Genomic DNA, 144179 nt, shown 5'->3' on the forward strand with positions numbered 1-144179 from the left:
AGAGTAAATGTCACATAGCCCAGTGCTTAAAGACTTTTGATTGACAAATGTTTTATTTGACATATCAAACAATGATGGTTTTTATATCTAATAGTCCATATTTGTTAGCAAAAACTTAACCCTTTGAGGAGTGACAACTGACTTCTCACGATGCTCCAAAACTGGAATCCAGATAAAAAGTTAACGTACAAGTAAAATTAAATAACTCTGCACCTAATGTGAAAGCAACTAAAAATACTCTGCAGCTGGTGACAGGAATGACTCAATGTTTTATCACAACACATACACAGTACTGTAAAAAGTTGTTCTTAACAGAGGCATCAAATAAACTGTTGACCTACTTTAGTAAGTATACTACTGGTGTTCATGCCAGAAAAGCTAAATAGCATATGTCATAGTGAAATGTAAAACAGCTGATCTTTTTTCCTAAAAGAAAAAGATATAAAAGCATTATTTGTTCAATAGTATATAGTTAGATGATTAATAAATTATCTATAATTTACTCTCCTAACAAACAAATACTTTCCATAGTTAAATTCAAAGGGGTCTAGACTGTTCTAAATAGGCCCTATTCTGTCCTCAAACTGCATAAGAAACTCTACTAATACCATTGGGAATTGTATGCATTTACCCAGGGCAGTATATAGTCCAATGTGTGTAGGGAATTTGTGTTTCTTCAGTGACTATTTATAGGTGTTACTGTAAAAAAATTAAAAATAACAAATGGAACACTAGAAACCACTAATTAAATGAGGTCTTGAATTCTCAATATTAGACTCATTTGTTGATTACTATATGTTGTGTACTCAAGTCTCTGCAATGAGAGCATCACATAGTGCACAAGCCAACACACTACATGCTACTGTGTTGGTGATTTGTCATTGTATTTTGGCCCCTTTATTACATGAGTGGTTTGAAGATAATTTTTATGTTTCTCAGACCCTTTTACATGTTTCCAAACTGATATGTCCCATGTTATTAAATGGGAATGAAATGACATGTAAGTAAATGACGTACAGCATATCATTCAGTTACACGATATTCACCCATTGTATATGGCACAATGATCATGTGGGGAACACTCTGTACCTCTGCACCGCCATTTAGCATGCTGGTGCTTACTTCCCATGCTGAGGGTATGGAAAAGTTTGCACACTACATCCCTGAGAGGAAAGAAATCTTTCATCAATTCAGAAGTGGTATGACAGACTTCAAAGAGAACCCGTCCAAGTCATATACATGCCCGAAGTCAAACAGGAAAATTGGCAGAGCCAGGAATTAGCACCCAGATCTTCTGATTCCCAGTTACATGCTCAGTTCACTAGAGCATCCTAGGACCATTCTGTCCTCTACTTTCAGAGAGTTTGCAACATACTGAACATGGCTAATCATAGCATCTAGATGTTACTATTTATCTATTTTGGGCCCAATTTCTGTTGGTGAGAGAAACAAGTGTTTGCGCTTACACTGAACTCTTCCTTAGGCCTGGGATGCACTCAGAGAGGATGTCAGCACTATAATTAAAAACACTTGGCTGGCCTGTGCAAGATGGCTCAGGCTTGGGGAGTTGTTTAATTGTAATGCAGGGGTTGGCAACGTTTGGCATGCGGCTCGCCAGGGTAAGCACCCTGGCGGGCCAGGCCAGTTTATTTACCTGCTGACGTGGCAGGTTCAGTCGATCGCGGCCCCCACTGGCCGCGGTTTGCCGTTCTGGGCCAACGGGGAGGGTGAGGGGGGGCAGGACGGGAAGCGGCGCTGGCGAGGGATGTGCTGGCCGCACCTTCCCACCGCCCCCATTGGCCCGGGATGGTGAACCGTGGCCAGTGGGGGCCGCGATCGGCCGAACCTGCCGCATCAGCAGGTAAATAAACTGGCCTGGCCTGCCAGGGTGCTTATCCTGTCGAGCCACGTGCCAAACGTTGCCGACCCCTGTTGTATTGTATACATTTAGACTCAGGCTGGAGCCTGTGCTGAAGAACCCTGCAAGGTGAGAGGGTCCCAGAGCTCATGCTACAGTCCAAGCCTGAACATCTGCACTGCAATTAAACAGCCCTTTAGTTCAAGCCCTGCCGTAAGCCCAAGTCAGCTGGCACTGGGCCATCTGCAGGTGTCTAAGTGCAGTGTAGACATATCCAGAATGTCACAGCTAAATACAAGGTGGAACAGATAGTTTAGCGTAAGTAGTTAACATATTTCAAGGGACCATTCAAGGTGAGGTGGACTGTTAACACCCCTCCAGTCATAGGGGGGAAGGAAAAAAATATTTATCTATTTTAGTTAAGTACTGGAATAGGTTCCCAAGGAAAATGTTGAATCCCTGTCATTGGATGTTTTTAAGGTTAGAAAAACATCTGTCGGGGATGGTCTAGGTATACTTGGTCCTGCCTCAGTGGGGGTGGGGAGGTTGGACTAGATGCTCTCTTGAGATCCCTTCCAGCCCTACATTTCTATGATTCTATGCTGTCATTATTTGAAGGCCCCAGTTACCATAACAGAAAGGACTTTTTTGCCATGTTAGCCATCATCATTATTGTTTGGAAGATAGGATTTGCTATTCCAGGCTGAACTAGATTTCCATCAAATCTAGTATTCTCTTTCCAGAGATGGCTAGTCCTGATGCTTCAGAGGACAATCCTAGTAACCTACTTGGCCAGCCAAGAAATACCGCATTGTACGTGGGAGGAAACAATTCCTTCCTGAACTCTGCAGCAATCAACACACATTCTGAAGCATTACATGTGATTATACCCATCTTAGTATATAGAACTACAAATGTTCTCACTGGTCATAAAAAAAACCCAGCTGCAAGTATTTTGCTTTCTAACACCCTCAAGTAGTGAATTTTGGAGGCTGACTACTACCAGTGCGAAAAAGTATTTCCCTGCATTGGTTTTTAATGTAGCTCCCATTTACTTCAAGTGACTTCTTGTTGTGCTATGGGGTCCCTTGATCTCATATCATCATCTCCTGTTCATTGGTGTACCTAGAATATCCCTTTAAATTCTCAACAAACCATTATTTATAGGAGTTCCTTCATCCCCCAACTTATTCCCCTCTTGCCATCATCCTGTGCTCCATTTTCCTCTATCTTTCAAAAACAGGCAGTGTTTAATTATCTCCATCTGTCCATCCCTGCTGGATGCCCTCAATCTGCTTCAGACCTACCACATCATTCTAGAGCTGCAGCTTCTACAAGTTTTGAGGTGCTATCATAGGTTGCTGATTTAATAGAGTGGGAAAGGCAGACAAATGGTGGTTAGCAGCAGAGGTAGGACAAGCCAACAGAGCCCTGTAAAAACTATAAATAGTATTCTTGGCATCAAGGATTTTAAAAGGAAAAGGAAAGGTACTAATGAGCCTGGGAGGACCACCTGCTCTTCAGTGACACTGCTGGCCTCCACCTTCTTCACTGGAAAGAAAGTTAAAGGAGCTGATTATTATAATTCAGGAAGGTTTCAGGATTAATTTTCAGGAATGTGAAGTAGTCAAAATTTTCTCAAGGAGTTAGTATGTTCAGTCAATAACAATGCCACCTTCAAGACTAATTGTGTGCCCTGAATAAGTGCTAATTAACAAGTCAGGGACAGAACAACCACTCTTATACAGGTTTATGATATGGGGGTGGGAACTCAGCTATCAGGCTACTGATGAATACTTTTTTTAAATGAGTTTTGCGGCTAACTGCAGACAGTAAAGAATCAGGGCCTTTGTTGGTTAAGTGGAATGTCTTGGTGGCCCTTTTATGAAGGAGGAAGCCTGAGTTCAGATACAGGTAGGCCATTTTGGATCCTGATTCAGCTCTTCATGCAGGGACTGCAGAAGCTATTGCATCTCTAGGGCTGCAGTCACTCCTATGTATGTCGTCCTAATGAAAAGAAAGAAAATGTCTTTGCTTAGGAAACACTACTATAGAGCAACCCAGCGAGACACAAAAAAAAAAACCCTTTCCTTTAGTCTTTTGGTAAATTAATGTCAAAACCCTAAAAACGAGGCCTTAAAAATAAATTGTAATAAACTTTGAATGGAAAATTCTTTGGCTTGATTCCTTATTTTGCGTATTAACTAATTAATCGTAGCATTAGCAAAAGTACCTGACTTTTGAGTCTCAGGCATGTAACATGTTGTGCAAGATGGGGAAAATTAAAGAAAGAACTGACTTGACTATGATCTTGCTTATACAAATTTTACACTTGTGTAATGCCCATCACTTCAGAGGGGTTATTTCTAATTTAGATGGGTATAAATGAGATAAAAATCAGTTCCAGTATTTTCTCTGTGTGTTGGGGAACCAAGTAAAATGTTAAAACTAGTCATGATTATGTGAAATCCTTGGCAAAAGCGTTGAATAGCCTATAACTAATGGTTTAGGACTTGTTACTTTGAGCACTAAGATTTAGTTTTTTGAGGTGTTGTATCAAAGTAACATGTCCCAGCCATGAGTTAATCATGAAAATTATACATAGGTCTTCCTGAACATGCCAAGAATCAATCCACAGATGATGAAATCATCGAATACACAGATTTATAGGTGCATGACTCTGTCCTACTTAACTCATTCTGAACACATCAGTATCTTTAAAGTTTCACAAGAATGGTTGTTTTATAGATAGGACACAACCACCACCAAGTCCCCCTTCCAAAATGATGATGATGTATTCTAAGATTAGATGGAAATATGATATTCAGATTTTATAACCAAAGTAGAAAACTCCAGTGTAATTAAAAGCGATAAGGTAACAAAACAAGGTACTCTATAGTTTTTAAGATGGCATGGTTCCTTGGCATTTATGGTCCAATTTTTTAAATGCGTGCAAATTAGCTGTAGGGCATGCAAATTAGCTGTAGAGCAAGGGTGGTGATTGGTTGAGTTACCTCTGATATCACAGTAGTCTAGGAGGCTTGGCATGCCATAGATATATGCCTTACAGATGTAATTTTGTAAAGTCAAAATGGCTGAGAACTTAAAAACAGGATGGTAACAGACTGTGAAACCCAGTGATGATTCAACCTGGTCATATTCAGAAGAAAAAGAGCCCTCAACCATGCTTGTATCTCTTTCCGTCACTTCACACTGACTTTACAGCCATACTAGGCTCCAGTATCAGGGGATAGCCGTGTTAGTCTGTATCCACAAAAACAAGGAGTGGGGAGGACGAGGGGCTCCGTCCTTCTCTCCCTGCGCTGCTCCCTCAACACGTTTGGCTGCTCTACCTGGTAGCCGGGTGGGGAATGTGACAGAGCCACTTCTGCCTGAGAGAGCCTGGCTGGGAGGTGAGTGTGTGTGTATGTGAGAGTGAACGTCCCAGGCAGGTTCTCTCAGGCAGAAGTGGCTCCCAGGGAGAGTGGCCAGATGTGCAGGGGGGGAAACGTAGGGAGAGAAGGACAGAGAGCCCTCCCTTTTCACCCCTCCCCTGCGGGTAACATGGGGTGGGGACAGGGCTGCGGCCCAGGGCTGGGTGCAGGGCGGGAGGGGTCACTGGGCAGGGGAGATACATGGGGTGGTCACTGTCTTCCCCTTTAGCTTGTGCCCCCTCCAGTATGGGGAGGTACCAGTCGTCTATGCTATCCCCCAGATCTCTTTTTACAGTACTACTACCTAGGGAGTTATTTTCCTCATTTTATAGTTGTGCATTTGGTTTTTCCTTCCTAAGTGCAGTACCTGTCTTTATTGATTTTCATCTTATTGATTTCAGACTAATTATTCAATTTAATCAAAATCATTTTGAGTTGTAATCCTGTCCTCGAAAGTGCTTGCAAACACCCTCCCAGTTCAGTGTTATCCACAAGTTTTATAAATGCACTGTCCACGCCATTGTCCAAATCATTAATAAAAATATTGAATAGTACTGGACCCAGGACAGACCCCTGTGGAACGCCACAGATACTTTCCCCCCCCCCCCAGTTTGACAGCAAACCATTTATGAAAAACCAAACTCAAAGAGTAGTTTAACCAGTTTTGCACCCATTTTATAGTAATTTCATTTAGCCCCCATTTCCATAGATTGCTTATGAGAATGTCAAGGGAGACTATGTCAAAAGTCTTACTAAACTCAAGATATATAATGTCTACAGCTTCCCTCCTATCCACTAGGCTGGTTACCCTGTCACAGAAGGAAATTTGGTTGGTTTGGAATGATTTGTTCTTGACAAATCCATTTTTGCATTACTTATCCCCCTATAATCCTATACATTTGAACAAATTGATTGTTTAATGATTTATTCCAGTTTTCTTCCAGGTACTGAAATTAGACTGACTGGTCTGTATTTCCCCAGGTCCTTCTTTTTCCCACATTTTGAAGCTAGGTACTTTATTTGCCCTTTTCTAGTTCTCTGGGTCCTTTGCTGTCCTCCATGAGTTCTCAAAGACAATCACTAATGGTTCAGAGACTGCTTCCGCTAATTCTGTAAGTATTCTAGGGTGAATTTCACCAGGCTCTGCCAGTTTGAATACATCTCTTATCAAAATATACCTTAACCAATTCTTTCCTGAGATCCTCCACCCTTGTTAATAGTGTGTTAAGCATCTGCTGACAATTAACCTTTTTAATGAAGACTGAAGGGAAAAAAAAGACATTCAACACTTCACCCTTCTCTGTCATCCGTTACTTGCTCTCCTTTCCATTAAGTAATAGACCTACACTTCCCTTATCTTTCTCTTACTTCTAATGTATTTATAGAATCTCTTCTTAATGCCTTTTATGTCCCTTGCTAAGTGTAACTCATTTTGTGCCTCAATCTTTCTGTTTTCATCCCTATATGCTTGCATTAGTCTTTTGTACTTCTCTTTAGCAATTTGTCCAAGTCTCCATTTTTTGTAGGATTCATTTTTCAATTTCAGGTCATTAAAGACCTCCTGATGAGCTATATTGGTCTCTTACCATTCTTCCTCATTCCTTTGCATTGTGATAATTTGCTCTTGGGCATTTAATATTTGTGCTTCTGCTGTTGTGCCTAATAATATTTATGTATTTACACCATGTACAGTAAAAGCTGTTTTATCTAGCATGTTGGAGGAATGCGGGGTGCCGGTAATTGAAAAATGCCAGTTAACTAAGAGGGGGGAAGTTTGTGTGTGTGTGTGGAGCTGCAGGGTGGGGCGCAGGAGGGGGTATAGGGTGTGGGCTCTGGGAGGGTGCTTGGGGTGCCAGATCCGGGGAGGCGCTCACCTTGGGCGGCTCCCCGCAAGCGGCAACCTGTCCTGGCTGCTCCTAGGTGGAGGCACAGCAGGCGGCTCTGCGCACTGCCCCTGCCCCACCATGAGCGCTGGCTCCACTGGCTGGTAACTGCAGCCAATGGGAGCTGCAGTGGTGGCATTTGCGGGCGGAGGCAGCATGAAGAACTGCTTGCCGCGCCTCCGCCTCAGAGCAGCCGGGACAGGTCGCTGTTTACAGGGAGCTTCCCAAGGTGAGTGACCCCCGATCCTGCACCCCCTCCTGTGCCCCAACCTGCTGCACCAAGGCCCCTCTCACACCCAAACTCCCTCCCAGACCCTGTGCATCGCACCTCCTCCCGCGCCCCAACCCACTTCTGGCCACATGCCAACTAAACTGGGCTTTCGATGAAGATCAGAAATGCTGGTTTATAGAGCTTTACGGTTGGTGAAGTGCTGGATAAAACAGCTTTTACTGTACATAAATCCTGTTTCATTGAATAGGGTGGTAACAAAGGACAACATAGGCCACTCCCTTTTACACAAACCTTATATAAGACAACTATGCCCTGTGCCCAGAAGCAGCTGTCTTGTGTACTTCTCTTTCCTCTAGGCCTCACACAAGTTTCACTGCTTCACAAGCAGTTTTCTCTTTCTGCCCCCCTCTCTGAGTTTTAGATCGATTGATTTTATACAGACCACAGAACAGCCATCTGATGAGGAAGAAAGGAAATTTTGGTCTTTTACTATCATTGGTTGAATTTGAGGCAGCAACCTGGATATGAAAGTTCTGTAACACATTAGCAATCCCCTGATCCATCCAGTACTTCTTTTAAAAAATCCTAGTTACATCTTAGTTTTAAAATCATACCTATAGATTGACAACCATCATGAATACTGGTAAAGTGAATTCTGTACCTGGTATAGCATGGTAAACATCTGTGTGTGTGTAATACTAGCAATCCAGATGTTTGGCAATGATACACTATTTATATGAAGGTACTGAGGAAATGACTTGCGTCTTTCAGTCTTTTATTCAGAGACTGGTGTTTGAACAAATCCACATATTACAGAAATCATAGTTATCAATGGAAATAACTTTGTTGCTTAACAGATTATTCGAGCATTGCAGTGAGTTAGGGTACGTCTATACTTACCTCCGGGTTCGGCGGTAAGCAATCGATCTTCTGAGATCTATTTATCGCGTCTTGTCTAGACGCGATAAATCGATCGCGGAAGTGCTCGCTGTCGACACTGGTACTCCTGCTCCGCGAGAGGAGTACGCGGAGTCAACGGGGGAGCCTGCCTGCTGCGTGTGGACCCGCGGTAAGTACCTTGTAGTTCGAACTAAGGTACTTTGACTTCAGCTACGTTCAAACTGGGGGGGTTAGTGTGGACCATCCCTTCCTCTGATTCTTGCTCTTTTCTCCCCCTACCTCTAGGCTTCCTTTTTCTTCAGTCTATTAAAAGACGAGGGACCCAATTCAGAGGGGAATCTAAGGTAATGTAACTTACACTTTCTACCAGCATGTAACTTACATCAATTTAGACTCTTACTCCCTTAGACTTATCTCTGATTTTGCCCAAATATTCTGACATTCTCCCAAAGTAATCTAATGTTCAACACCACCACTAACAGGCTTTCATCTGTTCAAACAGAGAAAGAAGAAAAGCAGGGTGCTGAGAATCAGTGGCAACACTTACACCAGATTCAATTCAGTAACAGCATCTGCAGAAGATTAAAGAGATAAATATTTTGTCCTTTCTATCAAGAGTTTAACATGTTTTGCAAGATATTATATAAATATTATGTTGTGCCAAGTTATGCTATAAGAGTACAACAAATATAAAGTGATTTTATGTTATGAAAGTAAACCCAAATTTTGTATACTGTTTATATATAGTAAGTGTCCTAGTTTACTGGCAACTGAAATTCTAGGATGCTCTAAATACATTTCAAAACTCTTTGATACAATCTTTATCTTTCTACATAAGTATGGTATTGAGAACTGTTTCAAAATGTAGGTACTAATATTTTCTCAATATTATGAGATCCTCATTTCATTAGTTAGCCAGACAATAAAAATATCAAATTAAATTATGCAAAAAATACTTTTTTAAATATAAGTTTAGGGTTTCATTTCTACTTCCAAGTTATATGCGCAATCTTATTTCAGACTCAAATATATGTCCTCTATCTCCCTTAGATCCTTGTACATATTTGGGAGTTCTATATTTGACTTCAATGGGAGCTTAGCTCTTGTCTGCAGCCAACCAGCCAACCTCCCCTCCCTCTATGAATGGTCATGTAATCAACTACAAATAAAGTATAGCTTTGCTGGACAATGCAGGGGAAACTGGGCTGTGGCTCTGTCCTCTCCCCACCCAACCTTCTTTGGACAGTCTAACAAATATCTGCACTAGACTGCCTCAGTCCTCATGAGCCACCTGTACAGGGGATGAAAAGATCAGGGGAAAGGCTCCTTACAGCCTCCTCTCTCACACATCGATCCGCACAGGGATCGACACAAACTAGATCTTAATATGTAGATGCTTTTTTAAGTAAGAGAAGAAATGTTGCTATCCCCAATAACCTCAAAACCTCATCAAGGAGAAATCAATTCCTCATTATAGGTTCTGTGGAATCACTGGTAGTAAGTTAATAAGCTGCCAAACTGTAAAGATAAACTTCATTCCTTATGGGGTTCTTTATATCTCTTTTCTAGTAAGTTCGTGCTGCCGCAACAGAGGAAGCACAAAGTTGACCAATAAAACTTATTCTTAGAATTATGACAAGTTTCAGAGTAACAGCCGTGTTAGTCTGTATCCGCAAAAAGAAGAACAGGAGTACTTGTGGCACCTTAGAGACTAACAACTTTATTAGAGCATAAGCTTATGCTCTAATAAATTTGTTAGTCTCTAAGGTGCCACAAGTACTCCTGTTCTTTTTCTTAGAATTATGAAGGCTTCGCTGACCTTTTATTTTTATTTTTTTCAGACTAGGGAAACTACAATTAACTGCGATTCATGTTGGCTTGTTACCCCATAAGAATTAGAGGAGGACTTTTGCAGAATGGAAAAAGATAACACCAGTAGGGAAAGAAATATTTTTAAAGCATCCAAGAAGGTATTACAAATAATATAATAACCACCTCCCCAAAAGTACAAACTATGGGCCTGATCCTGCAATTTGTTACATCAGTGGGTTCTCTGCAAAAGAAGCGGTCTGCCCATACACAATGAATTTCAGGATTGGGACTTATAAAGATACTTGGCAGTATTTTTTATGGAGATATTCCAATTTCTGAGGTAAAATAATATATTAAAATACATTGGCCATTTTTTGTTCATTTTAACCTTTGTTTGAAGAAACCACTCTTATTAGGTTAAGAGACAGACAATTCATGCTAGATTTATGTACAATTATGTAAGGGAAAAAGAGAACTGCACCTTTGTTCTTTTTACCTTCCTTGTATTAGATATAGGTTTAAATACCTTACACCTCCTGACTCAGCAGTTGTCCCTAGAGATCGAGTGGAGTACTTCTGTTAACATTATTTTAAACCTTATGTCTAATTTTCCACTATTTTGTATGTGAAATGGGTCTAAAATGTCATTAAATAAGAATTCTCCATTCACACTAATGGTAATGTTTTATGCCCACTTTGCACAGGTGCAAGTAACTACACAAACTGCAGGGCATAAAAGAATCAGACCCCTTATATTTTCACCCTTTACAACTCTTGCATGAAATTTCCCGTTGCTGGGATGCTTGAAATACACAATGAAAGTAACATATAAAAGGAGACATGAAGATTCAGCACCTGTTAGGAACATGTGAGGATGTTGTTGTCATTTATTTACTTCTAGGCACTTTTAGCAATGCTCTATACCCACACTTGTAACTAGGATCTGGGGACTAGAAACCATATCTGCAGAGTCTGGGGCAACTGACATTCTCACTTGGGGGCTATGCAGAGGCACAACCAGGAACACTGTGGAGAGTATGTGCTGCAAGAAGTACTGCCCAAGAGACCCAGAGTGACAGTACCCTGCAGCCCTCTGCTTAGCCAAGTGCCCCTGCTTAGCCCAGGAAGTTGTCTGGCCAACCACACAGATTTTGGCCTACTGCAACACCAGATTTCGCCTTGTCTCCTCATCTCTGATTCCAACCTGACTCTGACCCTGATTCTTGCCTTTTGATTCTAACCTGATATGGTTCCAGTCCCCGACCTGACTCTTGTTTAGGGTTACCATATTTCAGGTTCCCAGAAAGAGGACACTACCGGGTGGGGAAGGACTGGGAACTGGAGTGGGTATTTGGGGGGTGCTGGAGGAGTGTGGGTGTACTGAGGGAGTACCTGGGGATTGCTGAAGGGGGTACCTGTGGCCTCATTCTTCAGGTAGGGGGCAGTGTCGCTCCCTGTCATGGTGGCAGAATGGCTGGAGCAAGCCCAGGACACAGGAGAGCTGTCAGTCAGTGCCTCCCTGCGGGACCCCCTGCCAGGGCTGGGAGCTGGGCCCTGAATGGGCAGGATCCAGCATCTGCGTCTGCAAGGGAATGGACCAATCAGCTGCGGATACAGGGGAGGGACCAATTGGGAAGTGGACCAATCAGGGCTCTTTCTGAGCTACAGCATCTGCTCCGCAAAAATCCAGGACATTTCCTATTATTTGAAAAATCCCCCAGGACAGAGGATGAAGGCGCAAAAAAAAAAAAAAAAAAGGGATGGGCCGAGGAATGTGCTGGCCGCTGCTTCCCGCAGCCCCCATTGGCCTGGAGCGGCGAACCGCGGCCAATGGGAGCCGCAATCGGCTGAAGCTGTGGATGCGGCAGGTAAACAAACTGGCCTGGCCCACCAGGGTGCTTACCCTGGCAGGCCGCGTGCCAAAGGTTGTCAATCCCTGTCATAGAAAACCAGGACATATAGTAACCATACTCTTGTTAACAGGATCTGGCCTTGCTATTCCTCCAACTCCTGGCTGGTGACTCCTGTCCTTGGTGGGCAGACAACAGCCCAGCTGTCACTGCTAGGCCTGACTGCCAGCAACCTGGTTCCTTATAACACTGCTGCAAACTAAAACTGAAAACAGCTTACTCAAGTTATTTAGATTTTTAAAAAAAATCTTCAAAATGGCTGTAACATGGACCTAAATATGGTTCTGTGAGTTTGTTCAAGAGCTCTTGTAAAAAAAAAAATAAAAAAAATTCTCTAACTAAATTATTACAAAAATAAATCTGTTTATTTAGAAGTACGACAAGAAATAAGTTACTCCCATAGGTTCATTAGTCAGTGGTCAGAACTTTGAGAAGCGTACACTAGATAATAGATCTCTAAGTCCAAAACTGTCCTAAATTCTGATTGCTATAATACTAAGAGCCAGATTCCCTAGTATACCAAAGCAGCACTCAACACATCTGGAAACAGGAGGGAGACATGTGGCTTTCCAAAACTCTTCTCTGACCTCCTCATGCAAGTTGGAGCAGCCTCAGGAAGGCAGTCCATGGCTGGTAGTGTGATCTGGAGGAAGATCACAAAGTAGAGACTACGAAGATCTTGGCTGTGGGCAAGTTCCTTCATCTTTTGGTCTTTTTTCCCCATCTGTAAAATGAGGATAATGGTACATACCCACCTACCTCAGAGTCACAGTAGATGTTATGGGGATTAAGTAGTTAAGAAACATAAGAATGGACATACTGGGTCACACCAATGGTCCATCCAGCTTAGTATCCTGTCTTCTGACAGTGGCCAATGCCAAGTGCTTCTGAGACAATGAACAGAACAGGTAATCATCAAGTGATCCATCCCATGTCGCTCATTCCCAGATTCTGGCAAACAGAAGCTAGGGACACTTCAGAGCATGGCTTTACATCCCTGCTCATCCTGGCTAATAGCCATTGATGGACCTATCCTCCATGAACTTATTTAGTTCTATTTTGAACCTTGTTATTGTCATAACTATAAAGGGAAGGGTAACCGCCCTCCTGTGTACAATACTATAAAATCCCTCCTGGCCAGAGACTCCAAAATCCTTTTACCTGTAAAGGGTTAAGAAGCTCAGGTAACCTGGCTGACACCTGACCCAAAGGACCAATAAGGGGACAAGATACTTTCAAATCTTAGTGGGGGGAAGGCTTTTGTTTGTGCTCTCTGTTTTGGGGGTTGTTCGCTCTTGGGACTGAGAGGGACCAGACATCAATCCAGGTTCTCCAAATCTTTCTGAACAAGTCTCTCATATTTCAAACTTGTAAGTAAACAGCCAGGCAAGTCGTGTTAGTTTTTATCTTTGTTTTCTCAACTTGTAAATGTACCTTTTTGCTAGAGTGTTTATCTCTGTTTGCTGTAACTTTGAACCTAAGGCTAGAGGGGATTGCTCTGGGCTCTTTAAGTTTGATTACCCTGTAAAGTTATTTTCCATCCTGATTTTACAGAGATGATTTTTACCTTTTTCTTTAATTAAAAGCCTTCTTTTTAAGAACCTGATTGATTTTTCCATGTTTTTAGATCCAAGGGGGTTGGATCTTGATACACCAGGAGTTGGTGGGAAAAAGGAGGGGGATGGTTAATTTCTCCTTGTTTTAAGATCTAAGGGGTTTGGATCTGTATTCACCAGGGAATTGGTGAAGAGTCTCTCAAGGCTACCCAGAGAAGGGAATTAGCACTTTGGGAGTGGTGGCAGCGGACCAGATCTAAGCTGGTAGTTAAGCTTACAAGTTTTCATGCAGGCCCCCACATTTGTACCCTAAAGTTCAGAGTGAGGAAGCAGCCTTGACAGTTATAATCTTGGCCTTCACAACACCCTGTGGCCAAGAGTTCCACAGGTTTACTGTGTGTTGTGTGAAGCAATACTTCCTTTTGTTTGTTTTAAACCTGCTGCCTATTAATTTCATTTGATCCCAGTCTTGTGTTATGAGGAATAAATAATACTTGTTTTACTTTCTCCACACCAGTCATGATTGTATAGACCTCAAACATATCAGCCCTTAGTCATCTTTTTTCCAAGATAAAAAGTCCCTGTCTTATTAATCTCTCCTCAGATGGAAGCTATTCCAAATCCCTAATAATTTTTGTTGCCTTTTCTGTACCTTTTCCATTCCAATACATCTTTTTTGAGATGGGGCAACCACATCTGCATACAGTATTCAAGATGTGGGTGTACCATTTATATAGAGGCAATATGATATTTTCTGTCTTATTATCTATCCCTTTCCTAATGATTCCCACCATTGTTAGCTTTTTTGACTACCGCTGTATATTGAGTGGATGTTTTCAGAGAACTATCCACAATGACTCCAAGATCTTTTTTGAGTGGTAACAGCTAATTTATACCCCATCATTTTATATGTATAGTTGGGATTAAGTTTTCCAATATGCATTACTTTGCACTTAGCAACACTGAATTTCATCTGCCATTTTGTTGCCCAGTCGCCCAGTTTTGTGAGATCCCTTTGTAACTCTTTGCAATCTGCTTTGGACTTAACTATCTGGGGTAGTTTTGTATCATCAGCCAATTTTGCCACCTCACTGTTTACCCCTTTTTCCAGATCATTTATGAATATGTCGAACAGTAGCGGTCCCAGTACAGACCGCTGGGGGAAACAATATTTATCTCTCACCATTCTGAAAACTGACCATTTATTCCTAGCCATTGTTTCCTATCTTTTAACCAGTTACTGATCCATGAGAGGATCTTCCCTTCTATCTCATGACAACTTACTTTGCTTAAGTGTCTTTGGTGAGCAACCTTGTCAAAGGTTTGCTGAAAATCTAAATACACTATATCCACTGGATCACCCTTGTCAACATACTTGTTGATCCCCTCAAATAATTCTAGATTGGTGAAGCATGATTTCCCTTTACAAAAACCATGTTGACTCTTCCCCAACAAATTATGTTCATCTATGTGTCCAATAATTCTGTCCTTTACTATAGTTTCAACCAATTTGTCCGGTACTGAAGTTAGGCTTGCCGGTCTGTAATTACTGGGATCTCCTCTGGATCCCTTTTTAAAATGGTATCACATTAGCTGTATGAGTCATCTGGTACAGAAGCTGATTTAAATGATTACATACCAGTTAGTAGTTAATTCTTATACACAACTTTGAATATACTGTGTTATATAAAAGATATTGTTCTTGCTTTTCTGAGACTACTGAAGTTGAAATATGCTCTCCTGTATTTAAAGAAACACAGTGCAAGATTAACATGCAGGTGATTAATAAATTTCATCCTGAACAAATTTTCCCTAAGGGTGTCTCTGTCCTTGTCCTCACAACCTTTAATCTTCAGGTTATTTTTACCTTTGCAAAAATCACCATCTAGCTTCCTCAAAAAATTATCCAATGGTCCTTTTTATGGTGGACTGGATGGCATGCTGTCCCACAGGTGGAGTCATCATAGATGTGACAAAGTCAGAGTGTATATCCATAAGTATGCTGGGGAATTGTTGGGAAGATGGCACAAATAATTCAGAGTAAGGGGACCTCAACCCCCTCCCCCTCCCCCTCTCCCTGCTATGGAATAACCTCATATTTTCCTTTCTGTAACTCCCAAACCAATCATTTTCTTTTCCCTTGCCCCAAAATCCTTTCATATTTTAAAAATATATTCAGTAAAATGAATATGTACCTTTGAAATGACACATTTCCTATAATTATATATGGCAACTATTTATATTCAGGTTTCCTCAAGTAGAAAACCTTATGGGCTGGGCCCTATACATACGTGTATATGTATATATATATATATACACACACACACACATATACATATATAAATTGAACTGTCTTGATCATAATGTGTGCAGATGTTCCAGTGGGTGCTGATAGGTGGCTGCTTGCTTCTTGCTAGGTCCCACTAATTGGTGTTTGCTCCAAATGTTTTCAGTTTTTACATGTTACCAGTCAAAAGCATGGTAATAGATATTGGCTCAGAAATCAGTTTTAGAGCAATGACACCCAACTTCATATATTCTACCATAATTTCTTAGGTCTCAATCCTGTAAACTGCTGTGGCCACAAAGAGCCCGGTGCAGTCAGTGCTGTACCTTTCCCTCTGAGGATGATTTTAGGGGTCTCAAAATATGCCTCACAGAAGTCCAGATCTACGTAGGAATTAACTAAAACTGAATCTCAGCAAGATTAAAATAATGTTGATTGGTTTGTGTAGAAAATATGAGAGCAGTATTTCACTAGGCCTCTCATAGTATCACTTCAGGTGACTCATGCAGGTCACAGTCTAGACACTAATCAGAACTGATATTACACAGGATTTGCAGGTAGTCACAGCTGCTTATGATCATCTTCAGAATATTAAACTATCTGTTTCTCTTATACACTAATACAATACTACAGTATACTGTAGGCTATAAAAGTAGGTTGATTAGATGCTACAGCAGAATATGGCAACTTGATTATTCGGAGGAACAGGAAGGAGTGAGAGGAGAGTGCCAAGAAGCTTCTGTATTCACATCACTTGCGTATTTGGACCCAGAATGTGTTCAAATGTTGGCTTTAAATTTTAAAAATGGATTGGGACCCAGGTGTCTCACGGAGCTTCTGGCTCCCAGGGTATCATTTCAACAGCTAAACTGCACGGGGATGGGGCTGATGGATGGGTTTTTTGACCATGCAAGAGGGCATATTGTATTTTTGCTGCTGCAATCCCAGACTATAGGATATCTTCATGTTCCTCCTGAACAGGCAGAACTGCAGATGTAGCAGCACCTTTTAATTCAGATTTAAAAATCTTATGTTTTAAAATATTTTATATGGTGCTGTGATATAAATATGATTGTATATTGCTTTTATTTGGTTGTTTTAAGTTGTGTAATGTGCTGGTGCTTTTGCAGACAAGCAATAAATAAAATTAAGGTTATCGGTCTCTTTTCTAACACGTCTGACCTCAAAGCAATTGGGCAACTGCTTGTTTCTACACCTTTGCATTACATTTCTTCACATGATTTTCAGTTGTCCATTTGTGCTAGTCACTTACATATGAAATGAACATGCTTGTTCACATTCAAAAAAGGACTGATCAGTTAAATGGATAACAAGTATAGCCAATTATAATAGTAAAGATGTTTTTGGTTTTTTTTTTTTTAGAATGTAGACTCCCAAGCTTCGCTGTACAAGCCAATCTACAATAGGGGTCAGGAGGAAACTTCCCTGTGGGCAAGTTGTCCCATAACTGCAGGCTTTCAGATACCTTCCTCTCAAGTATCAAATGGCCACTGTTGGAAACTAGATATTGGTCTAAATGGTCACTGGCCTGATCCCACGTGGTAATTTCTATGGTCTCTCCTTCACAACTTAGAATTAGCAACAGCAGTTCAGAAGGAAAAGACACACATGCTTGGCATGCTACCAAATTCAAGCAGAGGGAAAGCAAACCATGACATTTATTATGCAACTGCCAGACTAAGACCCAAGAGAGGCACATCCAGTCATTGGTGCATTTACTCATCTTCATGAGTTCAAATCAGGGCGGGCCTTATCACCCCCGGGGCCACTAAGCAGCAAGATAAAACAGGCCCAGGAGAGCCTTTGAGCCGCTCGCGCCCAATGAATCCCGCTTTGACGAGATTTGGGAAACCACGCCGGGGCTGCTAGAGACTCGCAGGGTCCCAACAGTTCACCCTGTTGCAAACCTCCCTAAAACCTCAGCCACACCATCAAGGGCTCATTCACCTGCACATCCACTAATGTTATATATGCCATCATGTGCCAGCAATGCCCCTCTGCCATGTACATTGGCCAAACCGGACAGTCCCTCTGTAAAAGAATAAATGGTCACAAATCGGACATCAGGACTGGTTTATGTATGTTACCATTAAGTGAACACTTCAATCTCCCTGGTGATTCTATTACAGAATTAAAAGTCACTATCATTGAACAAAAAAACTTCAGAAACAGACTTCAAAGAGAAACGGCAAAACTAAAATTCATTTGCAAATTTAACACCATTAATCTGGGCTTGAATAGGGACTGGCTGGCTCACTACAGAAGCAGCTTTTCCTCTCCTGGAATTGACACCTCCTCATCTATTATTGGGAGTGGACTACATCCACCCTGATTGAATTGGCCCTGTCAACACTGGTTCTCCACTTGCAAAGTAACTCCCTGCTCTCCTGTGTCAGTATATAATGCCTACATCTGTAACTTTCAGTGAGGTTTTTACCCACCAAAGCTTATGCCCAAATAAATGTTAGTCTTTAAAGTACCACCAGACTCCTTGTTGTTTTTGTAGATACAGACTAACACGGCTACCCCCGATACTTGACTCCCTAACCTTGTCACTGATCTCGCAGGGTTTGGGGCTTCCCTGGACGCTCGGCCCCGGAGTCAGGTCACCCCACCAGAGTCCCGCCTGCTCCCAAGAGCTTCCGCCTCACCGCGGGGCAGAGAAAACCGGGAGCACGTGACCCAGCCCCAAAAGCAAATAACGGGACGTGTTGGGGCCGGGGCAGGTCGCTGAGCGCTGCGAGGGGTGGGGGCAAGAGCCTCACACGCCCCGCCCGCTGCTCCGGCTCAGCACGAAAACAGAGAACAAGCTTGAGCGGCCTCACGTCACCACTGGCGTGGGCAACCAATCAACGGGCCACCCCTCCCTACGGGCCCGATAGCCCCAGAGCCACGGGAACGCGGCTGCCCCCCCTTGAGTAGAGCTCCCGCCTGTCCTGGGGTGGGCCGGGGTTGTTCCTCGCCGGCTTCCGTCGCGCCCCTCTTTCCATCCGCAGCGGCAGCAGGGTTCTCCGTGAGAGCGGGCGGCGGGTCGTACCCACTCAGCTAGAGAGCCCCGCCCACGCCACCTAAACAACAGCCGAGTGCCCCCCCCCCCCCCCCGCTCTGGCCACGCCCTTTGGATCCCCCTTCCCACCACGCAGAACGTACTGGTATCATGTCATGGCCCCGCCCACCACGCTCTCCCCGCCCCTCCCCACCCTGCTAGAGCGGGCTCACTGGTGTCCCGCGGCGCCTTCTGCCCGGTGGGAGCCCCGCCTTCGCCCTGCGGCTGCCTCGCCCCAGCTGCCCGGGACGCTCGTGTGGCTGGTGTCAGCGCGCGGCGCAGGCCGCTCCGCCCTGCGGACGGGTACGGTGACTTCTCTTCTCAGGCAGGGGCGGAGGGCTCGGGCGCGGCCTGCTCGGCTGCCGGTCCCGGCCGTTGTGTGTCTGTTCGGGGCCCTGCCCTCCCTGTGCCCGGGCCCCGTAGTCAGTGCCACGCTCGGCCTCTGCCAGCCGGGGCCCCGCGCCCCCTGGCTTAGCCCTGCCCCGCCCGGCCCACTGACACCACCAGGACTCCGTCCTGAGGTTGCCTGCGATGGGCCCGGCCTGGCCCTTCGCTTTGCCAGCGATGAGTCCGGTATCTTCAGCCTGGCTGTGCCCCTTGCTCCGGAACAGGCCCTGCCACGCTGACCCCTGCCCGACGTCCATCAGTGATGGGTCCACCCTCCACCCGCACACCATGCGCTGGCTATCTCAGCTGTCAAACCCGCCTACTCCCGGTGCCAAACTCCTACCTGCCCCCCACACCCATGCTCCTTTCAGCTGCTCGACCCACCTATCTCTCTTCCCCGCCCCTTCCTTCCAGCTGCTGAACTAGGGTTGCCAACTTTGGTTGGATGAATTCCTGGAGATTTCATTACATGACATAATCTTTAATTAAAAATTAATCTTTAGTTCCTGGAGATTTGGCAACCCTGCCTGTCCCTCCCAGTGCCAAACTCCAAACTCTTACCCTGCCTCCTGGGTCCTTCCAGTTGCCAAATCCGCCTGCCCCTTCCAGTGCCAAACTCCTACCCTGGCCCCAGGATCCTTCCAGCTTCCAAACCCACCTCCCCCACCCCAAGTGTTGAACACCTTCTCCTCCCACTCCTTCAAGCCACCAAAACCATCTGCCCTTCCCAGTACTAAACATCTACTCCCCCAGGCTCTTTCCAGCTGCCAAACCCAGCTGCCCCTCCCACTCCCCTACTGCTGAACATCTACCCCACCCTGGCTCTTTCCAGTCACCAAACATTTCCAGTCACTGCACATCCCAGTGCTGAACACCTACCTACCTACCCACCCAAGTTCTTTTCATTTGCAAAAATCCATCTGTACCTACCATTGCTGAACCTGGACCTACCCAAGCTCTATCCGCCTGCCATATTTATCCACACACACCAGTGACAGTGCTTATCTCAGTAACGCCATCTTTTTCTTAGGGAAAGCTAATCCTTGCATTACCAGCACAGTACATAGTCAAACCTAATGTGCTTTCTTCTCCTGATGTGATGCATCATTTTAGCAGGCATGTGTATGTTTCATGCTGTTAATGAAAGTAGATCACCATTCCATAACAGACTCCATGGAGAACTAACATATGGCAAAATGCACATTGTGTTACTAGTGTTCCAGTGAATGCTAGAATTTCATATATCTTCACACAACAGCTGTGGGCAGTAGCAAAATGGTTAACCTGATTGCTCTGAGTTTTGTTTTTGTTTTTTATATAACACTGATGCCCGGAGGCCCCAGCTAAACCCACACTGTTCAGGGGTACAAACAGGCAGTGAAAAACAGTCTCTGCTCCAAAGAGCTTGTAAGCTAAGATGGGACAAGGGGGTATGGAACACAACAGAGGGAGGGGAGGTTAGGCGGAAGATGAATTTGACAGTAAAAGTGATACAAGATTGTACATATTCTTAGCAATGTGTAGAATTTGGAAGCTTCACATTTTTTAATGGCTGTAAAAAGACTGTAGATCAGTGGGCTTCCAGATTTTTATGTCATGGCCCCCCTTACCTGTAATGGAATCTATCCGTGTCCCTGCCCCCTGCTCGGGGCTGTGGCCAGGAATTGGGCTGTGGTCGAGGCCGGACCTGCAGCTGGGGCTGCGTCCAGAGTCAGGCCTGGGAGTGGAGCTGTGTTGGGGCTGAGACCGGAACTGGGGGTGGGGCTGGGTGGCACTCCCTCCCCGTCCCCCGTGGGGGCTAGCCCGGGCCCTGCCATGCCCTTCCAAGCTTTCCTCCGTGCCTCCCTAGGGGGCATGCCCCACAGTTTGGGGACCACTGCTGTATATTTTGAAGTATTTACTTTTTGCTAATGTAATTAATATAAAAAAGGATTTATCCAGTGTAGGTGGTTAGTTGACGAAAAGGTGAGGACATAATTGTGCTAGGGTTACCAGTTAAAAGAAGTATTGAACCAGATGTGGTGAGGTGTGTGTGTGAGATCGAGATTTTGGTTTGCAGTGACTGGGAGGATATTCAAAAATGAAGGGTGGTGGTGTATAGATAGCCTTTTAGGTCTTGTTGAGGATAGCCTAAAAAGCTTTTATCCTAGTGTAGACAGGGCAAGTTGTATTTTACACATTAGGTGGTTGAGGTTAACATTGGGAAACAGGCTTGGGTTCACCTTGACCAGATAATACATGTTAAAATACAACTTGTCCTATCTATACTTGAGTGTTAAAACATATTTAATGTCAACTCTCGCCTTAATGGGAGGAGAGAGTCAACCAATACAGAGGTTTGAAAAGAGGGATGTGATAGAAGTTATACATTCTGAACAGTTTGACACTACAAGTAGTAACCCACACACTTCTGAATAGTTCTTGTTACGTTACATTTAGGATTTTAAATAGTTAAGATTGTCATAATATTGAATGTTAAAATAGTTTTTAGGATGTGTGAAACAGCTGTCTTTTTATGCTGGAACACAGTATATGAAATTACACAAATGATGTCTAACTTTGAAGTATTTAGTATGAATCTGTTATACACCGTTTTTTATTTCAATATGTTACATTTAGATGTTCCTGGAATCTGTAATTAACATTAGGTGATGCTAATCTGTGGTAGGAATTTAGTATGGAAGGATTTAGTGTCCCCTCTGTGCATCCATGTGTAATGATAATTAACAGATTTCCCCTTTGCCATCTTTTATCTAAGGTGTACATATTAAGTTCCATTAATCTTTCTTCATAGGTCATGCCCTCCATTCCTTTTGTCATCTATATATTCCTTGTAATTTATCAGTGTTGGTAGGGGTTTTTTATAGCGAGCAGAACAAAACCCTGCATAGTGCTCCCAAGTGTGGTATTAGCAAGACTGGTGTAAAGAGGAGTTATTACTTCTCTGGCCTTAAAAAAAATGTTTCCTCCCTCCAACCCCCCCATATGTACATACTAGTATATATAGTATTCACTTTTCTTGCGATAGCATCATCCCTCAAGCTCATATCTAGGAAATACACTGTAGGGAGCAATCCTGCCCTGGCATGGGGATGAACTAGATGACCTCATATCTTTTCAGACTCTAATTTCTGTGATTTGTTGTATGCTGTCACTCCAGATCCTTCACTTTACTGCTCTCAAAACAACAATATTAAATTTTTTTCTTTTGCGTGGTGTTCTGATGGGTCAGTGACTCATGTTGCACTCATATGACCTGTTTTCCCCTTGTACATCAAAAATGACTTGAAGGACTGGTAAACTGACTTTGAAAGATTAAGTGAATTAAATAGATAAATTGATCACTGATATGGGAGGTCGGTCAGAGGCCAGAAAATGACTGTGTATAGGTAAACTCCAAAGAAGGGGCTAAAATAGTCCAAAGGAATGTAACTAAATATAATCTTACCTGATGTGAAGACTGGATGAAAATTATTATCGTGCAGCAGTGACTTATTTTCTCTTGAATGCTCTGTGTATAAAGTTTCTGGAGTACATCTATTCTGTCTGACTAAGGGAAACAATAAATTCCAGTATCAGAGGGGTAGCCGTGTTAGTCTGAATCTGTAAAAAGCAACAGAGGGTCCTGTGGCACCTTTAAAACTAACAGAAGTATTGGGAGCATAAGCTTTCATGGGTAAGAACCTCACTTGCATCTGAAGAAGTGAGGTTCTTACCCACGAAAGCTTATGCTCCCAATACTTCTGTTAGTCTTAAAGGTGCCACAGGACCCTCTGTTGCTTTTTAATAAATTCCAGATTGAAATGGCATTCCCTGCAGAGAATTCTGACCTTTTATAACAACATGTAATTGTTCAAATTACTTAATATTAACACAAACATTTAGAAAATAAAGGATTTTGCATAGAAATTGTATTTCACACATTGTTTGACTAGTAAAGATTAGGAGAACCAATAAAATCAATAGATTGTAACATGTTGTTACCTCCGTCAACCTGAGTGGTTAACCAACAATTTGGGGTCTTGCGGGTTGTTCCAGTTAGGAGGAGAAATGGGTGATGAAGTCAAGTATTTCTTCTACTTACAAAGAATGTGCGAAGTTCTTGTTTCCCTGAGTACAGTAGGAATCGAAACTTCGTATTGTGTTTTGCTTACAGTTCTAAACTTCTTTCAGCCAGCACTGAGCTGAGAAAGCTTTCTCTCTTGGTTTTTTCTAAGGGCCATGCTCCCAGTCCTTTTGCAGTGTTCTTGGCTTTCTGCTCCTTCTCTGAGTTCTTCTCTGGTGTTTGTCTATCTGTCACAGACATACAAATCCGCACAAAACAATAACCAGCAAAACCCCTCAATGCACACACAACTTGCCTGTGCCTTTGTTTTGGGTGGTGACATGTACCTGTGTTTTTGGTGGAGGCTGCTATTGTTTGTTATCTTGTTCCATAAAGATGCTTAATGGTTGCTTACAACTGTCTTTAACTGAAGGGCAGTGATTATGCCTAATCCATAACAATATTTTGCAATAATACAGCATCTGTCATTTGGGGATTTCAAAATACTTTACAAAGGGAATTGACTCTCAAGCATCTACAGTAGAATCTCAGTTACAAACACCTCAGGAATGGAAGTTGTTTGTAACTCTGAACAAAACATTATGGTTGTTCTTTCAAAAGTTTACAACTGAACATTGACTTAATACAGCTTTGAAACGTTACTATGCAGAAGAAAAATGCTGCTTTTAACCGTCTTAATTTAAATGAAGTAAGTACAGAAACAGTTTCCTTATCTTGTAAAATCTTTTTTTAAACTTTCCCTTTATTTTTTTTAGTAGTTTACATTTAACACATTACTGTACTGTATTTTCCTTTTTTTGTCTCTGCTGCTGCCTGATTGCGTACTTCTGGTTCCAGATGAGGTGTGTGGTTGGCCGATCAGTTCGTAACTCTGAAGTTCTACTGTATTCTAATCCAGGAGTCTTGATGTCAGTTTCTTGCTCTAACCACTAACTAATGCTTTATCTCCACAGAAGCATAGAGCCTCCCCATTAACAGAATCTTTCTCTTAAGGTTCTATTCCAAAATTTTAAAATACATATTTTGCTAATGTTTTCAGGGTTGCCCTAGGCAATCTACGAGAAGGACTTTATAGGGCACATGCTCTACATTGCTGTTGTATCTAATATTACTAAATTCTGTATTTTTGCTGTATCCTTTACAGTGTTTCCAGTGTCTTACTAATCTGGTGTTATAGGAGAGGGCTACAGAATTGGTTCCAAGTAGGCAATGACAAGTTAGGACAAAGGCAGTAGGACAAAGTAAAAGCTGACACATAGGCAGGGATGGATTTACACAGAATCTTAAAAGTGGGAATGAAACTTACTGTCGAGAGCAAGAGGAAGCCAATTGTAGGAACTGAAGAGAAGTGTGTTGTTTCAAAGCAGTGGAAGGGGAAGATTTATTTTAGCAGCAGTATTTTATACAGGCTGGGCTCGGGCAAGAGGAGATGCTGGCAGGCCAAAGATGAGGAGACTGTTAGTACTTGAAATGACAGATGACATGTGTGAGCAAGGATTTGGAATGGAGAAAAAGTTTAAGGAAAACACAGACAGGATTTGGTGACCACCTGAATGCAGGGTGGGGAAAGGAGTTAGAAGTCTAATATAAAATTGAGGTTTCAAATCTGGATGATGTGAAGGATGGTGAAAGAATTTTGGAGAAAGGATACCCAAAGGGTACCCATAGAGATGGTTTAGGAGAAACATATGGAATTCACTGACCTAAGGGGTATCAGGCAGGACAGTTGCCCAGGGCTCCATGCTACAGGGGTCCCCGCAAAGCTAAGTTGCTCAGGCTTCGGCTTCAGCCGCAGGTGGCAGGGCTGGGAGCCCTGGGCTTCAGCCCAATGTAGCAGGGCTTCAGTTTTCTGGCCTGGGCCCCAGCAAGTCTAACACTGACCTTCTTTGGCGGCCGCCCTGAAACCTGCTCGCGGCCCTCAGGAGGCCCTGTCCCCCCAGTTGAGAACCACTGTTGCACATAACACATTTTCTCTGGGGAGTTGTCTTTGCCATTAGTGATCACTTTTGTTATATCATCTTATTTCATGGGGTTGATAGCACCCTTGAATAATTGCCTGACAGCCCTGTTTTTGGTTGTTTTTTGATGGTCCAAATGAATAAATCTGTCAGCAGCCACTCAGACTGCTTCAGAAGGAAGATGTGATGATGTACCTGCATGACAAACTGAAAACTTGTGCAGATTAAACTGACATTTTATAAATAAAGATAAGTAGTCAGAAAAGTTTATTTTAAGAAGTTAACTTTTACTCAACAGATCTGTTCTCATTGTATATTCTGAATCACACAGTTTCTTCTGTTGATAATACTTACTGCTTTTTACTCCTGTTAGCTTTCCAGAGCTAATACAGTAATGGGTGAATGGCTAGATTGTTTCTAGCTTACACATTAACAGAATTGTTAATTAAGTTCCACTTGCAGAATCTTTATTGGGGATTAGCCAGAAAGAACACGGGTTAACATTCAGATCATGGACTCAATTTGCAAAGTTGGCTGTTTAAAAAAAAAAAAGTGTCTTTGTACTTAAACTGAAGTGGGCATAATTGAGGGAGGGAAGGTACCCTAATATACCATTTTACAAATATTTTTTCATAGCATACCACATTTTAAGGGGTTATTGCCTGATAATCAACCAATTGGGCTCTAGTGCTTGTGGCCCCCAGTTAATCAATCAGGCTTCTGTGCACCTGGCCCCCATCATTCTGATTACTTTTGCCTCCAGCCTCCATCAGTCATACACAGGCTCTCCATTATAATACAAATAATGTCTACAGTTGACCCTATATCCAACATTTGCCCCAGATCCCTTACGGTTTGTCTCTTTACTAAGTCTGATGTATCTCTTTTAAAAGATACCAGTCAACAACAAAAAGTAGGACTGAGAAGGAAAATTTTCGACCAGAGCCCAGATTCAAAGGCTTTTATTCAAAAATTAAAAGTTTATTAAGAGAAACAAAGCAAAAACGACATTGAAAATTCAGAGGACATAAAAGCTAAACCTGTGTGAAATTTGGCCACCAAGTTCTAGAGAAAAATCAGGAATTTATTTTAAGCGCATTTTAGAATAAACCCCTACCTATTGTGCTTCCAAAAATATTCTCTTCGGGTCCTTATATTGTACTACTTATATCTCCTTTAAAAATGTAAATTATTCAACTGATTTTTGATAGGGGAATGAAAGCTGTGCCACGTTTCTGGAGACATTATAGCCAAACATCTACCAGAATACACATACTGTCAATGTTACAAATATAGTCACAACTATGGTTTTGCAATCAGTTTGTAACCTCTTATATAAAAGATTAACTCAATCTTTCTTTCTTTTTGGTACCGTATACTCGTTCATAAGGTGAATTTTTTTGGTAAAAAAGTGAAGCATTAAAGAGCGGGGATCGGCTTATCAACGGGTCTACACCAAAATTTGACGATTTTAAGCTCTATTGAATTGAATATCTAATACACTGTAGTTTTGTTTACTTGGAGCGTTCGCAGGCATGGAGCCCCTCAGCTCCCAGTGGCTGGGAGCACAAACCGTGGCCACTGGGAGCTGAGGGGCTCCATGCCTGTGGATGCTCCAGGTAAACAAAACATCCCGACTTGCCAGCAGTTTATCCTGACGGACCGGGAGCCAAAGTTTGCCAAATTCTGAAATATAGGGTCAGCTTATGAAAGCATCATACAGTTTTTGCCATTTTTACCTATCCATCTTGGGGCGTCGGCTTATAAACGAATGGGTTAATGAACGAGTATATACCCCTCCCGCACCCCACCTCCTTGCCCCAGCCCAGAGCCCCCTCCCAGACCCTGAACCCCTCATTCCTGTCCCCGCAGCCCTCACCCCTGCACCCCAACCCTCTGCCCCAGCCCTGGGCTCCTCCCACATCCCAAACCCCTCATCCCCAGCTCCACTGGGTCGCAGGCATCAACAATTTTCTTCAACTGGATCGCCATTAGTTACTGATCTAGGTTATCATAATGGTCCTTTCTGGTCTTGGAATCTATGAAATCAGTAACACAGCCATGATTACAAAACTGTTTTGAAAAAGAAATAAAACTTTATATATATATATATATGCATATGAGTGACCCATTGATCAGCCTCAAATGCAAGTCCACATACATATATTATAATTTGATAGTGTAATGTAATTTAATAGGAAAATTGTGTATACAACATTATCATGAAATAGTAATTATAAATACTTAACAAAACATTGTTTGATAAATGGGAGTTATTACCAATAAGTACATTTAAAAATTCTTTAAAAAAAAAATCTAGGTACAGAAATTGAGATAACAAATGCATATAAAAACCCAACAGTCCATTGAAAAGTTGATGTGATGAAATACTAATTTTTATATAAGTGATAAGGATGTTTGTTTACTATTGGCATTGTAAAAACTTAGTTAACTGTTAATTTGCTTGGGGTTTTGTAAATTACATAAATAGTAAAGTACTTTGGTGCTTAGCAACCAAAATTTGTTGGGTGAAGCAAAGATTTTTTTTGTAATTCTAGTATGCTCATTTATTTTTGTACTTGTCTAAAAAAGAAAATATATAAAAATATTTAATTGAATCCAAACTGAAGACATTATCTTTTATCTGAGGTTTACTGACTGGCGCACAAGAGAAACTGCACTCTAAGGCCTAGGCTGCACTTGCGAGTTACAGCGCAATAAAGCTGCCCAGAGTGCTGTACCTCATTCCCCGTCCACACTGGCAAGGCATGTACAGCGCTGTATCTCCCTGGCCACAGCGCTGCAGGTACTCCACCTCCCCAAGAGGAATAAGAGATGCAGTGCAGTGGCTACAACTCCCGGGTGTCAGTGTGAACGAGGCGTTAACTTGCTGCGCTGTGATAATCCCCTTATCAAGTGTCCACTCTTCTCATTGTTGTGATTAGCTCCAGGAATGCGGAAGTGCCCTTTCAAAGCTCCCTACCAGAGAGAAAAAGCAAACATTTTGCTGTTTGCTTTGAGTGAGTGAATGAGAAGCAGGGAGGTCGGAACTTGCAAGGCAGGGTGCTGACACACTCTCAGCACCCCAAAAAGCATTCTCTCTCCCCCCACACTCCCTGTCACACTCCACCAATCCTCCTCCCCTTTTGAAAAGCATGTTGCAGCCACATGAATGCTGGGATAGCTGCCCATAATGCACTGCTCCCAATGCAGCTGCAAATGCAGCAAATGTGGCCATGCTAGTGCGCTGGCAGCTGTCAGTGTGAACAGACTACAGCGCTTTCCCTACTCAGCTGTATGAAGGCGGGTTTAACTCACAGCGCTGTACAGCTGCATGTATAGCCATACCCTAAGAGGCAAAGACAGTTGGAGATACTGACTTTTGTCCAAGGTCTGGGGCCTGGGGGATGTGGTGTGACTGCAGCTACCCTCTCCAAACAATGTCATATGACTGACTGAGGGGGGTTGTAAACGCACAGAAAACCAACTGATGTAGAAGGCATGTGGACAGTTTGTAATATGAATGTTGCTGCATTGTGCTAGAGCATGAGAACCAGAAAATTAAACTAGCTATAAGACATGTTAGATCAGGAGACAGCAGAAAAGAATCCAAAAGAAAAGTGTATTTTTATGTAGTCCTAGTCTTCAATTAAACTTTTAAGCCATCCCAATTGAAAAAGAGAGAACAGCAACGTGTTGCTTCCTTTCCATGTCTCTTCCAAAACCTTTTTGTTTGGCTTTGGCTTTGGCTTCCCTGCAGAGCTCAGAGCTGAGCCAAGACAACTTCTTATGTGTTCCCCGCTGAGGTAGGTGCCAAATGTAGTTCAAGTTGCTATACCCCAAGCTGGTATAAAATCTGATTTTAAGGACAGAAACTAGACAAAAAAATTGTAGGAGGAAGAAGAAAGAAAAAGAGTGAACACAATGAGGAGTCCTTGTTGCACCTTAGAGACTAACAAATTTATTTGGACATAAGCTTTCGTGGGCTAGAACCCACTTCATCAGATGAATTAAGTGAAAAATACAGGAGCAGGTATAAATACATGAAAGGATGGGGGTTGCTTTACAAAATGTGAGGTCAGTCTAACGAGATAAATCAATTAACAGCAGGATACTAAGGGAGGAAAAATAACTTTTGAAGTGGTAAGAGAGTGGCCCATTACAGACAGTTGACAAGAAGGTGTGAATAACAGTAGGGAGAAATTAGTATTGGGGCAATTAAGTTTAGGTTTTGTAATGACCCAACCACTCCCAGTCTTTATTCAGGCCTATTCTGATGGTATCCAGTTTGCAAATTAATTAAAGTTCTGCAGCTTCACGTTGGAGTGAAGAGTGAACAATTCATCAACACATGTTTTCTCACTGCCAAATATAGGAGCAGAGGCTGCAGTCTGCCTTTTATCTTACAAAACCTGCACTGTCAATTGCTAATAGTATTCCAACAAAAAGGGGGCTCAGTGGATGCTACCCGTATATGTATGGGTGTTGTTTTTTTGGGTTATTTTGGTGGTTTGTTTTTGAGGTGGGAGAGAAGTGAATTACTCCAGAAAAACAAAGATTTTATGACTAAATAAAGTACAGTATTGTCCCAACTGCGACCTATTTCAAATGGTAAATGTGCAGTTGGCCTGCTAGAACAGCAGAGGCATTTGGTTAATGATTTGTTAATGTTTGTCCTGAAGTAGAAATGCAGCCACTGTCTGCCCCAATGATTAATAAAGTACACGCCCAGTAAATGTCTGCTGCAGAAACACTTCATCTATTTTAGGAGATTCTTAGTCGTCCTTGCTCTGGACTCCAACACTGCTCTTCTCTCTTTGCCATTGAGCAACAGTTAAACAAGATTTCAGTGGAGCAACAAAGTTAGTTGTATTTTTTATCAGGGTGGGGAGATTAATTTTGGTATATCTTGCTTCTTGATAAGCTGTAAGGAAATATTTTGTTTGTTACTAATAGAAGACTATGCTTATATTGGTAAATCTAACAGTTTTTGCCTTATAGTTGTTTTGTGCCTGCTAACTACGCAGTGGGGTTTGTAAAATAATCTTTACTTGTAGGAAATCTAATATGGACATGCCCATTTCCTTAAAGTGACAGATTAAAAATTAAATGTTTTCAAACAGATTTCTTTAACTGTGTTGCTAGTATACCTTAGATTAGTAAACTGAAGAATTTTTAAAACCTAACTCTTCTACCAATTATACTAATTGTTTACTTTTTGCATGCCACTCAGTCTGGACAGTGAAAACATACTCCACTTTTCTAGTTATTGTCAGATTTTAGTCACCTGAACTTTATGATTCTTGTGTACTAGTTCAGTGTTTTATTGTTTGGATTACAGGGGAATATTTTTTGTTAAATAAACAAAACAATTTCCCACTGCAATAATTTTTTTAAAAAAATCATTGAAGCATTTCTCTTCATCTCATGCTCTCTTGTTAAAGCTTACTTTTTTAGGATATATGTTATTTATCAGAAAGTAATCCAGAATAAGCGCACAGTTTACATAAAGTATGCTCTAGTATAACTGCTGAAATGTGGTTTTGTTTGACAGATTAGACTATTGCTGTAGGTATTATACTTGTTTTTTGTCAGTTCTAGTTAGCAGAAATAGTTTTCATGGCTGCAACATCCAGGTTTAGCAAATTTTGACTCTAATACAGTAAATATATGAACCAAAATGTCTTCTTTTTTCAGATATACAACAGCGTGCATATAGACTTTTGCTTCTGACACCGTCACAGAACCCTGAATACCTACCTTGTGTCATGGCTGTATAGAAGACCTCCAGCTGACATTATTAATGGACTCCAATGAACATCCTTTTGGAGTCCACTGACTTTCATATCAGGGATGCATGCTGTCATGGACAACATGAAAGGGTAGTGCTGAAGGTTATACATTGACAACAAAATTTTTGTTACTACTGCAGGCTGGTGATCTAACACGGAAAATAGTTAATTTAGTTTTTGGCTCAATTTAACTTCCAGATAACTGCCTTTTTTAATTCAGTGGCCCTAAGGAAACTACTTGATTTTAGATTTTTAATGACAGCGTTGTCTTAAGATGACAAATTAGAATGAGTAAAAGCAAATTGGTTTCCTTCTGGAAAAATTTTCTCTGTTGACCATGTTTAACCATTCTGTTTTATTCAGCTATTTTTTTTTTTAAACATCCCCCAAAGAGTTAATGCACCTTATATAGGACATCTGACCTTTTGCAGCTTCATAATTCATATCTAGATGTCACCGGTGTTTCCCATGTTAACAGTTCTCAGCATGTTTTACTATATCTGCCTTCGGCGCCGAGCCAGGACAGCTACAAGGGGAGAAATGATGAACAGCCGGAGAGCTATTGAATCAAACAGCCGAGCCTTACCTATCAATGTTGAAGTAGTCCAGTATGCCAAAGAAGTGTTGGATTTCAGTTCTCATTACGGTAGTGAAAACAGCATGTCCTACACAATGTGGAATTTGGCAGGTATTCCAAATGTGTACCCCAGTTCTGGGGACTTCACTCAGACTGCTGTGTTTCGAACTTATGGAACTTGGTGGGATCAGTGTCCTAGTGCCCAGTTGCCATTCAAGAGGACTCCACCTAACTTCTATAGCCAGGACTACGTAGAGCTTGCTTTTGAGGAGCCAGTTTATCCCACAGCAGTGCATGTTCTGGAAACATATCACCCTGGGGCTGTAATTAGGATTTTGGCTTGTTCTGCAAATCCCTATTCCCAAAATACACCAGCTGAAGTAAGGTAAACTTTTACTGAGTATCTCTCTCTAATTTACTAAATAGTACAACCACAAAAGAACTTTTAAGTTGGGTTTCAGTCTTTATTCTCAATGTTGGAGTACTTTATATCAGACCCACAAATACTTTGTTTACTTCAGTATATGTTTAAAGCAGTTTTATTTAGGGTACATGTGTTTTGTTTTCCAACATTGTTTAATATCAATATTGTAGTTATAGATTATTTATTGAGACCATTTTAGGGTCAAAGCTCATTCAGGTTTCATTTGTATAATAATAGTTCTTCTAACAGGTCAAACCTACAAATAATCTATATGGAACTTTTGAAAAAAAAAAATAGTTACTATGCATTTACAGTAACTTGTTAATTAAATGACGCTTCTCTGGAATTTTTACTTTCCCCCAAATAATGAGGGCAAATTGTTTATACAGTGTTCCATTTTGCAGTGAAGATTTTTTGGATTTACTGTGTTGTAAGGCAAAATGCGCCTATTGCTCAAAATTTATTTTTAATTTTTGAATGTAATTCTTATTTGCCAAAACAACCTAAACTAAATTTGAGTACAAACAAAATAAAAGTTTGCGTGTGAGGTGAACCTTTGTATGCTATGTTTTATCTTAGAGTGACTATTTAGGCTAAAATAATATGTTCCTGAAAATAGCTTATAATGGAAATGCAGGAATAAGTATGTCCAACTACAGAGTATTAGCACTAGCCAGTTCCGCCAACATTTTCATATCTCATATTAATAACTTTCATAGATGTGTATGTACTTCATTATATTTAAGATCTTGAGCTAATTACCGGTAAATAAGTAGAAGCTGCATGATTCTAAGTGAGGGCAGCATTTGGTCCTTAATTTGTATTTTATAGCCCTTATTCAGTTTTTTTAATCATTCTCAGTATCTTGTGTAATCATGTTGTATTCAGGGACATCTGTGTAGACAAAGTAATACCTGTCAGCTATGGACATTAAATAAGGCCTAGTGGCTGCTTTCAAGGTATTGAGTTTAGATTCTGTGGAGTTACAATCTTCTTAAGCATTTCTGGTAACTCTTTCGCTTTAATGTTGTTACAGATATTTATTCTTTACCATTCAGTGTGGCTCACTTGATGGGGCATTGTACTGGGACTTGGGAAACTTGGGTTCCGTTCCTGGCCATTTGACTGGTCTCTGTGGTGATCTTGATTAAATCACGTAGTTGCTGTGCCTTCTGTTTCCCCATCTACAAAGTGGGGATGATACATAGCTCCTTTATGGATGAAAAGTGCTATCTAAAAGCTGAGTGGTGAGGGTGGTAATATTATATAGCAAGAATGAAAAGGAAGAAATGCTGTCCTAAGTGTTTCACATGCAAGCTCAAAAAAGAACATATCAGCCGTATGAAGATGCAGGGCTAGATTTTCTCTAGTGTCAAGAACCATTTGGTACAAGGGTGGGAGTGGGACACCGGATGCTCAGTTATATTTCCCTAATTTTTAAACTGTAGCTTCTTCAGCTCTGGCATAAATTAGAGCAGCCTCGTGGAGCACAGCTATGCCAATGAGCATAGCCTGATTGGGAGATGGTTGGCACAGGAGCCAGCTCAACTGGCTTTATGTTAGCTAAGAGTGTCTCTACTTTTCTGAAGTAATTTTCAGAGAGTCAATTATGACCAGATTCTAGCACTTTTGAGCCACCTGGGACTGCAGTAGAGAATCTGGCCTCCAACCATCTCTAAAAGCAGCCATGTTAGAAAAATATTAGCCATTTACAAGTCTTGGAAAAATCCACTCCCTGTCGTGTACAGAGCAAGAAGCTTTCCTGGGCAAGTGCCATCAGCTTCTGTAGAACTGAAACTTTAATGTTTTGGGGGAAAAAAACCCTTAACCTCTAATACACTATGATTGCAAAGATAACTTTCCAAATGTGAGCCTAGTGCAAACTGATGCAGTCTGTTGTTCCTAAATATTCAGACAGATAGTTTGTGTCTCTGCTGCTATTTATAGCTTTGTCAAACACAGCAGAGTGAAAACTAACCAGAATCTTGTCAGTTTTCACTCCCACTATTGGGAACTCTGGGCAACAATGAAACCTACATTCTGCTTCTGGAACTTGTAAAAGCTATGTGTGATAGTAGAATCGGCACCATGGCCCTTCATGGGGGAGGTGTACCCAAAAATAGAGAGTAGGATAGGATGGATTAGGTGTGTGTTTGGAGGGTGTGGGGTCACCAGTTGTCTCTATTTTTGGGTTCACTTCCCAGTGAAGAGATACAGTGCCTGATTCTGCAGTTGTTAATAGTTTTTAAAAACTGCAGAAACAGAATAAAACTGACCTGATTTTTGCAGATTCACTGCTGCACTCAGAGTTCTCAATTACAAGAACTAAGGTGGTGTGAGAGATTAAAGGGGAACAGTAAGAGAAACAAAAAAATATCGGGGAGGAAGTAAAGCATACACTTTAGATGAAGTAAAGCATACGCTTTAGATGAAAATAGGTGTAAAGGGCTACAGGAGGTGAGAAAGATAGGAGGAAGAAAGCGCTGAAAACAACATGGGGCAAAGCTATATAATGATCAGTGTAGGAAAGAGAAAAAGTGGAGTTGGGCCAGGATCGGAAAGAAGATTTAACAAAAGCAACAGAGATACTGTAGTAAGTTCATTTTAAAAATGCATTAAATTTAAAATAATACATTACAGTCTAGTATATTACACAGTAAATAGTACACAAATATTTTATATGCTGTACCTCTAAATTGAGGACTTTGGAGGGGCCTGGCTGTGCAGGTAGTCCTTGGGTTAGTAGGTTTTTATGTCCTGGCTACTTAAGTGATTTAGTTAACCAGTACATTTTGGGGGCTAATTGATTCCCCATCCTCCCTAATTAAGACTTTTTATGTGGGTGCATAAACCGTAAAAGGTAGATGTGTGTGTGTGTCATCATGATGTGTTCACTGTCACAATTTATTTTGTGTTGTTATATCAGTGTGTTGATGCAGTTCTGTTCAGTTGTTTGTTTAAATTGTTCCTATTTATTGAATAAATATCTGTATACTTGAAAAGTAAGAAATTTGAGTTCAAAGAACCGCAATAGTCCAAACAGTTAATTCACTACCTTTCTAACCATGAAATAAGAAAACTCAAAGCATTGTAACATGCAAACCATTTGTGGGGAGATACACTGAAAAATCAGCTTTCAGTCTTTGTGAATTTGGGATCCAAACTAGAAGCCATTCATGGTCTATCCGTTTGTATTAAAATATTTTCAGTTGTCTGACTGTGCACTGCTGATGTTTACAAAAATAGATTTTTCTTTATTTCTCTTTGTTTTAACTACTCATATATGTCACCCTGAAATTGGTTTACTAATTTGTTTGGCAATATTGTGCTATAATAATATTATCTAGGATAGTAATGAAAGGATTGAAAGGAAATAATGATATTCAGTGTTTTTATTGATATGTAAACTAATGGTATTTTACCAAAGCATCTAAACTTTGAATCCATTTAATTCCTTTGCTCATAAGAAATAATATGCCTTTTAATTTTAAAAAATATTTTTAAAAAATTCCCTCTTGAAAACCTATTCCTTGATCAGATTGATCTTGGCTGAATAAGCTAGTTACTGAGGTAGACTGACATAAAAGGAATAAAAATTGCCTACTAAACTAAAGGAAGCTATAAAAGGAGAAAAAAATAGTGAAAATAATTTACTCAAACAGAGCAAACATTTAATGATAGGTACCACTTTCCTCTTGAGTTTATGGCATATTCAGCAGTTACTTCAGATTGGTGAATTAGGGTGACCGAGGAGCGATTTCCCCCCCCCCCTTTTTTTTTCCTGAAAAGCCTTTCAGATGGGATCTCCACAAAAATAATTCTTCCAGTTTTCTCTGAGACAAACCAATCCAGGCCTGTTTACTCCAGAGGAGTCAGAATTAAAATACATTTATTTTTATTTTAAATCATAATGTAAATCATAATGAAATGTGTTTGTTTAAAAAGGCAGAATGGATTATGGATTGTGCCTAGTTACTTCTTTAACTATAGATAATTGGACAAATGTAAACGTTTATAAAGTTGAAACATTGTTCACTGAGGTAGGAAAATAAGGGTCTGATCCTGCAAGCGCTTACTATCAAGTGTAGTGCTTGGTTTCAGTGAGACTACTCAAGCAGATAATCTATGAATTTTTTTTTAAGATACAGATACACCCACAACCTGATGAAATGCCTCAAGTACTGCTAATTGAGGAAATTATAGCAAAAGAGCTTTCAGGTACTAAGCTCAATTTTTTTTTTTCCAGAACTTAATTGGTCAGCATTCATTTGTGCAAAGCCAAAACCAAGAGTAGCAAAGTGTTGTCCGGATTGGACCTTAAGTTTTGGTGTGTTTTATATGATTTATTTCCCCAGATTTACATAAAATGCATTTTGTCCTGTGTGGGTATTCATTGTTCTCTGACTACTATCGTTGGACCAGTTTCCCCATCTGAAAGGAGATAATGATACATACCTCATTGGTAATGCACTTGATATCTCTGAATGAAAAGCTCTGTACAAGAGTTAAATATTATTTCTGTTGGAAATTCCCTTCTTGGAAGTAAACAGAAGATCCCTCTTCTGATATATTTGTTTTTAAATCAAGCTGTTTTTTGGCTCCACTTCTGGCATGTTTGAGATACTGCAGTCACATTGACAACCTAATCTTTTGCCTCTGTGCAAAGCCGATGAAGATTCCTCAGGATTTTGTGGCCCTCTGTTTTTTCAGGCAGGAATCTCCTGTGTTTTGGCTTCCTCCAACCTAGCAGCAGTTTGGTAACTAGAGGGTAAGTCCTTCTTTAGGAACTAGAGAATTTCCTTATTTTAGAATTCCTTACAGCTAGCAGCAACAGACGGAAGGAGGCAGGGCACTAAAATCACAGAAATGTGGGGCTGGATCTCAAGGTCGTCTAATCCAGCCTCTTGCACTGAGGCAAGACCAGGTATACTTAGACTATCCTTGACAAGTGTTTAAGCTGCTTTTGAAAAGCTTCAGTGATAGGGATTCCACAACCTCCCTTGGAAGCCTATTCCAGAGCTTAACTATCTTTATACTTAAAAAGTTTCTCTAATATCTGACCTAAATCTCCCTTGCTGCAGATTAAGCCTATTACTTCTTGTCCTACCTTCGGTGGACATGGAGAATATTTGATCAGTGGCCTCTCTATAACAGCCCTTAACATATTTGAAGACTGTTATCAGATCCCCCCCTCAGTCTTCTTTTCAAGACTAAACATGCCCAGTTTCTTTAACCTTCCTTCATAGGTCAGGTTTTTTAAGCTTTTTATCATTTTTATTGCTTTCCTCTGGACTCTCTCCAATTTGTCCACATTTTTGTTAAAGTGTGACACCCAGAATTGGACACACTATTCCAGCTGAGGTCTCACCAATGTCAAGAAAAGAGGAAAATTACCTCCTGTGTCATATATACGACACTCATGTTAATATACCCCAGAATGATATTAACCTTTTTCCCAACTGCATGACCAAGTCTTCAATTTGTCGAGGTAGTTTTGAATTCTAATCCTGTCCTCCGGCCTCTCCCAGCTTGGTGTCATCTGCAGATTTTATAAGCATATGCTGCACTCCATTATTCAAGGCAGTTAGTGAAAATATTGAATAGTAGTGGAACCAGGACAGATCCCTGGAACTCCACTAGATACTTTCCCCCCAGTTTGACAGCAAACCATTGATAATTATTCTTTGAGTATAGTCTTTCAACCAGTTGTACACCCACCTTATAATAATTGTATCTAGACCACAGTTCCCTAGTTTGCTTATGAGAATGTCATGTGGGATTGTGTCAAAAGCTTTACTAAAATCAAGATACATCACATCTACAGCTTCTCCAGTATCTACTAGGCCAATAACAGATAAAAGTGATCTGTGCTGTGTCTCCACTATTCAGCAGTCTCACTGAAAATGGTTGTTGGGGCGATTTGGGGTCTCTTACATAAGCAGGCCCTGGCTTTTCAGATGTACACAGCCAGTTTATCACCTGCTTTCTTTTAAATGAGACTAAACATGACTGCCAGAATTAAAGAACAGATCAGTGAGAGGGGAAATAATGTTCAAGATATGGGCTCCCACCCAACTGCTACTTATGTAAGCTTTTTTTACCCGAACTGTACAAGGGAGGATGAAAGTCTCTGTAGTTTGGTCTATCTACTGCTCAGAATCTCAGACCCATGCTGTCTCTTGATTAGTTTTCAAAGATGTCAACTAAGGTTTCTCTTTCTAGGAACAGGGCTGTTAGGCATCCATCCCTAAAGCCTCAGATTATTCTATTATTTAATTGAACCTATTGAGCCCCATCCCATACTCTTAGACAAAATAGTTTGTCTCAGTTCCTCATAGGAAAAAAGAAGGCCCTGCTTCTCCCCGACCCTGCCCTGTGGAGCTCCTTAGGCATCCAGATCTTGTGACTTACAAGTGTTCCTGGCTGCTTTGTTTTTCATTAGTTATCCTGGATCTCCTTCTTTCCAAGTACCATCATAAGAAGGGAGGCATTACAAAAGTTCCAACCAGCCTCTTATCTGAGCAGTTGTCCAACTATCACAAGCATTTGCCCAAGTTATCAGTGGTGAAGAATGAACTGTCCATGTCATACTTGGACCTATCCAGGTGATGAGGGTTGCCTTTTTGTGCAGAATAAGGTGGATGAGCTGATGAATCTAATTTTCTCTTCTCTATACTTTTCCCCAGATCCCATTTGGTTAGAACCCTTCCAAGATGTAAAGATGGAAGATAGTTTCTTTTGACTTTCTTATACCAGAGTCTCTGGAGAACACTGTGCACTCTGAATGGCCAAATACAGTGGAAAAAAGATCTACCCAGAGAACCACTCAAAAATGCTATACTAAGTGTAGCTAGGCCAAATGAGTAATTTTTTTCCGCCTCTTCACTTTTAACACCACCTTCCTTCAGTTTCTCCAGGACCACTCTCTGCACTGAACTTTCTAAACCCAAGGGCCCTTAAGGATTTTGTGGACCAAAAGATTAACAGTTTATTCAAGAGAGGCTTTGTGAACATAGGAACATCCATGCCCTGAGTAGTTTCCCCTCATGTGGCTCTGTAATCACTTTGTGCTTCAAGTCCTGTAGTCCTCTAGAGAGAGGCTCTCATCCATGACCTTGGAACCTCATTCTGCTCTTTACAGTACTACCCATATTGAATCCATGCGGGAGGTATTGTTATACTTCCTATCCATTAGAGTAGGCTTCCCAATAGCTACTTTCTCCAGTCACTTGAGGTTTTTTTATTGAAGGTTGGGAGTTTTCTCTAATGAGATCTGGCATTGTATTTTTAATTCAGACAGGTAGTCTTTACTCCTGTCATAGCATTCATTCCTTAAATAAATTCAAGAAATATTCCTCTTTTGGTTAAGCATCAAACTCCAGTCCTTAAGAGCACTGACAATCTTAGAGCAGAGTCTTCTGTAGTGAGATCTGCTAGGTGGTCATCAGCTCACCAAATTCTGAATGTTGGTTATCCAGTCTTAGACAATGCCATTTCTTTTCTTTTGTCTGTCTTCTCCAGGCCATAGTGTCCAGGGGAAGATCAAGATAGTTATATGTAATTATGACATTTCAGGGTGCAATTCAGACCAGTCAACCTGGGCTCCTCACAAACAGCCAGACAACATACTGGTTACACCCTGAATGTCTGTGTATAGCCAGCAACTCTTACCCCAGCAGCCTGACAGCAAACACCAGTCACACTCTGGCTTTCAGCAGCCCAGTGCAGTCCCAGATTTCCCCCCCTCCCTCCCAAAAAAGTGTGTTCTGCACTGTCCAACTCTCTTCTGGATAGTCCAGATACATTAGGTCCACTGCCTCTCAATGTACAACAGTTTGCTACCATAAATGGAGTTACCCACACATTTCCCAATGCTGGATTAGTTTTTATTAGGGCTGTTGATTGATCACAGTTAACTCACCCGATTAGCTCAAAAAAATTAGGCACGATTAAAAAAATTAATCGTAATTAATCACAGTTTTAATTGTGATTTAATTAAACAATAGAATACCAATTGAAACTTATTAAATATTTTGGATATTTTTCTACATTTTCATATATATTGTATTCTGTATTGTAATTGAAATCAAAGTGTATCTTTTTTTTACAAATATTTGCACTGTAAAAATGAAAAACAAAAGAAATAGGAATTTTCAATTCACCTCATACAAGTACTGTAGTACAGTCTTTGTCATGAAAGTGCAACGTACAAATATAGATTTTTTTTGTTATATAATTGCACTCAAACAAAACAATGTAAAACTTTAGAGCCTACAAGTCCACTCAGTCCTACTTCTTTTTCAGCCAACCACTAAGACAAACAAGTTTGTTTACATTTACAGGTGATAATGCTGCCCTCTTCTTATTTACAAGGTCACCAGAAAGTGAGAACAGGCATTTGCATGGCACTTTTGTAGCTGGTATTGCTAGGTATTTATGTGCCAGATATGCTAAATGTTCAGATGCCCCTTCATGCTTCAGCCACCATTCCAGAGGATATGCTTCCATGCTGATGACACTCGTTCAAAAAAATTATGCATTAATTAAATTTGTGACTGAACTCCTTGGGGAAGGATTGTATGTCCCTTGCTCCGTTTTACCTGCGTTCTGCCATATATTTCATGTTATAGCAGTCTCAGATAATGACCCAGCACATGTTGTTCATTTTAAGAACACTTTCACTGCAGATTTCACAAAACGCAAAGACGGTACCAATGTGAGATTTCTAAAGATAGCTATAGCACTCCACCCAAGGTTTAAGAATCTGAGGTGCCTTCCAAAATCTGAGAGGTATGAGGAGTGGAGCATGCTTTCAGAGTCTTAAACGAGCAACACTCCGATGCGGAAACTACAGAACCCGAGCCACCAAAAAAGAACTTCCACTGGTAATATCTGACTCAGAGGATAAAAATGAACATGCGTCAGTCCACACGGCTTTGGATTCTTATCGAGCAGAACCCATCATCAGCATGGACACATGTCCCCTGGAATTGTGGTTGAAACATGAAGGGACATATGAACCTTAGCGCATCTGGCACGTAAATATCTTGTGACGCCAGCTACAACAGTGCCATGCAAACGTCTGTTCTTACTTTCAGGTTACATTGTAAACAAGAAGCGGGCAGCATTATCTCCTGCAAATGTAAACAAACTTGTTTGAGCGAGTGGCTGAACAAGAAGTAGGGCTGAGTGGACTTGCAGGCTCTAAAATTTTACATTGTTTTATTCTTGAAGGCAGTTTTTTTTGTACGTAATTCTACATTTGTAAGATCAACTTTCATGATAAAGAGATTGCACTACAGTACTTGTATTAGATTAATTGAAAACTACTATTTGTTTTTTACAGTGCAAATACTTGTAATCAAAAACAAATAGAAAGTGAGCACTGTACACTTTGTATTCTGTTGTAATTGAAATCAATATATTTGAAAACATCCAAAATATTTAAATAAATAGTATTCTATTAGTGTTTAACAGTGTGATTAATTGCGATTCATTTTTTTAATCACTTGACAGCCCTAGTTTTTATTAATGAATAAAATGTTTATTTAACTGCAAAGAGATATTTAAAGTGAGTACAGTTATAAGGCATTAAAGTCAGAAATGGTTACAAGAGAGAAAAATAAAATGTTTTCTAAATTTAACAAGCTAGACTTGGTTCAAGGTGAAGTTCTTACCACAGCTTCCCAGAAACATTTCTGACCAAATTCTCAGGCCAGAATCTGCTAGCAAAATCCAAACGCTGTTTCTTTTGTTGTTTTAGGTGAAAAAGAGAGAGATGAAGAGAGAGAGAACTTGGGGTGTTTTTGCCCTTCACTGTTATAGTTCAGTCACTCTGGGAAATGCATTTAACTTTCCTAGTTAAAGTTCATTCAAACAGTAAAGAAGGCAACATGGTGTCTGGTGATGAAAGAGTGTGCATGCTGTTTCTTCTCCCCTCTGCTGAAATACACGTTTTCCTTGTCCCCTGTCTTAGCCTGTCTTAGGACCCTGTTTACAACTTTTATTAAATTGAGATGCACACACTTCTGTGTTTAGGACTTTTTCTGGTGCAGGGCTCTGTGATTTTTGATCATGAGCTAGTAATATCATACAGGGGGATTTTATAACTTAACACACAATGTTGCTACATACTTTTTACCATGTTATTATTGACCAGCAAGTTAATAGTTTTCAAATGATACATTACCAGGGATATTTTGTACAAAGATTATTACAGTGGTGTGTAGGGTGTGAATACAAGGATGCATTCAATCACAATAATCCAGCATGTTTTAGATGTCCATATTTAAAGGATGCTGCTGCTTTCCATCCTGGAGGCACACTGATATGAAAATCCTGTTGTGACAGCTCTGTGGACCTTAGCATGAAGGAGAATAGAAGAATTTATCCATGTTTATCTGAAAATTTCCCTTTGAGTAATAAAATCCATAGACACAGCCCACCTTGAAGACAAATGGATCATTCAGAATAGAGATGGAAATTGACATCCAAGGATTTGGATTTGTTGTCATTAGGTAGAATTTACCATACTCTGCGGTAGGAGAAATTGTATATTTAACACAATCTGTAATTTTAAAAAGTAGATTTGAATTAACCTGGCTGGAGTAGTAATGACAATTACAGTGTCATAGTCAGGAAATGGGGAATTTCCCCACTGCCAGTTACTGACAGGTCTGGTTCTGCCGCCAAGCTGAAAGCAGGCTGTAATAACCATTGTAACAGATCTGTTGACCTTATTATTGAAGTAAGGAAATTTTCTGGTAAGCATGGATATATGTTCCTATGCTGGGTTTTAATTTTGTCAAGTGAAATTTCCAGGCGTTATTTGCACTGAGTTATTTTTTTTTTAGTGGAAACATTGCTTACATTTTATTTTCTGTTTAACAGGACAAGTTAATTGTCCAGTATTGGTATGAGTAAACAATGTTTTGATTTGTCTAAATATTCAGAAGTAGTCTTTTATCATCAGCATACACTTGTTACAGATTCAGAGTGCTGATAGCTTCTATCAGAAAGGGAGCCCAATTACTGCAGAATCAGTGTCAGGTCTCTGAGATCAGTGTGACAAAGGATAGCCAAGCTGTGTGAGATCTTTGAAGGCAGGACAAGGATAGTTGGCGGTGGGAGGGAGCTACAACTGGTGAAAGTTCACTGGGTTTGTATATAGGGTAATCAGATTGCTGCGGATACGATGCCATAGGAAACAGCAGCAGTAGCTGTTGTAGGTTTCCTTCCCTGTCATCAATCTACCTGGTCAAGGAAGCAGAAGGCGCAGGAGCAGTGTGAAGTAGCAACTGTGACTGGAGCATCTGCAAAACCCCTCCCTTTGGCCTGGAGTATGCAGAATACATTTAAAGAGCAGACCTCTCTCCATTCCCAGGCCTGTCTACAAGGCTGGGGAGCACCGCAGGCTTGGTGAGGAGGGGCTTTTCTTCTTTCTCTAGACTACTCCATGTGTGGTTTGCTACTGGTGACTCTGCCATTCACTGAAGGAGGTGCATCAGAGAGGATGTATGAATGGGAATTCATGCATGTCCTGGTACTCCTGCCATTGGGTTCATGTACAGCCAGGGAGGATAAAAATGTTCAAAAAATGCTTGTTACCAAAAGAAAAAAAATCAAGAAATTTACAAATGATCAAAGATGACTTGAAGTTTGTTTGTTTTTTTAAATTCTTATCCATAACATTGCACTAATGAGTAGGGCTCTGCCAAATTCATGGATGTGAAAAATGTGTCACAGACTGTGAAATCTGATCTTTTGTGTGCTTTTACCCTATGCTATTCAGATTTCATGGGAGGGGGGAGTCCAGTGTTTCTCAAACTGGGGGTCCTGACCCAGAAGGGGGTTGCTACCTTCAGAACTGGGTGGCTGGAGAGCGGCGGCTGCTGGCCAAGGACCCAGCTCTGAAGGCAGCAGCACAGAAGTAAGGGTAGCATGGTATGGTATTGCCACCCTTCTGCGCAGCTACTGGCGGGGTGCTGCCTTCAGACCTGGGCGCCCAGCCAGCAGCCTGTCACTTTCTGGCTGCCCAGCTCTGAAAGCAGAACCATCGCCAGCAGCAACGCAAAAGTAAGGGTGGCAATACCGCAACTTCCCTAAAATAACCTTGCGATCCCCGCACAGCCCCATTTTGGGTCCAGACCCCTACAGTTACACCACCATGACATTTCAGATTTCAATATCTGAAATCATGAAATTTACTTTTTAAAAAATCTATGACCGTGAAATTGACCAAAATGGACCATGAATTTGGTAGGTCCCTACTAAAGAGGCATTTGACAATGAATGACTTAGAAGAGAAATTCTTGTTTATCTGCTCAAAAGTCAACAAAATAGAACTTAGACACTTTAAAAATTGTCATTATTAACTGGATTATTAACTATTCCTATTTTAATGACTTTGTTATAATATTTAATATATAGTTTTTTTTGTTAAAAATGTGCTTGTGGGGAGGGGAATTAGAAAGAAGTTTTGGCTAAGTATTTGTATGGTTCTTCATGTGACCCTCTGTTCTCTATTTAGTATATTTGTACTAAGATATGAAGTTTACTATACAAGCTTATTCTCCTTTTTGCCACACTTGCATAAATTGTGATATGTTACAAGGATTTGTATGTTTGTGTTAGTAAAAGACCACATTTGTATGTTCATGAGCACACATCCTGTTCTGTCAGTAGTGCAAAGGAAGTACAGTAATTGTATAATCCTAATATGTGATGAGCCTGTTTAATTTTTTTCTTTTTCAGATATTTATTGAAGTCTGGGGAAATAAAGCAATCTTAATTGGCCTCTTAGCCATGTTCCTAACTTACTAAATACTTGTACTTTTGCCAGAGTAGCACATTGTGCGCAAGTTCAGAGCTTACAATAGTAACTCATCTTTTTGTATTAATCACTGTATTATATGTGCAATTTTTCTTTTGTAGGTGGGAAATCCTTTGGTCAGAAGCACCTACCAAGGTGAATTCTCCTCAGGCTCGCCAGTTCACACCTTGTATTAAACAGATTGACTTTCCCACAAATCTAATTCGATTGGAAGTAAATAGTTCCCTTCAGGACTATTACGCTGAATTAGATGCAGTAGTACTACATGGTGTGAAAGAGAGACCTGTACTTTCGCTTAAGACTTCGATGATAGATATGAATGATTTGGATGAAGATGATGATGAAGAAAAGAATGGCTCTGAAATGGATAGTCTTAATAAACAGTTCAGTGTTGCAGCCCTCAGGGAATGGACAACTAATGGGTATTTTGATAAACTGCCTTATGAGGTAAGGAAAAAATGCTTATTATACTAAAATGGAATTGTCTCAACCAGAGGGCAGAAATGCTGTATAGTTACTCATCCAAAGCTATATTTTTTTCCTCCCTGGTTATGCAATTCCTTGCATTCTGGTTGTGGGTGTCTGATTTACATAATCATTGTCTAGTTATTTCTCAATGGTCATATAATAAGTGACTTTGTATACGTTTGGTGATTGTTATTAGCCAATCAGTGTTCAGGTAACCAGACTGTGAGCATGTACATTTCAACTTAGCTACTACAATCCCTCAATTCTGCCTCTTGAACTCAGAATTTTTCATCTGTTTCCCAGAACATGCACGCTGTGGCTTTTCATTCCTTTCATTTGAAAAATTCCAGACTTTACAGTACGTGAAAGACAAGGAAAATTACTAAAAATCAAACTACTGAAATAGAAATCATTTTTAAAATAGTTTAAGCCCTTCATCTTTTCCATTGTTCCTGTCTACATATGACATCAGGACTCTTGTCCCTAAAATAATTACTATACAGCATATTTGTATTTATTGTTTGTATTGGGGAAAATCTCGGCATCTTCCACCCAATTCGGTGTTGAAACACAACACAAAATACACTAAAGCAGCGATCTCCAAACTTTTGTGTATTATTTTGAAAAAGTCAAGAGGTCACAATCAGATTCACTGTCCTATTCTAGAGCCTTTGCAGATCCTCTCCTTTGCAACACAGAAGGTGCCGGAACCATCTGTAAATTCCATGGGAAGAATACACTCATCATGGGAGAGTCACCAATGGCTTTAGGGCCAGCATAGACAGCTCTTCTCCCTTCCTCCCTGTAGTCCCCAATGCAGAGGGTATATTGGCCGTGGGGATTGGCTGGAGTACACTGTGTTGGGGACTATAGCCTTCTGCTCAGATTATAGCCATCTGTAGGCTTCTCTAATCTGTAGTAAGGGAGAGAATTGGGGAACCATAACTGATATTGGTTCTCAGCTTTTCCTTTTACTCACCTCTTTGGATGCCCTAGCTGGTTGTGTGGGGAGGAAAAGGAGCCATCCTTTGCTAGGCATTCCCCCAGGACCCAGGGAAGCTCTTCTTGGGGTTCCCAGACCCTAGCAAGGAAGAAGGCAATAGAACAGGCAGTTACATTCTCCTTCCCCTACAGTGCAACAGCAGCTACTGAGAGTGCTCCTAGCTGGAATCGGAGCTGCTATTGGGGCTAAAGGAGAAATGCTGGGAAGTGGTGGTCTCTTCTATCACCTCCCCAAGTATTGGAGCTGGTTCAGTCACGTTCCATTTTAAAATTGCAGGGAATGGCTCAGGGAACAAATTTTCAACTCAGAATCAATTACAAAGGTTTTTTTTCCTTAATACAGTCACCTCTGAGGGCCAATGTTTAGAATCTAAAGGACCAAGCTGGGCACCAGTGCATTATAGCTCTTCTGGGAAGAACCTGGCTGAAGGGAATGAGTGGGGAGAGAGAAGAAGGAGATAAGAGCGAGGATGTAAGAGGAAAGTAGTGGAGATTCTGGGAAGGGGAGCAAGGAGGAGGGGCCAAAAGTGTTGAACTTTTAAAAGAAAATAGTTTTCCTCTCAGCTCACTTTTGTTTTTGTAGTTTTTCTTTCCATTTAAAGTTTTTAGTATTAAAATACAACATTCAGGCTAAAGAGGAGTATTCATAATAATTGTGTGATATTCAAACTCTGGGCCCCATTTCTTACTGTTTCCTAATTCTAATCAGCTCAGTATTTAATTAATGAGGAAATAGCTGTATTCCGGCCTGAAACATTTTCAGGCTATCACAACACACACAGAATAGTTTAGTTTTATATAAATGTTGTTACTCCTAATATCTCAAATGCACAAAACCCAGGCAAAACATTTTATTGTTTTGAGTGTACTCTGGGACACTGTCTGCCCCAGAAAATCTTGTCATGTATTACTTTGTTCATTATATTTTTCATCATTTAAAGAAAATACTTCTTAAACTAGGAAAAATGTGTTTAAAAATAGCTCTGTTTTAGAAAGGATAAGCAAACTGATTTGCAGTCTGTTGGATCAACAAAACGTTTCTTTTGGTGATCTTATTCTTATCCAGGTCCTTAAAGGTATCAGCGAAGAAATGTTTTGGATCCATTTCTGTTGTGCCTATGAACTCCTGTCTCCTATTTGTGTGTCTCCATTTTTCTCTCCTTTTAGTTTACTACTTTTCCCTTTTTTTTTACCCATTTTTTAATATGTTGGGTTTCATGAATACATTTATATGGTCTCTCAGGTATCAAGGACATTTTATGTTTTGTGTGTCCAGCCCCTGATCCACTGAACACTTGCAGTGTTCATAGATTTGCTGCTACCAAACAAACAGAACACCCCAGCTTACCAGTTCCACCTCCGATCACATCTCTCTGCTTTACTTAGATATATATATATATATAGTAAAATCAAATGTAAGTTTATTTAGCAAAGCACAGATTCAAGTAATAACAAGTAGAAATATTGGAAACAAATGGTTACATATAAAATAAAATCATAGCATGCATTCTAGAGCCTAGACTTAATTAACAAGATACTCTCATGCCTTGTAGAGTATTGTACATCCAAAATCCATGTAGCAGACAGGTTGGCTGTGACCCTCCTTTCAAGGCAGTCCATTTGCCTCCTATGTGAAGAGTCCCATGTGTTCCCTTGCACCTCAAGATATATGAGAACAGTCATTTTTCTTTATGAATAAGCAGGACCCCTCTCTCTTGCTCTTTTTTTCCTCCTGCAAACTTCCTCTCTTGCAGATTTTGCAATCTCTCAGTTCACCTGACTTAATATGCAGATAGACCTATATTTTGAGACAAATAATATACACATGACTGGGAGAAAGGGCGATAGGTATCGTTACCTCTTGCCTGAAAATAACGTTTCAGAGGTATATCACCTCCTGGTGATCTGCCTTAACTCCAACACTTTGAGAACATAATTTTTAGTATAAATAAATAACTCTTTAAATATCATCCAGACACATTTTGCAATGATTATGACCACCAGTGGGCTATTGGCTCTCAGTAGACACCTCACGTGCCACCCTTTGGTCAACTATTATGCAGATATCCAACCCAGGGGATCCCTTTAAAACTCTATGCTTCCTCTCAGCCAGTTGGCACCTGTAAGTCCATGGGTCATAAAAGAATCCACTGGGCCCTGGCTTTTTCCTTTCAAGACTCTAGATTATTTGATTCCTGTCTCTGACAGGAAGATCCTTTTAGAACAGTCCCGTTCCCCCCACCGCCCTTTGTGTGTTCCATTCTTTAACTCTAGAAAGGACACTGAAAAATTTGCAGTATGTTTTTTCCACATTGATCAAAGCCTGCATCCTGAGGCACATAGGTGATGGAAGTTGCTTGCTCAGTAAGAATGAAAGCCCGCTCCACCTGAGTGGCTTTGGCAATTTAAGTAAAGCATCAGTGGACAAATTCTGCAAAGCAGTCACTTGACACTCTCTCCACACATTTACTTTGCATTGAATGTACATGCATTTGCTGATAAAACCTTTAGTCACATGGTACTTAGGGCTGCGTGTTCCCTCTTAAGGAGCCATTTGCTATAAGGATAGGGAGCTGGAATATACTGTCTTCCCCTTCCTGTCTTTTTCATCAGTGATTCTAGTACACACTTTTTTCCTGAAAGCTTGTCCACGCTCCCTTTTTCATAGCTTAGGTGCTTGCTAAAGTACTGCTGTACCATACCTGGTCATGGAGATGAAAAATTATAATGCCATTTACCTGATAATTTATTTCTGGCAACACAGACTCTCATTCAGAGGAACTTTGTTCTGAATAAGGAGCTAATGTAGATTAACACACATTTTCTTTTGGATTGGAAGGAATCAAATTGGAGAATTTGGTGGAGATTCCTAGAAAAAGCAAAAATTGTAAGATTTGATTGGTCCCCACACCCACTTGTCTGGCCAAGGAGAAAGGAAGAACCCAGAGTCTGTGCAAATTTGACTCTGTCTTGGAAAGGAAATTTTTGGTTAAATGAAGTTGTAATTTGCTTTTGATCATATTAAAATGCTATTGCTGAACAAATTTACTGTAGATAAACACAGTGCATTTAGTGGTTACAGTATTGTTAAAGATATATTCCATGCATTGAAGAGCTAAAAATTAGTGTAATGGGAAATCGGTTCTCCCCTGTATGAACCAGTAGATTCTCATCAGCTCCAGGGAGTTCAGAAGACAAACACTAATGTGACTTGTGACGTCCAGCTAACCCCAAGCACAGCTCCAAATGTTACCAAGTCTGATGAGCTAGGATGACCTGACCACCACCAAAAGGGTGGTGGTGGGGAAAGGGTACCAGAAAGAATGTAGGGATATATATAAAGGGGTGTATTGATAGTTTATCATGATCTGCACCTAAAGTTTTAGTCCCATTTCCCCGTAAATTCCCTTACCTTTCTGGCAGTTCCACAATTTCCTTGGGAAGAGTCCTACCTCTGACACGAAAATGTGAAAGTGAGCTGTCAGGTGGGGGGAGAAAAGAAAAATGCAACTAGCTGACTCCAATTAACCAGTCCTCCCAGAGGATGGTGGTGAGAGGGGCCTGGAGTTTTATATAAGCGCAGACCTAGCTCATTCCAGGGGGGAGAGAGCAGAGTCAATACCCAAGGAGGCTGGGAGGCTGAAGGAGTACCAAGGGGAAAAACAGCTCCAGAAAGAGGTAGGAGGAGAGACTGTCACCTTGGGGAAAAGGTACTGAGTTTGGATAGAGTTGAGGCCTGCCTTTCTAAGAAACTGGAATTGCCTGAGAGATAAGAGAAGTTATTGGGAAATGGGACTAAAGACAGGGTGTTGATGATAAAAGGGGTGTATCAGGTTTTTAGTTTCTAAGTATTCTTACATTCTCTCTGGTGTGGTCATGTCATTCTGGCTTACCAGCCTCGGTGACATTTGTAACTGCAGAATTTGAGACTTAGCCAGCTGGCCAAGTCATGTTAGTAATTGTCTGCTGAACTCCCTGGGGTTGGTGAGAATCCATCAGTTCATAACTGTATAAACACCCTGTGCCTTAATGGAGGAAGGGAAATGTTCTGTACTTTTTTCTATAATCTTGTATATACATCTTGAGCTCATCACAAACAAGTGAGTTGCTGCAATGTGAGAACATGGGATATGATGACAAAATGGAGACCTAGAATAGATGATTACCTTTACTGTGTGTAAAGAATAACCTTTTCCTTTTTTTCTTTTTGAGTTTGTTCACTGATAATTATTTAGAGCTGCGAGTGGAGACTTCCAAATTGGTGCTTTGAATGCAGGTCCAATATCTGAATGTTCGTGCTGTTGTTCTAGCATATATTGATCTAATGAGTTATCCTCTTTAAAAGCAGGGTACTCTGTACTCATTCATCTTGAAAAATCATATATCCGATTTGTTATAATTTTTTTCTGTCTTACCTTAAGAAAACAACTCTTTTTTTTTGTATTCTGTTTCCTTTCTGTTGAAATCATATGTAAGTTTTAAATACCCTCTATGCTCTTTCTCTTTGTAACAAAGATGGCAGCTGCCATAATTCTTCATCAATGTAAAGTAACAACAGTTTGAAGGAAACTCCACATGTTATGAGATTAGTTTTCAAAAGCAGATATTCAGGCCAGCTGCATTCTGGGAGTTGTCCTGAACACAGAATAGTATAGCGCATCACATATTCATTATAGTATCAATTTGTACTTTATGCTAGGGGACACACGGACAAACTCTCTCTACTTTTTTCATTTTGGATATTACAAAATAGTCTAATTTTAGTAAATAAAATAAAATGTTGGGTTTAAACTTTTCTGGTTAAGAGGCTGATGTAGTAAGAGATTTCATCTCCGGTGGTATAGAGGTAGTGTTCTGTAGGTTAGGAAATACTTTTAAAATAATTAGTTTAAAGAGACATTGGTGAGCTTTTCATAGTCTTGCCACTGTTTGTAGTGCTCAGAAGTCAAAATATTTTTTCCATTTAGCCAAATTTTGATGTTATCCATCTCCAGTTTTCATTGCAGTCGAAATTAATGTTAATTTATCAGAAATTATGTCAGCATAATTCTGGAAGTAGGTTTTGCTGACTTGTATTCCCTTTGTTGGTCAGCTTGCCTGTTCAACAGGAGAGCACTATAAGTCACTAAAGATCTTAGATGAACAGTGGATATTTTACTGCAGTGGAAAAAAACTTGGAGGGAGTAGTGAATATTCAGAAGATATATATTTATGGTGGATTTTAAAAAGTGGAATAGCTGAAAGCTTACAGCGCCGCTATAATTTTAGTGAAAGCATATGTATTAGAGGTATAATAGAACCACACAAAGAACTTTGTTAAGCAACTGTGCATTTCTTAACAATGCCGAAATCAAGGAACTTTAGTTAAGCCAATATTAATGTCATGCCACCTCGACTCCCATGAAGTTATTCATACATCACAATACCTAAAAGCACTAACTCCTCAGCTATGCAATATATTTCCTTTCTATTGCAACATGTAACCGACCACAAAATGCATGTTCAGTTCTTCACAGTCTCATTGAAATGCACAACCTGAACTCCAACCTCAGCTAGTTAAAAAGAGTTTCCCTCTAAACATGTGTACTAGTGAAGTCTGTTGTTTGTACATGGAAGACTGAACATTAAGACTGCAGTTAAAGTTGTGTGGTTCTAAGGAACTGAATGTGTGCACAAATTGTATTGTTTGTATGTTAGAAATTAAAGGACATGTGTGAAGCCAAGGAGTCTGAGAGTGAGTTTGTGTTTATTATATCTGAGTACAGAATCTAGAGCTGGGTGGGAATCAGACATTTCATTTTGCAGGGAATTTTGTGACTTAGAAATTTCTTCCATTCTGAAACAGAACACACAAAAGTGTTGAAATGTCCTGTTAAATGAAATTCTAGGGGGTGGAATTCATTTTGGATTCATAGAAATATTTTGTTTTTACAAAATTGAAATGTTTCATTCCTATTTTGATTTGATAATATATAACATTTAAAAAATTGAAATAAAAATCAAAACATGCTCAGTAAAGGTTAAATGGAGCAAAACATTTATTTCAGATTTTGTTTTTAAACAAACTTTTGTCAAAACTGGCACATTGCTTCTAAATGTTTTGCTTTCAACAAATCTGCGTTTACTGGCCGAAAAAAATTCTGTTGGAAAATGTTTTGACTGTCTCTAAATCATTTGCCTTTAGGTGTTTGTGTGTGTTAATGTTGTCTTAACTGGAGATTTCTTTCATTGTTAATGAGTGTAATGATTGAGTGAATTTTCTATCAATCTCTAATCTAACAAAGTTTTTGTGTGGCAGTTTTCCTGTTTTTTTTTTCCTTTTTAAATGAGTATCCATATTTATATTTATCCACGTTTACAAGTGGAACATGGTAGGGAAAGCAAGAGTAATTGAATTAGGGCGTTATAAGGTGTGTAGTAGGGCTGGGGAGGCAGATTGGGGAGTATTTTGGAGTCATAGCTGTTTGCTTTGGTACTGGCTAAAGAACTTGTGTTTAGAGTTACATCTGGAACAGGGAAGGGATGGAACCCCAAGCACAAAGCAAGAGAGTGATTAGGTCTAGGAAAAAAAGAGTCAGAAACTGGGAGTTATACACTGGTCACATTTACTTAGTTGGACTGCAGCCAGAATCGTGGGGCCTGGGAGGTGTAGGGCTGAGGCTGAAGCATAGCTGAATCTTACAGCAGGGAACAGAGGGCTAAATCCCAGGAAGATCAGGGAATGGGAAATTTGGAGCAGAGCAGGGGTGCTGGAACAATTTGTATAATGGAGTTGCTGAAAGCTATTGAACCAAACTGTAAACCCTGTATATGATGGAAACCACTTCAACTCCAGGGGTGCGGCAGCACTCTTAGTTCCAGCACCTGTGGAGCAGAGTCTAATTGTTGTCTTTTGCAAATGTGCTACTGGCTGAAAAACAAAAGCAGGGAAGAAGAGAGAGGATGTCAATTCAGTGTCTGGTCAACTCAAAGAGCAGACTGTGCAGGAAGCTATGGAAACATAGGGTTTACATTTATACAACTGTTCAAATTAGCTTGGGTAAGAAGCTTCTTAATAGTTAGAAAGCTTCTGTTTCTTTTAAATGCTGTTTCTTTTCCACTGTTGCTTAATGTTATCTAACTGATAAGGTGGTGATTTCTTATTTAATTGTTAATCTATGGTTTATTTGAGACACTACTTTAAATAAAAATATTAACTTTGTAATTACAGTATATTTTCTTACTGCTTGGCAAGTTTCCCTTCACATTTTGAATTCTGTGATCTTTTTTTTGTGTTTTTAATATAGCTCATTCAGTTGATTTTGAGTCACCTTACTGTACCAGACCTGTGTAGACTAGCACAGACTTGTAAGCTACTATATCAGCATTGCTGTGATCCTCTACAATACATTCACCTCAGTTTACAACCCTACTGGGCAAGGATAAATGACACATCTCTGGAATACCTACTGTCTCGCTGCACTCTCATCCAGTGGCTGAATTTATCTTGGACAGGAAACAGGGGAGCCATATCTGTTTCTGGATTTAGCAGGTCAGTGCTCAATATACTGAGGTATTTCAGCAGGCTCTGTTTTCCGAGCTGCCATTCAGTAGTTTCGTTATTAAATATTTAAAAGCCTTTAGACCTCATGCTTGTATCAAAAGGCAGGCATGCAGCGTCTTTGTGTTTTTACCATGAAGAGCAGGATTTTTTGATGTAGGAAATCATTTATTTTAATACATTCTCCAGCTAAACAATAAGAGAGATTGCACACAACGATAGAAGTCAGTTTAATGTAATAGATTACATATATTTAATGACAGGTTTCAGAGTAACAACCGTGTTAGTCTGTATCCGCAAAAAGAACAGAAGTATTTGTGGCACTTTAACAAATTTATTTGAGCATAAGCTTTCGTGGGCTACAGCCCACTTCTTTGGATGCATAAAATGGAACATATATTGAGGAGAGATATATACACATACAGAGAGCATGAACAGGTGGGAGTTGTCTTACCAACTCTGAGAGGCCAATTAAGTAAGAGAAAAAACTTCTGAAGTGATAATCAAGATAGCCCAGTACAGACAGTTTGATAAGAAGTGTGAGAATACTTACATGGGGAGATAGATTTAATATACCTCATCTGCGCATGCCAAATGGTACCTACAGAAAAGTTTCTCTTAATAAGAGCTCATGTTAACATTCTTCTGTAATATTGAGGCTCCTATTGTAATTATGCTATAAAAATTTTTTCACAAATAATACCTTCAAAATGTCCTTGATTTAGCTGAAGCCATTAAATGTCAGTATTTTGGAATTGCTATGATATTGAACTGATTATATTTCTCACTGTGTACTGTATGAAAGAGAACTGTCAAAAAGCAGTCCTGTAAGTTACTAAAGCACAAACTCAGATATATTACTGAAGGTCTGCTTTCAGTGAATTGATAAGTTTAGTTTAAACTCTAGTGACTAGCTCATGGACAGAGCTAGTAAGTGATGTATGGGGTTACATTTTCAGATCATTCATTAGGCCAGGATCCAGCAAACTGCTTCATATTGGGGGTGAGTCCCTGAGCCCATGAAGAGCCCCGCTGAAGTAAATGAGTCTCCGTGTGGGCAAAGGAGTTGACCCATGTGGAGCAGCTTGAAGGAGTGGGACCCTAAGTAACCACTGGAGTGTAATGTAAATTAAAGTATCTTCACGTGCACCTTCATGCCAAACTGGAAAAAATGACTCTGTAATAGTTCATTAAAAACAGCTAAATTGCAGGGACACTTTTCTGTATAACCACCATGTTCCTGGCTTGCTAATGTATCATTTTCTGCTTTTTTGCTCATTTGCCTTAAACAGTATCTATCAGGGCACTTCACTGTAAACAGAAAATGACTTCTTTAAACAAAAGATAACCAGCAGATGAAAGCTGAACTTCACTGATAAAAGAGAAATGTTTAGTCTAATATAACTTTTTTTATATATATTCTCTCCACTCCCATATATTCATTTCTGATACATTTTTGCAGTACTTCAACCACTTTTCCCTTTCGGAGTACAAAATACTCTGAAAATTCCGCTTTTTTTCTAAATATCATTCAAGGTGCATCTCTCCTTATATGTAGATTTGTAGGAAACAAGACATTACATAATTTAATATACAAAAGCATTTCCTAATGCTGGATGTGCGGTTAGATACATTTGGTGTCTGCTGTCATATAGATGCTCAGTAGTGTCATTCCTGTTAACTCTGCCTGTTGAAAACTAGAAGTGTGTGCAAGTTCAAGCTTATATAGATATACAGTGCAATTTTCATTTTTTACATGTGCAGTACAGATTAATCTCTGAAAAATCTAATGCATGATATTTAACTGTATTAGTTAGACATTGGTGTAATTGGTAGTGGAATAACTGCCCAAATTCAAAGGATTACAAACTCTGCAAAATAACATGGCATTATTGGTCTAGGATAGGGTTCATTTACTGATTGGCCCTTTTACTTGTCTACGGAAGTGACAGCTGCAGTGATTTGTAGTCAGCATTCCCAGAATAAACACTAAGTAGTCATAACTTGATTAATGAATAATCTGAATAAGCATGTCCTATTTATGTTCATAAGTGAACAAGATTTATTTAGAACAATTTTAAGAAAAAAGTGTTCTCTCAGACCTTGGAGATGATTGCTAAATGATCTGTATTTTTAGGAATCATGAAGAAAAAGTGCATGCAGACAGTTGGGTTTTTGGGAGGTTTTTTTGGCCGAGGTTTGTTAGTCACGCAGCTATACGATACCCTTTAGAATCAGGACTAGTGAACTAAATTACTGGAGTTTTTTTAAATATACCATTTACACAGGATTTTCACTCTTTTATATGTTTTGGCCAGGTTTTTGAAAGATTTTACTGTGAGGGCACATATCTTGAAGCGCTGTCCGTTGTATCTCTTTTGCTCTGTAGAGATCTCTCTTTCTGTTTTTATAAATAATTTTAAAAAGACAAAGTTTTCTGTTTCATCACTGGGCATTGACCCGTTTCTGTCATTTTCTGGCACCAAGAAAGGGAAGTCTGCTTCCCATTTGGGTATTGCTAAATGAATTTGAGTGTGTTTTAAGGGAGCATAGATGTTAGAGGAGCTCTTATTTCTCATAGGCATTAGTGTAAATTCCTTTTGTAATATGGCCACTTCCTGGATAAAGATGGACTTTCCTCAACAGAGGAAATCTGTCAAGTGGCCTTTTAGCATTCCACACACAGCTTCACCTGCCTCCATTATCTGGATGTTGGAGCTTCCTCTGATGCAGTTTAAAAATCATATTGTAAACAAATTACATTCTCTATCAATTATACTAACACTACCTTAGATAACTTAAAGGGGAATATATTTTAAAAATCAAATATTTTGATAACAGTGGGTGAAATTCTGGCCTCATTTTAGCCAGTGGCAAAACTCCCATCAGGGTGGATTTGATTTAAATCACTAGTCAGGAAGACTCGATTTAATCACGGATTTCTACATAAAAGTGCATTCTTATTAGTTGTTATAACCTTAATAAATATTCTTCACAACTCAGAGATAGATGTAGGTTTCATTTTTAGAAGGTACACACTATACATTTTTAAAGTGATTTATTTTGAAAACTTTTCAGATTTAGTTTTACAGCTATATCAGAAAATGAACGATTGGTTATTTAATTTACCAAAAGTAATTGAAGTAGATATTTATGAAGTTATTGGGAGGATTTTCTTGCCATGCTGTATTAGGAGGAGAACATCACCAGACAGACATTTAAATTCTTTTATTTAACTAAAACAACAACGTTATGTATTCTGGATTTTTTTTTCTTCACTAGCAAACATATATTTTAATAAAACAAGCATATGAATTTTTGAATTTAGTTAAACATTCATGTTTTTTAAAATCGGGTTGGCTTTTGTTAAAATTGTTTTTAACTAAAATAGTTAAATGAAATATTTAAAAAACAAAACAAAAATTAAATCGACTGTATCAGCCAGGTCAACATGAGGAACTTAAAATATTGGCTTCTCCAGCTAACTCGATCGTCTTCACTTTTATTTTCCTGTTTGTTCATAATCTGGAAAAGAAAAACAAGCTTTCCTGCTTTTTCAGGTCCCAAACGATTTCTCAATTTGGAATGATTAATCCAAAGGAAGAAAATATTCTTTCTACACCGGCAGAAGTAGCTATTGCTGTTAAAAGTGAGATTATCACTTTAACACTCTCTAAATCCAAATGCTTAACTGACTTCCAACAGTTCACTGGTGTGACTTTCTTTAAAACATCATCAGCAAACATATATTTCTTGAGTGGTTCACCCTTAGCTCTGAAGTTTATTATAATTGACATTATGAAGGGATGATTGCGGGATGTCCATATCATAGCCTATTCCTCTTCTTCAGCAGTTAAGGTTTGACCCTGGCACCGAGTATTGAGAATATTTGTAAGAAAATGAGCTGGAGATGGTGCTTGTCCCATTCGTTTTTTTAATACTTGTAATTTAACTCTGTCGTTGCATATTTCGCTTTTTAAGATCTCATTCAGTTCCTTCCAAATTTCAGCAGCGTCAGCAATAAAACAGCTATTTCCCTGCATTTTGTTCAAGGCTACAGAAATAGGCTTCAGGGTACTCGGCATGTGTTCAACATTTCTCTTAAACCCAATGTTGAGAACCTTGGCTGTGACAGTGCCATCTATTTTTTCACTATTTTGTTCACAAACTGTCATCAGATTAGGCCAGTTCGTGATATAGTACTCAAAATAGTCCACTACTGAGTTCCATCAGACGTCTTATGGGATAGTTAGTTTGGTTCCTTCCACTTTTTTTCAGAGCAGCTGCTGCAAAGTCGTTGTTACGGAAGTATTTTGCAATTTCAACAACATTAGCCTTTATTTCTGGAACACTGAAATCTTTGGCTTAGGAGGTGCATCAAATGAGCACTGCAACCCTATGTTATTAGCTTGGGACTCGCTTCTAAATAATTTCTTCTCGTCTTGGATACATTTGCAGCATTGTCTGTGACCAAACGGCGTACTAGACATTTGAATTTTTTTTCACAGTTTATTATAGCTTTTACTGCTACTTGTAAGTATTCTGCTGTGTGTGCATTTCCTGATGTCTCAATTGTTTCTGTAAGGAAGACATTCCCTTCTTCTGTTGTCACACAAGGACATACAACAGGATCATTGTGGATATTGCTCCACCCATCAACACTCAGGTTAACAATTTTACCCTCTATACCTTTTGCACACTGCTCAATTTCTCTTTCATATACTTTATCCAGCAATTTGCCTACGACATCTGCTCTGTTGGGTGGACTGTATTCTGGTCTTAATGACTGAACCATGTTAATGAAGTGTGGGTTCAACTTCTAAATCATATGGAAAGGAGAGTTTGTTGCATAAACAAACCAGGCAATTTTTTCATCAATTACCTCTTTTTATAATCTGCTGGCTCTTATCTCAAATTTATCTATGTTTTTTTCTGGATGATGGAGATTTTTTTTCTTTTTGCTACAGGTGATATACTGTGGCTATGTGACATACATGATGTGACTGAAACACTATCATTGGCAGATAACTCTGAAACTATAGAAAATGATGGTGATCTTGAAGGTGGATCTTGAAGGATAGTCTTCAGAATCCTGTATGTTGAGGATGGATTCTCCTAAACAAAATAAGTTAATGCAGTTGTTTAATTATTATTACCGTACTGCTCATTTAGTATGTCGTTGCATTCACTGACACTCAGTACTACTTTAAAGGTAAAATTGTATAAGGAAGATCTGCCTATTTCAGCTATTTGTTTTTTATCATAACTGCATCTAAAATGATAGTATCATAGAGTAACAACTATATTTTTTGCTCAAACATGAGAATTCAAAAATAGTCAAGAAGGAAGACAGGCGATCCTTAAGAAAGAAGTATGAAATAAAGAAGTTTACCAACCTGAAGATCCTGCATGTTCAGGCATGTTCCTTTCATCATCTTCAACGCAGCACCTTCCTGAGAAGGAACACTTCTCATGATTTGGTTTCATTCTGGCAACTAGGCCTTGCATTTCTTTGTTGCACTGTTTGCATTTTGCATGCATGCCTGTCTTACTCACGGGTAGAGGAACTTCATTAAAATATTCCCAAACTGGGTCTCCTTTTACAGCCTGCTGCTATGATAGGTTTTCCCTTCTAGTGAGAAAATGGTATGGTAGATCACAAATCAATGAAGGCTACACTCAGAAAGACCTCAAGACTTCTGGAATATGCTGCTCACAGTTTCACTTTTGTTTCTACTGCCTGTCCCTCCTTTCTCACATTTATCTCCAGACTTCTTTTCCTTATCCAGGTCTATTCCGCCTACAACAATCTTCTGTTTCATTGAACTTTTGCACTTTAGAGAGAGGTAAGGGATTGACTTTGTGTACACAAATTTGCAGAGGGACAATAAGGTTGAGGTCTGTTATTTCTCACATTTATATTTTATTTATTTATTTATTTAAAACATTTTTGCTGTTAACAAGCATGTTACCTCTGGAGACACAAATCCACAGTTTGAGAACTGCAAAACTAAGCATCTCTGATGGTATCTTCTAGACTGAGCACTGAGTCCCATTGGGTAGATAGAAAGATTAACCTAAATAATCTATACAGAAGCCCCTGGAATCCCATAAAATTGGGTCCCTAATCCATGAACTATTGGAACTCATTTACAAAACTTTTCTTAAACATTACAAGAATATGTCTCATACTATAGAATTAGAATTTATAATCTTTATTCCATGATGAGGTATCTTTGAGCTATAATGTGTCATAATTAAAAATATCTTTAGATAGGTTTTTTCCTCAAAAAGCATTTTATCAAAAATCCAATTTAAATAAAAAAATTCAGATTTATTTTTTATTTTTTTTTTTAAATCATTGATTTTTATCCACCCTGACTCCCATTGACTTCAGTGGGGCCATAATCCTATGTAATTTAAATTGACAGTGTTCCTCTAAAATAACCATATATAAATGCTATTTAAGAAACATTCTTTGTTTATACTTTGATCAGTTAAACAGGTAAATATTCTTGGAAATCATTATTTTAAAATGTAAGGGTCTAGAAAAAATGGAATAATTTAAGAAATCTGACCAAAACAAACTGTATTGTCATGAGACGATAGAGTGCTTCAGGCATGTGAACATCCTAAGGCAAAGCTGACGGTAATTTAACTTACTGATAATGTCCATTAGGGTTATAGAAGAATATCATAACTGTTTCACTTCAGAGTATTACAGAAAATAACTAAACTCCTGTAATTTGGGTAGAAATAAAGCAGGGAGGGGAACTGAAATGGAAAAAGGAGACACAGCAGGTATTAAAAAGTGAGATGAGTATTTGAATAATCTTAGATGTATCTATGCCAAAATGACAAGTGTGGTGTGTAAGCAAGAAGAGACTATGAGATGTCTTATAACATAAACAACATTATTATTCAGTTGGTGTTAGAGACATTGTAGATTAATTCACACAACTGGAATGTCAGTGTAGATGGACATGACCTGCTCAGGAAACTAAGGCAAGGGATCAGGTGATGCTGTGAAATATATCAAGACTCTGTACAAATGCTTTGAGGTGAAAGAGGAAAAATCCCTCTGGATTAAAGGGACCTTATCAACTAAAACTTAATTTTTGAAAATAGGTTACTTTATCTTTATACATTAGATTAGTTATTTCCACTGTTTCACTTTAATAATTTACATGTTGGCCTTTATGCTCTTTATGCTTACTTTTTAAATTTGTGTTGTACAATGAAAATCATTAAATTGGTTATATTTTCAGTTCTTAGTGTTGCCATATTTGCGTTTCATGCACTGAAAAAAACCACACAAAATTGCTGACACATATAGGGACAGTTGTAGTACCTGAAATTACTTTTAACTTGCTTTTCGAATCTGTCTAGATTTCATAATGTCTAGATTTCATATTATAATTGAAGTCCCTTAAGTTTTCTAGATAGCTGTTGTAAAGCTAGCATAGCCACACACAGAACTGTCTGTGTTCTTGAATTCTAGGGACAACTTTTTTTTGTTTCAGAGGGTAGAGGAAACATCTAAGGCTAGCTATTTTAGAGATGATATTAATAGCCTGGAAATGGTATATAATTTAGCTTAATTGTGTGGAGTGCAAGTGGGTTTTTGTTTTCTAAGGAGAAAAAAAAGATCCAATGAACTTTTTTCCACATAATCCTGTTTTAAAACCTTAGTGACGCTCTGAAGTATTTACATGAATATAAGGTATGCAAAAAAATTTTGACACTAGAAAATTCAGGATTTTAATTACTTTCAGTAGGGGAAAACAGAGGACAGTCCCAACCATATATTTACTTGGTGCTTCCAAAGCTCCTAAAACTGAGGGAAATTATGAGCGAAATTGATTGGGAGGACAAATATGGACAGAAAAATGAAAATTGGGAGTTCTTTAAGAAGAGTTTATTAGATGGCCAAAATGCCATGATTTCATAAGCAAGAAAGCCCAGTGGTCCAGTGGCAAAGACAGCAATTAGAAATATAAAAGCAATATCTAGTATATGGAAGAAAGGAGAAGTAGATAGCAATCAATATAAACAAAGTTAAGTGTAGAAAATTGATAAGGGAAGCTAAAGACATGCAGGAAAAAGCCCTGCCAGCCATGAATAAGGACAATAAGGCATTTTTAAGTATATTAGGAACAAAAGAAATCTTACTGCTGGTAGTATTTATTTTATATATTTATTTATTTATTTTATTTGTATTTCTGTAGTGCCTAGTAGCCCTAGTCATTGACCAGGATCCCATTGTACTAGGCAGTGTACAAACACAGATTCAAAAGAAAGCACTTGCCCCAGGGGGCTTACAAATGAAGTATAAGATAAGAAACGGCATATGGATATACAGATGGGGAGTAAACAGTGAGACAGTATAGGTCAGCATGAGAGAGAGTGTTCTCTGCACACTAGCAGCCTAACTGTTGTCAAGTTTTTAGTAGGCATCACAGCAAAGGAGAGTTTTGAGGATGGATTTGAAAGTGGATAATGTGGTGGCTTTGCAGATGTTTATGGGGCACCTCCCAATCATGTGGGATAGCATAGGAGAAAGCATGAAGGTTTTCGTTTGAAAAATTAACAAGTGAGCAGTAGAGGCTGGCATCATGGAGAGGCGAGCACTGAGAGTCCAATAGTTAATGAAAGATGATAGGTAAAAGTGTTTATTAACTGTGAAGGCCTTGAAAGTGAATACAAGTTGGTGCTGTAAAGAAGGGGGAGCTATTGGAAACATTCAACGAAGAAGGTAATGTGCTCTAAGTGACGGGCCAGAAAAATGATTTTTGTAGCAGCATTGTAAATAGATATGAGCGGGGCAAGATTACAATGGTATAGACCCAGTATTACATGGAGACGGTAAAATGATTAATAATGCAGAAAAGGCAGAAGCAAAGTGTTCAATAAATAGTTTTCTTCAGTATTTGGAAAGTAGGATGAGGTACTTGTATCATATGAGGACGATAAAGTATTTTTCAATCCATTAGTAAACAAGGAAAATGTTAAACATCATTTACTTAGAGATAAACATTTCTAAATCATCAGGCCAGGACAACTTGGACCCACCGTCCTAAAAGAGTTGTCTGTAGAAGTGTGAGGGGGGGGTTGGTTTTATGAACTTGCCTTGGTACCAGTAAGATTTTAATGCTGAAATCTAACAAACCAGATTTGCCAATTTTATAAGCATTAAAGCCAATATTAGAATGTAGCCTAATAAGATAAACCCTCTTTAGTGAATCCAGGGAGCATTAGTTTACTGATTTAACACTAGGTTCTTTTTAGGTAAACTTTCATGTTGCACAGTATTTCTCGGATGAGGACACTTGGCTATTCTTAACCAGTCAACAATTTATTAATTTACCAAGAACGACATCAATATACAATCAGCAGTTCACCAGTCAAGTGTAGATACAAATCAATTTCTAGATATGTACTGAGCATGCCAGGACAGTCCCATAAAGGAATTGTTATAGACTAGGATTGAGGCTGAGAAGTTATAGGCTCAGCAGGAACAATGCACATCACTACTGGCACTCTTAAGAGTATGGTCCCTGTCCTCAGACTTTCGGCACAATTCGTTTCTCAGAATTGCGTTGTAAGTGGTAACGGCTTTTCCCATAGGAATCAATTGTATGAAGGGGGGATTGGTTACTGAACTAGGGCTTGATATGCTATTTTCACCACAGTAACCCAGATTTTTGTACTAAATGAATTATAGATGACTAATGTTGCAACTTCAATGTATTTACTGTACACTGTATTTTGTAAACAGCATTCAAATAAACATATAAACTCACATATGCTGCTCAGAATGCCGGCAACACAGGCTCAGAAAGCCAGGGAAATGGCATGCATGCTGAGCCTCAGCTAATTACTGTTCAAGCTTTCTGATTGGCTGAGCCCGGGGCCGGGAGCCAATCAAAAACAAGTGGCAACCCTACATGGCAACAAGCTACCCTGCTGCCTCGAAGCCAGTCAGAAACGACCCCTTCCAGCTCCATACCAGCACAGTATAACGCAACCAGGAAGTGATTTCAAGCACATTTTATGCAAATTGAGCATCATAAGGGTGAAACAAGCATTGTAGGGGTGACAGTCAATTGAAAAGTGTCCTAAGACGGAGGACTCCCTGTAGTTTGATAATTTAAATTTGTCCCTTTCCTATCAAAGGAATCACTTAAAATTGATTTCTCTCTCTCAAGCCAGTTTACTTGGACTTATAAAGGAGAGCATGCATACAGAATTAGTTAGTTCTAAAGTATGGTTACTTGAGGTCTCACTAAAGAGTGTAAATTCAACAAGACAATCTTTAGTTATTTATATTAAAGATAGAAGGAGAAATACAGGCTTTAAAATCAGCGAAGAGTCTTGTGGCACCTTATAGACTAACAGACGTATTGGAGCATGAGCTTTCGTGGGTGAATACCCACTTGGTCGGGTGAAGTCGGATGCATCTGACGAAGTGGGTATTCACCCACGAAAGCTCATGCTCCAATACGTCTGTTAGTCTATAAGGTGCCACAAGACTCTTCGCTGCTTTTACAGATCCAGACTAACAGTGCTACCCCTCTGAGTCTTTCAAATGAAATCTCACCACTTCTCCCTATCTTGGTAACCCTGCGACAGGGGAATAGTCCTCTCCATAGGGCTTACCTGGGCATTAGTTGTACTTCTGGATTTTGCAGTTTACTCTGGGGTCCCACATGGATGGTGACCTTTGTTTTGTATACCTTGATTCCAAAGGGCAACCCTCCAATTTCTATTGGACACTTTCTGCTCTTTTTCTTTGCTGCTTCCAACAATATCCAGTAGATGGCATTGGTGTGGAACAAGTTTGTTCAATCATATTCTTATCGGAGGGCGTTTGTTTGATTCATTTCAAAGATTGTATTTCAGCACTAGCCCACATTCATTGCAATTTTCCCCCTTTGTAAGCAGCTTATTTTAATTCGGAGTTTTACTCTAGTCTGGTGTCTACCTCTCTTAATGTTCTCTTTCCTTCTTGCACCATACAACTCATGCCACTTCTACGGGGAAACACTCATTCAGAAAGAATACAAAGAAAGTCCCCTACTAAACCTACTGGACATGGTCCATATGTTCTTTGATTGTATTAAGCATTTCACATCATTTAGGTCTCGCAAGAGAAGATACTATCCACATAGAGAGAGAGAGATCTGACTGACAAGGCAAACGAATGCACAGTTTAGGGTGAAGGCAAGGTGGTTTGGATTTCTTGGGGTAACAAACAGACCTATGTGACCTACAGTTTTCTGGGTTTCACAGCTGTTTTCACCACCCATCTCTTGATCCACTTGCATTGTACAGTGGGCCACTTTGCCTAGAAAAGCAGGGTATTACTTTGTTTGGTATCCTTTTGAGACTTTTTTCAGTTACATTGGGTGGGAGAAAGAGACTTTATCTGTATGTAAATTATGAGAAATTCTTGCTCATAGTATTCTTCTTTAGCTCGCTTTTTGGTCTCTCTTGCTGGGGAGTGGAACTCATAACCTTAGCTGATCTGTAGCTCCTTAGACAGAGTGTCTCATGTGATGTGAATCATTTTCTCACTGTCTTTACTTCTTAGGTGGAGTTCAGTAGTAGGTGGGTCCTATTTGGGGATAAACAGAGGTGGATAATTTTTCTTAATTTTGAGGGCCATAAGGAAGTAATAGTTATCAGTCATTCAAGGAATATCTGTTATCTATACTCCTTACAATTGATAAGATCTCTGGCCTGCTGATCGTAATTTTTAATAGATCTTGGAGTACCTTGGCAATTCCAGGAGACTGGAAGAGTGCTAATGTTGTGCCAGTGCTCAGAAATGACAAGTAGGATGACCTGGGTAACACTAGACTGGTTAGCCTCAAATCAGTCCCAGAAAAAATAGTTACAAACACCAGAGTTTTGAACTGACCGGTCAACCACACATCTCATTTGGAACCGGAAGTATGCAATTAGTCAGCAGCAGAGACCTAAAAAAGAAAATACAGTACAGTACTGCATTAAACATAAACTACTAAAAAAATAAAGGGAAAGTTTAAAAAAAAATTGACAAGGTAAGGAAACTGTTTCTGTGCTCATTTCTTTTAAACTAAGATGGTTAAAAGGTGCATTTTTCTTCTGCATAGTAAAGTTTCAAAGCTGTAGTAAGTCAATGTTCAGTTGTAAACTTTTGAAAGAACAACCATAACACTTTGTTCAGAGTTAGGAACATTTCACAGTTACGAACAATCTCCATTCCTGAAGTGTTCATAACACTGAGGTTCTACTGTAGTGGAAAAGCTGATACAATATTCAATTGATAAAGAATTACAGGATAGGAATATAATTAATCACAGTCAACATGATTTTATGGAAAATAAGTCTTGTCAAACCCGGTTTCATTCTTTGATAACACTACAAGTTTGATTAATAAAGATAACTCCTTAGATGTGATATATTAAAATGTTTGTATGGCATTTGACTTAGTACTGCATGGCATTCTAATTAAACAGTTAGAACTATACAATATCAATAAAGCACTCATTAAATGGATTAAGAGCTGTCTAATGGCAGATCTCAAAGAGTAGTTGTCAGTGTGGAGTGGTCATCAAATGAGAGTGTTTCCAGTGGAGTTCTGCAGGGATTGGTACTAAACCTGATGCTATTCAACATTATCTGGAAGTAAGTATAAGATCACTGCTGATAAAAAATTGTGGATGAAAAAGATTGGTGAAGTGGTAAATAATGAGGACAAGGCAGTCATACAGAGCAATCTGTATCATTTGGTAAGCTGGACTTCAAACAAAATGTATTTTAATGGAGCCAAATGCAAAGTTATACATCTAGGTACAAGGAATGCAGGCAATACCTACAGAATGGGGATTTACTGTAGGTAAAGCATTGACTCTGAAAAGGGGTTAGTGGTCATAATGGACAAGCATCTCAACATGTGCTCCCAGTGCAGTTCTTTGGCAGAAAAGGCTAATGTGATCCATGGATGCATAAGTAGAAATAGTGAGTAGGGGTAAGAAGTTATTTTACCTCTGTCTGTGGCATTGGTGGGACTGATCCTGGAATATTGCATACAATTCATGTGTCCACATTTTAAAAAGGATGTTGAAAAATTAGAGAGGGTACAGAAAAGAATCATGAAAATGCTTTAAGAGTTGGAGAAAATGTCTTTCAGTGAAAGACAAAGAGCTCAATCTGTTTAGTTTATCAGAAAGAAGTGACAATTACAGTGTATTAAGTATCTTCACACGGAGAAAATAGTGGGTACTAAAGAGCTCTTTAGTAGAAGAAGGCATAACAAGAACCAGTGGCTGGAAGCTGAAGCTAGACAAATTCAAATAGAAAATTAAGCATTTTTTAACCATGAGGATTAAACTGGAACAAACTGCCAAAGGACGTGGTGGATGCTCCATCTTTTGATGTCTTCAGATCAAGAATGGATGCCTTTCTAGAATATATGCTTCAGTCATACAGGTTATTAGGCTCAATACAGAGGTAACTGGGTGTAATTCAATAGTCTGTGATATATAGCGGAAGTCGAATGGGGTGATCTAATGGCCATTTTTGGCCTTAAACTCTATGAATCTATGACATGGTCCTAGAAAAGCCTACTAGTTATTTTTATTTTTAAGTCATCAGTGTTGAATTTGCTAGGTGGTTGTTTCTCATTACAACTGTAGCGTATGTGAAAACTGCAAATGGGTAACAGGTGTTTACCAAACTCGGATTTTACATAACAGATGACTCTACAGAAAGGCACTGAGGTTGCTCAAAAAACAATTGAAGAGGTTTAGAAAGGGACCTAACTAGGGTTTCATCCTAAGCACCACATTTGTACAGCTACTTTGTTGACAAGCACCTCCCATAATGGTGGGGCTCCTCCTTCCTTTTAGGGGGCTATGGTACTTCCAGTCCAATAGGAAGGTGCCTCATTTTCCCTCTTAATCCACATATTTCTGGCACTAACTAGTTAGGGGAAAAACGAAATAGACTCTAGGGCCTCCCCTTTCGTCTCGCACGCTAACGGAAAAAATGAGGAAGAAGGGGGCATGGAATGGGGAGAAGGAGAAAGTGATGGGCAATGAAAGGGAGAGGGAGGGAAAAGGAGAGGAGGGTGATAATGTAAGGTATGGAATAAATGAGGGAAAATGACTCATCGGAGAGAAAGAAAGGGAAGGAAGGGTGGGATGAATGAGTGAATGGCTAGATTAGACTTCTGCCAGAAAGAGAAGGCTTGGAGATTTGATCATTTAGACACCATGTGAAGGAACCAGGGAGTTCAAGTGGCATATTGTTTAGGATGCTTGGAGCATGTCCCCCTGGATCCTGCTTCTCTTAAGTGTCTTAACCCTCAGCAAGTTTAGCAAAAAAAATATAATAATAATAATAATAATCCTACTTGAGCCAACACCTGTTCAGCGGTAGCAATATGAGCCTTGCTGTAGAAAAGGCTCTGATAACTTAAAGCATTTTTCCAGTTTATCAATTATACATGTTCAGGAGACTTTAATTGGCTTGGTGCTAAAAATGTCTGAAGCTATGGCAGCCTTAACTGCACTAGGCTTTTCATGGTGCAACTGCATTGGTGCAACCACCAATGGGAATATTTTTTTCTAAAATACTCTATAGTAGACAAATTTCCAAAGCAGGCATCTGCCCCCTACTTACAGGGACTACATCACTCCAGGAAGCACTGGGGTGGGGCTCAGCTAGTCTCTTCTGTTGGAGAAACAGTTGAAACTTCAAGAATATTAAATTTTATGCAATTTCAAACTTGTAAATCTTGTGATTTGATTTACATTTTGAAGGTTTCCTTTGCAATGAAAAGGAACTATGAAGTTACTACTTTTTTGAAGAAAGCTTAGATTAGATGGAACAGAGCTTGTAGAACTCAACAGACCTCCAACAGAAGTTGTTGTAATGCATGCGGAGACCCTCACAGTTTCTAGGTGTTTTGAATATTTAGTCTCTGATAGCTTAAACCTTTTCACACCAACCTACTCCTGTGGATTAGTTCTCCTTGAGGATTAGTATATTGTAAAACAAGCTTTAAATTTTTACATTGATCATTTGACTTATTTGTGGACAAAACAAAATAGAACAATTTTTCTAACAGTGATGAAACACTCATTTTTCTCAGATCCCCTAGCTTTCAAATGTCTTATCCAGTTAACCTCAAACTTTCTCTCTCACACATTTTTCTCATGGGCAGAGACTTACTTCAGGCAGAAAGTTGCAGGCCAATGTCAAAATCAAAATTACAGTGGTCATTTAAAATTGTAATAAAACAGGATCTCTGTTATATTTGGTTGCATTTGAAGTCAAGAGTAACTGGTAAGTCACAAGAAAAGAACAGAGTTCAACTTTCACTTCCTAAACTTAGTTTGCAGGGCTGGTAGTAAGAAAAAAAAAAATGTTTGTAATTTAAACAAACACAACACCTTTTTTCCAAACCCTTTTCCCAGTAGAGTTGTGCTTTCGGGCTGCTCTAGTAAAATTAACTTACCACTACCAGTAATTAGTATCTTCTTCTCTTGTTACCTTTGTTAAATGTAAACCTTATTGCAGGCCTGCCAACAGCAATTCCGGACCCCAGGGCAGAACAGTCAATAGACCCCCACTAGTGCCCAGCAAGCTGCCAGCTGTCCTGCTGGATACACTCTTCTGACACGGCTAGGGCTTCTACATGCACCTGCCTCACCTCCCGCCACGTTCTGCTGCTCTCCCTGGTGGGCAGGAGCCCGGGCAGGAGCCCAGGCAGGGAGCAGGAGGGAGCCACTTTTACGCCGGCCCCTCTCGGTCGCTGCTCTGCAGCCTTGTCCGGCAGCTACCAGAGAGATCCTGGCTGGGGAGGAGGTGGCTTCCGCTCCCCGCCCGGGTCGGCTGCTGGGGACCCCAACACCTGAGCCTGGGCAGGGAGCGGAATTCACCTCCCTAGCCAGGCTCTCTCAGGCAACTGTTGCATAGGGCTGCGGCGCAGCATCTCAGCGGCTGGAAGGGGCTGGTCCCGCCCCTTCCACTCCTGGCATCTAGGCCATGCATTGCCCAGGCCCGTCCCTGCCCCACCTCTTCTCACCCCCTCACTCCTCCCGCTTCCCCCATTGCCTCCAGCATACCCCCAAACAGTTGGCGGCGGACGGGAGGCACTGCGGAGGATGAGGACGATCTGATTGGCGGGGCCCGGCGCTGGAGGGGGAGGAGGGACCTACCAGTGGGTGTCCCACCCAGGCGATTTAAAAGGGCCTGGGGCTCCCAGCTCTACCACGGCAGCAGTGGTGGCCATGGGCCCCAGGCCCTTTTAAATCGCCCGGACCCCTGGGCAATTGCCTTCTTTGCACCCCGCTGTCGGCCTTATTGTATGATTCATTGGAGAACACCAAAAACTATTCAGGATATGCAACATATTTGAGTGAATGTTGGTGGAGTAAACATAACTTTCGGAATATCTTCACTTTTGAGTGCTTGATCTCTTACCTTGACATCAAATTGACCCATGATTTTTTTTTTTTTAGTTTTTTTGCCATTTAATAGATTTCCTCAGGTCTGTTACAATCAACTTACTTTAGCCTAACCATGCATATTTTTATTTTTCAGATTAATTTAACAGTATGTAAGTAATGCAGGTTGTACATTTTCCTTGCTAAGAGCACATTCTTCAACAGTATCCACTTGTTTTTGACAGTGTTCCAAAATTTCCACAGAAAACTATAATTCCCCCCCCCCCTTTTAATTCATATAATACATGCTTTTTACAGGTTCCTGAAAGTTTGTGGCTCTGAACTAGTGCGCCTTGAGTTGGCTTGTGGCCATTTTCTCAATGAGACTTGCTTGGAGGTCATTGCTGAGATGTGTCCAAACCTTCAGGAATTAAATCTCTCCTCCTGTGATAAGCTACCACCTCAGGCTTTCAACCACATTGCCAAAGTGTGCAGTCTTAAGCGTCTCATCCTTTATCGAACAAAAGTAGAGGTAGGAACAACTATTTTTAACCTTTACAACAAGTATTTTGATTCCTGCTAAAATTGTAAGTGGTTTAATTAACATTTAACAAATTAAAATCGTATGAATAATGCAAATAAAAATGTTATATTTTGTGTTTACCAAGGTAGTTTCTGGATTTTTAAAAAGTAGTAGAAATTTACTTTTTTGTTCACTTTATAATCCATATACAAAACTGGTGGTCTTTCCTGACCTTTAAAAAACAATAAATAAATAAATAGAGTGCCCTTTTGAAATCTTACTAACAACTCCTTACTGTTACAAAATATACTGGAGTGCTACTAGTACATTTCAAAATATCAGACCATTAATTACAAACTGCAATTGACAAAATAAATACATTTTGTGATGTACCAATCTTGTTTAGTAATTAATTTCCTAATTATCAAAAATCACGTATCTAGAAGGAGTTACTAATAAGTAAAGTTCTACTGTATTTTTTTTATTGTCAGGTATTTAATTTAGGTATTGGACCTGAAATATTTTTAGACAGCATTTTCACATATAATTATCCCCATTGCAGTTGAGTAGTTCTATAAAGTAAGCAACACTGCCTAATTCGTGTTATTTCCCATAACAAAGGTAGTATCACATTTTTTAGGGCCTATATCACGGTCTTTGTATTTGTTTTTATGTTTGTGATTCTCTAAGTCAGAACTCATTTTCTGGTCTGATTCTGACACTGTGCAGCTATGTCCCACTTCTTATTCACACCACATTGTAAGGTTATAATCTAGCTCTTTAGCAATACCCCTTAATCCTGCATGACCTTAACCCAAGAGACCAGTTTAAACAACTAAGCATGCACAGCATTCCAAGTTGCTCTATGTTTTGATCGTTGTAATGAACAAATGAGAGAAGGGAGGTGTGGGGGGAAGGGAATTTGAACGCACGTATATGTTTCAACTTGACCAAATTCATCCTTGGCATTAGACAGTGGAACTCTCACTGAATAGTCAGTAAGAGTGGTACCAGTTTATGGCAGGACTACATTTGACCCTAGTGTTAACTTTACACATATTGAATTGAGTTTGTTCAAAGTTGATTTTCTTCCATGCTTGAAGTTCCTAGCTTCAGGTTTTTTTTTTTTAAATATTGCATTTGCATTCCTCCATTTGAGGAGAGGTGATAAAGAAAGGGCCACCAAAATGGAGGACAGGAAGGGAATGAGTTAGGAAAGGGTGGTATTGTGGCTGTGCTATTTGCATCCTGCCAGAAGTGCAAGTTTTTCCACCTCTAAACTGGATCAAGTACAGCTAGGCTTGGAAGGGTTAGATTTTTATTGGTAAATGTTGATGTCACCATAGACACAGACTAACAAAAATATTTATATTGATAATAATCAAAAAATGCAGATAGGCAAAGTAAGAAAAATGCTGTTTGAGAACTTACCAGAGCTGGTTTTAAGGATATTTACTTTGTATATTTTGACATGGTGTTACCAATTTGGGTTTTAATGGTCATAAGACTTTAACTTTTTGAATCTCAGCGTCTACTGTCAATGAATAATTGACTGACACCCCATGTTGCCTGATAATACACATTTTTAATTATGGGGATAATACAAATAAAAAATGCTTAAAATCCATAATTTTATGCAACTGTGAATTTAAATAGATAAAAATAGGAAAAAATGCTTAAGAATAAACATCGATGTTATCCTTCAAAATTATATTATAGCCCCCAAATTTTGCCAAGCCTAAATATAACATATTTATCTTGCATGTATGTCCAGGAAACATGGGACTTTTGTTAGTGTCCACTGCAAAGTCTCTGCATGAACTATTAATTTTCCACTAAGGTGGGGTTGGAGACACTGAGGCTAATAACGCTCAGTAACTCTAATACACCTCTACCCTGATATAACGCTGTCCTCGGGAGCCAAAAAATCTTACCGCGTTATATTGAACTTGCTTTGATCCACCGGAGCGCTGCTTTACCGCGTTATGTCCAAATTAGTGTTATATCGGGGTGGAGGTGTATCTTCATTGAGGATATCTCTTCTGAGATAGTTCAGGATTTCATAGCCACTATCCCAGGTAGTTTCTGGCTCAACTTATCTATCTGGCCACATTCTTGACTGGTGTTTGCATTTGGGAGTGGAAGTGGGACAACTGAAAATTTTACCCATGTCGTCGGCCAAGTGTGTATTCTGCAGTTTCAGGTTACAGTCGTCCTCCTCCATTTAGGACTTATTTTGATGGTCCACTCTTGGAAGTTAGTTGAACTCTGAGTGTTTCTGGATGGCTGTGAGGGGAAATATTTTCCCAGCAAACTCAATCTATTGATGGCTTAATGGGACAATATATTGATCTTTTGTCCGCAAACATTGATGAAATGCCCCTTAAACATTGTCACCTTCTAAGATTTGTCCCCACCCCACCCCCTTATTTAAAGTACCCATGAAGAGGTATGGATTGGGGTGTCTATAGAATACTGACAAACATCCAGTTCTATAGATCCTTCATCTGACCCATCCAATGTTTTCAAATGTTCTGCTAGTATTTTCAGTAGAGATTGGAACATGGATGAGAGTTCACTGGCTTAAATTCCATCTGGATAAAATGAGAGATGTTGGTAAATTGGGAGAAGGAATTAGAAGATATGGCAGGGGTTATATCTGCCATTTTAAAGAAAGGTATGTTTCCACTATTTATTACTATAGTCTGAGAGTAGTGTTAGATGATCATTTAAGACTCATATATGTCTGATGAGAAAATACTAATAACTAGCTCATATATAGCACTTTTCATCCATAGAGATCTCAGTGCTTTAAATCCCCATTTTACATATGTGGAAACAGAGATAAATTGACTTGCTTCTTGGTCACCCAGGAAGCCAGTGGCAGAGCTGAGAATAGAATCCAGGTCTTCTGAATCCCAGTTCAGTGCTCTGTCTGCTAGACCTCACTGCCTCTCTGAGATTGCAATAATTTATTTTGGATGCAAACCACTTGCCTGATCCATACCTTTGTTACAATGCACTGCATTAATCTAATTTTTACTGTATGTGGGACTACACCATATATCAACTCAAGAACTGAAGCTAGTGCAGAATGCGGTTGCTCACTTCTTATGTGAAATTTCTCACTCTGAGCTCATGATCTACACTGACTGCCTGCTGGTTTCTGGGTGGAGTTTAAAGTGGTATTTTTGATTTATAAAGTTCTAATTGGCTTGGGACTGTCTGTCTGAGAGACCATCTCTCTTTCCAGACCAAATCATTTTAACCATGAAAAAATCCAAAATGCTGAGAGAGCAAAGAGCTATTCAGAGAGACTTGTTAAGGAAGAGGGGATATTTGTAAATCTAAATGTTAACTAAAACACCCAATGTTTTAATTGGAGATGCTCTTACCCAAGCCGCAGCTAGCTTCCTGAGATCCTCTTTGCCTAGGAAAGGTATGGCAGAGAATGGTGACTAAAATGGTTAATGGAATGAGTGGAACAATATGACAAGATTGCAAAAACTAGAATAAATTATTAGAACATGTTTTTTAAAAAAAGAACTCGACTCAATTATTCAAAATTAGGAAGAGATAATAAAAGATGATCATTCCCTCTCTTACCTCATTGTACACTGTGGGACAGTCAGTAAAATTGAAGAGCAGTAAAATTAAGTCAAATGAAAGGAAATATCCTTTCATACATATGGGCAACTTAGAGAATTTACTGTCACAGAAAAAGTGAGCATTAAATATTGTATGAATAACACTTGGCTATGCAAGCAAAAATGAATAAAATATTTCAGAATTCAAGCCATAAATGAATTTGCTGCAATCAGAAAGGAATCTCTCCTTACATACGGCTTTGCATAAGTGTCTAAGAACATAGTGAGAAGAGTGATCATTTTCCACTGAAGCATCAGGTATTTGCCACTGTTGAAAGCCGAATACTGTATTAGAGAGATCAGTGGTAAGGTGCAGTATGACAAATTCTGTGTTAGTCAATGGAGATCTTGGAAATATGCTTAAATAGCATAATATACCGAAGGATTCATTGTCCTCGCTATACTTAAGTTTATGGATTTTGCATGCCATTTCATGGGTCTGGACATGGTCATTTAGCTCTGCCTGGGAATAAGTGTAGTGCAATTAGTTCCCTAGTTGTACCTGTCTTGGATTGTCTTCTATAGCATGTTTTTTTTTTTTTTAATTTCTGTCCCTTTAAAATTAGAATAGTTGTACTCTGTTTGCTATTCTAGGTATTATTCAGCATTACACATTTATTATAATGGTCATCATAATAGTGAATAATTTGTGCGCAAAGCTGTGGGTGGTGGTTCATGATTTGTTCCTAATGTAAAAGTATAGAATTTGGGGATAAGATATAATAATAATAATAATAATAATATAATAAGATTAACAATATATTATACAGTATGAATATAAATCTCAAATCTTATTCTCAATGTTCATGTTTTTCCTTGAATGAATAATGTATCTTTGTGTTTAAAATCTTTTCCCACTGTTTCAGAATTAAAGATTTTGTTTCAAAGGGCATCTCATCAGTTTCAGTGTAGTGGAGAAATGGTTAGCGTTGGGAGTTTATAATTTGTTTCTCATTATTTGTATTTGATCACAGTATGCTATGGAAACATATTCGAAAACAAGGTTCACGTCCAAAGGAGTTTATAGTCTATGGTCCTGATCCTGCAAATACTTACAAACATAAGTAGTCTCATTAACTACTCAGGATCAGATCCAAAGTTTACGATGTGAAGCTCACAACACCCTTGTGTGTGTAGGCATTCTTATTCTCCACATTACTGTACAGTGAGGTTCAGTGATTTTGCCCAAGATCATACAGGAAGATATTCTCCGTCCTGTGCCTTAAGTACAAGACTATCGTTCTTCTCATCTAATGAAAAATATGGTATTTCCAAAATGCTCTTTAAACTTATTGTACATTATTTGTTCCTAACGCCTGTTAAATTCTGAAAGTACTTGAGTCAATTTGTAACTTTGCCCAAAGAAGCTTAACAGTAACATTTTTAAAAAAATTATGTTCTGCTAACTTAAGACCACCATTATGCTTCTGGGATTTTTGTACTGGTGGTCTTGGTATTTGCTGATACGTGTCTCTTTAATGTTTATTCATTGAATACTCATTCATAGCATAATTTCAGCGCTTGCTGGCACTGATGCATTTCAAGTGCACAATGAACAATGAAAGTATTATTGTGTGAAATAATTTGACAATACACATCATTATGATTTGGGCATGAACATTATCTTGATCCAGTGCATATCTGAAGTATTCTTTGTGCATATATACTGTAGCCAAAATTATATTTTAGTTAGATCCCAAATCCACAATTACAAATTAGAAAAAATTGTGACAGCATCCTTGTTAATTAAATATTTGTAGGATGTAATGTGAGAGTATATATTTCATTTTACAAGATATTCTAAATACTTTTGTAGGTTATGAGTGGTGAGACAACAAAAGTTTTCACTTTTTACTGCAAATACAGTTTTATAATAGTTGAAATATATGAATTCGCTAAATTAAAATGCCTGTACAACACACACAAACGTTTTTTTTCTTTTACATTTAATATGATTATAATACTTATGAATGGTTCTCAGTTGGCAGAAAGGCCTGGTGCAACTTGGAAGTTTCAGCAGCTTGTGGAGGGGGCAGTGTGGGCTTACGCCACTGGCATAAGGCATGAGAAACATGTTTTCTCTTGTTTTTTTTTTTTCTTAAATGGTGAGCAGTTAAATAGGTAATATTGACATTAAAATTTTTCCACTTACATTTCAGAGTTAACCCATTTCCCTGAATGGATCAATTAATACCTCTTAGAGCTATTGTTTCAGGCTGTCTTCAGATTCAGTCAGACCTAATTAAATAGTTTATGTTCACGTTTTCAAGGTTATCTTTACAGCCAAAAGGGTTGTAGACAAACAAAAATTAATGAAAGCTGCAGCACAGTTTCATAGCAAGAGGTGGATTCCATAGGAAATAAATCAATCATGGAATTCATAGGGCCTGAATCATGCCCTTGGTGTCACCCATATGACCCTATTTAAGGCTAATGGAGCTGCCCACTGTCACTAAATCGCTAATCTGAAGAGGATAGATGGGGATTACACAGGCGTAAATAAAGATATAATTTAACCAGCAGAACAAAACCAAAACACTGATACCTGGAATATATGTAGAGATCACAACGGCTGTTGAAATAACTGAAGTGTTACCTGGCACTTCTGTGGTGCTAAGTAATTACAGAGCACGAAGGCACCTATTACGTATCACAAATACTAAGATTCAGATTATACCAATGGCAGGCAGGCACATGTTTGGTTTTAGGGCCCTGTATCTGTGTACAGTGATAAAACCCTCTTCCATGTTCTGTGTCCTCCCCAGTAATGTCCTTAGCTCATCTGTTCCTAAATCTGTGACCAAAGGTATTGGAAGGAAGGCCACAAAACTAACTTCTACCACAAGAGACTCCTTTCTGTCAAAAATACAACATTAATAACAAATGGCCTACTAGCCAAAGTGCACCATAAAAGAGAACTTACTTGAAATGGGAGATTGCCCATATGCGACTTTTAACTAGGGCTGCCACAAGCCCATCCTTCAACAGTGGCTCCCTACTATCGTGTCTCAAACATCTTCCCTTTAATCCTATGCACACTAGTATGGTCCCAAAGGGATGCTCCAGGGAAAGGCAAACCTCCCTTCCCAATACTAACTTAATCAATTTGCTGTAAAGGAAAAAGTATGGCTACTGTATTCAGCCTGAGCAAATGATTGAGAATTGTCCATAATTATCTCTAGGTCCACAAACTAATAACACACAACCCTAAAGTGCAATTTTGTATATGTTAGCCCAGGGAAAGTCACCATCTACAAACTGTAGGGTATACAGCAAGGGAGTAAGAGTAGTTCCTATGTCCACTGGCATTGGGAGAGGCCTCCTACGTCTGGGAAGAAGGATGATCCAGTGGCGAAGGCGCTAGCTTGGGGTTTACAAGATGTGTTCTATTACCTGCTCTACCACAGACTTCCTGTGTGTGGCCTTGAGCAGGTCCCTTAGTCTTTCTGTGCCTCATTTCTCTATCTGTAAAATTGAGATAATAGCACTTCCCTGCCTCACAGCAGTGTTGTGAAGATAAATACATTGAAGACTGTCATACACTTAAATACTATAATAATGGAGACATATAAGTATCATAGATAGATGTATGGATATATACTTGGAATTTCTGCTGCCCCCTTGATGCACTTCTGGGTTGCTGGAAGGCCAGTCAGTCTCCAAGAGGCCAACCTCCTCCCTCATCAAGCAGCAACAAAAAGGGGTGATTAAAGAGTGTAATTAAGATATCTGGAGCAGCATATCACAAGTCACAGCAAGGCAAGAATAAAAATCATTTTGTAGAAGAAGCGCTACACAATATATGAATAACAAGTCAATCCCAAGAGAAGTGTTATCTTATTTGGTGCTTTAATACACTCATTGATATAGGCAGCTGTCTTGGTGAGGTCTAAACGTAGTTCAGCAGTGCCATCCATAGTTGTGAATGCTTTTCTTCCCACTGAAGTGAAGTTAACCACAAGGATGTCAGAATGTAAAGATGAGAACCTTTTAACAGAATAATAAAATGGTGTGGGGTCACAATACCAGGTAGCTCTGTAGCATGTGTCTATAGCATTTTTGCTATATTCAATATATATAGCTTTGATTGCCCCCCCATCTCCCAACTAGCCCCCTTCAGGTTAGATCAGAGAATATAATGGCTTAAATGTAAAGCTGGCTTGGCCACCTCTTAGTTCTTAGTTGGCATGTGGTTCACTGCTTGCAACATGGCTACTGAAACAGCACACACAAAAGTAAAAACAGACTAAAATATATTTCAAATCCTTTCTAGTTCATATATTCCTTACCAAAGTATAGTGCTGAAAAAGGGAGGGCAACATTGATAGCTGTGCAGCAATCTAGATCCAAATTAGGTTTACAGGAACCAGGCCTAAGGGTATCTAGTTTTCATCCTTGAATATTCCTGTTGCACCCAAGACCTGCTTTTTATGTCAGAATTACTCAAGTGTTCTATCCAGGGGACACATGGTATTGAAAATAGTTTTTAATTGAATGCTGCTCTATTGTTGTTAGGCAGCCAAACACTATGTAAATTTCTCTGAAATTAAAAAAAACATGCTGAATTACTAGCTTGCTTTAAAAACAAAAATGGAACCTAGTGATTCTAATATCATTCAGGTTCTGTATGTTTCCTTTATAAAACACTCTCATTCAATCTTTAACTAGCCTACTTGTTTCTGAGTATTGTAATACGTACAAGTATGTAACTTCAAAATGACCTTTGCCTCCTACAGTATCTTAGACTAAATAGGATGAATTAAGCTCGGACTGGAAATCTTAATTTCCTTGCTTGAGTGGTTTTAAACTAGATCCTTATTTCACCTTTAATATTCTTTGTATGTCTGTTGTTACTATATTCTTCTTTCAATCAGAGTGGAATTTCCTTTTGAGAATATCGTTAGTGCTACCAAAATTGTTCTCTTAGAAACTAAGATACAATGGTGATAGTTGCCTTAGAAATACCTATGGTATATAACAAAAGTGATATAATGTGATATAACTTTACTGATTTACCCATTGTGACTTTAAAATAAAAGAGGCATTTCAGAGAAACTACACAGCATCTGCTACTCTGGTTTAGTAACTAAAAAAATTCAGACAAAAAGCCATAATTCTTTCTAAATCGTCTCTTAACATACAAGTTGTTTCATAAATTCTGCCAACTCCCTTCCCCTCTCCCAATTTTGGCATTGTGTAGTAAAGAGTAGACAGCCAAAGAGTGGGAAGAAATTTAGTTCCGAATTACTAAAATTATTTAAATTAATAGCTTCTGGATGGCTTCAGATAATCCCAACAAGATTAGCTTTTAGAATAATTGTCTAGATTCTTTTTGTCTAAAATTTCACTATTTGCATGTTTAAAATCATCGGAGGTATAATTGTTTCTTCATGATGATAATAATAGCACCTTTCATCTTGAAGTAGAATTGTCTACTGTCTGACCTGATTTCCTGCACATTGGCATTTGCAATGTGGTGGAATATGTTCTTTGCTAAATCTAGGAAATAGAGTCACTTACCTTAGATATAAGGATCAGTAAAAGCATCACAGATTATGATTGTCTGTTTTCAAATTACTGTGTTTTGCTAGCTTCTTTCCCCAGAAATGCTTGTTTTAGTATTTTTGCAACTGAGATCCAAAATAGGAGAAGAATTTTTTTTTTAATATTGTGGGATCGTGTATGGAAAGGGGTATTTGCATGTGATCTTATTGAAAACTCCCTATGTCCAGTCTTAGCTGTTCCAGATTTATATTGATTTAATGTGGAATTATATTTTTAAAAAATGAAGCCAGAAGCTTGCTGCCATCACAGACTGCTCATCTGAGAGCTGAACTTGACATAGGAAAAGGAAAGCTGTTGCTATTCAGCAAGATACTTCTAGATGTCCAAAAAAACTGAATTAATGCTCTTAACAGTGTGATTTGGTGAGCTTTGCTGGAATTTGATTTATTGCTTCTCTGCAGTAGTATGGCAGAAATTACATACATTTGCAATAAGGAGTAGAGGTTAGAATGCCTTATAAGACAGGCCAGTGCTTCTCTCTTGAACAGAATTTTCTCAGTCCCCTCCGTGTCACATTTTCACAGTAGGGGCATTCCCCATTTTATCTGCCCCATTTGCTATAGAGATCTTTGCTCTGAGCCTGGGCTTAGGATCACCACTCAGAAAGAATACTTCAGTATTCTGTGCCTCCAAGCAGCACACATGGCAGACTCCAAGTCTTCCCTTGTAGCAGAGCTTTCACAAAATGCTCAACTAAATGTCTACGTTTCTTCATTGCCTTTGAAGTTTATCTCCTCAAAGCTGCTAAACTAAAAAAAAAAAATCATCTTTTGGCTTTCTGAGGAGGGTCTGAAGGACGGCACCTCTTTTCCTCACCCCCTTCAGAAATGGCAGACAGCAAGCCAGCTCCCAATCAGCATATGGGCAGGGTCAAGGTTGAGAAAGTGGAGCAGGCTACAGGAAAGCCTGGCTTGTGCTGGTGTGTGGGTGAGATTCATGCTGAGATAGTTGAGCAGCTTGCATAGGAGCTCCCTTCACTGAGACCTGGCCAGAATCGGCGGCATTCAATTGAAGGTAAGGGTTGTTTTTTTTAAGCTCCCACTCCATAGTTATGGGACTCCTATTCTCACAGCTTGTAAAACCAGGAAGGAAAATTTCACTGGAGTCTTCTGAATCTTAGGACAGAATCTCAGGGAAAGAGCTATGACTGTCCTCTCCCCTCCCCCCAGGTGCAACCTGGAACTGGGGTACAGCTGAGCCCTCTGTCTTAACAAACTGGGTTCCCTCTCGCACTGTGACATTGTGACAAGCTGCAAAGTCCTGCAAGCTTGCACTTACACCAACATGCCTGGGTAGGGACCACACCCAGCTGTGTTCATGAATGCTCTGGACAGCCACTGCATGAACCAACAATAGAGAGACTTCAACCAAAATACCCTCCAGCTATGGACCCCGGAGCTGTATCGTCCTGCCCTGGTCAAAAGCCTGACCAGTAAAGATTATTACAGTCACCCAGTCTCCGCTCCCACCCCCACCCGGTGCGTCGTGGAGGGGAATATGCACAAAACCTTTAACTGAGCTGAGATTTTTCCCAAACACTTCACTCAACACCACACCGGTTAAGAGAAAATATAAAACAGGTTTATTAACTAATATGGCGTACAAATTGTCACAGAGCCCCGTAGCAACCCAGAGGATGAAATTCTTGCTCCCAGCCAGCACATAGGCATGGCACATGCTGAGATGGCTGAGAAGCATCCCTCCTCCCACAAGCTATTTTACCTGAAATATTTCAGATGCCCTGAAAGGTGCCAGCTCTTGTGACCTTTCTTATACTAGTGAGTTATTTTGTCTTCAGTTGCTCCAGCTCTGTCCTTGTTCCTAGCAGTCAGTCCCTACTCAGCTCAGACCAAGCGGCAGGGATCACCTTCCCTGGGAGAATCATAGGACTGGAAGGGACCTCGAGAGGTCATCTAGTCCAGTCCCCTGCACTTGTGGCAGGACTAAGTGTTATCTAGACCATTTCTGGCCGGTGTTTGTCTAACCTGCTCTTAAAAAAATCTCCAATGATGGAGACTCCACGACCTCCCTAGGTAATTTATTCCAGTGTTTAACCACTCTGACAGTTAAGCAGTTTTTTCCTAATGTCCAACCTAAACCTCCCTTGAAACGCCTGTCTCCTCTCCCTTTCCAGTTTCCAGTGATCCCCACAGGAGCTCATAAAGTTGTTACTGTTTTCCTTAGGAAGACATTCAGGAAATGTGTCGGCAGACTGTCCTTTCAACTCTCCCTCACACAGGTCCCCTCCCCACTTCTCTCAGGGTTTGGCCCAGGTACTGGTGAAGGCTGTTGCTCACAATCAGCTCTTAAAGAGACAGTGCTAATTTTAAAATCCCTCATGAGAATCTCCCTTCTACTCTAAAGAGAAGAAGAAATCTCTAAAGCTGTACTTTTGACACTGTTAAACCAAGCTTTCCAGAAATAAACTTAAGGGAAAAGGGTCTTACTTCACAGGTGCTTATGCTTTTACAAAATGAATCACTAAAAAACAAAACACAAACCCCTTCCCTACCTAAAGAGTTGAAGAAATGCTGAGTAATTCCTCAGGTAGTTAATGACAGTTTGATTAAGGTGGAGTGGGAATTCTCTATCAAGTTTTACTTATACTTAAGGTAGGACTAAAAGGCCTTCATTAATCTGCATAAGGCTAAGCCTCCTTAGTAGAGGGCATAGTCGTACCAGCTGAGGGAGGCTTTCCTGCCAAACCACCATACAGAAGAATAAGATTTTCACTCAGACTGAATTTGTATATAGCAGCTTTAGCCCTGAGAATATTGGCTGCAATCTCTGTGCATATCTATGTTCAACTGGGAGGCCATTGTGAGCATGCACGTGCATGCATACACACCAGAAAAAACCTACTACATCAAACCTACCTTACACTAGATTTCCCTAGGAAGTTTCTGAGGACTGATGCATCACCTGACTCTGATTTACTATACATTCAAAATGTCAAAAGACTTGCTGGGATATCCTTGAAGAAATTGGAATTGCAGACTGACATCTTATCTTTCTGAACGTTTTGTTGGTAAGTCCTTTGGAGAGCATGGAGACAAAGCTGTCACTGAGACTTTAGACAAGGGAATAAGTTCCTCCTTCCATTGGGAGAATCATCTACCTTATCTCAGCAGATGTTCCCTTTGAAGCTGCTGTTCCTCCAGATTCCAGCCGAGAGATTGCACATTAAGAGGAGGCCATTGCTGCCTTTCCTGAGAGGTGGAAGACCAACTCTGTGATTTTCTGGAAAATGATCCAACTCCAAAAGAGTCTTTTGATTTTGAATTTTCTACATTTGGGCAGATCATCTCCTCCCACCTGTCTACGAAGATTGCCTCTTTAGATGCTATTACATCTGCTAAGGGGTTCTTTTTTAAATAGTTATTTTCATTAGTCTGATTTAGTAGTCAATAGTAGACCCCTACCATGAGGTTATCCATATTTTTTTTTATTCCTTTTATCTTTACCCAGAAACTCTCAACTGGTCTGCTCCTTCTGGACCTCAGAACAAGTGTGTGTGTGTGTGTGTGTGTGTGTATACACCAAGTCTCAGTGATGCCAGTTGTCATAATTTAGTTTATGAACTAATACTTCCAGTTCTTCCTGTTTATTACCCATACTCCTTGCATTTGTATGTAGATATGTAAGATGTTGAGCAGATTCCCTCACTGATTTCCATCTTGTTGTTCCTATGACCCTATTTTTCATGTCCCCTGCCCCTGCCCAACATCTAACCATCTTTTAAAGTTGTCTTTTGTTTATACTTACTCACCCGCCCCCATTGAACCTACTTTAAAGCTGTCCTCACTAGGTTGGTGAGTTGGTGTGTTAAGATGTTCTTCCCCTTCTTGGTCAGGTAGGCCCCATCTCTTTCCAGCAGACCACCTTCCCAGAACAGTATCCCATAATTGAGGCTTCTGATGCTTTCCCATCGACACTATCTGTGCAGCCGTTCATTCATCTCCACGATGCACATATCCCTTCCTAAGCCCTAACACTTAACTGGGAGGAAAGATGGACAAGAACCCAGACATTTTTCTTCTAAAAGTTTAGTACAGAAAATAAATTAGACTAATTTTATATAAATTACTAATATACATACACAGATGGTAGAACAGTTCTCCTTTAGCCCTTCTACTTATTAACAAGTTGTTTTGTCTTTTATATTCCGCTTGTTTTATTTTCCTCAGTGAAGAACTACTACAAATACTGTAGATTTCCAAATATTATGTTGTCAATATGTTGTGATATTTTTTCCTGTTTATGAACTCTCATAGGTTTCAGAGATTACGGCATACAAATTGTCATATCTTTAAAAGGTGATTAAAATGTTTTAAAGGTAGCTCACATTTATTTGTAGTTCTGTTTATCCACAAATGTATGACAATTTTGGTTTCTTTTGCCCTTCAGTTGGAGTATATTTCAAAACTCCAGAACAAAATAAGGCAATACAGTGCAATATAGTGTAGTAAAGTGGTTTTTTTTTTTTTAGAAGCAGAAATTTTCATGAAAACACGTAGCCTCACCTTGTCATATGGAAATAAAACTGAATATTTAAGCATATAAACATTCTGCAAGGTGCACCTGATTCTAATAGAGTTTCAGATTCTTTTAGTTGTGTGGCAGTATTCTGAACAGAATGGCCGTGTTAAAATGGCAGAAACATGACTGTAAAGTAAACGTTATATTCATTTCAGTCTGCATGTTGCTAGTGACAGGTGCTCAATGGTTGTCAGTACCCTTGTCAGCAAAGAGAATCCTTTGACATTAAAGTCCCCAGTTCAATCCTGATGCTGTGTGACTCTATTGGCAGGTCCATCAGGCTGTAGCTGATCAGTGAATGTCAGAGATGCTGCTGTTCTTCTGGGATGTCACCTGTCCCTAGTGTTTTTGGTTTGGCCTTGCTTGTTGTTTGAACTTACCACACTTTCCAACAGCTCTCCTGTGGGAAATGAACTGATAGGTCATGGGAATATAGGTATCTTTAGGGCATGCAAAATCTCATCCAAAGTGACTTACATAAAGGCTTGTAATGATTACCTTGACTCTAAGCCAATCAATGGTTATCTCGCTTAGGGACTCATTAAATGGCATTTGTGGTGTCTGTAACCTAGGTTTTGAGCTGTATTTCAGGGAAAGTGGTGACAGCCTTTAATGTCTAATTGACCTCTTCTCTTTGATTCACTTTCCATATTTGCCTCTGATGTGGTCCCCAATGGCAGCAAACAGCACTGCTCAGCATTCTGAACTTCTGTTCAGAGCTTCAGCACCTCAGCCTTGGTAGCTGTGTCATGGTAAGTAATTGAAGTCGTGTTTGTGAGGGAGAGAGATGACTGAGACTGAACTTACTTTTCTTTGTTTACAAAAGTATTAAAAGATAGTTTTATTTGCTTATCTAACATTATCCTCTATTCTTATAGGGCAAAAATGAATGTGTGTGTGTTTAAAGGAACACTGGCCAATTTTGTAGGCCTAAAATTTAGCTCACTATCTCCCTGCCCCTGACTGTTTGTAAAGTGAATGCAGTTCTTTATATGTTTAGTGTTCTTTTGCTTCCAAAACTAATGATTGTTCATTTTTATTTAAAACAAATATTCATTATTGGAAGCCTGGCACTCATGAACAACCCCAACAGTAATAAATCTCTGTGTATGCAGAATGAGTTAGTTTTATGGAGATATTTTTAGTCATAGGCTTCCCAGGGCTATGGGCTTTTTGTTACTTTTTAAAAAAATGAAAAATTGGAATTGCTAATGAAGAGCCCTTCCTAAACTATGTTGTACCTGCATGCAAGAGGCAGACATAGGGGGGGGGCTTATTTTGCAGCTCTCTGTGGCTATAAATACAGCAGAGTACTTAATATGCGACTTGATGGGCTTCTCTACCTAATCAGGAAGCAAAAGACAAAGGAAGAGCTGGATAGACCTCCCCCAGTTGGCTCAGCAGTACCAACTAGCTCTTCCAAGAGTCTAGACTTCTTATCACTCCTTTGATAGTGGGTTATACTGCCCATACAGTGGGTCACTTCTTCATTCTCCCTAACTTCCACAGTGGGGTCTGGCAGTGCTTCCCTGAAGGCTAAATCCAGGTTCAGCCCTTGTTCAACCTTGAAAAGGGATGAGACTTATTCTTCTGTCCATATGCAAATATATGTGCACTGTTTATTTTATTAAGTGCCGTTAAACCACCAATAGCTCTGTTGTTATCCCTCCAATTGCCCCTTTATATAAGTAGGGCACACCACTGTCAATGAAACTTAATTACCCTTTGGGGGGGGGGAAAGGCTCTTACAAACATTGTGTTAGCAGTGCAAAAAGGAATGTTGGGAAGAAAATCAGTTTTAGTTATAGATTTTAATTGGTCTTTCTTATTCAGTGTGTAAATTTAAAAACAAAAGTTTAAAAACTGATGGAAAATTTACCTTGCTGTTGTCTTTTTTTAAAAAGCAGAATGAGACCTGTCCAATGTGGTAATGAACTTCTCTCCAAATTCCTTAGAAATAAAAAACACTGAAGACAGATCAATAGATGTATTAGCAAATAAAGCTGATTGGGTCTAACTGGGAATAACGATATATAAGAAATAGTGCTTGTTCTCTCCACAGATTGAAGACTATGACCTGATAGCGAGTATGATGGGAGCAAAGTGCAAAAAACTGCGTACTCTGGATTTGTGGAGATGTAAAAACATTACTGAAAATGGAATAGCAGAACTGGCTTCGGGATGTCAGCTCTTGGAGGAGCTTGATCTTGGCTGGTGCCCTACGCTACAAAGCAGTACTGGCTGCTTCACAAGCCTTGCGCGTAAGCTCCCAAACTTGCAAAAGCTCTTTCTTACAGCCAACAGGTCTGTGTGTGACACGGACATTGAAGAACTTGCCGCTAACTGTACTCATCTTCGGCAGTTGGACATACTGGGTAAGGAAACGCATGAATACTTGCGTTATTGTTTTTTCATATGTTGTAGGAAGTGAGGACTAGCTATTGCATAAAATAAGACTTAGTTCCAGATCTTAAATATTCTTTAAAAAAATAAGTCTCAATACAATAAAATTAAAAATGACTAAATTGCTCTAAGGTCCCATTTTGACTTAATCAGCCATATGGCTTGACTTAGTTTGATAAGCAGTTTCATAAAGGTAACATTAGTGTAATTTACTATTCTAATAAGGGGGGAGGGATAGCTCAGTGGTTTGAGCATTGGCCTGCTAAACCCAGGCTTGTGAGTTCAATCCTTGAGGGGGCCACTTAGGGATCTGGGGCAAAATCAGTACTTGGTCCTGCTAGTGAAGGCAGGGGGCTGGACTCGATGACCTTTCAAGGTCCCTTCCAGTTCTAGGAGATAGGATATCTCCATTAATTTAATTTAATTTAAATTTAAGTTGGTATTTTTTATTAGGGTTTTTAAGAGTTATAAATTCTTAATGCTTTTTTGGCTGAAAAAAATCTTTGTGGTTACTGTTGCTGGTTTTCCTACGCCTTTTTTTTCCTTTTATGGTATTTGTATGGAGTATGATAGACTATATTTATAAAGTGTGAGTCTTTTGATCAAATAAGCAGACTTTTCTTGCAGAATACACATCAGGCAGAACAAAATAATATTCTCCATTCTTTTTGTCACTTTTACTAGAAGATAATGTCTCTTTTAAAGTTAAAAAATACTTTACAATGCAACTTAATTGTGTTTTCCTCTGATGCAGAAAGAAAAAAAGTAACTTTTTGCAAAGCTTAAATTTCTAGCCCTTTGTAGCTCTTGCAGATGGCAGTACCTTTTGCAGTCTGAAATAAAATATGCTTTAGACTCTTGAATGAGGAATTTGTGAAGGGAAAAGTATCTCTACAGAACATTACATTAATCCTGTTAGACTGCAACACGTGGTTTCATTATTTAAAATGGTGGAAGACTGCATGCATTGCCATGAGCCAAGATTTCCTTTAGGGACAGGTTCTTGTACATTTGATGGATATTTTCATGGGTTTAGTTGAAAGAGGAAGATAGAAGCCTAAAAGGAAGCAATTAAATTAATTCAATACGAGTCATGAGAAGAACAAGTTTTAAAATTGATTCTGCAAGAGGCTGAGAACCTTCCGTTCACATTGCCTTTAGTAGGTGGTTAGAGCTATCATTATCTCACAGGCTCGGGCTTTACATGTGCAAGAAAATTTACAGCATGGCTTCTAATTGTTAAACACCTCTATATAGCTCATACATAAATACCATAGAACATGGTTTCATGCTGTTGTCCTATGGCCAACATCCAACCAGCATTAGGAAGAAAGGAAAACAGGTGCAAGTTCACTCTTCCCAGAACAAATTGATCAAAACCTAAACTTGTATGTGCTTTGTAGTCTGTGTGATGGGTTGCCCCCCTTAGGATGCAACTGAGTCAGCCTATTCTGCCAGCCTGGGTCCTCTTTACCTGGCTTTTCTGGGTTAGGCTCAGAAGCCTCTTCCAGCCAAGCACACAGGCAGGGCCACACCCAGCTGCACAGACAGAGATTCGCTCTGGAAAGATTCAGCCTTAGGGGCTTGCTCCAACACTCCGGTGCCCACTCCTTTTTAGGGGTACAAACCCAAAGGCTTATGAAATTTGCCCCCTCCCTCAATGTGGAGGGAAATATGCACAACTTCTTGCCCCCCCCAGTTAGAAATTACATAAACTGGGTTACATTATAAGCAAGAAATAAGTTTATTAACTACAAAAGTGAATTTTAAGTGAATATAAGAGATAACAGACAGAACAAAGCAGATTACTGAGCAAATAAACCAAAGTCTTCAAGCTAAGCTCAATATACTTAAGAAACGGGTTACAAAATGTAATTTCTTACCCTAAATGTTATTTTAGACAGGTTGTAAAGTTTCTGTGGTTCAGAGTTCCAATTATATTTCTTTTCGGACTGGAGCCCTATCTCAGTCTGGATTTCCCCTCCCCCCATCCTGCCCCGCCTTCTCTTCAGGTGGCTTTAGCAGTCTTTCTTCTTGGGCAGACAGGCCATGGAGAGGAGGAGCCCCCTTTGCCTTCCTCCCCACCCTTAAATAGGATTTACATAAGGCAGGAATCCTTTGTTTCCCAAACTTGACACACACACCTCTCCCTTTCCAGTGGAAAGTTACAAGAATTCCCAGGTAATGTTTAGTATCAGGTGACAAGACCACCTGACTCTAGTATCACAGCATCCATGAGTCAGTGGCTGTATGGAGCGTCCTCAGGAAGGACTTTTCACAGTCCATTGTCCTTGCTGATGGGCCATGCGTCCTGTCTGACTTTTCCATTGTTGTACCTGAAGTGTTAGCAGTGGGCGTCACCCAAAATAGCATAGTTGAAATACAAATACATAGTCAATATTCCTAACTTCAGATACATAAATGACACAGGCATACAAATTGGACAATCACATTCAGTAAATTATAACCTTTCCAATAATACCTTACAAGACCCATCTTGCATAGAGTATCTCTGTTATGTCATATCCATATTATAAGCATATTTCCAAAAAGAATATGGAGTGAAATGTCACAGTCTGTTTTAAGTTAATTTGTTTTGCAGCTAGATTAGAGAAGGCATATTTCCTGATCATACAAACCAGATCTCCAAAAGGCTTACTGAATAAAGCATTTTATAAACATATACGTTCTTTTAGCCACCCACTCTTGTGCTTATCTATTATGATGGCATTGTGTCGGCCCACAAATCGATCTGACCTTTTCACTAGAACAGAGAGGCCAAGAAATGAATAGTACGGTTGTTTACCCTGCATCATGTCTGCAGGCTGTGCTTCCTCTTTGCCAGCAATAAGGGTTTGCTGCCACATTCTCCCTTAAAATTGGAATTCACTTCTTGACACTTACATGCAAAATAATATCTGAACAGTGAAAAGAAAGGAACTAAGCTCCTGAGCACTTACTGCTGTTAACAAGTTAGATTATATTATTGCATATATTATAGAAGACCTGTCATGGTGAGACTACACGTGGTGTAATATCCAACCCACCTATTCTGAAACTGCTGTGGTGTCCTATTCATGGCAGTTGTTATGGAGACAACTTACTAGGAGCATCTTGGAGCCCAGTTACCTAACGTAGCAAGGGATGCTTCAGCACTCTCCAAGTACACTGCATCAGCTCTCTGTGTCAAACCAGCGAACAAGTCCCTTCTATTGTAGGCATTACTGAAAATCTGGTTGTTTCCTCGGTCCAGTCCTCCCACTCCCTGCAGCAGCAAGGACCTTAAAGCATATAACAAGATGACAGCTCAAAAATAATGCGTCAGACACCCCCCCCCCCCCAAAATCATGGAGTTTTCTTTTTTAATGATCAGACTGTGTTTTGGGACCTAATTTCTGAAATTTCCTTGCACACTCCCAATGTGTGTGGCAATTTTCATTGTGCTAGACACTATACATACACATAAAACAACAGTTTCTGCTCTGAAGAATTTACAGTCTAATGTAAAGCATAGTGGTGAATTTGTGACATGAGACATAAAACTGACACTCAATACGTTTTTCTCATATATGGCTACCATTAGATGGGAAAACTTTTATTCTCTGCTAAACTGGGCTGGGTTCAAGCTGATGACTTACAAGTGAAGGCTCCACAGCCCACTAGCAATGCTCAGATTTACCTAATTCCCCATAAGTGCTAATGTTAACATCTTCATGAATGAAGTTGTTTTATGGAAAGATATGTTTGTTAAATCCAGTTCTGAGCTTTTTGTAGCTTACCTCAAGTAGGGCCCTCCTCTCTGACACAAAGGCAAGATCTCCCACACATTGCTCTTAGTCTCAAACACAGACCTTAGTTTTAAAGGGAAAACCTCCCATTAAGCAAAACCAAATAATAAAAATAATTAAAATACGTAATAGCACAATATCCAAAATAACTTCTACATTCAATGTTTTGCGATATAAAATCATTCCAACAATTACTCCAGGGTCTTTACACTAACTTTTATACATCTATGTGTAATTTTTTTTCATTCCTACCCGATCTGCAAATTTTGTATAAAAAAACCTTCAGGTCCACACCAGAGACCTCTTCTATTTCATCTGTAAGAGTAACTAATAATAGAAAGCATGTGGTTGTCTTCTGTGGACTAGCTAAATACAAAGATTCACAGCACACACGTTGCCAGTGAATTACACAGGTACTTGTGACACAGCAGTGGAAACTCCGGGCTTTGTGTGAGAAACAGGGCCGGCTCCAGGGTTTTTGCCGCCCCAAGCAGCCCAAAAAAAAAAAAAAAAAAAAAAGCTGCGATCGCGATCTGCGGCATTTCGGCGGCAATTCGGCGGGAGGTCCTTCACTCCGAGCGGGAGTGAGGGACCCTCCGCCAAATTACCACCGAATAGCTGGACGTGCCGCCCCTCTCCGGAGTGGCCGCCCCAAGCATCTGCTTGCTAAGCTGGTGCCTGGAGCCGGCCCTGGTGAGAAAATCTCTTGCTCGCTCCTCCAGAATTGTGGGAAGGCTGCAGCTTTCCCATTCTTGTGAGACTGTCTAAGCAGAGACCAAAATGACATTTCTCACAATAAATTCACAAGAGTTGGCAGCATTGACTTGGTTTCATTCTGATATTGTTAAAGCCTATAAACTCAGCAGGGAAAACTCCTCCTGTTCCAATTAGAGCATTTAACTCCATGGTGGCTTTGTGGGCAGACAAAAATGAAGCCTCTTTTGAGGAGATTTGCTGGGCTGCAACCAGTTTGATTCATTCATTTACGAAGCATTATAAAATCAATATCTTGTCCAAATTGGATGCTGTTTTCAGTTTCTGGGTCCTGCAGTTTTGTTCCTTACCTGCAGGGCCCCGTGTATCATGCAATTATGTGACCATGTAAATTGCTGCTTAACTGTGGATTATGTTTAAATGGGTGCATAACATGCTCCAGAAAATAAATTCCCATTAAAAACAACATTAAGGCCATGATCCTTGTCTGTGGTCTAGCAATTCACAGTGCAGCTTTGGAGGAGGGGGTGATATAAAGATAGGTTTTAGCCACCATTGTGCTTCCTCAGCAAGCTGTGTGCTGGGGCTGGTTCCCCAGTATAAGAGCACCACAAAGGGACCATTATGGGAGATGGAGATTACAGGTGCACAGGAAAGCCTCAGACACATCCCCTTTCCCTACCAGCTGCAGGGGATAGATGGTGTAGGAATCATTGCACCAGCTTTACACCACTGGAGGATCTCCCTGTACAAGGATGATCCTACTATGACTGGCTGTGTAAGCATTTGAGCTACAATGTACTTGTCTTAGTGCAGCTAGATTCTGGCCTGAAGCCTCTAGGTCTTTTAGTTATGAAGATAGCGTATGGTTCACATTCTGGAGGCTGAGCAGTTGTCACATTCTGGGGTGCAATGCAGACCACTGAGGGGTTGTGGCAGCACCTGCCCCACAACCTTGTGTTTGTCACAATGCTTTCCTGTTGTAGCTCCCAACCTGGACCACTCTCAAACAGCCAGACAGCACGCAGGTCACACCCTGAGTGTCAGTGTATAGCTGCAGCCCTGGTCCAGCACTCCCAGTCCTGGATTTTCCCAAAAATGTGTGTTTTGCACTATCCAGCCCTCTCCTAGGCAGTTCAGATATTAAAAGTTTGTTCCCCCTGTAAAGGATCAATATTCAACAGTTTGCTACTTTAACTGGCGTTACCAAACAGTTCAGTTGAAACACAACACTGGATTAGTTTAGATCAGGGATTGGCAACCTTTGGCCCGCGGCCCGCCAGGGTAAGCCCCGGCAGGCCGGGTCAGTTTGTTTACCTGCCGGGGCGAACCGCGGCCAGTGGGAGCCGTGATTGGGCAAACCTGCAGACGTGGCAAGTAAACAAACCAGCCCGGCCTGCCAGGAGGCTTACCCTGGCAGGCCGCATGACAAAGGTTGCCGATTCCTGGTTTAGATTAAAAAAAAAAAAAAAAGTTTATTTAACTACAAAGATATAGTGTGATAGATAGATAGATACAGTTTTCAAGCGAGCACAAGTATAGGGTCATAAATGATTACCAAAAAAAAAAAAAAAGATAAAATGCTTTCTAGTAGCTAAAACTTAACAAGCTAGACTTGGTTCAAGGTAAAAATCCTTACGGCATGTTCCCAGGAGCGTGGCTAGCCAAATTCTCAGGTCAGAATCTTTCCCCAAAGTCAAAAGACTGGTTCCTTTGTCGTCTTAGATGAAAAAGAGAGAGAGCGCTTGGGGTTTTTTCTTCTTTTCTTTTATAGCCCAGTTAACTTTGAAGTGGATTCTTCTGAGGGTTACCCCTCAAAGCAAAGTTTATTCAAACAGTGAAGAAGGCAACATGGAGATGGGGTGGAGAATGAGGCTCCATGTTCTTTCTTCTCACCTGTGTTTGCTGAAATGCAAATTTGCTTTGTCTCTTGCCATCTCCTCTCCCTGCTATCTCTTTTAGGACCTTGTTTACTTCTTATATGCAAATTTAGGTAAATACACATTTATTTATTCAGGATACTTCTGCTCTGGCAGGGCTGTGTGGTTTTGAGCACGTGATAAGAACATCATACAGGGGGATTTCGTAACTTTACATATAAATGGTGCTACACACATTTCACCATGATATTATTGACCAGCGAGTTACTGGTTTTCAGATGATACCTCACACAGCAAATTTTGTGTAAAGATTATTACAGTAGTGTGTAGTGTCTGACTACAGGGGTACATTCGGTCGCAGCAATACAGTGTTGTCTGCCTGAATCTGCCAACAGCCTGAAATGATAACTCTGAGAGATGGGAATGGCTCTCATTCATCTCATTGTTAACTCTGAAATCAGTCAACAGTTTGAATGTCAACATTGCTGATTGTTTTAACAGAAGCCTCAAACTAGTATGTTTATTTTTCATTGTTGTAGGTATTGTCAGATACTGACGCAGGATGCACTGGGGCAACTATTTACTACCAAAGGTTCCTGGCAAATCCTGCTCCCTAAAATTTACAGCCACCTTTGCCCTGCGCAAAAAGGGGTGATAAAGAAAAGCTGAATACCCTCTTTAGTGCCAAAATAATCAACTCCCTCCTAGTTACCAAAACACCTCCCACGCCTTCCTGTGTGCCAAAAGCCCCAACTGTCCCCTACCCAGCTGTCAAAATCTTCAGCTTTCCCCTGACAGCTTCAACATATAGTTAATCACTTAAAATACAAAAATTTGCAGCAAATTTAAATTTGAGAGCAGTGTAAAATAAATTGAATTGAATGTAAAATAAATAACAAGGAATACTGTGCAAATTGGAGTGGTCTGGGGAGTGAGGTGAGAACATTTGTGGGAGCAGTGCCAGATAATTCCAGGGTCTCTGCTACATAACTTAAGTCTAATATGTTGCATAGGACACAGGACTCTTTGTACATTAATTGGTCTTCTTAGTTTTGTGCTCTCTAAAATTATTGCTAATGTATCTTTGTTGTTTTATGTATTAAATAGAGGCAGATGTTTTCAATTAAACTTTTGAAACATTTTGTGGGAGTGTGTTGAAGTGTCCCCTGCCATAGAATTTTGGGCTTCAATAATTTTCTTGAATTGCCTCTTTGACAACTACCATGCATGGGTCTTCCCAACAGTGCCAGGATAGGTGGATCGGATACATGTGCACATTTATGGGAATGCTGATTTACAGCTAAGGAACAAAATTGTCCAACTGAACAATTATTGCTCTCAGGCACTCTATTGAGCCAGTGCCAGAGAATTTTGCCAGGGAACAAATTGAACAACAAAGTAAAATGACAGATTTTTAAGACACCTGCTGTGCATTTGTACTAAGCAATGGGCACTTAATCGAAGTAACAAAACTCTAGTAAATAGAGATGGGCCCAAACTAAAATCCCATGTTCAAATCCACCTTCCTGTCAAAATCTCATACCAACCTGTAAAGGTAAATATCATGATAAGACGTCCCTACTATGAGGGACAGAGGAGAAAAGGTGTGCTGTACATCCTTTTAATGTTTTTAATTTTTTGAGAAACATTCCTAATTGTACATAGCACAGGTAATGTTAAAAACATAGAAGATGTCATATCTCTCATCCCACAGTCATCTGTTGGTGGAGCTTATTCACTAAGATGACTTTTTTAGCCATAAGAAATATATTTCTATTACAGTTCATTGTATGTAGGAAAAGTTCACAGTTCTTTAAGAATCCTGATGTGTGTTAATATTCTTTATTATCCGAATCCAGCACCCACTAAAGCCAATAAATTCCAATGACTTCAGTTAGCATTAGACTGGCCCTTAGTAGCATGCATTTGTTGCAGCATTATATTATAGTCAGTGAATGGTGTCCACAATGTAAATACATGGATTTGGCATGATCTTTTGCTACAAACTCATTCAAAAGTGGTGGCGTCAGAGCACAGAATCCAGGCAGATTGCGGTGGCGGGGGGAGAGCCATCTTGCTTTTGCAATGTAGAGTCAGATCCTGCAGTCACTATTCAGAAAAAGTTCCCATTGAAATCTTGGAGTTTTTCTGGAACAAGAAGAAAACTGTGGATTTTTTTCTACACAAGTTAAGCCATGGCAATCCCACAGACTTTCTGTGGTCAAAAGTGTGCAAAAACTTTCCCTGAAAAGAGCCCTTCATTTGAAAGGTAGTCAAAATAAATGTAGTGAAATAAACTTTTAATGAGGAATAAGGTGTAGAAGATTTCTTGCTACAACATAAATTGGCAGCTTTAACAAAGGTTCAATTCACATTAACTTTTTTAAGTGAGCTTTTCTTTTTTGTTTTTAAACAGGGACAAGGATGGTAAGCCCTGCATCTTTAAGAAAATTGCTGGAGTCTTGTAAAGATCTTTCTTTACTTGATGTGTCCTTCTGTTCACAAATTGATAATAGAGTTGTCCTAGAACTGAATGCCAGCTTTCCTAATGTGTTCATAAAAAAGAGTTTCACTCAGTGACTCACTACGTATGCCGCTATGGAATTCATTTGACAGTGTTGTTTCCTGTGAATTTGTGATTACATTTTTCTTCAAAAAAGAAATTAAAATCTTCCATAAAATGGAGGGAACGATATTCATGAAATGAGTACATACTATGTATTTGGTGCTCCTGTACCTAGTATTTGTTTTCCCTTTGTTAATTGATGGCACTGCATGTGTTTAAATAGCCACATATGTGGCCTAAATTAGAGAAGATGAAAAAAACATATTCTTGATGCCCTTTTAAAGAAAATTTTATACAATAAGATACATTAAAATCCAGGGGAAAGTGAAGTTCTAACATTTAGCAATAGAGAAATGATGGGAGTTTCTCTGTCTTATAGGTTGTAGTGTTTTAGTTTTGGCCTGTGGCATAAGACCTTGTGATCTGGTGTGTAATGTGCTGTTTGAAAAATTGTTTAAGCTGGTGTAAGATCAGACTAGTTTGAAAAGCCACTTTTTTCTCTCCTTTTGTTGACAGTGACTGGTATCTATTTTAAAACTCTGATGTGTCTGCTAAGAGTTTTTTTTCCCCCTTCAAATGGATGAAATATGGCAATGTTTTACAGTCCAGCTTAAACAGATAAATACAAAAACCCACCATATGAGTTTATAGCAGAAACGAAAAAGAAAAAAAATTACCTGCTTCCTCCTGTACTGGATATAAAATTTGTGTCCGATACTTCTTGTCATAACTGATAACACATAGAAAACCCAAAAGCAATTTTCTTCAAATTTCTGTTATGTCAAGGTGTGTTGACTTGTGGTACATCTGCCTTTCATATGAAGTACAATAATAGTGTTACTCAGGATAATGTATTAGAAACTCTTCCTTTGTTGGATACATACCTACTATCAAGTTTAAAAACAAATATTTGGTGTTCAGTAAAATCATGATGAAAATGTTGAGTTTGTAAACCAAAGACAATGTGATTTGGCTACGTCAGGGGTAGATAACCTATGGAACACGTGCCAAAGGCGGCACGCGAGCTGATTTTCAGTGGCACTAACTTTGCCCGGGTCCTGGCCACTAGTCCAGGGGGTTCTGCATTTTAATTTAATTTTAAATGAAGCTTCTTAAACATTTTAAAAACCTTATTTACTTTACATACAACAATAGTTTAGTTATATATTATAGACTTATAGAAAGAGACCTTCTAAAAACGTTAAAATGTATTACTGGCACGCGAAACCTTAAATTAGAGTGAATAAATGAAGACTCGGCACACCACTTCTGAAAGGTTGCAGACCCCTGGGCTACGTACTAATTTATTCTGAGATGGGTTGGGCTCTTTTCACCAAAAGAGACAATATCTTTGATAATCTAAATCCTCTTTGCTGCTGTTAATTCTTTGGAGGAGAGAGATGATGATGATGGTAGTGGATGAATGGTTTTCTTCTACTTTTTGCACTTCTCTGAATGAGACATTCTTTCCTCCGTGATGGCACCAATGCTATTGTGAATTGGTATTTACAGCATGTACTCATATTTGCATAACTCCTGTCTCTTTAGACACTACTAATGAACACAGACCCCCAGACATGATCTCTCATTTGGGATCAGCTCCATTATTGCCACCTTTATAGCAGATGCTGTACAATGTTTCTTCCTGTCCATTGGAAAAATAGGCATAACATTTTGCATGGAAGAAGGCCATCCCTATACAGAAGATCATCAGCAAAGAAAATGTAAACTGATGCAGTCCTGTCCACTGGAAGAGAAGTGCCTCAAAGCATCAATGAACCAGTGACCTCCATGGACCTAAATTAGCATTTCTGAACTCTCCACACCAATGCCAATGTTTTATAAATCATTTTGTGAAACAACTAAAGACCATTTTTCTGTTTTTATAAACCTCTATTCTGATTTAAATTGTACAGAATCTTGTAGAAAATCCCAAATCCAAAGAAAAGTGCACAGATGTCTGTCATTCACACACAGATATCACCATGTGATTTTCAGCTAGGTTCCTCCATTCTATTTGTCTTTCAGGGTACTGGAGCTACTTAGACATGTTTCAGTCTAGACATCTCTTCAACTGACAGATGTCTGCCCTAGAGTCATTCTGTGCAAGATCTCATTTTATTTTGGGAGTGCTCACTTCTTTCAACAAAGTTTTTACTTTAAACTTATTTTAATATAATGTATTTACAATGTATTGAATAATGTCCAATGTATAATGTAAACTTATTTTAATGTAATGTATTTACAGTGTATTCATTGTAAATGAGAATTAAACATTTATGTCCCAGTTACAGGAGAACTCAAGTTCAGATTATGGGTGTTTACAGATATTGACGTTTTCAAATAAGTATCGTTTTTGTTGTGAAATTTCACTCCTCAGGGTGCATATGAATTTTTATCTTTATTTTTCTTTAAAAAGAATGTTTTTATGTTTATAATTATAACTAGAATTAGATTTGTTTAGTATAGATGTAGTGGTATATTTTATGCCTTCCAAAGTACTGAAGTAGGTGATTAGTCTAGTCTTACTTCTGCACATAGGAATCTTTTAAAGATAACATGTAAAGGCTCAGGGGAGGTTATCAGTCTTTTTTTGCTTCATTATGAAGTATAAGGAAGGTCTGATTTGATTTTGTTTTATTTCTGTTCTGTCTAAAGGATCTATTTCTGCTTGTCCCTTACATTCAAATTTCAGTGTGTGTCTGGAACACTCTGCGGTGACTCGAGATCTCGTTGGATTATGTTATCACACTTTCTGATAAAGGGGAATCTAATTAATTAAAGGGAAGTGATTTTTTTTTCAGACTGTTTAAAACTTTTTGGGTTTGCTAACACATATTTAACTTAAATAATTGAGAAATACCTGGGAAAAGGACATCTTTGTTTACAATTTGATACCCTTACTCTTCAGTTAATGGCTGAAGCACATTTTTATATCTCCAAGAAGTCTTCCAGCTACAAGAGGGGACACCAGACTTGGCATTCCTGATATTTCTAAGGTAAAAAGCAAAAAAACACTTTCAGGCCTTCCTTATACATCATAAAAAAGCACAAATAGGCTACAATCTCAATTTTAATTGATGTTACCTCTTAGGATTTTATTATTGATCATCTTATTAAAAGTTGTTCAGCAGATTTTTATTTTAGAGTATTTCTGAAACATTGAAATTGGGTATAGAGCCTGGTAAAGCTTTTCAACCAGCTAGCTACTGAGAACAATCTAGGAATTGCTATTATAGTGTCACACTTGCATCATAATAGTTAACACTGTCAGCATTTCCATTATTTCACTACACCTGGGGACTGGAAAACACCTGGAATTCCTCTTTATCCACAAATTGAGATCAACCTGGTCAACAGTTGTGCAGACTTCCCATGCTACTTTGCCAGTGTGCTTCAGGGCCTGTCTACATGACTGCTACTCTGGAATGAATTAGGGTGTTAATTTAAAGATGAATAGCTATTCCAGAACGTATTTCTGACCTTACTGTGTGTGAAAGATCCATGCAACCAAGTGATGATGCAAACTTCTGTAAAATGCTCAAACTAAACAAACTGGAAAACATAGAAAATACTATATTTGTCTTCTAGTCTGTCAGTTTGACATGTATGATTTCTATAACAATAGCAGAGATGTGATATTTAAGTTAAGTGTGTCCCTACAATCAGAAACATTAACTGTTGCAAAACCACGACTGTGTGATCCCATGACCCCCAGGACCATTGGGTTTTAGTACATAAATAACTCAGTATAGACCTCTTAAAGGGTAACCATTCTGATAACTTCTGCAGGATCTTTAAATCTACTAAAGTAAGATAAAATGTGGCGTTTGCTGCTAATACATAAGGTTTGTCGTTTTGGTATGTGTATTCATTGCTACTCTTTTCCAAACATTAAGAGAACTTTGCTTTCAGATATACTCCAGCTCCATATTAGCATGCAAAAAGTGTTCATATTTTAATGCACATGTAAATACCATATTTAATACTTTAAACATTTTCATAAGGAAGGTGGTTGGTTTTAGGACCTCAGTAACTTTACCATTGAGTTGAAAATGTTGAAGCCATCTGTGTACTTGTGTCAGTTGTCATGAGAGCATATGCATCATATGTTCTTTTATAAGGTGGAATCATTAAAGATACACCTTAACTCTGCCATATATTTTACAATTTTTAAGAGAAATGTTACACCCATTTGACCTTTTTAAGGTTCTCAAGTTAATTGAAACACACTCTTAGGGTTTTGAGCTACTTAAAATATACATCTTATCTGAAATGCTGCCATCTTGTTCTTCTGTGAAAAATATAAAATTTAAGCTTTTAATTTGTATTTAATTTAAATTCCCATTGATTGTGTCACTAAGGGTGAAGAGGGAGCCTATTAATTTGCACATCTTTGTTTGTGTCTAAATTTCTATCTATTTGCCAGAATTGATATTTCTCTTTATAGATGAAGTATAGAGAGGGAGAACAGCTGCATAAAATCTTGCCTCATTGGGTTTCTTTTAATCAGAATCCTAAGAGCTTAACGATTTCAGTAATTACTTCTAAAACTAGCCACACTTGTTAAATTAAATTGTAATAATTGTGTTACCTTGGGGTCCAATCATGGAAAAGAACCGGGGAAGACCAAATGGGAAGAAATGTTGTGGTTCCACTTTGTGGGGAATGAGAGGGTCGTTACCCTATTGCTCTACGGCTAGGGGGGAGAAAATATGGCCAGTAGTAGATTCATCACTCTGAGAATCTACTGGTCAAACATCTTTCATCCCATGGAGGATCAAAACAGAAGCTGTGTTTGCTGCTGCTATCCTGAAGCTGCTGTTGAGCAGGTCCACTAGTACTTTGCAGTTTGTGAGAGAAGAATTCCATCCCTACCACCATACAGAATCTCTTCACAAAGCTCTTTTTTGCAAGAAGGAACCTGCTAGTCTGGAATGAACTGTTCCTCATTTCCTTGAATATAGCTAGCTCTGCGCTTCTTGGTAGTTTGCACTCTATTCCCCTGTACCAGTCTGTCTCTATCTTACGGGTGAAAGAGATCTCTACTACTATGTAGATCATCATGATGGTAACACCTTTAAAGAGAGAGAGACAGTGACACAGGACCTGTGGATTTGGCATAGTCCCTTTCATGACTAGCTTCTTTTGCTCTGTCTATTGCCTGAACTCATCCCCTATCCCAAAGAAGTGTCTTTCTTCTGTTGCGACCACCATCTCTAACCAGGCAAACTGTCCACTGGTTCACAGGACCAAAACAGGAGGAGAAGGTGCACACCGGGAGGCTCAGAACTCCTTTTTCATCCCAATTAAACCCATCTATCAGCCTGCTGACCTCTGCCTTCCAGGAGGCCTTCTGGGACATAAAAAGATCCTCTTTTCCCTTCACCCAATCTGCTCCTTCCTCAGGAGCCAGGAATGGGTAAAGATACCTTCTGTATATTTTAGGAGACTTTAGAGTACACTACACCCTTCCTTTTGTCAAAAATGTACAAGCAAAGGTCCAGGAAGCAACACTATTCTCTCTACCCATTGTGGGTGAAGCAGGAGGTTCTCTCTCTCACTGAATATCAGAAAAGATGCATCTTAAAGACCACAATGAGAACATTAGATCTATTATCTAGTGCAATGGATTCCATGCTGAACAAGACACAGATGGCAATGATACCTGCCCTGAGAAACTTGCAGTCTAAAAAGACAGCCCCCAAAAAATCAGACTCACTTGTTGAACCTAAAGGAAGTTTCTGTTAAAGGTTTGAGGCTTTTTTTTTTTTTTTTTTTTTTTGGTGAGAAGCAGCACTTTTTATTAGCATAGGTTAACATGAGTAGATATTTTTGGATAGTATTATGCATAAAACAATTTGATAACAAATTACATGTTTCCAGTATACTGCTCTCTAATGTGCTAAAAATTACCATAATTACATTGTACAGTAGGGTCATAGTGTCTCTATATAATATGAAACTTAGGCCCAGGATTTAATATAGAAATCCTTATCTTTGTATACTAGTATTTTAAATCTGATTGCGCTTTGTATGTCTACCTTAAAAACCCACTAATGCTTCATTGAGAATTTTGAAAAGTATTGGATTTTGAGACAATATAATATTTTCAGTATTTGTTTCTCTGTGTTTTTTACTAGAGGCATAGACAGGATAACTATTGCTCTGGGTCAACTTTTCTTGCTGCTTAACCTCTCATGAAACCACAGTCATTTGTTACATTAGAAACATTCAGCTCATTGCAACCAGTGTAACCAAAGTGGTATCAGACTGAATTTGACTTCAAATGGAAAAAAGGACATGAGGTGTATGGGCTGCCATCCTTTGCTCTAGTAGGATCTTTTGGGGGAGATGCTATGGGTTGAGTTATTGCCAGCGAAAGGTCAGGGCTAATAAGCAAGGATATGTGGAGCAGCTGCCAATCTGTTTCCTCTTCCTTCAGTAGATGTTATCCTCTGTGAACCATTCTGCTTCCCCAGTTTTTCTTTCAATTTGATGTGACAAATTTTTGCATGTAAGCCTTGTTTTGAAGTGACATGAGCTAAATTTAAAATAATAGCTTTATGATTGTGATTGCAAATTATTACAAACTCTCCACTGTCTAGTCACCTATGTAAAATGGTTGACAGTCTCAGCCTCGTTCCTACAGGTCAGGTGCCCACATCAAACCACTGTTACATATGGTATTAGGATGAGATCCACAAAGGGATTTAAGCATCTAACTCCCATTGATTTCAATGGCAGCTAGGAGCCTAAGTACATGTGAGGATCTGGGCCTTCGTGGCTCCTCTCATTGACATTCTTGATAGAAAGATCAAGGAATAAATGGACATGAAGACTAAACTCATCCTTAGTGGTGGTCCTTCCAGAACACAGCTGAGGCACAGCCAGTTGCCCAGGGAATGTGGGGAAGCTCGCTGCCCATATTTATCCTGCTTTGTGGATAAAGAATTGCATCTTCAGGCTTTTCAAAGCCAACATCTGAACTGAGCACTAATTCACTTTAAAAAAGAAAGCTTAAAATAATATTTGTGATTTAATATGATTTGTTCTATTTTCTTTTGCAGCATTAATATTTGAATAATGTTACAACATTATTGTGTGTGGGGGGGAGGTTTGAGCATTGGCCTGCTAAACCCAGGGTTGTGAGTTCAATCCTTCAGGGGTCCACTTAGGTATCTGGGGCAAAAATCAGTACTTGGTCCTGCTAGTGAAGGCAGGGGGCTGGACTTGATGACTTTCACTGCTCTACAGCCAAAATGCTTCTGAAATAAATGTACTCAAACTTTACTAATTCTGGGTCACTGAGAACGAAAATGATGCTTAAAATTGTTGAGTGGCTCTAGTTTTCAAGATATGCTATTGGATCAGTATATACGACCCTTGACTTGGGAATGGCAGAGGATAAGTGAGTTATAAAGGGAAGGGATCTCCATTTAAACCAGAAATGACTAAAATACATCTTTGACTGGATCTATGAATAAATCTATGACTGGGTTTGGACAGTACTTGCTTTTTAGGCAAAACAATGAATGATGCAATCTGAAGCTGGTATTGCGTCATACATGATATGAATTGCATCATGTTATTCCTAGAAGTCATGGATGATGTAATCATAACAAATCATACATCACTCTGCTTAACAAATTGCCCGATATCAGCTCTAGAAATCATACAGTGTCGTGCTCTCTTATTTGTCAGTGTTTGATTTTGCAAAGGGACACATTTCTGTTTAGCCAAAGTGAGCAGAGATGCCTCGTACTTGTGTGAACAGTGCAGATAACTTCTGCTATGTTTGTGGTGAAGTGACTTTTGCATCACAAAAGCACAGTATAACCACTATGGTTAAGAAAGCCTATCACCTTTATTTTGGCTGCAAAATTGGAGATCAGGACAAGAGGTGGGCCCCACACATATGCTGCAACACTTGTGCAACAAATCTTCGCCAGTGGTTGAACAGGAAAAGGAAATCTATGCCTTTTGCAGTGCCAATGATTTGGAGAGAGCCAAAAAATCATACCAGCAATTGTCACTTCTCCATGGTGCCTCCAGTTGGGAAAGGTGTGTCAAAGAAGAAAAAGTGGACTGTGCATTATCCAAACATTCCATCAGCTATACGCCCAGTACCCCACAGAGAAGGACTGCCGGTTCCTGATGCACCAGAATCATTCTCACTTGAGTCAGACGAAGAAGAGGATGAAACTTCTGGTCCTGAACCATCAATGTCACAGGACCCACATTTTCTCCCATCCTCCTCCTCTGAACCACACCTCCTAACACAAGGTGAACTGAATGACCTTGTCAGGGATTTGGAACTACCCAAGAGTAAGGCAGAGCTGTTGGGCTCCAGATTACAGCAGTGGAATCTCCTAGCAGGTGATGTTAGGGTTTCCATGTTCCGTGACCGTCAAAAGGATCTTTTCCCATTCTTCTTCATGGAAGGTGATCTTGTAGCCTGCAACGACATCGATGGTGTGACGGCAGCCCTCAACATCGTTCACGATCCAGATGAGTAGAGACTGTTCATTGATTCATCGAAGAGGAGTCTTAAAGCTGTTTTACTGCATAATGGCAATGTTTTGCCATCAATTCCAGTTGGTCATGCAGTCCATATGAAGGAAACCTATGACAACATGAAACAACTTTTGAGGTGCATAAACTATGACCAACATCAGTGGCAGCTTTGTGGCGATTTGAAGGTTGTTGCTCTCTTGCTTGGTCTGCAGACTGGATACACAAAGTACTGCTGTTTTCTCTGTGAATGAGATAGTCGTGCAAGAGATTCCCACTACATCAAGAAAGATTGGCCACTCCGACAGTCATTGGAGCCTGGGAAGAAAAGTGTTCAGCATCCACCACTTGTTGAATCAAGGAAGATTTTGTTACCGTCCTTACACATCAAACTGGGTCTGATGAAGAACTTTGTCAAGGCCATTGACAAAACACAAGCAGCTTTCAAGTACCTCCGTGGAAAATTTCCAAGGTTAAGTGAAGCTAAGATAAAGGAAGGTGTCTTTGTTGGTCCTCAGATTCGTGAACTTCTTCGAGATGATGCATTTGACCATGCACTGTGTGGCAAGGAAAGGATGGCATGGAAAGCCTTCCAGTTAGTGGCAATAAATTTTCTCGGAAACAACAAGGCAGACAACTACAGGTGGGTGGTGGAAAATCTTCTCAAGGCATACAAAAGCCTTGGTTGCAACATGTCAATAAAGATACATTTTTTGCACTCTCATCTAGATTTTTTTCCACCGAACTGCGGAGCAGTGAGCGACGAGCATGGCGAGCGATTTCACCAGGACATTGCAACAATGGAGAAACGCTATCAGGGCAAATGGAGCCCATCAATGCTTGCAGACTATTGCTGGACAGTGACAAGAGATGCTCCATTGAATGAATACAAGAGACAAGCCAAGAAGCGCCGAGTAGACACTGAATAGGACTAAACTATGTACATAATAGTTTTGCCTTTTGTTTCATAATCAATTTTATTTATATAACCCTTTTGCTGATTTTTAAAGTGTTACATAAACAGGACAGGTGAAATATTATCATGTAAAACAACCATAAACATATGAAAAGACCTAGGTTTACAATTTATGATTAAAACTCTACTATCTACACAATATACATAGACATAAAATGTAAAAACTTAAATATCTTAGAAACAGAAGCCAATCGGTTGTTTTAATTGTCATATTTGAATTCAGCACATCAAAATACATAATAAATAGCACATTTTATCTCTGAAGCAGATGACTTCTCAAAAATTGTAGACCAGTGCACATATTCCATGCCCCAAAAAGTACTTGCAGTCTGATATTTTTATTATTTTCATCACAGAATGGTGATTTGTAGCCAATTTATAAAATACTATTGGGAATATGTGAGTGAGGTTCCATGCTAACTCCAGTTAGTTTTAATGGGAGTTACCTAGCAAAAAGTCACTGAATGCCCCCACAGAAAATAGACTCTTAAAAGCTTACATGGGAAAGGTTGACAGAAACTTAAGATATGGCTGTTTGGAAAAGCTGAGCAACACTGCAGGGATGCATTTTAAGGCCTCCAACCAGCTCTTAGCAACATGAGCATATGAGGCCAGTGTCCACTTACTGTATAAAATTGGTCCTGGTGCAAATGCAGTCAGTAATCCAAAGTACATAGTCATGTATTTCTGTATATTTCTAAAAACAGTTTTATACCCTAAAATTGTTCTCCATGCCACTAATTCAACAGTATTTACTTTCCTTCAAAGGACAAATTTCATCTAAGTGGGCTATTTTTTTCTAGGATGACTAGCCCATCAACTAGGGCATCTACATTCTGCCTGAAGACCCTGTTTTTCATTTTGGGGTCCGCTTTTACTAGTGCCAGTAGTCATCTCAGCATCTTCTGTACGTTTAACTTTTAATTTCATTGAGATTTGTGCATTTTATGTAAGTCTGGAAATACCTACCTACATTTAAAAAATGTGCTTCCTTCCCTATCCCTCATATTGTGTTCCATTTCACAAATTATAAGTTGGATGCACTATATTCAATTTGTTTATTTTTTTATTTGGCTTTGAGTATTGCAAGACTCTCTGGGCCTGATATGCAGCCTGCCAATAGCTCTGTTGTGCACATATTTATAATCTTAATACACAATTCATGCTCCATCTTCTGGCCTTTGCTCATGTGAATAATCCTTGCTTATACCATTGATATGGGCACTTTTCATGCAAGTAAAGATTACTCTTGAGCAAAGGTTAGAGTCATCAGCCCTATATTTTAAATGGCTTAATTTCATCTGGGGAAGTCTTCTAATGCCTTATATTACTAGCTTGAAACTGGTTTGCTTTTGTTGTCAAGAGAAGTGAGTTACATATTTATGCAATGATTGTTTTTGTTTAGTAAATTAAGTCTATTTTATTCTGACATCATTTTGGACCGGCTAATGTCTTAATACTATCAGATGTTGTACAATTGTATTTTATTAATTTCAACTTCTTTATATTGCTAATAGTTCCATCACTTTGATTTGTCAATATCTGTTAATATACAGATGACAGAAGAAATGGGTTAAAAAGACATTTATTCTACTTGTGGTGTTTACCTTACTTTACAAAATTAATTCATTTCTTTTTGACTATGTATTGCAAAATACCAAGTGTGCATAAAATAAATAAATACAAATCAGAGGAAAATAATTTGTCTAAACTAATTAACTTTTGAACATTGGATTAAAATGACAGAGAAATAAAACACTAATTATGCTCTGGTGTTCTGAAGAACAATTTGAACATAGTCTTACCACTTTTCATTTTAAAAAAAACTTCAGCTATTCCAGATGTTTTTAGATCCAGGATTGCCTGAGAGCTAAATTGCCCTGTTGCTGAGAAAAAAAAATATAAAATGAAATGTGAAGATTACAATTCTAAGCATTCTGAGGCTTCCTTACAAGAAAAAGTAATTGTTGAAGTTCTTACAAGGACAAAATGTAATAGCTGTTGCAGCTTGCATCTGCACTGTGATAGCATCATTCGTGTTAATGTATTCCTAAATCCCTTTAATTTAATTATGTAGAAAATATATTTTTGAAAGAGTATTGTGGAAGTTCAAATAAGTGTGATTTTTACTCAGGAGCTCAAAGTAGATTATCACAATGGGCCCTTCTGGCTTTGGAATCTGTGTTAAAAGACACAATGCTAACCATAACTGTAGTCAAAGACAAATAGTGTTCATGATGTTAAACACAGTTTTGTCCTGGTCTATACTAACTGTTGACATGATGATGACCAACACTTATCTAACTCATAATCATGTTGAAACACAATAAAATGATGTGATGTAGATTGGCCATTAACTCTAGAGGGAATTGAGGGTACCCACTGCCTCACAGGAAGTGCTTAGCACCTTTCAGGATCACCATAATCCCTAGAATTAAAGCCTTGTCTATACTAGGCTTTGTTGCCAAGATTTCCCTGTTCCTGTCTTCTCCACCAGTGGGAGCATGGTGAGTATCCTAGTGCAGATAAGATGCCAGTGATCCCTGGTGTTTTAACCTTAGTTTCGTACTTACTGTGAGCAGCGTTAGAGGAAATGGTGCTTAAAATGCCGACTACTGCCTGGAGCCCTGCCTACACTTGCATTTCCACTGGAGGTGAATCACTGGTAGAAATAATGTGAAATTCTTAGGAGAAAAAAAACCAAGCCCAGTGTAAACACAGCTACAGGATAGGGAGAGTAAGCTAGAGCTGGTCACATTTTCGATCAAATGAAATTTCATTGAAATATACAGTTTCATCAAACTGAAATGTTTTGTGAAGATGTATCAATTTTGACAAAGTTTACATCAGAGAGACAGAAACTGAGCAGGTCTGCTGGTTAGGGCACTGGCCTGCAAAGTAGGAGATGTAGGTTCAGGTATCTGTTCTGCCTTAGTCAGTGATCTGGGATGAAAAACTGCTCTGAAGCAGAGCAGGAACTTGAACCTGGATCTCCCACGTCCTAGGCCAGTGCAGTAAACGCTGGGATGGATAGGGACACAAAACATACGCACACAGTTTTGGTCAGAAAATGGAGATTTTGACAGGTCCATTTTCACTAAAACTTTTGAAAGGTTTTGCTTTTGTTCAAATGCAGAACAAAACCAAATTTGAAACCCCAAATGTTGCTGCAGAACAGAATTGTTGTCCTAGTCAACTCTAGAGCATGCCGTCTCTTCCCATCCCCTTCCAAACATAGGTTACAGTGAGTTCCCACATTTCTTTAATTCACCTGCTCCTGTTAATGGCTTAGGAAAGCATTAGTGTGCAAACTGTTAAACATTGAGTTTAGAGTTGTATTCTTGTGTCTCTAAGGAAACTTCTTAAAACAACTTTTCATGTCTAACATAGCACAGAAGTGTTCAGCCACACTTAGGTGCTTTTGTCTCACAACTTTGCCTCAGGCCAATATCATTTCAAACATGCCAAAACTATCATCCAACACCCATCTTACTGCTGTTACTGTTTCTAATTATAAGGAAACATAAATACAAAACAGAACCTTGCTTCTGCACATCTTACTTGAACAAAACACCTGGTGATTGTAATGGGTGTTTTGCCTGGGTAAGGATGATGTTTGAGAACTTGGCTTCTTCCTCTCCTATTGTTATAGACTATTTCTGAATATTTCTTCTATGTACAGTATTGAGAAATCAGCACATGTACATGAAAGTTGTTGGTGTTTCTATATTTTTGTATATGGTGTGAGTGATAACAGAAATTGTGTGACAGTAGCAGAGCCAGACTAACCTATTTAAAACATTCTAATTGTTTTTAATGCCTGATGGGTTGCAGCGCCATTCCTTAAATATTTAGTATAAATGTGAAAGTAATGGTAATGTGTATTTCAGTGCTGGGTCCTTTATATTCTATCCATCTAGAAGGATGGATGAATGAATTTGAAACAATTTTAATTTACCCTTGTACTTTCATATAAAATTGACAACCTTATTTGAACTCATTTTATAAATAGAAAAAACAATAGATTTGATACAACACGTGTTGTAGCTGTTGGTACACATAGTCTATGATGGCATGTTTGATATTATCTGGTAATTTCTGTTCTAAATATGTTTAATATTTTTCCGTAGTACACAAGAACTAGGCATTCAAAATTATTTAACATTTGAACCCTGTGATATATGAAATGGCCATGCAGTTTTAAGCTGCCAGATTCCTGTAAGAGTAAAATAACTAAGGTTTTACCCACATTTCAAGTACCACCATATTTTTGTAATGAGGTTGTGATTCTGTCATATTGCAGTTACACAAACACAACATGAGTTGTATTTACACTTCAGCCTTTTTGCCTCTCAGCCATATTTATGCCTCCATACCTACCACACTGCCTAATGTGCTTTCCCTGGTGCTTTCTGGGGAAAAGTAACCATCTAGTTCCTCAGTTGTTGATTGTTTACGTGTCCTTCAGGCCCTCTGGATTATAGCAGCAGTATATGCAGCAATGCATACTGCGATGTCACACCTTAGAGTGCTGGGATGAAGGATAAGCAGCCAAACTAAATACACAGGTAACTCAGGAAGTCCTGTCTCTACTTCAGAAAGCCAGTATGCTGAACCATTTACTGGCAAAGAAGCACCCACTTGCCTTCCTAGGCCTTTGACAAAGTCAAAACATTGTTAGCTATCATGTTTGCTATGTGACTTTTAGCCACATTGTGTGTGGACTGAAATATATTTAGAAACAACCATGCCACTAACTGGTTAGGAGTTAATGGCCTGATTCAAAGCCTGCTGCAGTCAATGGAAAACTCTTCTTGACTTCGGGTCAGGCCCTAATTTAAAAGCTGTAGTGTGAACAAGCTCTAATTTAAATAAATTGTCCATATTAAAGAGCGCACTAACTTGGCAAAGAGACATTCGGTATTCTGGAAAAGACATTTTGTTTTTCTGACATTTGTATCCATTGGCAATTTAATTTATTATTTTTGTAGTTGCATTTTTAACATAGGAACCCTGTTACTAAAGGATGAAAAACACCTTTGACTACATGCAGAAAGGGACTTGGGCATCCAACTGCCACTTTAGACACCTAAATCCAACATTTTGGCACCACTGGGATCCTCAAAATCCTTGTTCGGCTACTGCTTGATTCTAGATACCTAAAATCCCTAGGTGCCTGAGTTTCTGCCAGTAAGCATACGCACCACTCCCTCAGTTTAGGCACCCAGGCACCAGTAGCGTAGCTGGGGGGGAGCGGGGCAGCAGCCGCTCTCCCACTGAGCACAAGTGGCGCCTATCTCACAACTAAACCATGCTGCATTCCTCAACTAGGCATCTCCCCACCTATCAATTTGCAAGCAGGGCCTTCTCCAGTAGGCATGCTCAGAGCATGCCTAAACTCACAGAACAGGTCAGAGGAGGAAGCAGGGGTGTACCTTATGTAATCTTCAGCCCAGTGGTTAGGGTACTCACCCAGAAGGTAGAAGACTAAGGTTCATTCTCCTCCCCTGAGCCTGAGGTGGAGACAAGATTTTTTAATTTAGTTTTCCCACCTGTCCGAAAGTGCCCTAATTACTGGGCTATAGAATCATTCTCTCTCTCTGTCTCAAGCCATATTAACTATTCATATATACTGGAACAGCTACAAGAAGAAGATTGAGAGGGACCCACACCAGAATATGCCAAACCCAGTGGCTGGGGTCCTCACCTGAGAATTCAAATCTCTTCTCCATATCAAGTAAAGGGGGGAAGGGGTAATTGAGTCCAGATCTCCTGCATTCTGGGGAGTGCGCTAACCACTGGACTAAAATGTATAAAGTGAGTCCTCCTTCCAGCATTTCTTAAAAAAACAGCTTTGGTGTCTAACTCTAGGAGACTGTTTGCAGCTGAGAATCTCAAAGAGATAGATGCTCCATCCAGCCCAGACTTAAGTAACTAACTCGCTGAGTGGGCAGGTTGTAGGCCACACCGCTCTCTTTAGCATTTCCTATTGACCACTCCCCACTCAGTTTGCTAGCATTTGTGGATCCCATTCTTAGGTACCTAAATCTCTCCCTTCCCTCCTGCAGAATTGGTGCTGCAGAGCTCCTCGCCACCACTAGGGGCTATTGGAGCTCTCCAGCTCACAAATACAAGACACTGCCAGGGGGAGGAGGAGCTGGAGCAGTGGTGGGCAAACTTTTTTGCCCGAGGGCCACATCAGGGTTGCAAAACTGTATGGAGGGCTTGGTAGGGAAACCTGTGCCTCCCCAAACAGCCTGGCCCCTCCCACTTCCTGTCCCCTGACTGCCCCCCTCAGAACCACCGACCCATCCAACCCCCCCCCCCTGCTCCTTGTCTCCTGACCGCCCCCTCCTGGGACCCCACCCCCTATCCAACCACCCCCTTCTCCCTGTTGCCTGACTGCCCTGACCCCCTATCCACACCCCTGCCCCCTAACAGGCCCCCCAGGACTCCCATGCCTATCCAACCCCCTGCTCCCTGTCCTCTGACTGCCCCCCCCAGAACCTCTGCCCCATCCAACCCTCCCACTCCCTGTCCCCTGACTGCCCCACGGGACCCCGTGCCCCTTATCCAACCCCCCGGCCCTGGCCCCCTTACCATGCTGCTCAGAGCCAGAGTCAGCCGGAGCCAGACACGCTGCCCTGCAGGAGCGTGCAGCTCCACCGCCCAGAGCGCTGCCCGCATGGCGGCATAGCTGCGGGGGAGGGGGGACAGCCTTCCCGGCCAGGAGCACAAGGGCCGGACAGGACGGTCCCGCAGGCCTGTCGTAGTTTGCTCACCTCTGAGCTGGAGGGTTCCCAGCAGCTGCAGTTCCCAGCATGTCCTGAAGGAAGGAGGCAGCATACAGGAAATATTGTACAACCCCGGGACCCAACATCAGGATGTTTCTCTGGATTCCTGGGGTCTGGGCATAAGGGGTGCAGGTATCTGGGCTGGGGAGATGCCCGGTGGCTGGACTCTGGGGGGGAGGGGTACAGTGTCTAGGCTGGGGGGTGTTATGGGAGATAGGAAGTGTGGGTGTCTGGGCTGGGGGGTTATGGGGAGTTGGTGTCTGGGATGGGGGGTGCCTGAGTGCCTAAACTGAGGGAGCCCCTGAGTCGTTACCGGAAATGGTTGTGTGTGGTCTACACTAGCACTTAATACAGTTTCAGAAAGTGTGATTGGTGTATCAGTCTTGCTTCACTAAAAAGTACTGAATATAGTTGTCTGGTCTACACTATCACATTTCAACACCTGTTCAAGGGGCTCTACTGCTGAAAGCGGTTCCAGTTCCTAGCATATACAGGAGTGAAATGTCAGAGAGCTAAATTGTATTTGTAGCCATGTCAGTGCAGGAGCTCTGTGTGGCTCGAAAACATGTCTCTCTCACCAACAGAAGTTGGTCCAATAAAAGATATTACCTCACTCACCGTATCTCTCTCTCGAGAGAGAGCTAACCTTTTGAAAATGGCATTTTGAAAATAGGTAAGATTAACATTTCACTGGGGTAGGTAAACTATAGTACAGAAAACTTTTTAAGATACAATATTCCTAGCTGAGATTAATACATTTCATTATGATTTTGTTTGTGTTAATAAATTCCCTAAAGTACTCATGAAATGTTTGTATACAATGTTACTGGGATAACTGAGGCTCAACATGTGCTGTTTGCAGTATTTGTGTATTTTTCATTTCTATGTATTTTATTGATTCTGATGTGGTGGTATAATTATTTAGGGTGACTTGCAATTACCTAACAACCATGCCTTCTATAAGATGTACAGCAGTACCCTAATCAAAGCATAGGCCAGTTTATTTTCTATGGATTGCATACTAAAAATTATATGAATGGTTTAGTAGTTAAAATTAGAGACTGGGAACTGGAAGATCTGGAGGGATATATTGCTGACTGTGCTCCTGGCTTTGCTGTGTAACCTCTGGGCAAATCGCTAAATCTCTGCGACTCAGATTCCCTATCTGTGAAATGGGGAAATATATCTTCTAGTAGTGTCATTAAGCTTAACTGAGAAGTTCTCAGATTAAGTATGCTATACCAGAACACAGCATAATAATTATTTTACTATCTGTATTAGCCAAGGAAAATAAAGATACCGTAAATTTAGGCACTGATTAAATCTTCAGAGCTGCATTGCAGGTATCTGTTTGTTTCTTTGTATTTGCCCCTTCTACTTTTTAATAATGTAATCACTGGGGAGGGGCCAACAGCAGCCTTCAAGTTAAACTTTAACCCCAGGCATTCTGCTATTCTCAAATAAACACAGGCCTTCACATCCCCGTGTCTCCCTCATTAAAGATGGTAGATCTCCAGAAAATGGGCACAGTTTGAGAATAATTAATAATTTGTCGAAGGAATGAGTACTTCTTCATATTCTGTCACCTGATAGCAAGAAGGAAATTTTATGCTAAAATAAAGAGCTCTTTTGAGTCTCCTCAGATAGGTGGTCAATAGGGAGCTGGCCAGCTACAAGCACTTTCACACACCATTCAATCCAATCAAGAGTCCAAATACAAACTCCCCTAGCCTGAGATATCATATAGATTTATGGCCCCTGCATGGAGTTTAGGCCCATGCACCAATTAATAGATTACATTCATCCATATATGCAGTTTATCTGTGACAAATATCCTACCTATATTTTTTAATATTAATAGCAAATCATCCAAGTATACTTTAATGGAAGTTACTAATAAAAATTGAAAATAGTATTTGCTTTCTTAAATGTTTCAGAACATAATTTGTGAGAGATTGTGAAAATGTGCCATTTCTTCTGCACTAAGAAGGAGAATAGCACTCCGTAGTAACTTTCCTCAGGACAGCATTTTCCCCAGAAGCCTCTCTGGGGATGGCCCTTTAAATCTGGCAGAGTCAAGCAACTGCAGCCCTAAAGTGACCATTTTGTAGCTGTTGGCTGCATCTCTCTCCCAGAGGGAAAGTACCTGTTATGTTTTCCTTTATTGCTGAAGAGATGGACACAGTCTGGTAGACCACCGGAGAGTGGAAACTGTTTATAGAAACAGTGATGTGGTATCTGTTGGTCAAGTAAATTGTAGTGCTGGACTACATGCATTTTGTGATTGTAACAGGAAAGAGAGTCGGGCAAACACACTGTATGTACAAAAATTATTCTTGCTGTGTTGGCTAAGGTATTAAGATCCTGCTGATCCATCAGGATTGTTTGTTCCTCACGTTAGAACATTCACTATTGTCATATTCTACTATAATGACACTTACCAATTCTGTAGTGCTTTAAACCTCAGGCTCTCTGAGCACTTTACAGACATTTAGATCCTGATTCAGTAAAGCACTTAAACTTATGCTTAACTTTAAGAACATGCTTTAATTTCATTGATTTAAGAACACGTGCTCCCCATCTGTGTGTCTGTAGTCTCCTGTCTTAAACTTAGATTGTAATCTCTTTGAGCAGGGACCATCTTTTAGTTCTGTGTTTGTACAGTGGGGTCCTGTCCATGACTGGGGCTCCTAGGTGCTATAACAATACAAACAATAAATAATAAGTTACACATGTTTAAGCATTTTGCTGAATTTGACTTTTAATCATTAAGGCCCAGACCTAAAATCTCTGTGAGATAGGTAAGCGTTTTACATTTGAAAAAACCAGTGACTTGCCCAAAATCAAACAGCTCTAAGCGCTGGATCATACTTTTTTTTTATGCTGTTTAGTAAAAAAAATTACTAATAATTCTAGTCTGGATTGGACAGCTGAAATCAGGCATGTAGACAAAGTTACTATCACTGGACCTATATGTTGCATAGGTATGGATTAAACACTGACACTATTTGCTAAAATTGGGGGGCAGGAAAGGTCAACCACATCCAGTTCCTCAGACTCACTGTGGAAATCCAAGGGGAGAGTATGTTATGAATCCTAGTGTACTTTTATCATCCTAAGTGTTCCTGAAACTCTTTTTAGGCTCTTTTATTCTGCTTCAAAAGGGTGCATAATCATAGTGGTATCCTGTCTACTGAGAACTGAGCTATATTAACAGAACACATTTAATTTAGGGCTTAGATGGACTTGAGCTATAGTCTCTTTGTACAAATCAATAATTTATTCACTGTTTCCCCTCTCTGTATTAGGCAATGCTTTTATATATATATATAAAATAAATTATATATATATATATATATATAAAATAAAATTGGGTGGAAATAATCAGAGTTGATCAGCTCAATATCAGTTATGGGCATGCATTACATATATACATATAATTACATGCATGCCCATAACTGATATTGAACTGATCAACTCTGATTATTTCCACCCAATTTTATCTAATAGTATAGTCCTTGTCCATTTGATTCAATTACCTTGTTTGTCTAATCTTTCATTTTCTCTCTCAACTACTTAATTTTTTATTCTCTGCACCTCAGTTTGCTGCTTGAATTAGAGGGAGACTGAGACACCAGATTGAATATCACTGAGAGAGGGTGTAAAGTGCAAACAGTAACTCTTTTCTACCTGCTTTGGTGAACCAAATTCTGTCATAGCATGTTTGAAAAGGTTTTTTTAACAAATACTTATAATGGAAGTAAAATAAACAGCTTAGGTAGTGTAACAAAAGCAATAAAGATATGAAACCAATGGTATTATTGACAAAAATATCTGAATGGGAATCTGTAGAAAGGCTTAATAGCCACTGTAGATACAACTTAGCTCACTGATGAATTGGTAACTCTAAGTCTAAAGTCACTTGCCATAAATACACCTCTACCTCGATATAACACTGTCCTCGGGAGCCAAAAAATCTTACCGCGTTATAGGTGAAACCGCGTTATATCGAACTTGCTTTGATCCATCAGCGTGCACAGCCCCACCCCTCCGGAGCACTGCTTTACCGCGTTATATCCAAATTTGTGTTATATCAGGTCGCGTTATATCAGGGTAGAGGTGTACAAGCAAGAGATGAAAACTCCTGAAGAACATTTGCATTTTAAGAGGGAGATTTATTAAATTCTAATAGTGTTTGTGTTTCCTTCGTATTGCAGAGTAGCTGGACAGAAGAGGGCAACTTACTTGTCCCAGCACCAGTAGACATGGGATGGAATCATGGTCCTATTGAATTCCATGTGAGTTTTGCCATTAACTTTAAAGAGGCAAGAATTTCACCCAACTCCTTCTAGTGAACTTGATAAATGGACTTCAGTAGAGATAGAGAGATAGGCCAGCCCTCAGCACATTTGAAAATCTTACTCATGGAGTCCAAACTCAGAGAGGTTGAGCAAGCAGGACCTAGCTGGAGCAGGGGTGATTTTCTTAAGTAGCCCAGGAACATATGGTTGTCAGGAGATTTTGATATATTTGGTGAAGACTTAAGACGACAGCCTGGCTCAGAACCTGAAGACAGCTGCTTACCTGAAGTTCTGTTGTACTAAATTTGTGAGTTATCAAAATTATCTCAAAATCCCTGTTGGAGAGTGTAGATTCTTGCCAATAAAATTAGACTTGGATTGCAATCCTGCATGTTTGTCTACTCATTTCTCTCCCAACAAGGAAATAAACCACTGGGAACTGGCCTTTGAGCTTCAACCATGTGTTCCCCAAATTCAGAAAGCACTTAGATTGTGGTGCACTGATGGGTGTTATAGAAAAACTGTAAATTGAGAGAAATTTAAAGAACACTTTTTATTTGTGTTTAAAGTTTCTTGATCTTTTCCGAGGACAGATGAATTTGAAAACAGAAACCTGTATATACTAATAAGGAGAGTTGAACAGAATAAGCAGCTGGGTTACATTTCTGCAGCTGGGGTTAGAGAGTGCCGAAAGATTACACATATACCAACTTTGTGTGAAAAATGAGTCAGTCACATCTGGAGGATCTCTCTAAGAATCCTCTTGCTCCCCCCCCACCCACAGTTTTTAAACCAACTCTGTGCATGGATGGTTGTGGTGGTGTTTCTTGAGGGGAAGGATGTAGAAGCAGAGGGAATTGTTTCATAGGGCCTGCCCAAATATGCTAAGCCTGGCTATGAGTCTGCATCTTTCCTCCCTCCCAGAAAATAGCCTCTCAGCTCTTTTTCAAGAAAATGAACTTCATTTTTGCAGGGCTCCTGAAGGGGAGATTAACAGTTTGGTGGCTCTGGCTTGCACATGGACCTGCTGTAAATGGCCATGTAGAAGCTGCAGAGAAGGAATGGCCATCAGAAATGGCCCACATTCTAGGAACCCCTGAGATATGTCAGTTTGTTATTCGTGAAGCTTGAAAGAAAATAAATCATTCCCTTGTTTTGTACTCAGACTTATGCTATTCATACGGGGAAGCATCTTGCGAGGAGAAAGCTGACTCCAGAGTGCTCAGGCTCTGTGGGGCTGGAAAAGGCCTTAGCTAGGTAAAGGGATGCTCTTTTCTTGCTCGGGGTAGCACCTACCTGAATAGGCTGCTGCTGGCTTCCTTCATTCCCCAGCCAAATTTTCTCCCTTGTCCCTCCGTGGGGAGGGCAGCACCGCTGCTGTGTATGTTACAGCCCAAAGCCGATTGCTAGGGGCAATGCTTTGCTGTGCCAAGGTATTGATTCAGCCCCTCTTGTTCTCGTGCTTTTCGGGGACCTACCTCCCTGGCTGGCTAAGGGCACTTGTCCCTGGTTGGGTATGAGGACAAGGCAACCTCGGGCACGCATGTGTCTTCCCCACTTCTGGCTCGCTGCTGCCCCTCACGTGCCTCGGCTCGTGGCCAAAGCACGTCCCCAAAAGTTGTCCTGGCTGCTGCAGCCAGGCGCGCGCGCCCATCTGTTCTGCCGCAGAACTCCACGTGCGCCGTGCAAATAGAAAACAATCGCACACCGCGCCTGGAGCCTTCACTCTGGCGTGGTATAGAGCCCCGTGTGCACTAACAACTGCGGGGTATCTATAACATTGTACGTTATCGGTTACAGCCAGGATCTCCCTGCTCAGCAAGCAAAGGAGCGAGTCAATATTTACTGTTAGCTGGGCCCTGCTTTTTGGAAGTGTGTTGGTGTTGGGGGCGCGGATATTTTGGGGGGCGTCATGTCAGCTCTTGTATATCCCTCTGTCCGTGCAAGCAGTTTAAGGGCACTCCAGCAAAAGAAAGGAAAGTCTGAAAGGAAAGGCAGAAATTAAAGCAATCAGAGGGGTTTTTTACATGCAGTGTTTCCACTGATTACCGAGATAATTCGCTCTAGAATTAGACCTTGGAGAAAACTTTACAACAACAGTAACAACAACAATAACAGAAAGCAAGAGACAAAAAGTCGGCATGATTACTGGGAAGACCGCATAACTTAGATTCACCCTCGAGATAAGAAGAGGAAGTGAAACTCATTAGGGCTAGTGAATAGACAGGGCTCCTGCTGAATTGTTATTTAGATGCCTTAAGAAGGGAAAGTGGAATTATTTGATCAGACTATCGAACATGTTATGGAATTGAAGGTTGATGTGAAAAGAGATAGTGAGTAGTTGATTTGAACGAATAGTTCGCAGCTCTGATCCTGGCATAAGAAAGGGGAATCGCTAGACAAGAATGAGGATAGGTTTGCGTAAAACGACCTCGCGAGTTTGTTTACCTCCGAGGCACAAATGTTACAGGCTACAGTGGTCGCGGATGGTTAAGTAGAATATACCAGATGCTGCCTGCCCAATGAAGAGAAGTAGAGCTGTGCGCACCAGAAAGGCGCCACTACTATCGCTATTAATGCAACGGGATTAATTCAGCAACAAAGTTGTGTCGCTTTTGGACCAGACAAACTCAAAGACCTGATCCAAAGCTTGGATCTAAGTACAATAACCAGATATTTAAACGGACTTTGGCTCGGGCCCTAAACACTGAACTGGAAGGCAAACTATTCCTGCCGTTATGGCTGTTATAAAACTCAATGTAGTAAATATTCCCCCTCTACGTAGCTATTCAGAGATAAATTCAAACTTGCAGTTGTCTCCGACTGGGCAGTGATGCAATAATAGATTCTGATGTAAAACAAAACTTTACGGACCTCAACCCAACACCTCTCCCCCAAATGAACACACGTTAAGTACTTTGCTTCAGTACCACACAACGCTGCAGTGGAGCTGATGGTTTCAATGTAATCTGCCCCCCACGCCTGTTTTCTGGCGCAGTTTTCTGAAAATAACATTCTTTTGGGAGCCATGGAATCGGTCCAGCTGGTGGGCGGTCACTGGTTATAATCGGCCCCTAGGGACAGTACCCCAGAGCCAGCCCGCAGCCGGCAGGACAGAGCTGCTGTCAGACAAACGTGTGCGTGCGGTAGTTTTATCGACCCCAAGCCCTGCGCTGACTTCAAGCCAGCCAGAGCTGGAGCCACGCGCTCTGCTCCTGGGAACAGCAGGGCCCCGCCAGCTCACGCCGGGCACAAGAGCGCAGTGGGCCCAGGGCCGTGTCGTTCCATTTGGGACCATCGAGTTTTTTCAAATCCGCTTCAAAGCGGATCAGGAGCCTCAAAAATCTTGCCACCAGCACTAGGAGATGCAGAGCGCAAGCGGCTTTGTGACCTCGCTGGCTCGCCCTGCCTTGGCGGGTGTGTGTGGGGGGCGGGGGAAGGGGGCAATTCTTTCGCCCTTCCTTCCACCCACTGTTTTTAAATCTGTAGTTAAGTTTCATGACGTTAGCCCGTCTGCAGGCACTGGCCAGCCAGGCTTGCCCGGCGCTTAGCCAAACGGACACGGGCCAATCGAGGGGTTGGCTCTGATTTGAGCCGGGGAGAAGAGGCAGAGCCAACGCGCCACTTGCAGCTGTGGCCGCTGTGGGGCGCCCAAGATCCACTTTGTGACCTCCCTGCTGCCGGGAAAGACCCCCCTCCCCACCCCAACAACAGATGCACCGGGCAGGGGCTAAAGGCGGGGTTGGGGGAGCTTTATTCTCTAATACACTCGCGGGGGACACACACTTTGTTACATAACAGAGCCACCGAGCGGGAGGGGACTGCGTGGTACACTACACTCTCCGGGAAAGAATAAATCCGGGGCCGTTCCGGCTACAGCAGAGCGTCTTAATGGCCGAGGGACACGAACTGTCCCTGGGAAACGCCTGTTTGTGCCGCTGCACCGGCAGCCCCGGCTCCAAATGCTGCGAGTCTCTAGGGGAAGCGGAAAGCAGACTCTTCCCCACCCCTTTCTTGGGACCGAACCCCCAGGGGTGCATGCCCGCCCCAACTCACAGCAGGAGCCGCCTGGCTCGCGCAGGGCGCTCTCCCGGGGATACTCCTGCCAGCAGCAGAGTCCCCCGAAGCAGCTTTGCAAGCTCCCGACGGGGGGAGTGTGTGTGTGAGGGGGGTGCTGGCTGGCCGGAGCGGCATCGCCTGGGCTAAAGAGCCGAGCAGCCAGGCTTTGGGAGGGCGCCGGAGCAGCCGGGTCCGCTCGGGGCTCTGGACTCTCCAGCCCCACCCGGAGCTTCCCGCGGCAGCCCCGTACAAAGGCGGACACCCGCTCACCCCCAGGCCCTGCCCCCAGTGCTCGGCACAGTCAGCGGAGGAGCCGGTTTCACCCGCGCCACCGGCTTGGGGGCAGGGCTGCGGGACGGCGGTTTTAAGGAACCTCAGCAGGCGCAGGGTCATTTGGAAAAGGCTCTTTGAGGTTCCCCCCTTTATGCGGCGTTTCTTAGGGCCGGGCACTCGGGAAAGGGTTATGGACAGGGCTTCAGAGCCCGGCTAATCCGAGTGTAAATATAAACAGGCTAGGCCGGATAGTCCCCCAGGTAACGCCACAATTTCCCTCCACATCTGGACGGCTACGAATTTACGGGCCATTTCCCCCTGTTTATATGTACCAAACCGCAGCCAGCAGGGGAAACCCACCAATAAAAGAGGCGTTTTTCTTATTCCGAAGTAGCCAGTCTCTGTTTCTGCAAACGGAGAGGGAGGCGAGTTGCATCCAAATTGCTCGCTTTGTAATATCCTCGTTTTCAATGCCTCGCAGATAAACACCAAAGGTAAAAACAAAAAAGTATATTGGATCAATAGGCAAGATGGTTATTTAGATAACGAATTAATCCCCCTGCTGGACTTGCGATGCTCAACTTTGAACCCCTTCCATTCTTAAAAAAAAAAAATGTTTAAAGAAAAAAAGTCTCCAACGGGATTAAAGGTTTAATTACAATTCCCTGTCGAAGTAACGTGTTTGATGAACTGATCTTATCAGTTAATAGTAACATTAATTTAAAGCTTATGAAATGGATTTCCAGAAAATATACTCAAGATAGCTTTTTTAAAAGTAAATGCTACGACCATGATACGCCAAAGCACTAGGAAAAGGGAGCCCGCATTGCACTGTATGGGCTACAAGGAATTATTGATGATAGTTTGAAATCTAGCGTTTAAAATATATCTGTATGATTAGGGCAAAAAGAAAAAATCCATCCAAAAAAAATGGAAGCTCTTTCAAGTTGGGGGAACAGATCAAAGTTGCCACCCACCGAGGTTGATAATGTACATTATACTTTTCGCCCGCACTATATTCAAGAGAAAATAAAGTAATTGGAACATGCATCAACAGTTTTCCATGAAATAAGAGTTAAAAGAAGTAACAGAACTAATCACTGTCTCCTCAAATCAAGTAGAAAACATTTCAATGCACTAATTAGAGTAATTAGAATAATAAGACTGCCTATATGTGGTAAGACAATGTGTACAAACAACTTTATTTAATGTATACTGGTAATCAGCGATGCGTGCGTGCTTGAATGCTTAGTGCAATAAAACTAACCCCCGTCCGCCCAAACAATCAAATACAAATTAGTTTAATGATTGTGCCTGCTTGAATGTCTTAGAAATCCACAGGCAGAGGGAAATAAATAGCACCATCCTTGTTTGTGTGTCTCCCCTACTGACCAAGGAGCTGATGCCTCCATGGACTTGGCAATGAATGACTGTAGACATGAATGAACCAAGGAAGGAAAGAATTAATGAATGACTCAGGCAGCCTAAGACAAGCCCTAACTTTCATACGAGTCTCTTGCAAGTTCTGGAGTGCGGGAGAGAGGGAATCTTACAAACAGTTTTGCAGCTTGGACTCAGCCCGAGTTTCTCCCCTTAAACACTAAAGCCAGGACTGCCATCCGCTTAGAACTAGCCAAGAAATCTCTACCGCAAGCCACTGGCAGCAGAACTACGGCCTAGCATCCTTTTAATGCGCTCCGAGTCCTGATCGGCTTTTTTATTTGTTTTAAATGTCGTTGTTCCATTCATACGGGCTGTCTGACCACCTCCTCTTGCCAGTGACCTCTCTAAATTACTCAAACCCACCTACAATGCTGATAATAAATCTCGCAAACACCAGTGGGAATAAGATGCAGTTGCTTTTGTTAAATTCTGCTATTCTAACGGTCAGTTATGCCCCTGGAATCCTTGGGGGACACAGCAGAGTCTTAGCTGAGACTTGTAGAGCAGACAAATTGCATGCATCATATTTTAGTCTAACTTCATTTTGTATTCGCCTGATTATTTGCCAGCGTATCAGGAATGGGGTGCTGCAGACCCAAACCAGCGTCGCACAGTAAGGACATTTTCCTTCCCCCTTTAGGTTTCATGAAGAATAAGGTCAAATTTAGCTGGCCGAGCTGAGTCCGGGTCCTACGTTTGAGTTGTGAAAGGGGTCTATTTTAGCGTGTTTTCCATTTGTAAATTGATTTTTATATTTGATTATCATTTCCCGGTCTGGTGTGTGGGCCGCTGTTAGCTACTGTTGTTTGCATCCTGCTTAAAAGCTCTTTGTCACACCCAGCAGAAATGATCAGTAGCATCCCATTGTGTATTTAGCGCTGTTTTGTTCGGGGTTTAAAGTCAGCAGCGATGGCTGCTCCAAAGCGCCTAATAACTGCGATCACCTTTCCGCTCCCCGTAGTTTATTTTGAACAAAGGGTACATATTTCCCCCAACAGGGATTTTAGGAGATCTTGCTTCTTTGGGCAGCACACTGCAAAACTGTCTCCATCCGCATTCCGTTTAGCCCGCAGAATTCTACATTTTTGTCCCTGTATGTACTGGATTTTACCCCCCACCCCCAAAAGGGGAAACGGAACTAGCCTGTGCCATAATATTGCTAGCGAAAATCCGTTGCTATCGAGAGACTTCTGCAAATCTGGAGGCACAACATCTCCGATGGGTTTACAAGGTGTGATATAGGCTCAACTTTATGGGCTGCATATGGCATATCTAATCCCCCAGTGTTTGAAGCGCTGTATGAAAGCTGAGCACAACTGGGCGTTTATAAGACAAGGGTTAATAGACTTTGATGTTTATCTTTATGAATTTTGCAGTTAGGACTTTGTTACTGTCGAAAAGGGACTTTTAACTTAGGTTAACCTATTTTATGAAAATCCACGCAAAACAATTTAGACTAGTTTTACAGCTATGGTAACTTTTTTAATGAGAGGCATACATTGGGAAGAAGTTGTGCTTTTCTCTTAATCTTAATGCTTTCGAAACTACGATTACACTCCCTCCCACCCCCCAACCTGCTCTTCAAAGTACAACAAAGTGCATCAACTGCTAGGCTGAATGCCGCTGAGCTGTAATTTGATTGTTGTTGTTTCATACATTTGGAACATGCTGTAGAGACGACTGTATTCTAGGGAGGCGATGGTACAAATACTCACACTTTCAAGTTATTGAATAGAACTTTGTAGGATTTTGCTTTTCCATTTACATATTAAAAAAGGAACTTTTTCAAGAAAAAGGTGTTTTCTTCCAAAACAATGTAACCGAACACTTAAGAGGGGTGTGTCCCCCAAAATAGCGCTTTTGATGAGCAGCTATTTCCTAGGGAACATAAAACTGCCTACGAATTAAAACACGGTCATTTAAAAATATCCGTTAAGAAAATTGTAGGCAACTTTTCCTCCTTTCCAGAATACCACTGCATCCCAATGCTTGAAAGGAGCCCATCTCTTTTAAAAGGGCGGGGGGAGATCCGTATTATAAAAGGGAGCGGAGATTTGTTTATAAACTACAGTTGATTTTCATTTAAAATATTTGCCGTAAGATCTCAGTTCACCAACTACATCCCCCCTAACCAACATATTATTCAGAGAGTCGGCTGCCAATGGGCACTTACGACTCCCCCTTCTTTCTATGGTAAAAAAATCTGTGACATCTGGCTCTTTTGGGGGGTATTTATTTGGGTACTTTTTAATGCGCTAACTTCCATATTTTACACATACATTTCATTCTGCTCTCAAGACGGGCTCACCATAATGGGCAGCTGTATAAAGATAATTTTCTCTCCCTACTAGAATGGAATATGCACGTTTTTCTTTAACATCAGAACAAAGAGCTATAAAAGCTCCGAAAGACGTGGGTGGAATAAACTTTAAGAAAGAGGTGGATTTCTGCTCCTCAGTTAATTGGTCTCTCTGTAGAGGATCTGTCCTTGATTTACAAATAACCCATTTTAATTATATCAAAAGCAAAAACGCCATGGACAGGAAAGAAACAAAGCGACACAGGCTGCGACTGAATTTTTGTTGTGGGTTTCTTTGTTTTGGAGTTTACAGCTGTTTAAAATAAATGACAGAGTTAATTCAAAGAAAGTGAACTTTGTCGCTGTTAAAGCGAATCTGGAGGAGAAAGAAGAAACAACAGTGCTAACATAAATTCGTGTGTACAGAACCACATATGGACATAGACAGACACTGGTTTGCTCGCACGTGCATATGGCCTTGTAGATGTATAACTCATTTTAAATCAGTGTAATTTACATATTCACTTGTCACATGGGGCAAACAAAACGTAAACATAAAACTGCAACTTAAAAAAAATAATAAGATTTCGGCAGAGCAAACCAGCTTTTGATTTTCTTAATCACCAGGATAACAAGGAGGGAATAAACTCCCCCTTTTAAAATCTAGCTTTTCTGCAGGTTCCTATTCTATTGGGTTTGGGCCGCAAAAATTGTGCTAGTCTACAAGATCTCCAACACCCGTACTATAGCTCCTTTTTCTGTTTTATTTTTAAAATAAAACTCAACTGAATACAGGGTTTGTTTTTTTAAAAGTCTGTCTATAGATCTCTTTGTGAAAAATAAATTCATGAGCAAGTTCTGCAATAGCTGGTCCTTATCATATATATACCAAGCCCCTGCCCTGCATTCCACCAAGGCTTCTGCAGCCAATTCGCTAAATATTGGACACTCTTTCTCGTTCTTTTTCTCTACAACTACCACAATTCTTCCCCTCGACCCCTTTCTTCAGTTAGTGCCTAGGACTCAGGCTAGATTTTTAAAGCCCCCACACAAACCAGAAGATCGAGGAATGAAATGAGAGCCAAGCCATTCTCCTCGCAGAAGTGAAACTTACTCCTCGAGGTCTGGGTTGCAACAAAATATTTGGTGTTGCTGCTCAATATTGGCTGCTTCTCAGCTACCGGTGCCTTAATAGAAACGGAAAAGAAAAGACCTTTATAATAATAAAAAAATCTAATTCTGCCTGCAGGCTTCGGCCTCCTTTAGAGGGAGTGAGCAGAGGAAATAGCATCTTGTTGTTGACATCTGATCTATAAAGCAGGGTCTCTGATAGAAATAGGTGCTTCAACCCAGCTCTAAACCGCACATAGTGTTAAGGTGCTATATTTCCTCTCCCTCTAACCTGCAGAAAATTCTGCAGCCCGAGTAATTGTTTCTTTGTAATTTTTGTTTAATTTACCAATAGCAAAATAATGATCCAAAGTTCCTAGTTGGGCTGACTGGCGTTGGGTTTTTCTTTAGGGGGTGGTGGTAAAAGCTTGTTCATTGTGGCTAGAGGGGGGAAAGTCTTTGGAAAGATGCTCATCTCCTTCCAGTAGTACTCTGTGTTTAAAAAACAGTTCCAGTATCAAACTCCGGTTAACCTGGAGCTGCTCAAACTAGAGGTGAAGGGGCTGGAGTCGGAGGCAGACTGTTGCTCAGATATGCAAGGCAGGTATCCATCCAAGTCACATCTTGTCCAGCTGCCACGTGATTGTTTCGAGTTAACAAGGCCCTGTTGTCAGAAGCAAATATTTCCTCCAAGTCCACCGAAATGTCCTGCAGAGGGCAGATGCTGCTCGTTTTCTGCAGACAGTTCTCTGGAATATTGACCTGGGACTTTAAATCTATACCCAACTTAAACACTTTACCCATCAGCATGTCTGCGGCCACAAAACACCACGCTCCCGAGCTACGGATAAGATCATTTAGCCGAATCTGTTTGGGACGAGTGTAGGAGTTAGAAAAGATGATGAAATCTAACACGCCTAGAAACTAGCGTTAAAAGAGGGATATTGTATTTATTAAACCGAGCAAACCAAAAAGGATTTTAACACATGAGCACGTGTTAACAGTGCTCAGTTTGATTTCGCCCACCAGTAAGCTAGGCTCCAAAAGGAGCTCCTTTAACATGGAGCTCTTTCACTTGAAAGTGACCAATTTGTCACAAACAGTGCAGCTGTATCTAACCGCTTCCCATCCCCCCGCGCCCGCCATCGCCATTACTAGACTACTTGTTACTTTTTTATACAGCATTGTTCCTTTATACTCACTTCAGGGCCACTGGAACCAGCTAACACTCCGCTTTCTAAATCGATTCAAAATTCAACTCGTTTTCCCAACCCAGACAACACGGAGTTCTAGGCGTGTGCATTCCCCCGGAAGTCACTGGACAGCTCTTTTCTTTAAATCTAGTTGTTTTTAACAAGACTCAGTATAATTAAGCTCCGCCTTTGCTCTTAAATTAAGAGCTGACTAGAGAGGAGTAAATATTCGCCACTCTCCCCCATGCTTTCAACGAGAACGGGACTACTAGCTTCGAAAGCAGAGCTCTTTAGAGAAGCATCAAAGGAAGGACACTCCTACAAGCATGGGATTCAATGCTTAAAAATATACTGCCGCGGTTAGATTTGGTAAGACAAAATGAAAACGGCCTCGTGTGCTAAGCTAAAAGACTCTGGATGTTATAAACGGGGGACCTGTCGATATACTCCAAAATCCCATTAAGTACAAAGGAAGTACAACTCAGTATAGGTACTAGGGTGTTCGCCTCCCCTCCAGATTTTAAGAGCTATGCAAATCAGTGCTATCTTTAAAAACAAATTACAGATATTTCAATAAGTAGAACAAACTATGAAGGTATTGTGCATTTCTGTTTTATGTAGATAATAAAATATTACTTTAACATAAATATATAAGGATCTCTGCGTTTTTATTTTTCCCCACAAGCACATCCAAATGTACCAAAACAAAGTATTTTTAGAGACGGAAACAAAATAATAATTAAAAAAATTACATCCCATATAGATTTTGTTTACCTACTAATTTAAAGCTACAGAAAAACAGTTTCCAGAACCTGTTTGCTTTAAAAGAAATAAATATACATTGAGGCAGGCCACTTAAAAAATGATATGAAAATATTTCCCTGGGTAGCATTTAAAAAAAAAGAAACAAAGAAAAATAGACAAAGAAAACATTTAAACTATTTCTGCATTTCAAAGGACAAATATTAAACATATATACATAGTGGTAAGGTTTGCGTGGTAACTTTTTATTATTATTATTTTAAGTAAACCTATTCAGAGTTAGAGGCTTTTTCACAAACATCCTCTGAACTCTGTTTTTCTGACCTTACCCACATATTAATGTGTCTGAAAGTTCATTTCCTCCCTTTACCACTGGATCTGCCCTGATCTGAATCATTTCACTGGGAGCTAGTCCTCAGCACTCTAAATAGCAAGCAGCTGAATACACCCAAAAAAAGCTCAGTGCCTGTATCATTATGACAATCGTTGGAAAAAACAGAGTAAAGACAAATAAATATGCCAAATAGAACTCGCCATTTGCTCACCAAGAAAATAAAAGACAACCAGATGTGACAGGCGCTTAAAGAGACAATGAGAAACATATTCTAAAGCCCTACCTACTGAATTCACTGTTGAGCTGATAGTTCATCGAGGGAATGTTTCACATTTTTTTCTCCATAATTGCCAAACATTCAACTAAGCAAACTTTTCATATTATGAAAAAGCTTTTTTTCCCTATGACAGCGCCCTTTTGTGCTGATTAGATAGTTCATTTGTGAATTTGTAGCTAGCAGTTTAAAGTCCCCCCGTCTCATACATAGCCACTGTTTCAAGTTTTCTTCCCCTCCATAGCCTTTTGTGTTTGTGTTTTTGGAAAGTTAACCGTTTCCCGTCAAACTAATGTCAAGAAATGCACTTTAAAGCTATCAACGAAGGGGAGAAAAGAGGAATTAAAAATCGCATTTTCCCAATCCATTTGTTCCCCCTAGTGAAAAAGATAAGGCTGCCCAACTTAAACTAGTCCTTTCGTGCAATGAATGGAGCAGCGAGTTGAGCAAAGGGCGTGGGATTGTTATATATGAGCGGAAAAATAAATATGGAAAGTAAAGCAACAATAAATGCACTAGACATGCAGACAGAACCGTGTGTTATGTGTTACGCATATATATGCAAGTTCTCCGTTCTTTCTGTTTATATCTTTTTGTTGAAACTGCTCAATAAAACAAAGTTTAGAGGCTGACATCAGCACATCTACTCCAGTGCGATGTATTTAGGAATACTAAAAGCACACAGAGAACTTTACATATGGGGTGTCTGAAGTTAAATCTTCCCCCATCCCCCAGGTTCTCTTCAAAGTGTCACTTTCTTTCTGTTAGAAAACTCTGGACACACATTTAACCTCCACAACATTTCCTCCGAGCGCTTTCACAACGGGCCTTCCTCCCTAAAATGAAGCAATCAGTCACTATTCATTTTTTCTTTTACTGTCCCCAACCCCAAAACACTGCCTGAAAATGAAGTTTACGTCATTGGTTTTCATTATTCTCTTCCAAACTGGACTCTTGCCTCTGAAGGCACGTCTTAAGCGTTTGTGAGAGTCAGTTCTCTTGAAAGTGGAAGTTGTTTGTGTTTATATATATTTGCTATGGTAAAAGGAGAAAATAAACATTACACATATGTAAGAAGACTTGTTTATAACAAAAGTTCACATATACACATAAAGAAAGCAAGGGCTATAACACAGTAACATTTTGTAGACTGGTCAATGGTTGCCTAACGCTCACCGTGGGAAATGCAAGTCATTTGCAAAATCAAGGTAAGAAAAAATGTATTTGTTAATGTAAACTTCAATTTTCTTGCAGTGCAAATTCAAACGGTTAAATACTGTCTACATCAAAAGGGATTCATTTTTTTATTCCTAATGGGGAGCCACGTCAAATAAACACAGCAGCATGTGCCTAGACTGAGCATCATTCCAAGATTAAAGCTGCCTTTGTGTTTAGCGGGGCTCAGAGTCGATTCCATTCTTTTTTCGTAATTAATTTAGTTTTTGTGAAAGATTTCTCTCAGTGCCTGACACTGTGCGTGTATCTGTCTGTCTCGTGTCTGTTTGTATGTGATACTCACTCCACTCCATTGCATGGGCACTCGCCTGTAAAGATCAAAACACATCATTTCACCTGCTACCGTTTACGGGATAGTCCAGTGCAGTTTTTTTTTTTGTTCTGTTTTTAAGATAGGAGAAAACGTAAAAAAAAAAATAAAAATAAAAAAAAAAAAACAATCAAAAGTTGGAGGGGTTTCCCCCCCCGCCAACCCCCATGTGAGTTCACTGCACAGGCGTCTGCACCCCGTGGTGCGGTGGAGTGTCCCTACTTGCCCCATATACATCCTCGGCTCCGGGCAGAGTCCCTCCCGGGGGAGTCATGCGTTTCTCTTTCTGTCTCCTGTTACAAAACCACACTCGCACCACCTCTTTCTCCAGCTGTAGGCTGTCCGCCAGCGAGGTGATCTCCTGGGCAGAGGGCTTGGGGCACTTGAGGAAGTGGCTCTCCAGGGCGCCCTTGACGCTCACCTCGATGGAGGTGCGCTTTTTCCTCTTGCGCCCCTGAGCTGCGATCTTGTCTATGCTGGTGGGGCTGCCCGAAGACGAGTCCGCCTCCTCCAACCACTTGTTCAACAAAGGCTTCAGCTTGCACATGTTCTTGAAGCTCAGCTGCAGGGCCTCGAACCTGCAGATGGTGGTCTGCGAGAAGACGTTCCCGTACAGGGTGCCCAGGGCCAAGCCCACGTCCGCTTGGGTAAATCCCAGTTTGATCCGGCGCTGCTTGAACTGCTTGGCGAACTGCTCCAGGTCGTCCGAGGTCGGCGTGTCCTCGTCCGAGTGGGGGTCGTGGTGGCCCCCGCCGCCGCCCCCGGGGTGCTGCTGCTGCTGGTGCGGAGGGTGCTGCTGCGGGTGCCCCCCGGGGTGCTCTCCGCCGTGGTGCTGCTGCTGCTGCTGCTCATCGTGGGCATCCCTCAGGCCGTGGTGGTGCAAGCCCGGCTGGCCGGAGCTCAGCATCCCGTTGACCGTGAAGCCCGGCGGCTGGGAGTAGAGCAGCCCCGCTTGCCCCCCGTTGGAGGAGGCCATGCTGGGCGGCAGGTGAGCCGAGGCGCCCGTCCTCCATGCCCCGGCGGCGGCGTGGTGGCTGCCGGCGTGGTGCACCAGGTGGGGCGGTCTCCCCTGCTGCTGCTGGTGCTGCTGCTGCTGCTGGTGCTGCTGCTGCAGCTCGTCCCCCCGACCCCCGGCCTGCACCACCGAGGGCTTGATGTCCTGCTGGCCCAGGGGGCTGGTGGACCAGGGCGAGTCCCCGCCGCCGCCGCCTCCCCCACCGTGGGACAGCGCCGTGATCCACTGGTGAGCGTGGCTGAGCGGGTGCCCGTTGCTCTGCAGCGTGTAGTCCGGCTGCACCAGCGTCTGTGCATCCCTGTAGCCGGCGCCCGGCTGCATGCTCCCCGGCGGCTCCGCATGCACCATGGAAGAGCTGGAGGTGAGCAGGCTGTAGTGGTTAGACGCTGTGGTCGCCATGACTCTCCGAGCCGGACTGATCGCTCTGGTTAAAGGAGCCGCGCATTTGACAGCTACTTTTTCGCCTCGGGCTCCTCTCTCCTTTCGCTCCCCCCCAAGTCCTCTTGGCAGAGCCCACTGCAAAGGCACGCGTCCCGGCTCCTCCCTCCCGCGCCCACCCATTGGCTCCCACCGCTTTGATTTACGTGGAGACCTCTAGCAACCGGCTCCGGGGGAACCACCGATTGGCCCCAGCCGCGGCGCCGACACCCCGCCCCACAACCGCTCGCTCCCTTTTTGTAACCAAACTCTAAGGGGGGAAAAGGAGCTTGGCCGCTTGCAACCACATGGACGGGGGAAGAAAGGGGGAGATGCGGGGGAGGGGATGATTCTCAGAGCACCGACCCTGCTAAACCCTCTGAACACAGGAGAAGCAAGTACACTCTACTCTGGCCATACACAATGCAAGTCCTGGAGGAGATGCATGTTGTTCTCCTGTTGCTTGCATCATTGCAAACCTGGCTGGCTCGTTGCATGCTTTAAACGCTGTTTGCTTTTGTGCACGCACACGCTGCGCAGAGCGCGAGCTGTTGACTGGAATATCTTTAAGCACGGGCTGGATTGCAAGGATGGCACTGGTACAAGAGTGAGATCACTTTACCACAGTAATTTGTTCGCTCTGTAAGTCACACTAGCGCTTCATCAATGCTGCTCTGTTGACTCGTGGTGCATTTCCTCCCCTCCCCCCTTCCATCCACGCGCCGACTCCTTACGATTTTTTTAAAATGCAACTTTGTTAGGGACACTTTAAAAAAGAACCAGAGCCTACTGGTTTGTAGATATAGGGATGGGTTGGAAAGATCCGAGCGGATGGGCGAATGCGATTCCGCTATAGTCTTTACACCCAGAAGCCCGGGGGAAACTCGCTGCTCCCGGGCCACAATGCAAGAGGGTGATGACGGGTGCTGCTGCATTCTGGGGAGGACAAGAGGTTCTGGCAATTCCCAAACTGCCCCAGCAGCAGGTGCTATCCGGGACAAAACACCCAGCAAAGAATTTCAGGGCTTAATGCCTTGCAAATCACAAAACCACGGCAGTCCTGCAGTGTTAGGCTTCCCCAGGCACTGGGGGACAGGAATATTCACAGATCAGCTTCAGCGACTCCGTTTTCTGCGCGCTAACAAAAAGATAAACAAGTTGCTGCCCTAACAGGAAAGGAGGACATTGTGGAACTGGATGCGGATCTCTTAGGGATGAGTGGTACTCGGGTTAGCCATGGTAAAGAGTTCGTTTCCCATTTTTAAGCGGTAACCAAAGCTTTATCTTGAAAATAAACTACTGGGTGAAGGGGGTTGCGCTGTAGACTCAAAGAATCTTAATCAAAATAGTACAATAGGGCAGACTGGAGAATTTATTACTACTAACAAGAACCAGCTTTCTTCTGAGAGTTGTTTATAAATCACCATACTTAACATACAGACCTTGAAAGACTGTTTGGCTGGAAATGGTCCTCTGTGTGAGTGTGTGGACGGGTTGGTGCACACAAACATATACAGAGAGACAGCATAAACACGTTATTTAGTGTTCGCAAGATACTCCTGCGGGGGCCCTTGTTTCCTTAGTTAGTTTAACGGCATATTAAGAAATTATTCAACCAGGAGTCAACTTGGCCCGTGTGAAAATCATTTAAGCAGCAAGGAAGGGGAGATTCTGCTCGAAATTTTTCCTCTCCTGTGGTGTGAGGAAGACAAGCAAAGAGCAATGCTGTCTGTTCTGCAGGTATCTATGACAAGTCAGTTTATACTTTATGTCTCTGAATTGTTTCCACGATAGAAATCATATTTTTGGTCATGTTTTAAGGACATTTACAGTTTGATGCTGAAATGCTGGTGCAGTTTGTCCAAATCAGGTATAGTCCATTGCGTGGAAATAAAAACAAGCAAAACCCATAACAAACTTCCACTAAAACAACCAACAGTGCCTCAATGGAACCACAGCATAGCATACACCAGGAGAAAAGCACTGGTCTTATTTACTATTGGGCAGAAATCCTTTTTCAAGGCTGAATTTGAACTAGCTTTTCTTCAAATACCGAATGAAAGTACTTCAGGACCCAGGCTACAGAATGGCTTATTTGCAAGTCCAGTTTTTAAAGCGTATTTATGTGCCTCGGGGTGGTTACAAGTGTTATCCTTAGAAAGTCAACGAGAAAGTCACTTCTGCCATAACCTAAGGCAGGTGTATCTCACATATTTATCCCCAACTAATATTTCTATCTGGCGAAACTTACCTCTCAATTGGACAAAACACACAAGACACTGAGCAGAGAGCAGGCACCAGACATTAGAATTTCTGTATACGGTGAAGCAATCTGAAATCAGCCTTATGCAACTTAAAAGTTCCCTGCGTCTCTCTCGCTCTCCCCCTCCCCTCCAGTTATGACAGACTAAGGGTCGACGTATACAATCGCTGTTCCGCGTGTTTAATACCCCTAATAAATCACCGGCAGATATCAAAGGCTCCTGGCAATCACACAATTGAAAAAGTATGAACACGGTGTAAAAACCCCTTTCCCCCTACTGCTCCCCCCCCCAGTGACATTAACATCTATACGTTCACAGCTGGAAAGAGCGCAGAGTGCGAACGGTGAATTCAGAGGCGATGCAAACTCCGCCTCCTCGTCCCCATCATCATCATCATTGTTAGCCTTGTCATTAATACTGTTTCTTAAGCATCCTTAACTCCCAGCTCCCCCTGTGGAGGAAACCGCTATCGGAGAGCTCATGAGCGGGGAGAGCTCTTGATTGTCTGCTCCTCTGTGGTTCCTGTGTGACTGGTGCTGATTTCAGTTTGAGCCCCCAAATTGGGGCTGGTTTAGGTCCAAGGAGCTCGGGATGTGAAAGAGACAGTCATGTGTCCCCTTTCTTTGGTAACTGACCCTGCTGGATTACAGGGCTCTGGAGCCTTTATTTCCTTTCTCTGCCCATATAAAAGCAGGTTGAAGGTGATGCAGTGTCTTGGGCAGACACTGCAGTGTTTTGATTCAGCTCAGCCCTTTTCACTGTTCAAAGCAGCTGTTCAAATACTAGGGCTGCTTACTTTGACGTGAAGAGGATTTTCAAACAACCCTAAAAAGCTTTGAACTGACAGGCCTCCTTGATATCTCCTTCATTCCAGTACAGCTACCCGAGAATATTCTCTATAAAACACATATAGGCTCATCTTAACCGGAGCTTTCCCCTGTATGGGAGGTGAGCTGCTGCACACTCGCAAGGTACATTGCATAAGGAACGGTGGTGGGTTCAAAGTATTGATCCTGCTGGGACGTTTAAAATCCAAGGCGAGCTACCGCATTTCCTCTGGATATAGTTTGTGGACTCTAGCCCTTTATTGTTAAATATCTTGGATTGTTGAATCATCCTTTTACTTGCAAAACGTTGAGCTGTCTTAACGCTTACACTCTTAGCAAATCCAAGCCTTGCGGAGAGAAAGCTACATCTACTCGGTCAAAATACAAACCCTGATCTTTTCTAACAAGATTTTATTTCTAACGACCCCTTAATGCTCAGGGTTTTAAGAGTGCTCTTTTTAAAAAAAGGTTCCTCTATTTAGAGGCGAAAAGCCTATTTTAAACTGTGCACTCTGGCTCGAAATCGACTCACGCAGCTAAAGAAAAAAAAAAACCTCTTCCAAACTTCGATTTTTTCTCATTTATAGCTAGTTTTAGGGTGAAATCATCAAGAAGAAGAAATGCACTCTGCGATTTGCTAATATACTTTTTCTGGTGCAATACACACAGCAACCGAGCCTGCTGCTCCATTTAAAGGCCAAGTTGTGAGATTTGGGCACATTACTAGGACGCATTTAATGTAACTATTGTGAGATGCGACTGTTTTGATCTCTTGTTCCCTTTTTAACCTTTCTGTATGAACTATTCAATCCTGCGCTTTCTGTAGCTCTTCCCAATGTGGCTCGAAGGAGCCTGATCTCGTGGAGAGACCCAACACATGAATGGAACTTCAACTTTAAGGGCCTTCAGAGGGACAAAACTGAGGCCGAGGCTTCACAAGTGATTGCTTTAAAAAAATCCAATCTACACAAAGAGGCAGCTGGCTGCTTTAATGAAAACTGCCTTAAAGCTGCAAGAACTGCAGCCTCAGGGATGTATTTATAAGATGACTCAAAAGCTACACTTTCAAGTTGCTTTTCCTCAGGGTAGGTATAACAAACATATTTAACTAGGATATCTAAACAAAATGGACAGAAACTGATAACTTTGATTGCACAGGATCACATTACCCACTGAAATTAAAACCCATAGTTTAAATTGATTTCTCCACCTAGCTGCATCAGACAAAAGAATATATTTTTTCCTGCTAGGATATCGATTCGCCTAGAAGATAGAAAGATATAGAATAATAATGATAAAAAAGTTTCTGAAAAGTTTGTATTAGTGTTCATTTCCAACATTCTCTGCAACTCTATTCTTCTGGCCACTTCATTCATATGTGGCTATTCTGTTTTATCTGCATCACTGTTTAAACTAGTAGGATGTAATGTTCTAAGTTCAGTATTTGAAATTAAATAATTTGAATTCCCGGATATTAATCTTTTCCCTTCATCCTCCAGTTCTGAATCTTTGTCATTAAAAATGATCCACCCTTTGTAGTCCGCAAGTGAATATTTTATAGACAGATACCGCTATGAAGACTTCTAACACAACGTCAACCAGTCAAGCTTAGCTGTTGCAGGGATTACTTTGAGTAATTTATCAAAGGAACGCTGCTAAATTTGGAGTGGTGAATATGAGGCCTGGAGGGGAGAAGAAGCAAAAAGGACAAATTCCATCAGTCTGTGAGATAAATTCTACTTGGAGTTAATACAGCTTGTTTATATTGAAGTCTTAGAGCTAGAACAAGATGCGATTGGCAGAGTTTGCCTTCATGCAATTTACTTTTCAGAAGGCTTGCTATTAAATGACCTCCCAACAACGCAACTTAAAGGGGGGTTCTTTTAACATTAAAACAGGTGAATTGGTAGCAGACAGGAGGGGCTCAAACATCTTTGATATATTAAAGTGTTTTCAATTGAGATCTTTCAGAAACTAAACTGGAGATTTACAGGGGGGAAACAGTCTGCTTCACTGACAAATAAAATACTGTAGTTCCTCCCCCCCCCCCCGCCCGTAATGATCAAATACAATTAAGCAGAATACATACACTAGGAAGAGCCCAAATATATTATTATTCTACTTAACTCAGGGAAATTATGTTTTCTTACATAAGTTGCATTTTCGGTATGTTTTTAAGGAAAAGAGGAACACAAGTAAAGCTTCTATTCTGAAATACATTGGTGAAGTGATCTCTCAGGCCATGTTAACTTTCACAGGGTGGAAAAGAAGCCGGAGTTGACTATTTGTGGTGCATATGCTTACAACAGAAAAATCTAATCAGTCTTGAAACCCTGAGCATGCCCTGCACTTCTAGACCTCAGTTGCTGCAGGTGATGGCAATAATGCATGCCACAAAGCTTTAGCCATAATCAAAAGTTGAAATGGAGGAAGAAACGGTCTCTGAGGTTGCCCGTGGGAATATCTGGGGGGGAGAAAGAAATCTTGCCATAGAATCAGCCCAGTATTTACCCCTTAGCCCCGCCCAGGGAGTTTTATATTATAACCCGCAGCCAAATGCAAAGGATGAAAACTTGACGCTACAGTTTTCACAGGCCCGGTCCCATTATTGCTGTGGGCTAGCAGAGGAAGAATGAATAGACGGCATCTTCCAGTCTTGGCTCGGAACTTCATTGACCTTTGAAGAGCTCCCAGTTGTTGACAATGGGCCCGATCCTGCTCCTATCGAAATGGGAGTAGGATTGGGGCCGCTTGTTTCAGAAGGGAAACCAGCTTAGTGTTTTCCACCTATTATTTTCTTTAATAAGATAGAGGCAAGATTCCCCCTATCCCCCAGCCCGCAATGTTTTTCGGTGCGTCTTATACTCTCTGTAAGGCAAGGCTAGAAGCGCGACCCTCGCAAGCGGTGGCTGCGCGCAACAGAGTTTGGGCCGGCCTGTGCGCAGAGAGTTGCCGCTGCAGCTTAGCATGTGCTGCAGGGAGAAGCCGGGCGTTGAGTTTCCTCCCTTGGCGGAGGCAGCTGAACGGTTAGAAAGTTTCTTTGGCCGGGCTTCGAAGAGGAGGAAGAAGAGGGAGGCAAACAAGGAGGCCGGGCCATTGTCCACAGAGGGCGCATTTTTGCCGGGCTGCCGTTGGTTGCTATAGTGAGGAGGGGAAAAAAAGCCCACACAGAGCAGCATAGTTCGGCTCCCTCCACTCTCGCCAGCCCCAGTGAACAGCGCTCACCACCCCCAACCAAAATAAAAGCGCCCCCCCACCCCGTATCCCAGGCCCTCCCTGGGTACTAGCCTAGTGCTCAAAGGCTGGAAGTGAGGGCGCACTGCTAGGTAGAAGTAGAAAGGGAGATACCTTGGTTACACAGCTAGGTCATGAGCAGGCAAACAGGCTGTTGTAGTCTGCGCCCACAAGCAAAGCAACTCCTTATTTCTGCTTTATTCACCATATCGGTTTCTCATGCTTTAGTAAAAAGCAGAAATCATGGTCACTGCAAGTCCTATTGGGATTCAATAGCTTCTGACAGTGGAGCACAAACGTGCAACGGTGAAGAATGTTAGATTCATAGAAAGGAACATTACACCTGATACAGCCCCTATTCATCCGATCGCAGCGGCTTCCCATCCTGCAAATCATCAGTGTCACTGATCCTGAAGCGAGCTTCTTTTTATTTAAATAATTAAGCGGGGGTGGGGGAGGAGAACTTTACTTCTTCGATGCAGATGACCTGCTTTTTAATTTTAAAAGAGACTTTTATTTTGCAGCAGTGTTGTTTTTGTTGCCTTGCTATTGAGCTTTGAAAACAGTGTGGAGTGGGAAGGCAATAATGAAGTGTCTCCAAGGCTGAAGATTTAGTTAAGTGTGTGCCTCAAGATGGCAAGAAGAAAGTTAGTTACTTAGTTAATTGAGAATTATTCAACTTCTGAGATCGTCACAGAAGCTTGGTGAACTGGGGTGAGGGAAATTTTCAGTTGTTTTTTGCCAGGACAAGTTATACTGCAGCTGAAGGAGAGAGGTCAGTATCTTTTCAAATCAATCTGTCTGCTTTGTACCCATATATTCCCTGTAAAGGGAAAATCTCCAACTTCGTTCCTTCATCTGTTCTGCATCATCTGAAGTAGACAGTTCTTTAGATTGCATGCACTTTTGCTCTCGACCAAGTGAAACTTTACAGTTATATAGAGTTATCTGACATGAGAACAAAAATAAAAGTCTTCTGTCCTAATCACATAGGAGAATTGTTCTCTTCTTGTCCCATTGTTATTTTTATCTCATTTTCGACTTTGTGGTGGTTATGTTTAAAAAAAAAAAACGTTACAAGCCATCACTTAATGAATTATTCACATTTTAAAAAATGCTTGAAAGAAATCACGCTAATGAAGAGAACATTTGTAGTAATTTGGTGATAATTATCAGAATCACCAAATATTCGCAAAGGCTTTAACATTACGTGTTGGAAGAAAAGCAAAACACATTATTTTAATAGTCTGATATGCAAACTATGGATCATTCAATTACATGGCTTAATAATGCATACATGATGTGATCTTGTTATTGGGATAGGAAGGTCTGCAATAATTCACTCCAAAGACCAAGTGTGCTCTTACATCCAGTAAAATCCATTGCCATGGATCAGGGGCCCCTGCCAAACTACATTTAAGAGAATAAAAATTAATGACTGAGAATTTGAGCGTTAAATTAACATTAATTATATGACCTGCCTGCTGGAAAGATTAAATTTCTTACGCCCTAATTAGATAACGTCTCCTCATACATCAAACAATTTCATTTCCAGATTTCAGTATTAAAATGCAGAATGGGAGACCAGTGTTGTTTTCTCTTAGTCTCTTTCAGCGCTAGCACGTAAGATCTAAATACTGTACCAAGCTTCTCCTGGAGTGTGGGGTTTGCAAGGGTGAAACAGAGTCCAGGGAATAAGTTTGGGTCAATGTGTTCTTCAAGTTGAATTTCTTTAACTAATTCCACTGAACGTGTCTAACAAATTAGCTAGAGAACTTATGAACAAGCCGGCAGACTGAGTTTAGCAGCTCTAGAAACATCGTGCCCTGCGACTGCTTAAGAAGTGGCGCTGGGAGTCCAAACACTTCGGTGTTTCAGTAACTGGATTTACAACGGGGTCTTTGGGCAGCTGAACTCCTTAGTTTGTTTTATTAGCAACATCCCCTCTTTCGCCTAGCCCCCACGCTGTATGTAGAGCTGATAGCACTAGTAGAGTTAAAACGGAGATTAGAGAGCGAGATCGATCTCTCCTCCGGGATGTGCACTGGACACATCATTTGGAGGATTCTTTTCTTTAAATTGACACCTCAAAGAATACGGCCCTGCGCTCCCCCCCCCCCCCCGCGCCACCTCATCAAACCCACCAACAATATTTTCTGCCTTTATCAGCAGTTCATTTAAATACCATCTCCGCTCTGTCTCCAGCGGCAGGCTGCGGCGCCTGACCTCACCCTCCGCGCACGCACTTGCTGTGAAAGGGAGGTGCTAGTCCTGATATTGGACCCCTCTCAAAGTTCAGCGAATGCTGGGTGTCGCCCTGCACTGGTCGCAGTGGCAGGGACACGTGTCCTTCAGCGTTGGGGCGGTTAGCTAGCTTTGGTTAATGCGTTCTCGGGTGGAAAGAAGTCTGGAGATCTCTGCGGGCTAAAGGAAATAGCTCTTGTCTGTTTGTTAACTCATTCAGCTCCGAGGGTAAGGAGCATTTCAAAACGATCGCCGCACAGAAATGCCGGAAAAAAGCCCTCCCCCTTTTTTTGGCCATGAAAGTTCCAGAGAAGAAAGTTTCGTTGCAGACTTTCGTGCACGCGTTACACTTCTGCTCCGATGTCAAGTTTAAAGCGGGCCCTCACATTCCCTGGGCGGAACTCAAAATGACCAAAGAACAGACACCTTTGTTACATTCAGTGTAATCTAGCTGGGAAGAGCAGGCAGCTAGATTACAGGGGTTCGGGTTTCCCGTCAGTAAGAGGGGGTTTAACCTGTCAGATCTCCATCTTCTCCAGGAAAACGACAAGGATCATTTTCTCCTTTCCAGGAAAAAGGGGGCTGCAGGACAGAGGGGATGCAGGGTGTGTGTGTGTGGGGAGGGGAAGGGGGGCCCGCGCAGGGGAGAGCGGATGCAGGGTGTGTGGGCACAGGGCAGAGGGGATCGGGTGCATGCCAGGGAGAAGGAACGCGTGTGTGAGTGTGTGCAGGCAGAGCAGAGACAGTGCAGGTGTTTGTGTGTGTGCAGGGCCAAGGGGCTACAGGATGTGTTTGTGCAGAAGACAGGGAGTGTAGGTGATTGTGCGTGTGCAGTAGACACCGGACAGAGTGTAGTATGTGCGCAAGGGGAAGGGGAGAGAGTGTGGTATGTGTGCCTGGGGGGAGGGGGCAGAGTGTGATGTGTGTGCGGAGGGAGGGAGCAGAGTAGGGTGTGCGCGCGGGGGGAGGGGGAAGAGTGGTGTGTTTTTATGGGGGGAGAGGGCAGAGTGGGGTGTGCGCGGGGGGAGGAGGCAGAGTGGGGTGTGCGGGGGGACGGGGCACTGTGGTGTGTTTTTGTGGGGGGAGGGGGCAGAGTGGGGTGTGCGGGGGACGGGGCACTGTGGTGTGTTTTTGTGGGGGGAGGGGGCAGAGTGGGGTGTGCGGGGGACGGGGCACTGTGGTGTGTTTTTGTGGGGGGAGGGGGCAGAGTGGGGTGTGCGGGGGACGGGGCACTGTGGTGTGTTTTTGTGAGGGGAGGGGGCAGAGTGGGGTGTGCGCGGGGGACGGGGCAGTGTGGTGTGTTTTTGTGGGGGGAGGGGGCAGAGTGGTGTGTGTAGAGAACAGAGCGCTCGGGGTGTGTACTGGGCTGACAGGTGGAGCGTGTGCGGGCAGGGATCTGTGTGCAGGGGCATGAGCGGGGACGCAGCTGGGGTGCGGAGGGAGGGGCGCTCGGGTCTCCGCAGGAGCGGGGGATCTACACCAGGGATCAGAGGACAGGTCGGAATGCGCGCCTGGAAGCCGCGGCTGGCGGCGCCGGGCGGACTGTGCAGGGTTGAAGTGGGTTGTAGCCCAGGCAAGCTTATGTTCTAATAAATTTGTTAGTCTCGAAGGTGCCACAAGTACTCCTGTTCTTTTTGTGCAGGGTTGGTGCGCGGGCGGGGAGCTGGGCGTGGCTGTAGCAGAGCGGGTGTTTCGGGGAGTGGTGAAGGGGTTCAGGGGCGGGAGGTGCAGGGAGTGGCTCTGCAGAGGGACAGCGAGCATGTGTGAATACAGGCGGACGTCGGGGTGTCCGCAGGGGCCTGCCTGTGCGCCCATCCCGGCGCAGAGCGGGAGTTTACTCCCTTGAACCCAAGGATGTGTCTGGGGGCAGCAGCAGGCCCGGGGCGCAGAGAAGAGGCAGGCGTCCGGGGGGGAGTGGGAGGGACGTATGTGACTGTGCAGCGGATGACACAGTTTATTGCTGACCAGGCTGCAGAGTCCTGGGGGCGTGCACGGGGTATGTCCTAGCGCCCACCGCAGGATGGGTCCAGGGGAGAAATCACAATAGTGTCGCTACCGGGATGGGCAGCTGAAGCCGGATGATTGGCGCTGGAGGAAGGCTGCTGCTGACTCGGAGCCAACGTTCCTGAGCACAGGAAAGCACGCTGCAGGGGAAAGGAGCTGCGGGATTTCCCGACCCCTCAGAGGAGTTGGGTCTCCACTTCTGCAGCGCCCTTCCGGGGCGGTGTAGGAGACACTTGCTTGCAGCTTTCCCTCCCCGCACGCTGACTTTTCTGACTGTTTCCTTCCAGACTTGCTTGGCAGCAGAGATCAAAATGAATCCGGACATTCCCCTGTATTGGACGATCGACGGGCTGCCTAACCCCTCCCTGTACGCTGATGACCCAGTGCAGAAACAATCACTTCTAAATCCGCACTATGGGCGCTGCCTATATACTCACTTCGAATCCAAGAAGTGGGACAGTTACTCAGACTGATACATAATGTCTTCCTGGGCGTGGCGGTGTCAGCAATTGAAGACTGCATTATACCTGCCTCCACTTTGGGCTAATGCTCGGTTTAACGACGTGTCACTGATCAGCTGTGTAGTTCATTGGTGCTTATCCTACTAGGGACCTTTATAGATTTCGAAGGTGGGGATGGGGAATACTTTTCTCAGCATATATAATTGCAGTTTTGGTGCCTCTACAGAGGAGCTCAGTTGATCCCTGAAGCACCTGCATTTCCTGTTAAATTTATGGCTAAATCCTCACTTCAGTAATCCGTAAAACAATTAGCTCAATTTTTCTTGAACGGGACTATTCCGGGAGCAGGGACTACTCAAATGAATAAAGATTGGTAGGCAAGGCCCTTCATTGAGTTTCCATTTAGACAGGCACTTTAAAGCAAAAGTTGATGGAAGCTGTGAAATAAATATAATCAAAGCAATACAATTAAATAGATGCCAGCTATAAAAAGAAAGGAGAAACAGAACCACATGTCAATTTCACCCTGCATTGTAATCTTGCAATTCAATAACAGCATAAGAACGGCCATACTGGGTCAGAAAAAGAAGCATCTAACACAGTAACCTGTCTTCCAACAGTGGTCAATGCCAGGTGCCCCAGAGGGAATGAACAGAACAGGTAATCATCAAGTGATCCATCCTGTTGCCCATTCCCAGCTTCTGGAAAAAAAGACATAAGGGATACCATCCCTGCCCATCCTGGCTAATAGCCATTGATGGACCTAGCCTCCATTAATTTATCTAGTTCTTTTTTGAACCCTGTTATAGTCTTGGCTTTCACAATATCCTCTGGCAAAGACTGTGCATTGTATGAAAAAAATACTTCCTTTTGTTTGTTTTAAACCTGCTGCCTATTAATTTCACTTGGTGACCTCTAGTTCTTGTGTTATGAGGAGTAAACAACACCTCCTTATTTACTTTCTCCACACCAGTCATGATTTTATAGACCTCAATCATATCCCCCCTTAGTCGTCTCTTTTCTAAGCTGAAAAGTCACAGTCTTATTAATCTCTCCTCATACGGAAGCTGTTCCATACCCCTATTCATTTTTGTTGCCCTTTTCTGAACCTTTTCCAATTCCAATATATCTTTTTGAGATAGGGCGACCACATCTGCACACAGTATTCAAGATGTGGGCATACCATGGATTTTATATAGATGCAATATGATATTTTCAGTCTTATTATCTATCCCTTTCTTAATGATTCCCAACATTCTGTTCACTTTTTTGACTGCCGCTGCACATTGAGTGGATGTTTTCAGAGCACTATCCACAATGACTCCAAGATCTCTTTATTGAGAGGTAACAGCTAATTTAGACCCCATCATTTTATATCTATAGTTGGGATTATGTTTTGCAATGTCCATTACTTTGCATTTATCAACATTGAATTTCATCTGCCAATTTGTTGCCCAGTCACCCAGTTTTGTGAGATATTTTTGGAGCTCTTCACAGTCTGCCTGGGACTTTACTATCTTGTTTTGTATCATCTGCCCGCCACCTCACTGTTTACCCCCTTTTCTGGATCATTTATGAATATGTTAAATAGGGCTGGTCCCAGAACAGACCTCTGGGGGACATCGCTATTTACCTCTCTCCATTCTGAAAACTGACCATTTATTCCTACCCTTTGTTTCCTATCTTGTAATCCATGAGAGCACCTTCCCTCTTATCCCGTGGCAGCTTACTTTGCTTAAGAGCCTTGGGTGAGGGACCTTGTTAAAGGTTTTCTGAAAAGTCTATA

At 40.9% G+C, this 144179-nt stretch overlaps 2 protein-coding genes across 5 annotated transcripts; one reads left to right on the top strand and one right to left on the bottom strand.

Annotated features, from left to right (window-relative positions):
- The first annotated feature begins 19104 nt into the window (after window positions 1–19104).
- Window positions 19105–117001, top strand: FBXL4 (F-box and leucine rich repeat protein 4). Of its 4 annotated transcripts, none has more exons than XM_054022504.1 (8): window positions 19105–19242; window positions 31048–32104; window positions 45077–45422; window positions 53732–53976; window positions 70743–70956; window positions 85379–85450; window positions 86761–87073; window positions 116551–117001. In XM_054022504.1, exons 2-8 carry the CDS (start codon window positions 31593–31595, stop codon window positions 116553–116555), a joined length of 1707 nt encoding a protein of 568 aa, XP_053878479.1. In that variant the 5' UTR covers window positions 19105–19242; window positions 31048–31592; the 3' UTR covers window positions 116556–117001. The 4 variants fall into 4 exon arrangements, with proteins under 4 accessions (XP_053878479.1, XP_053878480.1, XP_053878477.1 ...); XM_054022505.1 differs by having other exon boundaries at window positions 86761–86959; XM_054022502.1 differs by lacking the exon at window positions 116551–117001 and adding an exon at window positions 95900–99184.
- A 13101-nt stretch (window positions 117002–130102) lies between these two features.
- POU3F2 (POU class 3 homeobox 2) lies at window positions 130103–131341 on the bottom strand. The gene has a single exon (XM_054023714.1). The coding sequence runs from the start codon at window positions 131339–131341 to the stop codon at window positions 130103–130105; it is 1239 nt and encodes a 412-aa protein (XP_053879689.1).
- Window positions 131342–144179: the final 12838 nt, after the last annotated feature.

Source organism: Malaclemys terrapin, chromosome 3 (assembly GCF_027887155.1).
Source record: "Malaclemys terrapin pileata isolate rMalTer1 chromosome 3, rMalTer1.hap1, whole genome shotgun sequence".
NCBI classification, from domain to species: Eukaryota; Metazoa; Chordata; order Testudines; family Emydidae; genus Malaclemys; species Malaclemys terrapin.

Excerpts from the sequence above, each read along its gene's own strand:
- FBXL4 (XM_054022502.1), top strand. The coding sequence starts at position 31,593 with ATGTCACCGGTGTTTCCCATGTTAACAGTTCTCAGCATGTTTTACTAT. Across the intron at positions 45,423-53,731 it reads TTGATAAACTGCCTTATGAG|CTCATTCAGTTGATTTTGAG; the intron begins GTAAGGAAAAAA and ends TTTTTAATATAG. Across the intron at positions 87,074-95,899 it reads TCGGCAGTTGGACATACTGG|GGACAAGGATGGTAAGCCCT; the intron begins GTAAGGAAACGC and ends GTTTTTAAACAG.
- POU3F2 (XM_054023714.1), bottom strand. The coding sequence starts at position 131,341 with ATGGCGACCACAGCGTCTAACCACTACAGCCTGCTCACCTCCAGCTCT.